At 40.1% G+C, this 142,322-nt stretch overlaps 8 protein-coding genes across 10 annotated transcripts in view; 4 read left to right on the forward strand and 4 right to left on the reverse strand.

The window, feature by feature from the left end:
- Positions 1-11,171, reverse strand: part of cnbpb (CCHC-type zinc finger, nucleic acid binding protein b) — a 13,006-nt gene extending 1,835 nt beyond the window's left edge. The window contains exons 1-4 of the mRNA XM_067431324.1: positions 11,017-11,171; positions 8,865-8,988; positions 4,187-4,252; positions 364-562 (exon numbers count right to left, since the gene is read on the reverse strand). Of these exons, the coding sequence (XP_067287425.1) occupies positions 364-562; positions 4,187-4,252; positions 8,865-8,967 (368 nt within the window). The 5' untranslated portion in view covers positions 8,968-8,988; positions 11,017-11,171. The remainder of the gene's footprint in view (positions 1-363; positions 563-4,186; positions 4,253-8,864; positions 8,989-11,016) is intronic.
- LOC137058549 (mucin-3B-like) lies at positions 4,273-5,827 on the forward strand. The gene is made up of 3 exons (XM_067431840.1): positions 4,273-5,235; positions 5,291-5,356; positions 5,412-5,827. Exons 1-3 carry the CDS (start codon positions 4,273-4,275, stop codon positions 5,622-5,624), a joined length of 1,242 nt encoding a protein of 413 aa, XP_067287941.1. The 3' UTR covers positions 5,625-5,827.
- Positions 11,172-29,260: 18,089 nt separating the features above from the next.
- raf1b (Raf-1 proto-oncogene, serine/threonine kinase b) lies at positions 29,261-66,452 on the forward strand. 3 transcript variants are annotated; one of them, XM_067430882.1, is made up of 17 exons: positions 29,261-29,408; positions 32,502-32,718; positions 36,691-36,803; positions 39,128-39,230; positions 40,807-40,964; positions 42,744-42,842; positions 49,532-49,679; positions 50,423-50,447; positions 50,531-50,628; positions 52,007-52,124; positions 52,889-52,973; positions 53,487-53,663; positions 59,545-59,591; positions 59,707-59,825; positions 60,286-60,417; positions 63,285-63,419; positions 65,951-66,452. In XM_067430882.1, the coding sequence occupies exons 2-17, from the start codon at positions 32,518-32,520 to the stop codon at positions 66,086-66,088; spliced, it is 1,896 nt and encodes a 631-aa protein (XP_067286983.1). In that variant the 5' UTR covers positions 29,261-29,408; positions 32,502-32,517; the 3' UTR covers positions 66,089-66,452. The 3 variants fall into 3 exon arrangements, with proteins under 3 accessions (XP_067286983.1, XP_067286985.1, XP_067286984.1); XM_067430883.1 differs by having other exon boundaries at positions 29,262-29,408; positions 42,756-42,842; XM_067430884.1 differs by lacking the exon at positions 42,744-42,842.
- A 2,665-nt stretch (positions 66,453-69,117) lies between these two features.
- Positions 69,118-88,468, reverse strand: mkrn2 (makorin, ring finger protein, 2). The gene is made up of 8 exons (XM_067431731.1): positions 88,310-88,468; positions 87,993-88,121; positions 83,470-83,612; positions 79,266-79,552; positions 76,822-77,036; positions 73,563-73,673; positions 71,918-72,062; positions 69,118-69,384 (listed from the first exon to the last, which is right to left on the reverse strand). Exons 1-8 carry the CDS (start codon positions 88,333-88,335, stop codon positions 69,235-69,237), a joined length of 1,206 nt encoding a protein of 401 aa, XP_067287832.1. The 5' UTR covers positions 88,336-88,468; the 3' UTR covers positions 69,118-69,234.
- A 109-nt stretch (positions 88,469-88,577) lies between these two features.
- mkrn2os.1 (MKRN2 opposite strand, tandem duplicate 1) lies at positions 88,578-93,143 on the forward strand. Its single transcript, XM_067431732.1, has 4 exons — positions 88,578-89,132; positions 91,073-91,119; positions 91,772-91,934; positions 92,435-93,143. The coding sequence occupies exons 1-4, from the start codon at positions 88,918-88,920 to the stop codon at positions 92,652-92,654; spliced, it is 645 nt and encodes a 214-aa protein (XP_067287833.1). The 5' UTR covers positions 88,578-88,917; the 3' UTR covers positions 92,655-93,143.
- An 873-nt stretch (positions 93,144-94,016) lies between these two features.
- Positions 94,017-98,804, forward strand: mkrn2os.2 (MKRN2 opposite strand, tandem duplicate 2). Its single transcript, XM_067431942.1, has 4 exons — positions 94,017-94,444; positions 94,564-94,613; positions 96,562-96,730; positions 98,518-98,804. Exons 1-4 carry the CDS (start codon positions 94,242-94,244, stop codon positions 98,765-98,767), a joined length of 672 nt encoding a protein of 223 aa, XP_067288043.1. The 5' UTR covers positions 94,017-94,241; the 3' UTR covers positions 98,768-98,804.
- Positions 98,805-101,578: 2,774 nt separating this feature from the next.
- On the reverse strand, positions 101,579-120,100 carry tsen2 (TSEN2 tRNA splicing endonuclease subunit). Its single transcript, XM_067431059.1, has 11 exons — positions 119,856-120,100; positions 119,719-119,785; positions 116,579-116,618; positions 115,137-115,611; positions 112,913-112,987; positions 111,188-111,238; positions 110,966-111,104; positions 107,459-107,495; positions 102,696-102,807; positions 102,093-102,182; positions 101,579-102,000 (listed from the first exon to the last, which is right to left on the reverse strand). The coding sequence occupies exons 1-11, from the start codon at positions 120,033-120,035 to the stop codon at positions 101,941-101,943; spliced, it is 1,326 nt and encodes a 441-aa protein (XP_067287160.1). The 5' UTR covers positions 120,036-120,100; the 3' UTR covers positions 101,579-101,940.
- A 10,128-nt stretch (positions 120,101-130,228) lies between these two features.
- Positions 130,229-142,322, reverse strand: part of pparg (peroxisome proliferator-activated receptor gamma) — a 65,244-nt gene continuing 53,150 nt past the window's right edge. Inside the window, exons 5-7 of the mRNA XM_067432157.1 lie at positions 138,290-138,489; positions 133,186-133,654; positions 130,229-131,698 (exon numbers count right to left, since the gene is read on the reverse strand). Of these exons, the coding sequence (XP_067288258.1) occupies positions 131,451-131,698; positions 133,186-133,654; positions 138,290-138,489 (917 nt within the window). The 3' untranslated portion in view covers positions 130,229-131,450. The remainder of the gene's footprint in view (positions 131,699-133,185; positions 133,655-138,289; positions 138,490-142,322) is intronic.

Consider the following 142,322-nt stretch of genomic DNA (forward strand, 5'->3'; position numbering starts at 1 on the left):
AAATGTATTTCTGATGCTTCAAGAGACTCTAATTAACCCACTGATGTCTCATATGGACTACTGTGATGATGTTTTTATTCCCTTTCTGGACATGGACAGTATAGTGTGCATACACTTGCATACGCTCTCGGACTAAATATAAAATATCTTAAACTGTGTGTGAAGATGAACGGAGGTCTTACGGGTGTGGAGCGACATTAGGGAGAGGAGTTCTATGACAGACATTTCATTTTCGGGTGAACTAACCCTTAATTTTTATCTAAAGCACTTTGAATTGCCATTTCATACGCAATGTGCTATATAAATAAACTTGCCTTGCCATTAGCCCTAGATCAGGCCCTCGAGCGCCCAGTCATTGCTCACCTGTAGCACTTGACCTTCTCGCAGCCCTTCTGGATGTGTCCGAAGCCGCCGCAGGAATAGCATTTCTGCTCGTTAGCATGGTCGCAGTCGCGGGCCATGTGACCAGCTTTCCCACAGTTATAGCAGACCTGCTCCCTCTCCTTCTTGGGCTCCTTGCAGTCCCTGGAGATATGGCCGCCTCTGCCACAGTTGTAGCACGCTGAAAAAAACATCTCCGATTAGGTCTACTATTCCTCATATTCTCCAGTGTTGCGGCTCCTCTCTTCACAGTCTGTCAGTAACTCTGTTTAGTTTCTGAAGCCCCTCCTCCTGAAAGCAAACTGCACTCTGATTGGTTGGCTGGTGCGGTGTGTTGTGATTGGTGTTTGGGAAATGCCCCGCCCCTTACCATAACCGGCAGTCTAAACTAACTCAGCCTAGGCTCCGCCCCTTTATTCTGCGCATTGATTATTATAATGAGGAATATTATGAGGTGTTGGTTCCTAAGAGCACAATATGTGCTGTTTAAAGCGATGCATTCATGAAAATGAATTAATTAGTGTCTACCTCCATTTGTTTCTTTGTTTGCTGTGATACACACTGATTGGCTCATCTTAAAGCGTTAGTTCAGCCAGTAATGTGAATAGTGTGATTACCGTATTTTCCGGACTATAAGTCGCTCCGGAGTATAAGTCGCATCAGTCAAAAAATGCGTCATGACGCGGAAACAAACATATATAAGTCGCACTGGACTATAAGTCGCAGAGCCGCGCGCATGCGAGCACGCGAGCACCCGCGCGCGCATGCGAGCACCTGCTCGCGTGCACTCGCTCCTGCCCGCTTCACTGCATAACCCGAGCAGAAGAAAGAAAGTTTGAAGTGAGTGAGAAACTTGTAAGGGACTGGCGAAAAGCAGAGGTTACTTTAACTGTGATGAAGAAGAAAAAGAAATCTACTTGCGGACTGTAAGCAAGATGGCCAGAGCTGAAGGAAACGAGTCCACAGACGGTTGAACTCTCTGCCGGGAGAGGCTCAGCCGCGCGAGACGAACGCTGTGAGACTCGTTCTCCGCTGCATATTTTACAACATGCTGTTTGTGTTTTGCAGAATAAGATTTTCTTGATGGGGGCATTTTGTTTGTGTTCAGTCTTTCTAAGTTGTTGTCTATAAGTAAATATTAGGCTACAGGAGCAGCATAGAGCGCATTCTCGCGGCTATATGTTTATTCTTTTCAGTCAGTATGAATTAAATTTGATATATAAGTCGCACCTGACTATAAGTCGCAGGACCAGCCAAACTATGAAAAAAAGTGCGACTTATAGTCCGGAAAATACGGTAATTCGTCCTGTGGTTGGCCAGCCGTCAGACCTCCGCTCATCTTCACACACAGATGAAGATATTAGTGTTGAAATCCGATGGCTCAGAAAGGCCTTCATTGACACCAATGTCATTTCCTCTCTCAAGACCCATAAAGGCACTAAAGACGTCGTTACAAAGCCCATCTCACTACAGCGGCTCTACAATCATTGATGAAGAGGCCAGAATAGAGTTAGTGCGCAAAAACACTAAATAACGACTTATATAGTGATGGCCGATTTCAGAACAAAGCTTCGAACCGTTATGAGTCAGTGAATCGATTCATGATTCGAACCGTTATGAGTCAGTGAATCGATTCATGATTCGGATCGCCAAAGTCCATTTAGTTCATTATATACACATTTTTTGAGATAGGAATTTTGGGTTTTCATGAGCTGTATGCCAAAATCATCAGTATTAAAACAATAAAAGACCTGAAATATTTCAGTTGGAGTGCAATGAATCTGAAATATATGAAAGTTTAATTTTTATCATTACATTATGGAAACTTTATCACAATATGCTATTTTTTTGAGAAGGACCTATACCTTCATCTGTGTGAGAAGATGAGCGGAGGTCTGACGGCTGTCCAACCACAGGAGGAATTAATGACAGGATTTACATTTTTGGCTGAACTAACCCTTTAAATGCTTCAGCGGTGTAATAAATGTGTCCTGGGGCCTATTGCGCAAAACTAGGATAAGGGATTAAGCCGGGATATGTTGGTGATCTTGTCATCTAGACTTATCCGCTGTCATCTCAGCAGATAAATTGAGCCAAGATCACAAAGATATCCCGGCTTAATCCCTTATCCTAGTTTTGTGGCCACAGGACTCTTCATTCTTAAAGATGCACGCATAACAATGACTAAAATAATGCGTCACAAAGACTCCATGCTGAGCCCATATGAAATATGGCTGTCCATGTTACAGTGTGATTATTATACATTTAAGTGCTGAGAAGTATTAATTTACACATACTAGTTGCATACAATTATGCATCATTTACTGTTATTACTACGGTGAGTTCATGTAACGGACACTAAAAGTCCTACACTACCAAATACTCACAAACTACTAGTCAATTAATAGTTTGTATAAATAATACATTTCGTTTTTTCATATTTTCATTTGAATTGGAGTTAATTTGAGTAATTTTGTTGTATGTTTTTCATTGTTTTTAATGTATATATAGTTTTTATTTGAGTTTAGATTCAGTAATTTTAGTAATACATTATGTGAAATTAAATAAAAATTAGATTAAATCATTTTTATGTGCATTTTATTTCAAGTAACAAAAATGTTTTTGTTTGTTTTCAAAATAAAATTGGTTTGTTTTATAAGTTGTTTTTCTATTTTAGTAGTGCATCATGTAAAACTACAGAAAAATGAGATTAAATCATTTCATTTGCATTTTATTTAACTTTTTATTTTAAGTCGCAAAAAATGTCTAGATAGATGTCTTATTTTTTCTTCATGTTTTAGTTTTTATTCTAGTAGTACATCAAGTAAAAACAAATATGAACCACAAATGTTTGTTTTCAAAATATTTGTTTTTATATTTTTAGTTTATATTTTTTGCACAGTTTTGTGTTTAATCATTGTTGTTTTATGTTAGAAATATTAGAAATAGCTGAAATATAACCAGTTTATTGTTTTTTAATTTCAGTTATTAAACGGCTCTGTGAAATACTTGATTCTGATTGGTCAATCGCCCATTCCAGCGGTATGTTATTCCCAGATAACACACACCGCTCATCCGGGTACTGCGAGTTATCTCGACCGGTTCTACTTCTGTGCTTAACGCTGGCGCCATCTTGTGGCTTAAACAGCCGTGGGTTACAATGGAAGACTTCAAGGCAGGTTTCCTTTATAAAGTTTTAAATATGGATATTTTTCTGACACAAACGCATCGATTGGAATCAGAAGGCTCTATTAACCCATCGGAGTCGTGTGGAGCACGTTATTTGACGGACAGCTGCATTTAATGGACTTCAGAAACAGCTCCAACTACTGCTGGGATTAACGTTAGCCTGGACTTTTTAAATATAACTCTGATTGTATTTGTCTGACAGAAGAATGTCATAAACACCTATAATGACCTGAGGGTGAGTAAATCAGAGGCTTGGTTTCATTTTTGGCTGAACTAACACTTTATCATTCCTTTTCAACATTTAGCAGCAATAGATAAAGGCTTAAAGCAGTCTGGAACTGTTTCTCTTCGCGGAAGCTTTGCAGAAGAGCTAAAAAAAATATTTAATCTCAAGACAATATTTTGTGTCTAATTTATTTGAGAATAGTAGCCGTGTAATAAGCGGGATATTACCTCCGCTCCACGTCGGGGTTTATTCTGCGATACCAACCGGCTGGGAGTACATTATCCCTTACTTAATGTTCATTTTAGTTAACGTCAATATTCCTGACCGTAAGACAATAAAGAGCTAACTGAATGTCAGAACATATAGGAACCAATGGGAGTGAGTCCTCACCATCCTCCGTCCGCTCACAGTCCCGCGCGACGTGGCCCGGCTCTCCGCAGCGATAGCAGAACAGATCTAGCGGCGACAGGAGAAATATGTTACTCACACGCTACTCACACACTACCCACACGCTACCCACACGCTACCCTCAGGTTATCCACACGCTACTCACATGTTACCCTCAGGTTATCCACACGCTACTCACACGTTACCCACAGGTTATCCACACGCTACTCACTCGTTACCCACAGGTTATCCACACGCTACTGACAGACTACCCACAGGTTATCCACACGCTACTGACAGACTACCCACAGGTTATCCACACGCTAGCCTCAGGTTATCCACACGCTACTCACACGTTACACACACGCTACTCACACGTTACCCACACGCTACTCACACGTTACCCACGTTTTCCACACGCTACTCACGTTATCCACAAGCTACTCACGTTACCCACGTTATCCACACACTACTCACACACTACTCACACGCTACCCACAGGTTATCCACACGCTATCCACACGCTACTCACACGCTACCCACAGGTTATCCACACGCTACTGACGGACTACCCACAGGTTATCCACACGCTACTCACAGGTTACCCACAGGATATCCACACGCTGCTCACACGTTACCCACAGGTTACCCACACGCTACTCACACATTACCCACAGGATATCCACACGCTACTCACACGTTACCCACAGGCTACTCAGACATTACACACACGCTACTCACACGTTACCCACACGCTACCCACCTTTTCCACATGCTACTCACGTTATCCACACACTACTCACGTTACCCACGTTATCCACACACTACTCACACGCTACCCACAGGTTATCCACACGCTACCCACAGATTACCCACGCGCTACTCACACATTACCCACAGGTTATCCACACGCTACTCACGTCACGTTGTGGTTATCCACACGCTACCCACAGGTTATCCACACGCTACCCACAGGTTATCCACACGTTACCCACAGGTTATCCACACGCTACTCACACGTTACCCACAGGTTATCCACACGCTACTCACACGTTACCCACAGGTTATCCACACGCTACCCACAGGTTATCCACACGCTACCCACAGGTTACCCACACACTACTCGCACGTTACCCACACATTATTCACACGCTTCTCACACATTACCACCAGGTTATCCACACGTTACCCACACATTATTCACACGCTTCTCACACATTACCACCAGGTTATCCACACGTTACCCACACACTACTCACACGTTACCCACACTCTTCTTACACGTTACCCACAGGTTATTCATACGCTACTCATGTTACACACGTTATCCACACGCTACTCATGTTACACACGTTATCCGCACGTTACTCACGTTAACCACAGGTTATCCACACGTTACTCATGTTACCCACAGGTTATCCACACGCTACTCACACGTTAACCACAGGTTATCCACACGCTACTAACACGTTACCCACAGGTTATCCACACACTACTCACACGTTACACACACGCTACTCACACGTTACCCACAGGTTATCCACACGCTACTAACACGTTACCCACAGGTTATCCACACACTACTCACACGTTACCCACACACTACTCACACGTTACCCACACGCTACTCACACGTTACCCACAGGTTATCCACACACTACTAACACGTTATCCACACACTACTCACACGTTACACACACGCTACTCACACGTTACCCACAGGTTATCCACACGCTACTAACACGTTACCCACAGGTTATCCACACACTACTCACACGTTATCCACACACTACTCACACGTTACACACACGCTACTCACACGTTACCCACAGGTTATCCACACGCTACTAACACGTTACCCACAGGTTATCCACACACTACTCACACGTTACCCACACTCTTCTTACACGTTACCCACAGGTTATTCATACGCTACTCATGTTACACACGTTATCCACACGCTACTCATGTTACACACGTTATCCGCACGTTACTCACATTAACCACAGGTTATCCACACGTTACTCATGTTACCCACAGGTTATCCACACGCTACTCACACGTTAACCACAGGTTATCCACACGCTACTAACACGTTACCCACAGGTTATCCACACACTACTCACACGTTACACACACGCTACTCACACGTTACCCACAGGTTATCCACACGCTACTAACACGTTACCCACAGGTTATCCACACACTACTCACACGTTACCCACACACTACTCACACGTTACCCACACGCTAGTGTTGGGCGATATGCCTAATTTTCCAATCGTCATATCGTCAGCCTGTGAGATCGCCGATACGCGATCTTATCGCGTTGGGGCGGAGCATTCAGTGGCATAACTTTGTTTTAAAAAGTGGGTGGGACAGTCTCACGAAAATGCGTATAGTACGAGTGTGCAATCTCGTGAATGTATACGTCAAAATGAGCTTTGGCTTACAAATGGTAGGCTACGCAGTTTTTTGTGTGCATATGATACACACTTTATGGCGTATTATAAGGGGATGCATCTAAACACAATATAGCGTTAGTGTCCAGATTTTTCACGTGAATAAAGGCATAGATTTGCACACTTTAAATCCTCGTATTTTTTCTCATTAAAACCGAATATCATCAGTGATTGTACATGAAGAGCAGGGACAGTTTTTGTGCATTTTGTTTCGTGATTTTACCGGAACGAATACAAAAGTTAGATTAAAGTGCTCTGCACATGCACGAGCCACGAGAGAAATCTGCAGCACTGAAAACAGCGGCAACGAGCGCCAGATCGCCTCTTATTTAACAATCGAAATGATGCTCTTCTAGTTAACCAGATGTGTTGTGTTTGTATTATTTAGGTTCATCCGTGAAGCAATCCGTGTGCAACTGGTCTGCTGTTGCATACCACAAACACAGCATTTATTCATTATTTTTTATTTAAAATCCAAAAGTTTTTACTGAACATGGCTCGTCACTAGCCTACATAAACAGCATTTTATTCAATTAATTTATTCATATTTAGATTTAGCTCACACAAGTGGCAAAACATTTAAACATAGGTTATAGCCTAAATCACAAACATTTTAAATTAGAAACTTACAATAGGCTATTCAAAAACAGCCGACTCTCGTCTTTTCTTTCGTTTTTAAACCTTTTAAAGGAAATCCTGCAGTCTCGTTTCCTTGCTTAACTTGAGAAAAAAAGCCATGTGTTGACTTTGAAACAAGAGTAGGCCTATATTTTAAATTATACGCATCTGTGGTTAAATTACTAGATTTTCGCGTCAATAGCCTACCTGTTTATTTTAATGCGAACAATGTTCTGTCGTTTTAATGCAGCAACGCAGCGCAGCAAAAAATAGCCTCGGTACGAAAACGATCCGTGCACTGCTGCAGACGCACCGCTCCTGGAACGGACTGACGGACAGCATCCGCGTGCAGTATGAAAGCTGTCATCCGTTAACATGGGTACGGAAAAAAATACGCACCGCACACGCACTGCAGACGGAGTATGTGTGAAACGGGTTCCATTGGAACGCGTGTTCAGTGCAGCGGGCAACATAACTCCCCACCGCAACCTTCTCAAACCAGCTGGTTTTCTTTATACAAAACATTTTTGGGAATAGATACCTGAATTGCATAACAATAATTGTTGTCTTAATTGTTTCTGGCCTTGTGTTTGTTTTAGCAATAAGTTCATTCGAGTAGCCTATACATTTGAGGTGATTTAATTGTTTTGCCGTTTTATTTGAGTTCTTTCATTGTGTTTTTTATTTATTAAAGCCTATTTCGTTATTTATTATTTTTAGGCTACCGTCAACCTGGTGTCACAGCCTGTCTATTTTAATAAACTATTTATTTCTGTAGCCCATACAGCGGGCAAGGGCTAAAACACATTAATAGAAAATACATTGTCTGCTGACATTTAAGTATTTCACTGCACTTTAACAAGAAATCTTAGCTTAACAGCCAGTGCAATATTTTTTGTTCATTGTTCCGTCGTTAAGTCGTTTGAAATAAAGCTGCTTTTACTTTTTGACTGATTGCTCTGTTCAAATGTAGGCTATAGCCTATAATTATAATATAGCAATTTGTTATTGTATTATTATAAGTATAAAATAAATGTACATTTATGAAAAAAAAAATGCTTTAGCCTGATGATGATGATGCCGTTTTTGCCGTGGCTTATGTGAATTTGTGAATATAGGGCTAGGTTGATCACCTTGCAATTAAATTCTGAAACTATGTAGTTTTTTCGTCTTTAAAAAAACATTTTTTTCACTGAAGAGTAACTCATTTTTACATTTTAAAAGCGTGTGGTGTTGCACTCACAGTATATGCGGCACGTAGCCTGTGAGTGCAACACCACGCGCTTTGATGTTGATGTGAATAGTAAGGCTAAGCAGAATAAGTACAATTAATGTAATGATGATGATAATAATAATAATAATAACTATGATCATAATATTTTCATTTAATAATATTTTTTATTTATTTATTATATTCATGGGGAACGAGCCAAATATCGCCTTGAAATCGCCAACAGCTTCAGCTTTCGGCGATCTCTCTGCCTATCGTCGATACACGATACTATCGTCTATCGGCACAACCCTACCACACGCTACTCACGTTACCCACAGGTTATCCACACGCTACTCAGGATGGATTCACATGAGATTGAGCGGCTCACCTTTGCCCCTGCCACGGCCCTTGCCTCGTCCACGTCCAGCATTCGGACAGTTCTTGATCCAGTGGCCGGTGCGGCCGCAACCAAAACACTCGTTGCTGCTCATAGCCTCTACTGCACCCTACAACTGAGAGACGAGGACAAGGTCAACTTTACAGAAACACACGGCCATATGTCGGCCTGTCACCATAATAACACACGGCCATATGTAGGCCTGTCACCATAATAACACACGGCCATATGTAGGCCTGTCACAATAATAACACACGGCCATATGTAGGCCTGTCACCATAATAACACACGGCCATATGTAGGCCTGTCACCATAATAACACACGGCCATATGTAGGCCTGTCACCATAACTACTTTTTGTTTCGCGATATATCGTCCCAGAAATAATTGCGATAGACGATATTATTGTCATTTTAAGACTATTTTATGCCACTGAATATATAATCCTAATTAGGGATGGGTATCGTTAAGGTTTTAACGGTATTACTACTCTTAACGATACTGCTTATCGGTCCGGTACTTTAACAGTATTCTTATCGGTACTTTTTGAGATTTACTACACACACACATCTCTCTCTATAATCTCTAAAAGCTCTGTGTATAAAAGAACTGCCCGAGGATCGCCTCCGTCACGGAAAACATACCAGATGACGGCACAATCGAGTAAAATGTTGGTGACATTCATTATCATGTAAATATAATGGGCGATATATTGCATCACAAAAATTATTGAAGTCATGTACATATTGTGCGATATATTGATTATTGCGACAAGCCTAGCTATATGCGTGTATGAAGAGTTCTGACACCAGAGTTATGATGGATATTTAAATGTGCAGTGTGTAGTATTTATTAGGATCTATTGACAGAAATGCAATATAATACACATAACTATGTTTTCAGTGGTGTATAAGGACCTTACATAATGAGTGTTTATTACCTTAGAATGAGCCGTTCCAATCTACACACACCGCGGGTCCCTTAAAGCGAAGCCGCCATTTAGCGCCGCCGTGTTTCTATTGGCCCTAAAAGGACAAACTTCACTACAGAGTGCTAGCTACTCTCTGCTGTCTCAGACGACCACATCTTTGTCCTGTGTCAGCCACCGTAGCTTCTCCATGTGCTTCAAAAAGGAAGGGTGATTGGTTGCAATTTGCAACCTCGTCGCTAAAATGTACACACTGCACCTTTAATGAAAGGGGATGCTAGAAATAAAAAGTTAAAAATTATATTAATTAGAAACAAAACTAGCTGTTCAAAGATGCCCAACAAAAGTAAAATTTGACTGATTATTATAGGTAAATATAATTGGCATGTAATTTAAACAACCATGAAAATAATTTCAATTTGTTGACTTAAATTTTTTTTGTGCAGTTTTTAATAAAATTCTTAACCAGAAACAACTCGTTTGATTAACATTAATGTGTAAAACCTTTAATTTAACCGTTACTTTTGAAAAAGACCGAGAACCGCTCGGACAGATACAATCGGTTCCTTGAAAAGATTCGACTCATCTAGATTCGAATCGGCTTCACTACAACTGTCAGCTTTATAAATCACGGTAAAAAAACTAACTATTTGAACATGCCAGACCCTGCCAACTGGACCGCGTTTTTAAATGTCGTTGGTGTAAAAGATTCGAACCGGAGCGACTCGGATCGCGCAAACGATTCCAATAATACCGCGAATTTACGCGTTTGAATCTCACAGCACTGACAAGATGATCTTGTGAGAGGAAAACCTGAGGAAGATCAGCAGTCGTCTTCCTCAGGTCTGATATTTGGCCTCACTCACCCGGTCCATCTCGCTGGCTCTCACAGACCCTCTCTCACCCATCCAGTCCCACGACGACATTTTATCTATCCTTCAGCTATTTCGCGAATTTGAAAGATCACCCTGGCTCTAGCGCGACGGCTCGGTGTAATGGCGGCGGTTCCCGCGCAGCCTGTCGCAGTAGGCCGAAGTGCGCCGTCAGAAAATATCACTTCTGTGCCTTTCTGGACACGTTCAACCTTAACGATTCGCCTTAAAAACACACCCCTGGCATGTAGAGACAGCGGAGACACTCTCCGATACCGTGACGATGTCACCTCACCATAAGCATCGAGTTAAATGTCGTGTTTTCGTCCTTTAAGGAACTCACCTCGGCGACGTGACTCGTTGCTGTTTATTTTCGGTTCCTCCTCTCTGCGCTGCGCCACACGCGGTTTGCACACGGCCCGACTCCTGCGGCCCCGCCCACATCTGAGTCTGCACACGGCCCGCTCGTTCTGCACACACACACACACACACACACACTACTGTGATAGATGAGATCCCGATTCACGGCTGAGACGTAAAGAGCCAGCTGCGTGACGCTTCTGACACACACACACACACGTTTGTTTTTTTGACGTATGGGGACATTCCATAGGCGTAATGATTTTATACTGTATAAAGCGTGTTTTCTATCCCTTACACTGCGCTTACCCCTAAACCTACCCATCTCACACACACACACACACTGCTCCTACCCATCACACACACACACACTGCTCCTACCCATCACACACACACACACTGCTCCTACCCATCACACACACACACACTGCTCCTACCCATCACAGGAAACATTCTGCATTTTTATTTTCTAAAAAAACTCCTCCTGTGTGATTTATAAGCCTTTTGTAAAGTGGGGCCATGGGTAATGTCCTCATATTTCACCCTCTCCTGTAATACCTGTGTCATACCCATGGCATTATACACATTTGTGTCCTCATATGTCACAAAAACATGCCCCCCCCTCTCACAAACTACTAACACACACTCTCTCACACATTCACTTACACGCAAACACACACACACTCACTCACTCTTACACACATTCTCTCTTACACACACAAACACACACTCTCTCACATGAATTTACACACACTCACTCTCAACACACACACACATACAGAAACACACACTCACACACTCACACACTCACACATTTACTCACAAACACAGGAACACACTTTCACACACACTCGTACCTAATTTCAAAAACGTTTACATTGTTTATGGCTAGCCACTCATGAATTATTAATTATGCTGCATCTAGTAGTTTATGAGATAAATAATACATACAGATTTTCCTGCATGACTGGAGTCCTGTAACTGGCAAATATACAGCGCAGCCGGAAAGTGTTCCCAGCGCTTCACTTTTCCCATATTTTATGTTACAGCCCTATTCCAAAATGGATTCAATTCATTATTATTTTCCTCAATTCTACAAACAATACCCCACAATGACAACATGAAAGACGTTTGTTTGAAATCTTTGCAAATTTATTAAAAACAAAAAACAAAAAAATCGCATGTACAAAAGTATTCACACTCAACATTGAGCTCAGGTGCTCCAGTGTCCTCTGATCCTCCTTCAGATGTTTCTACAGCTATAGAGTCCCCCTGTGCTCAGTTCAGCTGATTGGACATGTTTGGAAAGGCACACACCTGTCTATATAAGGTCAGTTAACAGTGCATGTCAGAGCACAAACCAAGACATGGAGGAAGTTTGGACCACCAGGCCTCTTCCTAGAGCTGCCGAACTGAGCATTGGTGGGAGAAGGGCCTTAGTTCTGGCCTGACGTGGTCATACTCAACTCAAGTCGTTATGCGGAGCGGCGCATGACGTTAGTGGTCAAATGGCAACAGAACTCAACTGCACTGTGTTGCCAAGTCTGCGGTTTTCCCAGCGGTTGTTTTCCATGTCCGCGGTTTGAAGCGACCTCAATTATGGGATATATAGACCCAGGAATGCCAATTTTAGCAGCAACCTTGCCAAAATAACACATTTTAACACATCTAAAGCCCGCCCTGATGATCTCATTGGTCAGTTTCTGTTGATCATCTGTCCGTCATCGGCTAAAGCCCGCCCTGATGATCTCATTGGTCAGTTTCTGTTGATCATCTGTCCGTCATCGGCTAAAGCCCGCCCTGATGATCTCATTGGTCAGTTTCTGTTGATCATCTGTCCGTCATCGGCTAAAGCCCGCCCTGATGATCTCATTGGTCAGTTTCTGTTGATCATCTGTCCGTCATTGGTTAAAGCCCGCCCTGATGATCTCATTGGTCAGTTTCTGTTGATCATCTGTCCATCATCAGCTAAAGCCCCCCCTGATGATCTCATTGGTCAGCTTCTGTTGATCATCTGTCCGTCATCGTTTAAAGCCCGCCCTGATGATCTCATTGGTCAGTTTCTGTTGATCATCTGTCCGTCATCGGCTAAAGCCCGCCCTGATGATCTCATTGGTCAGTTTCTGTTGATCATCTGTCCATCATCAGCTAAAGCCCCCCCTGATGATCTCATTGGTCAGCTTCTGTTGATCATCTGTCCGTCATCGTTTAAAGCCCGCCCTGATGATCTCATTGGTCAGTTTCTGTTGATCATCTGTCCATCATCAGCTAAAGCCCCCCCTGATGATCTCATTGGTCAGTTTCTGTTGATCATCTGTCCATCATCAGCTAAAGCCCCCCCTGATGATCTCATTGGTCAGCTTCTGTTGATCATCTGTCCGTCATCGTTTAAAGCCCGCCCTGATGATCTCATTGGTCAGCTTCTGTTGATCATCTGTCCGTCATCGTCTAAAGCCCGCCCTGATGATCTCATTGGTCAGCTTCTGTTGATCAACTGTCCGTCATCGGCTAAAGCCCGCCCTGATGATCTCATTGGTCAGCTTCTGTTGATCATCTGTCCGTCATCGGCTAAAGCCCGCCCTGATGATCTCATTGGTCAGTTACTGTTGATCATCTGTCCGTCATCGGCTAAAGCCCGCCCTGATGATCTCATTGGTCAGTTTCTGTTGATCATCTGTCCGTCATCGGCTAAAGCCCGCCCTGATGATCTCATTGGTCAGTTACTGTCGATCATCTGTCCGTCATCGGCTAAAGCCCGCCCTGATGATCTCATTGGTCAGTTTCTGTTGATCATCTGTCCGTCATCGGCTAAAGCCCGCCCTGATGATCTCATTGGTCAGTTTCTGTTGATCATCTGTCCGTCATCGGCTAAAGCCCGCCCTGATGATCTCATTGGTCAGTTTCTGTTGATCATCTGTCCGTCATCGGCTAAAGCCCGCCCTGATGATCTCATTGGTCAGTTTCTGTTGATCATCTGTCCGTCATCGGCTAAAGCCCGCCCTGATGATCTCATTGGTCAGTTTCTGTTGATCATCTGTCCGTCATCGGCTAAAGCCCGCCCTGATGATCTCATTGGTCAGTTTCTGTTGATCATCTGTCCGTCATCGGTTAAAGCCCGCCCTGATGATCTCATTGGTCAGTTTCTGTTGATCATCTGTCCATCATCAGCTAAAGCCCCCCCTGATGATCTCATTGGTCAGCTTCTGTTGATCATCTGTCCGTCATCGTTTAAAGCCCGCCCTGATGATCTCATTGGTCAGTTTCTGTTGATCATCTGTCCGTCATCGGCTAAAGCCCGCCCTGATGATCTCATTGGTCAGTTTCTGTTGATCATCTGTCCATCATCAGCTAAAGCCCCCCCTGATGATCTCATTGGTCAGCTTCTGTTGATCATCTGTCCGTCATCGTTTAAAGCCCGCCCTGATGATCTCATTGGTCAGTTTCTGTTGATCATCTGTCCATCATCAGCTAAAGCCCCCCCTGATGATCTCATTGGTCAGTTTCTGTTGATCATCTGTCCATCATCAGCTAAAGCCCCCCCTGATGATCTCATTGGTCAGCTTCTGTTGATCATCTGTCCGTCATCGTTTAAAGCCCGCCCTGATGATCTCATTGGTCAGCTTCTGTTGATCATCTGTCCGTCATCGTCTAAAGCCCGCCCTGATGATCTCATTGGTCAGCTTCTGTTGATCAACTGTCCGTCATCGGCTAAAGCCCGCCCTGATGATCTCATTGGTCAGCTTCTGTTGATCATCTGTCCGTCATCGGCTAAAGCCCGCCCTGATGATCTCATTGGTCAGTTACTGTTGATCATCTGTCCGTCATCGGCTAAAGCCCGCCCTGATGATCTCATTGGTCAGTTTCTGTTGATCATCTGTCCGTCATCGGCTAAAGCCCGCCCTGATGATCTCATTGGTCAGTTACTGTCGATCATCTGTCCGTCATCGGCTAAAGCCCGCCCTGATGATCTCATTGGTCAGTTTCTGTTGATCATCTGTCCCTCATCGGCTAAAGCCCGCCCTGATGATCTCATTGGTCAGTTACTGTTGATCATCTGTCCGTCATCGGCTAAAGCCCGCCCTGATGATCTCATTGGCCAGTTTCTGTCGATCATCTGTCCGTCATCGGCTGAAGCCCACCCTGATGATCTCATTGGCCAGTTTCTGTTGATCATCTGTCCGTCATCGGCTGAAGCCCACCCTGATGATCTCATTGGTCAGTTTCTGTTGATCATCTGTCCGTCATCGGCTAAAGCCCGCCCTGATGATCTCATTGGTCAGTTTCTGTTGATCATCTGTCCATCATCAGCTAAAGCCCCCCCTGATGATCTCATTGGTCAGTTTCTGTTGATCATCTGTCCGTCATCGGCTAAAGCCCGCCCTGATGATCTCATTGGTCAGTTTCTGTTGATCATCTGTCCGCCATCGGCTAAAGCCCGCCCTGATGATCTCATTGGTCAGTTTCTGTTGATCATCTGTCCGTCATCGGCTAAAGCCCGCCCTGATGATCTCATTGGTCAGTTTCTGTTGATCATCTGTCCGTCATCGGCTAAAGCCCGCCCTGATGATCTCATTGGTCAGCTTCTGTTGATCATCTGTCCATCATCAGCTAAAGCCCCCCCTGATGATCTCATTGGTCAGCTTCTGTTGATCATCTGTCCGTCATCGTTTAAAGCCCGCCCTGATGATCTCATTGGTCAGTTTCTGTTGATCATCTGTCCGTCATCGGCTAAAGCCCGCCCTGATGATCTCATTGGTCAGTTTCTGTTCTGGCATAATTACTCATCTATGGATCAAGTCCAGACCGAACCCGAGCTCAGATGTTGTGGGCGGGGCTGAGTTTGGCTTTGGGAGGGGCTGAGTTTGGCTTTGGGAGGGGCTGAGTTTGGCTTTGGGAGGGGCTGAGTTTGGCTGCCATCCAGGCTACCTTAGTCAGTCCAACTGAGCTCCAGCTTTTCAATGAGGAGAAGTTTCCAGAAGAACGGCCATCTCTGCAGCTCTCCACCAATCAGGCCTGTGTAGGAGAGACGGTAGCCACGCCTCAGGAAAAGACTGCCTGGAGTGTGCCCAAAGGCTCCTGAAAGGGTTATTTCACCCACAAATGAGCCTGTGATGTTGATCTGCTGACCCCAGGGCATCAACATGTAGGTGTGTGTGTTTCTTCAGGAGAACACAAATGAAGATTTTTAACTCAACCGTTGCTGTGTCGGTCATATAATGATGTGAATGGGGAACAATTCTATGAGAGCAAAAAAACACATGCTTAGGCAACATACACACACACACACACACCCTGCTGCTCGTGACGACACACTGATGTCTTAAGACACGAACCGATCGGTTTCTGAGAGAAACACAACAGTATTTATGTTATTTTTACCTCATATCAGACGAATCTCATTTAGTATTCCCATTCGTCATCACTTCTGTCTGGTAAGGTCAAACTGGTGCGATCATAGATATATATTATGTAGATCCTCATTCAGACGATCCTCACAGGCATTAATGAGGAATCTCTCTCTCTCTCTCTCTCTCTCTCTCTCTCTCTCTCTCTCTCTCTCTCTCTCTCTCTCTCTCTCTATATATATATATATATATATATATATATATATATATATATATATATATATATATATATATATATATGAATGATTGCGCCAGTTTGAAATTAAAAATCTTCATTTGTGTTCTACTGAAGAAACACACACACCGACATGTTGATGCCCTGGGGTCAGCAGATCAACATCACAGGCTCATTTGTGGGTGAACTATCGCTTTAAGGACTCTCAGACCCTGAGAAACACAATCCTCTGTTCTGATGACACACAGATTGAACTCTTTGGCCTGAATGGAGGAAACCAGGCACTGCTCATCACCTGGTCACTCCCATCTCTACAGTGAAGGATGGTGGTGGCAGCATCATGCTGTGGGGGTGTTTTTCAGCGGCAGGAACTAGGAGACTGGTCAGAATCAAGGGAAAGATGAATCCTTGATGAAAACTGCCTCCAGAGCGCTCTGGACCTCAGACTGGGGTGAAGATTCATCTTCCAACTGGACAATGACCGACACAGGAGCGGCTATGGAGAACTCTGGGAATGTCCTTGAGTGTCCCAGTCAGAGCCCAGACTTGAACCCGATTGAACATCCCTGGAGAGATCTGAAAATGGCTGTGCACCGACGCTCCCCATTCAGCCTGATGGAGCTTGGTGTGCCTCTGGCTTGTCAGGCTACCAAACTTGAGCATCAAACTCCAAAAGACCTGAGGCTGTGATCGGTGCCAAAGGAGATTCAACAGAGTATCGAGCAAAGGCTGTGAATACTTACGGACATGTTTCTTTTTTTTTTTTTTTTTTGTGGTAGTTTTTTTATTTTTAATAAATTTGCAAAGATTCCAAACAAACTTATTTCATGTTGTCGTTATGGGGTATTGTTTGTATAATTGAGGGAAATTATAATGAATTTGATCCATTTTGGAATAAGGCAACATAACAAAATGTGGAAAAAGTGAAGCGCTGTGAATACTTCCTGGATGCAGTGTGTGTGTGTGTGTGTGTGTGTGTGTGTGTGTGTGTGTGTGTGTGTGTGTGTGTGTGTGTGTGTGTGTGTGTGTGTGTGTGTGAGAGAGATACTGCTGTCCTGGAGGCTTTTATAGCAGACTCGTCTTACTGATGGAGCAGAATATTCCAGCAGGATCAATACGTCCGGAGCTGCGGTCATCTCTGACTGTTAAGGTGGACCTTTTTCAGCTGTGTGTGTGTGTGTGTGTGTGTGTGCACTCTCATCAACATTCACTCTCACAAGAAAATAACTGATATTTAGATACAAAACTCAAAGTAGATTGCAGCTAATGAACATGGATGGAAACATTCAGCTTGTGGCTCAAATACGAATGATCATGAAGTGTGTGTGATGTGTGTGTGTGCACCTGGCCTGCCGCAGGTCTCCGAGCCGCTGTGTGTTTGCTCTGCTTGTCAGATGATGAGAGCTAGAGGAATACCTTAAATCTGTGGCAGATTTCCTGCTTTCCCCGCCTCTGAGTGCATCTGGTGGGATTCACTCAGACAGAGAAAGCTTCCATTTGACACCCATTCGTCAGCAGAAGGGCCATTTTGTTGGATTTGCACTATTGGAGAAAAGTCCCAAATTATTGGCTTCGGCCGGCTTTAATTAGCTGAGAATGAGGGTGAGGAGACCAGATCAGACTGAGCTTTTGATGGGCCTGTGGTTGGACACGAGGAGATAATCTCATGGATGGATTTCAGCAACCCTTCCTGATTCAGGTGAGTCCAGTCAAAATACAGCATTTAATATGATCTGTCCTCAATAAGCTACACTGTAAAAACTAATGTCTCCAATTGAACATTTTCTAGTGACTGATCACAGCTCCATTTTTCAGTTGGCCGAATTGAAATTCTGTGAATTGATGCAACTTAATTCACAGATGTTCGATTCGGCCTACTGAAAAATGTAGCTGTGATCAGTCACTAGAAAATGTTCAATTGGAGACCTGTACTTTTTTACAGTGTAAAGATGATGCAATGGAAGTAACTGAGCTCAAAAAACAAAACTCTTGCATTGAATTTGTATAGATCATTATGCATTCAATAACAGTCTATAAACGGAACAGTTATGGCGGACATTTGACTGCCGGCGTGCAATATAGTGCTGGAGATGATGTGTAATTATGGCATTTAATGATTGTTATAATATGTAGAAGAGATCATACAATCACAGTAGGAAGTAATGTGCTGCTGTGGCCAAGCGGTGGCACTGTTATGTCAGGAATTTTTTTTAATGTCATTCCTAGTATGGATCAGTTTGAAAAAAATACCTTAAAAGCTCAATAATGGTTCATATCATCATATTTAAATAAAACACATACCCTTTATGAATGCAGAATGCTATAATCTTGCAACTCAATTTGGTGCTGAATGTTTTGGATCCTGTGTCAGCCAGAAATAGGCCCATATAAATACAGCCCTGGAAAAATAGATATAAAATATATATATTTCTCAATGTTAAGTGGTCTCTACATTTTTTTTCCAGAGCTGTATGAGCGAAATAAGGTGTTGAATATTCTTAGAAATCTAATGTGTGCCCCAGTCAGTGTTGAGTTACTCATCGGATTACTTTACTGAGTTTGATTTTGGTATTAAAGGCACAATATGTAAGATTTCTTTATTTAAATATCCAAAAGGCACGTAGAACAGTGTTATATTTAGTTGACTTGTGTACATCATCCCAAATGTGAGTGTTTAAATCCAGAGAAATCAGTGATTTTACCCAGGACACGGCCTGTGTGTGTGTGTGTGTGTGTGTGTGTGTGTGTGTGTGTGTTGCCTATCAGTGACATCATCATCCCCTCCGGTGTTATTGTGCAGTAACCATGGCAACACTATCGCCGCTTTAATATCTGATGTGTTTTATTAGACACTGTTCGGATCATTGATGGACAGAAACTAATGATTGTTCTCCAGCTCAACACAGTTAGTCTTAATGTTTAAATCTGCTGTTGTTGATTTACCGCTCAGAGTGCCGTGTTTTACCGCCTAATATGATCTCGTGAACAAGCGGCTCATAGTAGCGTTATAACATCACTTTAACACACTCACATGTGCGTGATATGATAAAACAGCGCTGCGTTTCACACAGACACACACACACACACACAAATGAGCGGAAGAAGCGGAACCGTTGCGGCAGAATAAAAGCTCCGCCCACTCACAGTTGAGATAAAAATATACATATTGTCCCTTTTTAAGGCCCAGTAACATAGCGGTAACTAAGTAAAAAAAGGAACTTAATATTGTAATGGATTACTTTTAAAAGTAACTTTCCACAACACTGGCCTCAATTATTGGTACTCATGGAAGAAAGTGCAAAACGCAATAAGGTGGAATAAGCCCCGCCTTCTAAATAAAAAAGGGCCAATCAGCAATCGGTAAAACGCGTGCTTAGGACTACACACATTCATTGGCTGGACCAACCTGAAAATACACCTTTTTAATGCTATTTGAGCATAAAAAACATTCATTTTAAATGAGTGTGGCAAGCCATCTTAGAGATTTTAGGATGAGCCCATTGATGCCTGAAACAGCTGCCCGGAGACGTTGCAAATATGGCCGCCAAGTGAACAGACTTTCCTTGAAAGGGACTTTGGTCCACCTCAGGTGTTTGTATCTAAAACTCTGATCTGGTCTCATCTGACCATTTAACAATTGGCAAAGAGATCAAACATTTGAGTTTGTTGTTTGAGTGTAAAGTACGTAGCGCAGAACCTTTTAAGGTTTTTTAGAACCTTTTCTTCTAAGAGTGATAGGCTGTCCCATTTGTCATTTTAGGTTTCTGAAGGTCCCTTTGCGCCCTCCTATGTGCCCTCGATGTGCCTGGACTCAAGATTAGTACCCAATAACCTGCTCATAAGGGTTCACGTGACTGACAAGATCAGACTGAGCTCATTGGTGGATCAAATTGTTACTAGACAAGCTACACTACCTTGAACTAATGTTACTGATGCTTCAATGCAAATAAAGCGTAAATTGTGAGTAGTCAAAATTGCATTTTAGACATCTTCAGCTACTAGTCAAAACCATGCACTGTGAAAAAAGAAAAGTTGACATAACTTAAAATTGTAAGGCAATTGCTGCACAGCGTTTTTGAGTTTACTCCACTTTTACACACAGTAGTTGACTCAACTCAATTAACTGAGTAAGCTCACGTCTCCCCATTTAAGATCTTTTGTTCAACTGATTTGAGTTTTATCGTTTATTTTTAATTAGTGGTGAATTTTTTTGTTGGGCAGTTTGACGACTTTAATGTCAGTGTTTCTCTGGCCGCTGAATAAGAATTGAATCATTGTGGTTTATTTCACTGATTTTATGACTGAGTTTAATTTGAGCAATATACTATTAACTTTATTTTGTTCAAAATAATCAAAAATCAAAAAAGCTGAATAAGGTTTAAAACCGATTGTAGATTAAGCACTTTGATTTCCTGTGAGGTTTACTCACACACACATCAATAATCAGCCCATGAATCTCAACAATGGTGACATGCTTCATGCCGCAATGCATGCTGGGAGCCCTGGATGAGTTTGCATGATGAATGCATTGTTAACTTGTTTGCAACTTGTATGCTTGTTAAATTGAAATTAAAACTCGAATTTATAATTAATACTAAGTTCATCCAACAATTGTTGAACCAACTTCTTTTCACTGGTTAAGCTAACTTTTTTGCATTTAATTGTCCAGTTAAATGTCTAAAACAATCATTAGCCTAAATTTTGGTGAGTTGGATTTTTAAATCAGCATGAAAGGGATTTCTGGAGCAAATGTGGGCGGGGCTTGATTTCGTCTGTAGAGAATTGATTGGATGATTGACTCCGGGTTCACTCGCTGAGTGGCAGCATTGGTTTTCAGGGTGAATGCTGCGAAAACGCAAAACACAAAACGCATCTAAAATGGGAAAGAGCTTTGAGATTGACAAGACATCAGAGGTATATTTTTACAGTCTGCTAAAAGCTGCAGAAAAGAGAAGCAAATGGATCGCTGTAATTCACAGAAACAACTGGACTCCAGGCAGAAAAGCACAGATTTGCAGTTATCATTTTGTCAATATGTCGAATTTTCTGGTAAAACCATACCCTATATATTTTATTTATATATATATATTGTATTAACAACTTGTATATTCTGCATAATTGGATGTTTTTAAGTAAATGTCAAAAACTATACAAGTTTTAGGGCTGGACGAAATGACGATAATTTGATATAAGTGATCACCCAGATTCAGACCTACCTACCTTATATAACGCGTTCACAGGCAAATGTGCTCTATGTATTTTCCCGGCATTGAAATCAGGCTCACATTAAAGGGTTAGTTCACCCAAAGATGAAATGTGTCATTAACTCCTCCCCCTAATGTCGCTCCACACCCGTCAGACCTCCGTTCATCTTCACACACAGTTTAAGATATTTTATATTTAGTCCGAGAGCGTATGCAAGTGTATGCACACTATACTGTCCATGTCCAGAAAGGGAAAAAAACGTGTCAAACTGCTGAAATCACGTGACATTGGCGATCCGAATCATGAATCAATTCGCTGATTCATAACCGTTTGAATTTTGAGGATTGAAAATGTGTGTGTTTGAGTGTGTGTGCGTGTGTGAGCATGATCATTTTGCATTGTGGATGTTTATGCATTGTGTGCCACTTCACTTTTGTATGCGTGTTCTGTGTTGTTTCTGTTTTTAAAGATGAATATTGTAAATGTACTGAATAATAATAATAATAATAATACGTTTAATTTATATAGCGCCTTTCCCAAGCTCAAGGACGCTTCACAATAACAGCAAATAACAGCAGTTTAACCATAAATGGACTAGTGGACATTTGCCCAGTCCAAGTAATTGAATGATTGCAGTTGCAAATCGCACTACATTTATAATACAACATGAAAGACAGAAGTAACAAATTAATTACAGACGGCATGGTGGGCAATTAGAGTAGAGACGAAACAGATTTAACATATTGATTGTGTTATGTCAGGGTAACAATTTCATGACTGATAATACTGCCTAAACAAGTGTGTTTTGAGTTTACTTTTAAACTCATGTAACGTGGTTGTTGTCCTGAGAGGCAGGGGTAGAGAGTTAGGGGCTGTAACAAAGAAAGACCTGCCACCCATAGACGATAAACGAAATCTCCGCTCACAGAGGAGGTCACAGCCAGAAGATCGGAGATCTCGAGGGGGAGTATAAGGAGAAAGTAAGTCAGAGAGATAGGCAGGAGAAAGACCATTGAGTGACTTAAAAGTAAGCAGGAGAATTTTGTAAGTGATAGGCCTACGTGATGACACGGGCAGCCAGTGCAGTTTAAACAGAGTTGGAGTGATATGGTCAGTTTTTTTTTGAATAAGTTAATAATCTTGCGGCAGAGTTTTGGATATATTGCAAACGTGAAATAGAGTGAGCTGGTAGTCCGGAAAAAGAACATTAAAGTAGTCGAGGCGAGATGTAATGAACGCGTGGACTAGTGCTTCAGCGTCTTTTGGGCTGAGTTTGGCAATACGGCGCAGATGAAAAAAGGACGCTTTACAAAGTTGACTAATGTAAGTGTCGAATGTCAGTGCAGGATCAAGAATGATACCCACATTTTTGACAGTGGCAGATGGAATTATTGCAGTAGCTTCAACGTCAAGTCTTGGAATATTACTTAGCCATCTTTGTTAGTGATGGCCCAGCAAGCAATTTTCCGTCTAAAAGACGTCTACTAGCCGTCTAAACACACCCCAGACGTCTAGGCTAAATCAAGGCTAAACTTGGGCTGTCAGTGAAAATCTAATAGACGTCTAGCCATAGCCCAAGGATAGACTAATCATCAAATAGACGGCTAACGAATGACTAATATATACATTTAATAGACAACAAAATGGCTAAAGGATTCTTTTCACTCAAATATAACAGGATCTAAAAAATAAAAATCCATCCAAACACATTAAATATAAAGGTTTTATTTAGAAAAAGAACATTAACAACATAGACAACTTAAGATAATACAAAAAGATCAAAACATAAAAATGACCAAATAAAATTTTACAAATACAATTAAACATAAAATTAGGATAAGAAATATGGAATATTAACAACGTGATATAATTAAAATTATATATATATATATATATATATATATATATATATATATATATATATATATATATATATATATATATATATATATATAAAAAGTTAACCCTTTTGTTGGTTTATAAAACGCATCATCATGGCATCTGCCAAATAAGAAACAAAACATTGCACAAGAAAAGCCTTTTTGACATCATAATGTTTTACTTTATTTAAAGTAATTGTGATGAAGTCATTCTCTTTTGCTTGGATGCGCACTAAAGCTGGGCAATAAAAGGTTAAGATACATGTATGTGACATGTTTAAAGAGTCATCATTTACTCACCCTCAAGTTGTTCCAAACCTGTATGGGTTTCTTTCTTCTGTTGAACACACACAAAATATATATTTGAAGAATGTTGGTAACCAAACATTTGATGGTAGCCACTGACTTTCATTGTAGGAAAATGAATACAATGGAAGTCAATGGGGCCCATAAAGCTTTTGATTACCCAGGTTCTTCTTTTGTGTTCAACAGATGAAAAGAAACAACAAGAAGCAACGACATCTTGATTTTTGGGTTTAAAAGATGTTTTAGCCGTTATGTTGCATTAGAACAATGAGGTAGATGATTGGGGAAGCACTGAATGGTTTAAGGCCAAAGTAAATGTCTGATCTTCTGCTGCATTATGATCCATCCTCTCAGGGTGTCTGGGACAGGTCTCCTTTCTGTCCCCCGAGTCAAAACTAAACACGGAGAAGCAGAAATCAGTTTTTATACATAATATATCTGGAACAATCTCCAAGAAAACCTGCAGTCCTCCGGCAACTCTTAATTCTTTTAAATCAAGGTTTACTGTTTGCCACTGCCTTTTATTAACTGGAAATAAATAATGATACATTTCTTACACTGCACTGTAAATTTTACTCTGCTGTTATCATGTTTTTTATTTTTGTTTGTTTTTTATAGAACAATGTCTTCTTATATTGTCTTTTTAGATTCCCCAATGTTGCTTTTATGTTTTATGTAAAGCACTTTTGGCTTGGTGAAATATGCAATACACATTTGTCTTGCCAAGTCAAAGACTCATATTTTCATATAATGATCCAAAGAGTAAAAGGATATATGTGGCTTTCATAACAAATTATAATAGTTTGCATGTTTCATGTTTATCCCTTTTTAAGGTGCCTATAGGTACTAGCTAACCACATGGCTTTGACAATATTACTTAGCTAAAATCTCACCGTTCATACACAATAACAAATAATGTATATAATGAACACATGTTAAAACGAAAACACAGATACTTACAAGGCCAAATAATGTCCTTTAACGTTTGCTGTTGCCCGTTGCTGTTCTCCGTTCTCCTCCTGTTGTGTAAAAAAAATTCACTCCAACCGACAGAAATGTTTTTCGCGATATATATCTGCCGTTGCCAGTAGTACAGGCTACAGTTGCCACCTAGCGGTTGAGAGTTGTAATTGATTTTTTTAATTTTATTTTAAAAAGAGACAATAGTTTACGATTTTCTTTGACTGTCTTACATTTTAAGTGAATGTTATGCCAGACAGCAAAGCTAAAACTAATTCAAATGTTTACAAAAGGTTGGGCTAAAAGCAGACTACACATAGCCCGTCCAATTCAGAGCTAAACCGTGGCTACAGATAGACCGTGACATGAAATGACACATCTTGCAGATATTATTGACATTGCGAACATGATGTAATATCAACCATATAATTTGCTACATTGCCAAAAACTAAAATTAATCAGTTTAGTCTTTTGACTAAAAATGGGCTACGAATAGCCGGTCTGTATAGGAGCTAAACCGTGGCTAGGCATAGCCATGAATATATCACGTTAAAGAAATGAAACCAAACACATTGTAATCACTGTTGACTTTGCTTACATGATGGAATATTATACATCTCACAAGTTATTTGGACAAAAAATACATGTAACCAAATTCAAGGTTATTTTGGCTAAAAGTGGTCTACTCATAGCCGGACTATATCAGGTCTATAGTTAATCTAGACGGTGAAATGACGGCTATTGCTTGCTGGGGGATGACCAACGATTAATATTTCTGTTTTAGTCAAATTCAGACTTAGAAAATTTGAGTTGAGCCAGGTCTTTAAATCATTAACACATGATGATAGTGAGTCGGTCTGGTTAATAGAATCCGGTCGGCAAGCAGTGTATATCTGGATATCGTCGGCGTAGCAGTGGTATTGAAAACCATGGCGGCGAATAATTTGTCCGAGAGGCAGCATGTAAATGATGAATAGCAACGGGCCAAGAACTGATCCCTGTGGTACACCTTGTTTGAGAGTGACAGTGGGAGATTTGTAATTGTGCGTAGTGATCAGTGTTGTGCAAGTTCCAAACTGTAATATAATATAGATTACGTATTACTGCTATTTAAAAGTAATTCTTTACATTACAATATTACTCAGAATTGTAATGCGTTACATTACTCCTGTATTACTTTTGAGTTACACTGTTAACAATTTTCTTGTATTTTTACACTACATTACTGGCAGCACGGTTGCCAGCAAGTTACTGTATTTTGATTTACAGAAACTACTGTAATTCAATTTACAATATGCAGAAATATTACTGTAAATTTACAAAACAGTATTTTACTGTATTTTTGCCATTTTGGCTTGCTTATGCTGTAATTATATGGTATTGTACTGTAATATCTATATTGATACATTACTGCTAAATATTACTTTATTTTTCAAAATAAAGACTACTACTAATATTATATTAGAATTATATAATAAATGTAGTTATTACAGTATATACATCTATGAAGCAATATAACAATATGCTACTTCAGAATACCTGCTAATCAAAAGACAATCCAAACAATGTTCTTGTCAAAAAAATATTGTTTTTATTCAGTCAAACTGTTAAAACCATTTTATTTAAAACCATTGCATGTTAAGTTCATCAGCAATTGACAGGTATGGCTGTTAAAGGGATAGTTAACCTAAAAAAAAATTAAATTCTGTCATCATTTACTTTTTCTTCAAGTTGTTTCAAACCTGTGTAAGTTTCTTTGATCCGTTGATCACAAAATAAGATATTTTGTAGACTGTTGGTAACCAGACAGTTGAAGTTGCAATTGATTTCCATAGTAGGAAAAAAAAAACTATGGAAGTCAATGGGTGCCGCACACTGTCTGGTTACCAACAGTCTACAAAATATCTTATTTTGTGTTCAACAGATCAAAGAAACTTACACAGGTTTGAAACAACTTGAAGAAAAAGTAAATGATGACAGAATTTTAATTTTTGGGTCAGCTATCCCTTTAAGTGTGCACAAATGTAAATTAAACAAAAACATACAAGAAAAGAGAACTTGAGGATTGGGTTGGGTAAAAGAATGACAGGTGAGCAACAACAACTAAAAACCCAACAAAAACAACAAACGTCCCACTAACAGTGGTTGGTGGGTGTAGGCTTCAATTTGAAGTTTTCCATTCAAACTATTGACATGTGGGTTGATGGCCGTCACCTTCCTCTGCACCATCCTCTTGGTCCTCTTGCTGACTCCGTGGCAGTAGAATTCATCTGTCTGGCATTTCCATCTTCAGGGTTGATTCAGGAACCTGTTAGCAACATCATACCAGTCAATAAATATGATTTACAAAATTACTCCCATCCTCCAACTTTAAATTCTTACTAAACTGTTGCACACCTGATTTAATTACAATACAGAAGTGAAATGCAGAAAGAAATTAACTTGCCTCTGAACAAGCTCTTGTCAAGAGAGCATTTCCCTCAATGGATGCTGTCATGATTGAATGTCCTGAAAATGAAAGAATGCAATGTTAATTAACTACAATCTTTTATTGTGAAAATAACCTTATCTTAACAAAGTCCATAAATGTCATCACTCCATTCTTAAATGGTACAATTTACATATTACTATTTGTACACATTCATTGAGTGTATGTATGTGCAGTGAATAAAATGTTGTCTGTGAATGAAAATACGTATGTTAATACAGCTGTGTGTGTGTGTGTGTGTGTGTATGTGTGTGTGTGTGGCTGTAAAACCATCTTTGAGTGTGTATGAGTATGTTTGTCTGAGGATGTACATTACATTACATTTATGTGTAATGATGTACGAGTGTGTGTGTATGTTTGAATGAGACTGTTTGCGTGTGAGTGTGTAGCAGTACAAACATCTGTAAGTGAGTATGTACAGTATATGTGTATGTGTGAGTGAGTGGGAGTATGAGTGTGTATGTGTGAGTGTATATGAGTGTGTAGCTGTACACATATCTGTGTCTTTCCACCGTTTTAACAATCACCGGGTCTGGTTTGGGCGAAATAAACCAGGCAATCCACCGAGTTATATTTGATAACACTGGGACAACAACCACTGGAGAAATACACATCTAAGTTAACTCTGTAACGGTGTTTTTGCAACGTTCACTAAAACATACACACTAAAAGCTATGTACACTAAAGCGTAAAATCCTGAAACCTAATTATAAAATTAAAAATTAACTTACCAAACGTTCTGATATCCACCCGACTGAGACATCCGTGAGTGAGCTGCTGCCAGAAGTTGTGTTCTGACGTCAGTCAAGGGGCGCACTTTCGCTGTTTACAGCAGTCCTGTATTATTGCCTGGCATATTACAGCCAAGTTACAGCTAAGTTACAGCAACACTAAAATATTCTGTAAAATGTTCCCTCTCAAACAAAATTACCCAGAATGCAATACAAATTACAGTATTTGACTGTATTATAAAAATGCAGTATTGTACTGTATGTTTTTACAGTAATGTGCTGCTAAATCTACAGCGACATTTAACAGTGTACTTTCACCAAAATAACTACAGAAGTAGCTCTTAATATAAGATGATGGCTACCAGAGAGCATTTTACATCCAGTAGAAGGCGATATGATGAAGCATAATGACTGTGGGCTATCCAGGCTAACAATAGAGAATTGGCAAAAAAGTGAATGCTCAAGACAATGCAAGAAATCATGACAGACAGAATCACAAACGATCCAATTTTGTTATAAGTATTGTAGAGGTAAAGTGAATATCTGGCAATATCTGGGAATATAGCTTCTGTTCATCTTATTGTTGCAACATTGATAGAATTTCGGTTTTAGACAAAGGTTGCATTTGACTATTAGCCTACGTTCTTGTCCTTATCGGTGATAAATTCTCAGCAATGCGTATCCATGTCGCGAATTTACAGTAGAGATGTGACGGTGGGGACATTTTCCCACCGGTTAATCAAAGTGTGATGTGACAACACCGGTAATAACAGGAACATGCGCACTGTCTGCCGCTCAGGCATTAATAACGGGAGCGGATGGAAAGCGAGTGCTTTTAATGAATTCCTATGAAAGTTATTAACCCACTGATGTCTCATATGGACTACTGTGATGATGTTTTTATTCCCTTTCTGGACATGGACAGTATAGTGTGCATACACTTGCATACGCTCTCAGACTAAATATAAAATATCTTAAACTGTGTGTGAAGATGAACGGGGTGTGGAACAACATTAGGGCGAGTAATTAATGACATACATTTCCTTTTTGGGTGAACTAACCCTTTAAGTGTGAGTTGGGCTTGCCATATCACGCGAGCGTTTGAAGCAGCCGTCCACTAAAATAGCGTTCGCGAGCAGTGACGAAAACGATGACCTCACTCTAGCGTCACGCGTTTCCCTGTAGCGATAATCATGGCGGATCAACAATTCAACAACTTTCTCTGGTGAGTAAAGACTTCTAGTTCGCATGCACATCGTCTCATGCAGATTATACTCGCGTCCTGGTCGCTATAATAGTGCAGATGTGTGCGTGCATCGTGTGTGTGTTCTGGGTGTGTAAACACGGTTAAATGTATTAAAGCACGCGCTGTTAATCTCTCTGGCCGTATAGATCTGGATAAAGTATCTAAACGCACGATCGGAGGTTATTTGCTCAAGCGTCTGATGGCTTTAGTGAAAATAACCTGAGTTTTGATGCGATGGTGGATTGCGCCAGCAGGGGTTTATTGTTAAATCATGTATTAATAGTCAGTCGAACAAATGAAATGTATCTGGGTGACACACAATGTCCTCTGAATTATTGCAACACAACACTCTTCATAATCTAAAACAAACACTAATAGAGCTGTTTGCGATTAAGTTATCGGTCAGTTCTGCTTTAGAACAAAGGCGAGATATTAAATGTAAACTGTGTTTTTATTAAATTATTTGTTTTGATATGTCTTGTATTTTCTCCAATTAATAACGTCCTACAGTACAGTATTATAAACATAAATATGGATAGGTGCATTGCAGAAATGTATTAATTTATTAATAAAAAGCATTGAGGAACAAACTTTGGCATGGCCTTTTTGAGCTTAAGGCACGCTTAATATCCAATGCAAGTTGTTATATTTTATTATATGTGAAAACAAAACCAGTCATAGTTTTTGAGATTTAGATCTGAAAGCTAAATGATGATCACTGATGTGTGGTTTAAGACAGTATTCAGAATCTGAGGGTGCAACAAAACATTGAGAAAATCTGCTTTAAAGTTGTCCAAATGAAGTCCTTAGCAATGCATGTTACTACTAATAATACCTATTTACAGTTGGAGATTAACTAATATATGATATCTTAATATCCTAATGATATTTGGCATAAAAGAAAAATGGCTAGTTTTGACCCGTACAGTGTATTGTTGGCTATCGCCACAGATATACCCGTGAGACGCACGACTGCCGAAGTGCTCCAAGGTCAGATATTATCTATGCAAAATATTAGATATTGTGACATTGACATTGAATAGCTTGTTCTCATTTTGCAAACCTAACATTGCATGTGTGAGGCCGAGAGAAAGGAGGAAGAATGATTGCATGTGTTTCTGACACGTCGGACCTGCTCCACAGGTTTCTGATGTCGGAACAATGAACCAGAATACAGCCGTTCAACCCAACATAGTTGCTGAGTTAGTCTCCGAGCGAGAACAGGTGGATATCGCCGGCTCATGCTGAGAAATGCGTCAGTCTTGGTTGCCAGGATTGTGTAACTTGCATTACTGGTATGGTGTGGGCAAACCATCTGACCGCCACACACTGCCAGAGCTAAAGCGTCACGTTCCTCAGAACACACACACAATAAAGTCTGGGCTCTTCTGCTCTCTCCTCTAACAGTTCCTGACTGAAATCTGTCACTTCTGCTCTTCTTAGCGGCGGACACTTGAGGATTTATGTTTCTCACACAACAAAAACAGGGCTTGAAACTCATTTTTCTCCCATGGTGCACCTGTGCTCTTAAAGGAACACTCCAGCGTTTTTAGAAATAGGGCTTATTCAACTTCTCTCTTTCATTTAGATGTGTGGGCAAATGCATTTTTGTCTCAGTGCATTGTTTTAGTTTGGCAGGGTCGCCGCTAGCTTAGCATAATGAATGGAATCCTATGTTGCCAGCTAGCATGTCCCGAGTAAAAGTGATAAAAAAACAACAAACCCACCTAATTACTTCTTGTGTCCTGCGTTTTCACAACGAGTACAAATAGCGATGCAGATTAAGACTAGGCGATTTAGGCAGATATTGACTATATTATGGCGAAGCAGAGATATCACGCCACACACTGCGATCGCTCAACAGCCGGAGGACGTGAGGAGGAGAGCCGTGATATTATAATAACTCATAAGCAGAATAAAGGGGCGGGGCCTGGTCGAGTTAGTTAGTCGTGTGTTGAAAGAACATATTATGCCACTTCTCACAAGATCCAGAATCTCCAGAATGTGTGTGTGAAGTTTCAGGTCAAAACACCCCCAGATTATTTATTATAGTGTCAAATTTGCCTCTGTTTGTGTGTGTCCCTTTAAATGCAAATGAGCCGCTGCTCCCCGCCCCCTTTCCAGAAGAGGGCGGAGCCTTTGCAGGAGCTTCAGATACTCCGTCAACAATAAAACAGGCCGATCTCACTCAGACGAAATGTCACCTGACGATAAATGTGTGTGAATAAATGAGTGTTTTCAGGATCAAACTAACACCACAGCTCTAGTCTCTGTGAATACAGTCAGAGACGATGCTAACGTTAGCCATATTAGCGTATTCAGAAGGACATTAGCAAACATTCCCCGAATATGAAGTCCATCCTCACTCGTTCTGATATGAAGTTAGAGCCGGAGTGTTGGGATTGACCCGTCCTTCAGAAACTCCTTCTCTAATCCAGCATTGGTCAAGCAATCGTGCTTAACAGTACGTCCTCTTTAAGTTTTAATCCTGTTGTTGTTGTTATAAAGCTGTTATTATACTCCTTCTTAGACAGTTAATCATTATTTTATAAAGGGCTGACCTTCTGTCTTTGATAAAGCAGAAAGCAGAAGTGTGTGCTGCTTCTAACGTGATTATTTATATATTAGTTATCATCATCTAAAAAAAACACATTTGGCCGTTCTTTTGAACGATTACTTGTGAGCCGTTAAGGACTAATATCTGACATGTTACGGATGAAGTCTTGAGCTTGTGTGTAAGGCGTGCTTTTGCTGCTAGTCACGTAGTCTCATTACAAATACAATACCCACTTCAGTCGGCTGTAAACCAGAGCAGTGCAGTAGGAAATGGAGCTCTTTATGAGCCGTATATCATATTTCATGCACTGCAAAAAATGCTCTTAGTAATTTACTTAGTAAACGACATAAGATATTTTTTCTTATTTTTTCTAACAAGACAAAAATACTGAGTAAGGAGAGCATTTTTTGCAGTGTGGGCCTTGGATGAGTGTGTGTGTCTTCTGTTCTCCTGTTAGATTATCACTGAGGTCAGTGTGTGTGTGTGTGTGTGTGTGTGTGTGTGTCTCCTGTTAGATTATCGCCGGCCGGTATGGAGCACGTTCAAGGCGCCTGGAAGAGCTCCAGTCATGGGTTCGGATGCAGAGACTCAGTGTTTGAGGATCCGTGTATTTCTCCAAACATCCTCAAGAGCTTCCCGTACCGGAGGCTGTCGGACGACGGGAGAATCCCATCTGACTCTAAAGCCAGCGGCACAATCCGCGTCTACCTGCCCAACAAACAGCGCACTGTGGTAACAACACACTCATCCAGGGGTCTGACCATATATCGCGATGTGGAAATGTGACGATATGATTGACGATATAGAGTTGTTTTAGCCAAGGCTCAGTTTGCTGTAGTCCGCCTGTTTATAAGGAATTTACAAATGTACCACAAATGCAAACTCTGCAGTGTTCCCACAGTTACTTTGAAAAAGTAATCTGATTACTGATTACTCCATTAAAAACTAACTTAGTTACTTTACAGATTACTTGATTTTAAAAGTAACTAAGTAAGATTACAAGTTACTTTATTAGATACTTTCAGACGTTTCCGACAACACCCCAGCGCTTCAACACAGAAATGACGATCGGTTCTGCCGACACTCACCTTATTGAAGTGCATTTTTAACAGTAACGTCAACAATATATCTCCTGACATTTCAAATTGAAATGAAAAAATATTTCCTGAATTCCTGAAAAAATACTCACCCTGAGACGCAAGAAGAAAGCAAAAATAGATTTTTTTAATTTTTTACTAAGAAAAATGACTAAAATAGTAACTCACAGTGACTTGGATAAATTACTTTAATCTGATTACTGGTTTGGAAATAGTAAAAAAGTGAGGCGGGGGGGGGCTGAAAAATTTATAAAAATGTTTTACAATAAAGTAAATAAGACTAGTTTTATCCTTAACTCAACAAAAACAAGTGTGTAATCTCTCACACACACACACACACACACACACACACACACACACACACACACACACACACATTTGGGTTACATTAATTGCCCGTGTCACTGTTAGACGGAAGGACAGGATACCATAAAATCCATCCTCGTACACTTTTCAAAATAATATATTAATTTCAAGATGTATCATTAAAGAGATAGTTGACCCATAAATAAGCCTGTGGTGTTTATCTTACTCGACGGAAGTAATGGTGGAAGTAATAAACTTATCACTTTAAACTAATCTTTTAGATCAGATAGATTTGTTTTAATATAAAAACGTTAAATGTTTTATTAGTGTTATCAGAAGGACAGGTGATATTGTGCACCAGTGATAGAAAATATCAGCATTAAGAGATGCTCACTGCCCTTTTGCACATGTTTTCAGGCTCGTCTTTTTGACACAATATTATGTCACATAACACACCAAAATACATTATGTCTGTTATCCAGGAATGGCATTAGAGATTATCTGGAGGCGAGAGTCTTTTCTGTCATAAAAATGTAAATAAGTTTAGCACACTGCAAAAAAATGCTCTTCTTACTCAGTATTTTTGTCTTGTTTCTAGTCCAAACATCTAAACATTCTTAAAACAAGAAGTATTTACTAGACAAGCAAAAGTAATTGTCTTGTTTTGGGGAAAAATAACTCAAAATGAAGAGAGTTTTTGCTTAAAATAAGATAAATAATCTGCCAATGGGGTGAGATAAATAATCTTATTATATGCCTGATGAAGGTCATGAGACCGAAACGTTGCTAATAATTTTTTTTTGGATTTTTGCAAGTATTGATAGTGTGCAGGATTTCCTTTAGATATTTTGACTACAAACAAGACAATAATGCTAAGTAAGAAATGCATTTTTTGCAGTGTAAATTCAGCTGTTGTGGACTATAGACGGTTTCATCGAACGCACGCGCGTTGCTACGGTTACGCGCCTGGCCCGAAGTTAACTTCCGGTCTGTGTCTGTTTGTATGGCGCACTACTCAGTAGAAATACATTTTAAAGTACTATTCTTGGTTAACATGATATAAATATTAAAAATCAAGCAGTGAGCACATGGCACAAGTTTCCCAACATTATTCTTATATTATGAAACAAAGAAACATGTTATGCCGACGCATTGCATAATTGAAAGGCAGTGCGCATGCATTTATAGGCTACTGTGAACCCACCGGTAAAATGATGTTCGTTCAAATCCAGCTCAGACATGACATAAATCTGTAGCTTACTATACTTGTTGTAGCCATTAAACAATGTTTTTTTTTCTTCATATTTATGTTTAAATATTATAATATTATTTTTAGATTTCATCTGATTATGATAGGCTATAAGTGCAAAGATGCGAGTGGGTCAGAAATGATTTTGGTGGTTATATTTAGTTTAATATTAAGTTTTGTTTTGTAAAAAGCCTTTCTTTCGTTTTGTACAAATTGTCTCTTAATTTTAATAAAGGGTTCTTCGGTTAATTGCATGTATTTAATTAATAAGAAATAAATAAGTAGACTAGGTCGCGGAAGCCATCGCTTTCATCATGAACTGAAGCGCGTCTCAAACTGAAACTCGGCAGGCTTGCCTCACAGACATGAGGAATATGTAGCCTAATATGTGTAGAAACGAAAAGATTTAAATAAGCACATGGTGCAGTGTTCAGAACTCACGGTAAACAACCAGCGTTATACAGATGATCACGGCGATGGGCATGAGCGGGATGGGAAAGTTTAAGGGATTTTTTTTTTTTTTTTTTTACCTTCTACTGAATATGATCGGGTGCAAGCACATTTTAAACAGCACTTATTCACACACGTAATTTTGTGAATAAGTAATTTTGTCGTTTTCTCTAATGATTTCAAAAACATCTTGTAGTGCTAACCTGCTTGTAGTTATAGGCTACTGTTATATTCTATTATATGATTTTGTCATTTCACACGGTGGCCAATTTAAATGTTACCAACTAAATGAGACATACTGAGTTTATAATTAAATTTATTAATTGCGTTTAATTATTGCATCTAAAGATTTTTCACGTGAATAAAGGCAAATAGATTTGCACACTTTGCTTAATCACTGGTCTAGTCTGTTAAACTTGTCAGAAATTCTCGTTTCTAATCTGCCCTCGTGGTCTATTTTTTCTCTCATCAAAACCGAATACCATCAGTGATTGTACCTCAAGAGCAGGAACAGTTTTTGTGCGTTTTGTTTCGCGATCTGACCGGAACAAACAGAAAGTCTCTGCAACGGCGTTAAGCGTTAGATTACAGCGCTCGTCTGTGTGAAGACTGCTGGAGCCGCGTTTGCTGCATTGAACTGCATTGTTTGTATTAGTTAGGTTAATCCGTGAAGCAAGATGTTTTAAAAAAGTGGTAGGGACATGTCCCACCTGTCCCACCCGCAAATTACGCCTATAAGTTAAACAAAATTGGTTGATTGACGCCAATCGGACGTTCATGTTTTTTTTCCGTCTATTTGAAAGTTCGGCTAATAAACATGGTCATTTTTTTATAAGTTACATAAACTGCTTTCAGGAGTTTAATTTTGACCGGCATATCATCCAAATGTCCGGAAAACGAAACCTCTGCCGGTCACTTTGACCGGCACCATTTTTTTCTAGCGGAAACTCTGGGATCAACGTGACGGTGAGTAATGAATGACGGGATTTTCAGTTTTGGGTGACCTACCCTTTAAGTGGGGCGTTTTCCCACTCTATATTAAAGACATAAATGGGAGACTATTTATAATAAACATGCTGAAACAAAAAAAAAAATCTATACATTAAGATAATGGTGCACAATCAAAATTAAAGATGCTAACGCATAAGAAAGATAACGCATCCTCTGGTGTTATTGATGTCTACCGGAAGTTAAGTTTGGGCCTCAAAAGCGCGCATGCGCAGTAGCGTTTGTTTATGTTGTTACCGTTGAAACCGTCTATATGTAAAAAAACAACAAAAAAAGATTTTCTCAATATTTAGATTTTTTTTGCAATATGTATAAATGCAAATGTAAACAAATTGACCCTTATGCCTGGTCTGGTGGTCCAGGATCACATTATTAATATGCTTTGGACACCAGAATTGACCCGTCATTGACCCGAATGGTTCTGATGATCGGTTCACACCAGGAACGATTACTATAACAGTGCACACTCACTCAAAAGTGAGTCCCTTCATGTGATGTTCTCTTCACGGAAGTCATTTTATGAAGTCGTTTATAATGCTAATCATGTAACCTTTGCATGCATGATACCTGAAGTGATGAGAATTGTGTTGACAGGTGAATGTGCGACCAGGTATGACGCTGCGCAACTGCCTCATCAAAGCCCTGAAGGTCCGCGGCCTTCAGCCCGAATGCTGCGCTGTTTTCAAGCTTCATCGAGAACACGCATCGTAAGTTGTGGCTTATGCTGAAAAGTAATAACAATAATGCAATACAAAGAGAAAGACTGAGCACTGTCATTATAATTCACGGCAGTGTTTACATGCAACTGTTAACAAGACTTTCATTGTGAAACAGTGACGTAAAGTAATTACAATCATTGGGTGCTGATACATACATCCGTTTCACATGCACAGAGTTCATTCAGATTAATTTAGGAAGACTTGAGATTTAATGTTGAAAACAGCGATATCCTGGAGGAAAAGCTCATTTAAAATAATGACGAGCTCGATGAGCTTAATGTAGGATGATAGCTGATCAATGCATGCGACACTAGTTAATGCATCGGCTAAGTTTAACTAACAATATACACTCACCTAAAAGATTATTAGGATCACCTGTTCAATTTCTCATTATTGCAATTATCTAATCAGCCAATCACATGGCAGTTCTTCAGTGCATTTAGGGGTGTGGTCCTGGTCAAGACAGTCTCCTGAACTCCAGACTGAATGTCAGAATGGGAAAGAAAGGTGATTTAAGCCGTTTTGAGCGTGGCATGGTTGTTGGTGCCAGACGGGCCGGTCTGAGTATTTCACAATCTGCTCAGTTACTGGGATTTACACACACAACCATTTCTAGGGTTTACAAAGAATGGTGTGAAAAGGGAAGAGCAGCCAGTATGCAGCAGTCCTGTGGGAGAAAATGCCTTGTTGATGCTCGAGGTCAGAGGAGAATGGGCCGACTGATTCAAGCTGATAGAAGAGCAACTTTGACTGAAATAACCACTCGTTACAACCGAGGTATGCAGCAAAGCATTTGTGAAGCCACAACACACACAACCTTGAGGCGGATGGGCTACACCAGCAGAAGACCCCACCGGGTACCACTCATCTCCACTACAAATAGGAAAAAGAGGCGACAATCTGCACAAGCTCACCAAAATTGGCCAGTTGAAGACTGGAGAAATGTTGCCTGGTCTGATGAGTCTCGATTTCTGTTGAGACATTCAGATGGTAGAGTCAGAATTTGGCGTAAACAGAATGAGAGCATGGATCCATCATGCCTTGTTCCCACTGTGCAGGCTGGTGGTGGTGGTGTAATGGTGTGGGGGATGTTTTCTTGGCACACTTTAGGCCCCTTAGTGCCAATTGGGCATCGTTTAAATGCCACGGCCGACCTGAGCATTGTTTCTGACCATGTCCATCCCTTTATGACCACCATGTGCCCATCCTCTGATGGCTACTTCCAGCAGGATAATGCACCATGTCACAAAGCTTAAATCATTTCAAACTGGTTTCTTGAACATGACAATGAGTTGACTGAACTGAAATGGCCGCCACAGTCGCCAGATCTCAACCCAATAGAGCATCTTTGGGATGTGGTGGAACGGGAGCTTCGTGCCCTGGATGTGCATCCCACAAATCTCCATCAACTGCAGGATGCTCTCCTATCAATATGGGCCGACATTTCTAAAGAATGCTTTCAGCAGCTTGTTGATCAATGCCACGGAGAATTAAGGCAGTTCTGAAGGAGAAAGGGTCAAACACAGTATTAGTGTGTGCTCCTAATAATCCTTTAGGTGAGTTTATTTTTTATAGTATTTAATGTTCATTGTTAGTTCATGTTAGCTCAGGTTCATTAAATAATATTAAAGGAGTACTTCAGCGCTGGGAAGATGAATCTGTATTTAATCTGGGTCATTAATGTAGTAGAAATGTGAAATTATTTTTGAATTCGGTGCTTTCTAGACTAAGAAAAGACAGAGAATATATTTTTGTCTCATAGAAATGAAAAACTACAATTCCCAGAATGCTTTGCATATTATGGCGAAGCGGAGATATCACGGCTCATCCTCACGTCCTCCGGCTGTTGAGCGAGCGCAGTGTGTGCCGTGATATCTCTGCTTCCCCATAATACAGTCCCAAGTCAATATCTGCCTAAATCGCCTAGTCTTAATCTGCTTCGCTATTTGTACTCGTCGTGAATACGCAGGACACAAGAAGTAATTAGGTGTTTTTTTCTTCATCTTTCAATCACTTTTACTCAGGACATGCTAGCTGGTTTGTGAGCATTGAAAAATATTCATTGATATTTAGGTTTTGAGAGGTAAATTCGAATGGTTTCCAAAGTAAAATAATTTCAAAGCGGTGAATTCAGTGCAAATAAACTCAGATAAATGTTTTTCAAAATAAAATATTTCAAATTTAAGTATTCAGTGGCTGTTCAGTTTCAAAGAATTATGTCTCTAATTTGCTTCCATAGTTCCTTTAAATGCTTTTTATGATTCATCTCTTAATCACGTGTTATTTTCTGCTAATGACGTTGTTGTGTGCAGTAAGAAGATGCGTATGGATTGGAGCACTGACCCGACCTCAATGGTGGGAGAGGAGCTGTTGGTGGAAGTCTTGGATCATGTCCCGCTGACCACGCACAATTTTGTGAGTTCCTGCAGTGCATGGGTCTTCAATTCACCCGATTAATGTTTGATCACAAATAATTTTTTTATAAAAAAATTATAACGTGGAGAAAACATCCCAAAGTCAAATGCAAGTATAAGCAGAGGTGGACAAAGTACACAACTTCATTACTTGAGTAACAGTAACAGCACTACTGGTCAAATATTACTCCGTTACAAGTGAAAGTTTTAAAAACTGATTTTTACTGGAGTAAAAGTATAGAAGTATTAGTTTTCAAAAGTACTTAAGTATCAAAAGTAACTTTTTTTATGTTGCCGCATTATTGTATTATAGTTGTATAAATGCACATTATGCCATCATGGTTTAAGCCAGTCAGTGACGCTCCATCTGACACACTAGCAGACGACTAACTTAAACTCATTTAAATACTTGTAGAAAAGTTACAAAGCTGCTGTCACTTTAAGGCCGAATGCACGGATCCAATACACTGATACACATCTGATATTCTCACACTGTTCACCTTCACTGAAGACAGAATCAACTTTGTTTATGTCAATACTCCACTAAATGAGCATTTGGACATCCGTCTTCTTCCATTTTGCTCTAAACTATAAATCAGTGTTTAATAAATGCTGTGAAATCATTGAACTTCACGAGACTCTACAAGAGTGATTCCTGAAAGGCTTTCTGCAAAAACCCAAACACCTTTTAAAGAAGAAAAAAATCATCACTGGCTTTCAAAGCTGCGACAGAAACGACTTTCCACTTCGAGGACCTTGATAGAAATGTAGTGGAGTAAAGAGGACGATATTTGTCTTTCAGATGGAGTGAAGTTAAAGTCAGAAGATTACAGAAAGAATAATACTCCAGTAAAGCACAGAGACTCAAACAGTGAACTTCAGTACAGGACTCGAGGAAATGAGTTACTGTCCACCTCTGAATATAAACACCCTGAAAGAAAAGCAGAGCACCCTCCGTTGATTCTGTAATAGTATAATATTATTAGAGAAACAGATTTGGCAAATATTGCATTTGATTTTGCGCTCTGGAGAACGTGAAACCTTCCTTACAGCGAGTTATGCAGCGGTGAGAAATGTAGCCAATCATAGACATGCTTGATGATCTCTGGAAGGCAATGGCCAATCAGAGGAGTTTAAGTTAGAATCCACTCAGTGTTTATTCAGTGCGCTCGCGAATTCAATCATTAACAAAGACACGATTTAATTAAGACGTTCATTATTCAGTGTAGACAGCTTTACTGATTTTGATGAAATGTGTTAAGTAACGCATTACAAGTAACGTGCATTATGTAATCGGATTACTTTTTGATGAACCGTGTAAAGTAACGTAGTTCTCATCTACTGTCTTGTCATAATACATCTTCTTCTTAATTATAATATAGTTAGTTTCTATTAATTTCGAAGGTGATATCCTTAATATGTAGCTCTGTTTGACACATTTTGTATCAGGGGTCCTTGCTCCATGTCTCTTTTGCCTAAGGGATCGTTGCCCTGAAAAACGTTGACGACCCTGCTGTATTGTGTTTGAATTGAGCTGCTGTCGTCTTTACAACGGCTCTAACATCTGACCTTCACAGGTACGGAAGACATTTTTGAAGCTGGCCTTTTGTGACATATGTCAGAAGTTTCTTCTTCATGGCTTCAGATGTCAGACGTGCGGCTACAAGTTTCACGAGCACTGCAGCACCAGAGTTCCCACCATGTGTGTGGACTGGAGCAACATTCGGCAGCTCCTGTGAGTGTATGCAGAACCACACACACCAGCTTTTATCACACCTGAAGGGCTTCCACAGGTGTGCACATATCAACCGTGGCATTAGCTCTTAGACTAGTTTCTAGTGCTTTCTGGGTCTAGAAAAGAATGGAATTTATTGATTAAACGTGTAAAGTAACGCATTATAAGAACGTGCGTCAAGTAATCAGATTACTTTTTCAATGAAACGTGTAAAGTAACGCATTACAAGTAACGTGCGTTATGTAATCGGATTACTTTTTGATGAAACGTGTAAAGTAATGCATTACAAGTAATGTGCTTTTCTGAATCTGATAACTTTTTTGATGTAATGTAAAGTAACGCATTACAAGTAACGTGCATCACATAATCAGATTACTTTTTTGATGAAACGTGTAAAGTAAAGAATTACAAGTAACGTGCATTATGTAATCGGATTACTTTTTGATGAAACGTGTAACGTAAAGTATTACAAGTAATGTGCTTTATGTAATCGGATTACTTTTTGATGAAACGTGTAAAGTAATGCATTACAAGTAATGTGCTTTTCTGAATCTGATAACTTTTTTGATGTAATGTAAAGTAACGCATTACAAGTAACGTGCATCACATAATCAGATTACTTTTTTGATGAAACGTGTAAAGTAAAGAATTACAAGTAACGTGCATTATGTAATCGGATTACTTTTTGATGAAACGTGTAACGTAAAGTATTACAAGTAATGTGCTTTATGTAATCGGATTACTTTTTGATGAAACGTGTAAAGTAAAGAATTACAAGTAACATGCTTTATGTAATCGGATTACTTTTTGATGTAATGTAAAGTAACGCATTACAAGTAACGTGCATCACATAATCAGATTACTTTTTTGATGAAACGTGTAAAGCAAAGAATTACAAGTAACGTGCATTATGTAATCGGATTACTTTTTGATGAAACGTGTAACGTAAAGAATTATAAGTAATGTGCTTTATGTAATCTGATTACTTTTTGATTAAACGTGTAAAGTAACGCATTACAAGTAATGTGCTTTTCTGAATCTGATAACTTTTTTGATTAAACGTGTAAAGTAAAGCATTACAAGTAATGTGCTTTATGTAATCGGATTACTTTTTGATGAAACGTGTAAAGTAAAGAATTACAAGTAACATGCATCACATAATTAGATTACTTTTTTGATAAAACTTGTAAAGTAATACATTACAAGTAACGTGCATTATGTAATCGGTTTCCTTTTTGAGATGTAATGTAAATTAACAGATTACAAATAACGTGCATTATGTAATCTGATTACTTTTTTGATGTAATGTAAAGTAACGCATTACAAATAACGTGCTTTACGGAATCTGATAACTTTTTAGATGATACGTGTAAAGTAACGCATTACTAGTGACGTGCATCAAGTAATCAGATTACTTTTGTTGATGAAAATACTGTCAAAAGACAGAAAATAATACATTTCACCATGTTTTTAGGAGTAAATTGTTCAATAAATCAGGTTCAGTAGCATATTGGCAGGCTGAACAGGCTGCTTTCCTCTATTTAAATGAAGATAGTCGTGCATATGGTTCACGAGAAGTCTCAGAAAGAGTTTTGCATAGAGGTCCTCACACTGTGTGTTGCAGATGTCTATCAATGATAATCATGTAAAGCACGGTACAAAGGTCCATTCTTCTGCTGCAGAGTTTCTCACAAAGATGAAAAAAAAAATTAAACTTTTGCTTTAAGATCACACTAAGGAAAACCTTCATTGGTCCATCTTTTAGAAGTTAGTTATTAGTTATTTTTCCAGGCTTTTCCCGACTCCCGGAGAGAACGGCACTCCGTCACTTCCGCCCCTCTCGGCCCGTCGGATGCAAAACTCTAAATTCTCCTTCAGGTAAAGAGAGTCTGTGTCTATATTTAGCTCAGATGAAGTCCAGCGCTCCACTCATAATCAGAGCATGTCACCACACCGCCTCCTTTTTGTTTTTGTTCCTTGTATTCATGGTACTTGATTATGTATCAGTGAAATTACATTTTTTTGTATAAAATTAATATTATTGGACCCACTTTATATTAGGTGGCCTTAACTACTATGTACTAACATTTTATTTAATAATTTGATACAATGCACATATTGTGTACATACATGTTTTTACATTGTACATTCATTTTAAAAATACGTGCATGTAACTTTACCCTTAAACTGACCCATACCACCACACCTGTCCCTAACTCTAGCCGTATCTCACCTCAATATCCGCAAAGGTGTTTTGCAATACAGTTACAATTGTAGTACAATTATTGTACTTATTTTTTGATGTAAGTACCATAGTAAGTACCATATATAAAGTACCATACTTTATATAAGGCCACCTGATATAAAGTGGGGCCATATTTTTTATTTAACTAAATTATATACTTAGTTATGTGTTTTGTCATTTTATTCGTTTTTTTAATTTATTAAATATTGCTATTTAGGTTTAATTTATTTTTATTTCAGTTTTAGTTTTAATTTTTACTTCCAGTTAACAAATTTAGTGCTTCAATTTGAAACATTTCAAATTTTCATTTAGATTTATTTTCAGCTAATATTTACACAATTTTATTTCAGCTTTGTCAATTAACAGAAATATTTAATAGTTTTAGTTAGAGATAACAACCCTGACATGTGTCAGTACATTTTGATATGAAATATTTTTAAACTACATTTGGTCAGCTTTACCAAATCTGAAAATTGTACTTTGTTAAAATGTTTCACTATATAAATAAATGTACGCTATAGGTTTATAGTTGCCCATTTAGTGCTGAAACGTTTGGCTTCTGTAAGTTCAATATTTTTTGGAGATTTTCACAGAAAATAATTTTGTCTCTCGGTTCTTTAGATATTTGTCATATTAAGTAGCCTGTAATTAACATTTCTATTCTCAAAAACTACATACTATTAAATACACATTATTTTTAAAGTATATCACATTACAATTAAATGTTTGATATAATATGTAAAGTAACACATTACAAGTAACATGCCTTACGTAATCGTATTACTTTTTTAATGTAAAGTGCAAAGTAATGCTCTACAAGTAAGATGCGTTATGTAATCTGATTACGTTTTTATGTAACATGTAAAGTAACACTACAAGTAACATGCTTTACATAATCAGATTACTTTTTTATGTAACATGTAAAGTAACACTACAAGTAACGAGTTACATAATCGGATTACTTTTTTATATAACGTGTAAAGTAACGTACTATAAGTAACATGCGTTGTGTAATCGGATTACTTTTTAATGTAACGTGTAAAGTAATGCACTACAAGTAACATGCGTTGTGTAATCGGATTACTTTTTAATGTAACGTGTAAAGTAATGCACTACAAGTAACATGCGTTGTGTAATCGGATTACTTTTTTATGTAACGCGTAAAGTAACGCACTATAAGTAACATGCGTTGTGTAATCGATTACGTTTTAATGTAACGTGTAAAGTAATGCACTACAAGTAACATGCGTTGTGTAATCGGATTACTTTTTAATGTAACGTGTAAAGTAATGCACTACAAGTAACATGCGTTGTGTAATCGGATTACTTTTTAATGTAACATGTAAAGTAATGCACTACAAGTAACATGCTTTACATAATCAGATTACTTTTTTATGTAACATGTAAAGTAATGCTCTACAAGTAACGAGTTACATAATCGGATTACTTTTTTATATAACGTGTAAAGTAATGCACTACAAGTAACATGTGTTGTGTAATCGGATTACTTTTTAATGTAACTTGTAAAGTAATGCATTACAAGTAACACGTTACGTAATCGGATTAATTTATGTAGCTTGCGAAGTAACACACTACAAGTAACATGCGTTATGTAATCTGATAATTTTTTTATGTAACGTAAAGTAACGCACTACAAGTGACATGTTAAATAATCGGATTACTTTTTTATGTAACGTGTAAAGTAACGCACTACAAGTACCATGCGTTATGTAATCTGATTACTTTTTTATGTAACGTGTAAAGTAACGCACTACAAGTAACATGCGTTGTGTAATCTGATTACTTTTTTATGTAACGTGTAAAGTAACGCACTACAAGTAACATGCGCTGTGTAATCGGATTACTTTTTTATGTAACGTGTAAAGTAACGCACTACAAGTAACATGCGTTGTGTAATCTGATTACTTTTTTATGTAACGTGTAAAGTAACGCACTACAAGTAACATGCGTTGTGTAATCGGATTACTTTTCTATGTAACGTGTAAAGTAACGCACTACAAGTAACATGCGTTGTGCAATCGGATTACTTTTCTATGTAACGTGTAAAGTAACGCAATACAGTCCCTGACAAAAGTCTTGTCGCTTATCTATTTTCTAGAAATACCTGATATTAACCTGACTTTTAATTAATTCATTGGTGTTAGAAATAGCTCATATGAAAAGCTAAAACCTTCCCAAATGATGTTTAATGCACTGAAATAAATAATTTTCACAGAAAAAATATTTTTTATTTAATCAAGACAGAAAGGTCAAATTTTGGCAAGACAAAAGTTTTGTCGCCTATACAGAAATTGAACAAATTTACTGCAAATACAAAAATATGTCAGCAAATTAATCTGTGGTGCTGTGAGATCCACATTTAATATCTTGTATGACTTCCATGAGCTTGAAGGACTGCATCCATGCGGTTTGGCAAGGATTCATACAATTTATTGATGAAGTCATCAGGAATAGCTAAGAAAGCAGTCTTGCATGCCTCCCAGAGTTCATCAATATTCTTTGGTTTCGTCTTCCATGCGTCCTCTTTCATCCTACCCCACATATGCTCAATGATGTTCATGTCTGGTGACTGGGCTGGCCAATCCTGGAGCATCTTGATCTTCTTCGCCTTGAGGAACTTTGATGTGGAGATGGAAGTATGCGATGGAGCACCGTCCTGCTGCAGATTTTGTCCTCTTTTATGGTTGGGAATATAAGAGGTAGCTAAGATTTCTTGGTATTTTAGACTATTGATGTTGCCTTCCACTCTGCAGATCTCTTGCACACCCCCATACTGGATGTAACCCCAGACCATGATTTTTCCGCCACCAAACTTCACTGTTTTCTGGGTGAATCTCGGATCCATTCGGGCTCCAGTAGGTCTCCTGCAATATTTGCGGCGACTGTGGTGTAATTCAACAGAAGATTCATCTGAAAAATCCACCTTCTGCCACTTTTCCAGCGTCCATCCTTTTAGCAGGCTGTGGGCCTTGGCAAATGCCACACGGTTTTTCAATTGTCTTTTGTTTAGTGCTGGCTTCTGGGCACTGATTCGACCATGGAGGCCATTTCGAGACAGAATCCGACAAACTGTTCTGGTTGACACAGGGACTTCAGGTGACCAGGTCTCGTGGAGCTCTGCTGCAGTGGAAAATGGGCTGGCCTTGGATTTTCGAGCCAACAAACGGTCCTCTCCAGCAGTTGTCTTGCGGGGTCTGCCTGACCTGGGCTTGTCAAAAACGTCTCCAGTCTCTTCAAATCTTTTTTTTATCCTCTGTACTTGACGCTGAGACACATTGAAGGTGTCTGCCACATCAGCAGTGGATCTGGACTTCAGCCTCTTGATAATCAAAACTTTAGTCTCAGGGTGAATCTTAGGCATGTTTGCAGAGGTCTAGTTGCAGTTGATGTGAAGGTCTAGCGTACTGGGGTTCTTTTTATACACACTTGAGACCTAATTGATCCATTATTAGTCACAGGTGAAGCTCATATGACAAGGTGACAACACTTACAGTCTTTGCAAAAATTGACTCAATGGGCTTTACCAAGCTGTGAATATTAGAATACTTTTTGAAAGTTTAGTTTTTCACTGAAACATTATCACAAAAGCTGGTGGGATTAAAATGAGCCATTTCTTGTAAAAAAATCTTGATTAGAAATATATTTCAGCGGCACTTTAGGTCAATTTGTACACAAGCGACAAGACTTTTGTCTGGGACTGTACAAGTAACATGCGCTGTGTAATCGGATTACTTTTTTATGTAACGTGTAAAGTAATGCACTACAAGTAACATGCGTTATGTAATCGGATTACTTTTTTATGTAACGTGTAAAGTAAGGCACTACAAGTAACATGCGTTATGTAATCGGATTACTTTTTTATGTAACGTGTAAAGTAAGGCACTACAAGTAACATGCGTTATGTAATCGGATTACTTTTTAGTAAACCATTAATTAACATTTCCATAACCGTTAAAATACATACTGTTTTGAAAGTATATCACATTAGGAGACATGAGACTAATCTGATCTTGTCTTGTGAACTTGCTGTTCGATGTTGTGTTCGTAATATCAAGCCATTTAGTAACTTCCACCTAAAACACGCACTGATACATTGCAGAAAATATCCATCTACAGGAATGCATGATTCTGTTTTTTTCCCCCAATCAAGAATTAAAGGGTTCGTTCAGCCAGAAATGTAAATGGTGTGATTAATTCCTCCTGTGGTTGGCCAGCCGTCAGACCTCCGCTCATCTTCACACACAGATGAAGATATTAGTGTTGAAATCCGATGGCTCAGAAAGGCCTTCATTGACACCAATGTCATTTCCTCTCTCAAGACCCATAAAGGCACTAAAGACGTCGTTACAAAGCCCATCTCACTACAGCGGCTCTACAATCATTGATGAAGAGGCCAGAATAGAGTTAGTGCGGGAAAACACTAAATAGCGACTTATATAGTGATGGCCGATTTCAAAAGAAAGCTTCGAACCGTTATGAGTCAGTGAATCGATTCATGATTCGGATCGCGTGTCTTTTGGGATCCAAATCATGAATCGATTCACTGATTCATTACGGTTCGAAGCTTTCTTTTGAAATCGGCCATCACTATATAAGTCGCTATTTAGTTTAGTGATGGGAAGTTCGGTTCTTTTCCGCGAACCGGTTCTTTCGGACAGTTCGTTTCAATGATCCGGTTAAAAAAACCGGATCACCGGTTCTTTTACGTCTTTACGTAATGACGTCATTTCTATCATCCCGGCGGATGAATATACATTCAAACACATCCATATAAAGTATTTGTAATCAAAACTTAGTATAGTAATAATTATAATTGACATCATCATCATCTTGGAAACATTTTTTCATTTATGTTTAGCAACAGCACTCAATACAGTTCACAAAATCGAACTGAATCGATTTACAACATCTACTTCAAGATATTAGTTTTATTTCTAGAGAGACTGTCACTGTCACTGTCGTGCACACACTGATGTTTTACACGGATTAAATAAACTTACATTGACATAATACTTACACAAATCCTCAGTTCACCCGGGCTCATGTATTATCAGCATCAGCTGTCCCAGTCCGAGAGAAACAGTTCGGTTACGACGCTATCACGCATGCTCAGTATCTCAGCTCACCGGTTCTCAGAATCGAACATGTCCGAAAGATCGAATGTGTCCGATAGAAACGGTTCTCGATTCTGTACCAGTGATCCGTTGCAACCGGTCGATCTGACTCGAGAACCGCTGTATCAGTGTGTGTGTGTGTGTGTTGTGTGTGTGTGTGTGTGCTGAGCACAGGGTGCTGAGCTGCGAACTGCTGCTAGCTGAATAGTCTATATCATAGGCTACTGTTTTGATTACATCTATTTTAAAATCTTTATCGACTTAGAAATTAAATAAGATAAAAGCTGTTCCTGAAAATATCATGCATTATTGATAAAACAAATAAATGTTTAATTTGACCGTTTTACAATCTATTGTTTCCAAAACTTTAAAATAATACAGTGACAGCTTTGTTATAATGTTTCCAAACGTGATTAGTTTTAAATACACTTAACCTGCATTTCGTTCCTCTGAACAAATAACACGCATGCGCAGCTCATCGGCTCATCGGTTCTCAGTATCGAACGTGTCCGATAGAAACGGTTTTGATTCTGTACTGCTGATCCGAGGGTCCGACAACCGAACCGGTACGTTCGGTTACACGCGCATGCTCAGTATCAGCTGCTCGTGAGTTCATCAGATCTCTCAGCAAAACATCTCACTTCAGCTAACGATTGGAGTTACAGCATCTACTTCAAGATATTCGTTTTATTTCTAGTTTGAGAGACTGTCACTGATGGCAGAAAGTTAATATCTACAGTATTTGTGGGATCAGCCCTGATTTGAGACGCGAACCGTTTAGAACGATTCAGTTCGATTTGGTGAACTGGTTCGACCGGTTCACTATAAAGATCCGGTTAAAAAGAACGATTCGTTCGCGAACCGGACATCACTAATTTAGTTGTTTAGGTCTATTCTGGCCTCTTCATCAATGATTGTAGAGCCGCTGTAGTGAGATGGGCTTTGTAACGACGTCTTTAGTGCCTTTATGGGTCTTGAGAGAGGAAATGACATTTTTGTGTGAACTAACCCTTTAATCTAATGTACTGTAAAAGTCTTGTTTAGTCTATTCTACATTTGATTCTAAAACATGATTTAATATTTAGTAAATCCTGTAAAATATATCTCACAAAGTTTAATGTTATAACGAGATGAAAGAAGCAATGCACATGGACTGATCTGAGTCTGATGTAGAAACTCTTCTCCAGTCCCTATCACAGATACTCCACGCCGAATGCTTTAAACTACATCAGTCCCATGCCCTCCGTCTCTCTCAGCCATAAAGTGTTGTCCACATCCACACCAAATGTCCACATGACGAGCACAACACAGCCGGTGGACGAGGCTGCTTATCAGGTGAAACTCGCTTCTCTATCCTCACCTCATCATCGCCTTTCAGAGCCAGGTTTACTCAACAGGGCAAATGAGCCACAATCCCACACTGCAAAATATGCTCTTATTAATCAGTAATAAGTCTCGTTTCCAGTCTAAATATCTAACAATTCTTAAACCAAGATGCATTTACTAGATAAGTTAAATGACATAAGATATTTTTTAGTTTTCTTGGGAAAAATATTGAAATGAGTTTTTGCTTTAAACAGGCAAAATGATCTGCCAATGGGGTGAGAAAAATCATCTTATCTCTGATTGAAATCTTGTTTCTTGTTTCCGTCCCAAACAGAGATAAGATTATTTTTCTCACCCCATTGGCAGATCATTTTGCCTGTTTTAAGCAAAAACTCTCTTCATTTAGATATTTTTGCGCAGAAAACAAGCAAAAATACCTCATGTAATTTTACTGATCTAGTAACTGCATCTTGATTTTAGAATATTTAGATATTTGGACTGGAAACACGACACAATGACTGAGTGAGAAGAGCATTTTTTTGCAGTGCACCTTCCATAAATATTGCGTCTTCAAGGGAAACTCCTACTAATGCATAAGCTACAGGCGCAGAAATAACCGTTTCAGTCGCTCATTTCTCACAGTAGTTTTTTACACTCATCAAGCTGTTAGTAAATCTGGCTCTCAAACTATTACAGTGTCTTCTCTCAAACATTTCCATATGTTAAAACAGTACTTCCCTCTTTATTCACAGGAAGCCTTAGGGCGTAATGAATCAGGTAAGGCCTTCTCCTGGCCTTTTCCTCAGATTTCACAGCAAAGCTATAAGCCTGAAATTGTTCTTTATCCCGTTTGTTCACAGGAAGTCCTCATAATCAAAGCCCGACCGAGTGGCCCAGAACCCCGGCTCCGGCTCACAGGGAGAAAGCTCCTTCAAACAGCGCTCAGGAAAAGAGAATCGTAAGCATCGCTTTACTGTAAACTTTGCCCGTGTATTCTGAAGCCAGATCCTGACATTACCATCAGATTCGTTTCTTGCTACTCTACACTCTTAAGCCCTATTCGGGGGGTAATAGTTTCTCATGTGGACATCCGTAAAAATACATTAGCAGCACCTCTGTGATAAACTCAGATGGAGATTTATTCAGGAGCAGCGAGTTTTATGATCATCCGTTCAGTCTAATGATTGTTTGTCTGCTGTAAAAATGTCATATGCTTGGAATAAAATATTATTTAATTGAATAATAGGAGATTAATCATTTAAATCTCCTGTTTAAAAAAATATGTAATTAAAAAAATGTGTAAATGAGCAGAATACAATGCTGCAAATTTAACCTATATAACATTAATTACTGCTGTAAAAACGGCTCATTTCAAATGTTTTACATGTTTTTCTCTTTCTTTCTTTTTTGAGCGGTGATGAAAGCTTAGTCGTGTAAATACTTTCCAGCGTTTCAGTAATAAAAGTGTAAGCTAGATCTTTAAAATGCATCCAAATTACAATGAAGCGCAACGATACGGTGCTCCGTAGGGGTCAAAAATTATATAAACAGTTAATTCTGAAGCAATCTCTTCTTGAAAACTCAGAGATGTGGATTTGGAGAGAAGTTAAATCACCACACGACCTCTGTGTTTGTCTAAAAACAGTCGGTAATTTGGCCGAGGATTTTTACACGATTGGTGGGAGAAAAACACTGATATTCTCACTGCAAAAAAAGATTTTCTTACTTAGTATTTTTGTCTTGATTCTATCAAAACAATTCGTACATTAAAAAACATTTACTAGACAAGTACAAATGATTATCTTGTTTTAGGAAAAAATAACTCAAAATGAAGAGAGTTTTTGCTTAAAATAAGATAAATAATCTGCCAATGGGGTGAGAAAAATAATCTTGTTTTCTGTTTGAATTAAGATTATTTTTCTCACCCCATTGGCAGATTATTTATCTTATTTTAAGCAAAAACTCTCTTCATTTTGAGTTATTTTTCCCCAAAACAAGACAATTACTTTTGCTTGTCTAGTAAATACTTCTTGTTTTAAGAATTTTTAGATGTTTGGACTAGAAACAAGACAAAAATACTGAGTAAGAAGAGCATTTTTAGCAGTGCTGGATTCGGACGGCAATAAAATCACAGACTAGCCCCTGTCTGTCAATGATGAAAATCCCTTACGACCCCACGAGAAACATTTACCGTCTGAATAGGGCTTTAGAGAGAACGTTCAATGTTGTTCTTAACAGAACGCTAGGGTTCTTAAAGGTTCATAAGGGTCCATAGAGTGCGGTCTAAAGGTGATTGGACTGTTCAAACATGAGCTGGTGTGTTGATTGGTCCGCAGCGTCCGCGAGAGAAGAGAGACTCCAGCTATTACTGGGAGATCGAGGCCAGCGAGGTGCCTCTGCTCTCCAGAATCGGCTCCGGATCCTTCGGCACCGTTTACAAAGGGAAGTGGCACGGTAAGAGTTCTCATCAGCATTTTAGGGGTTTTATACACCGCTCAGACATAACATTATTATTATGACCGGTGAAGTGAATAACACTGATGATCTGTTAGTGGGTGGGGTATATTAGGCAGCAAGTGAACATTTCGTCCTCAGAGTTGATGTGTGTGAAGCAGGAGAAATGGGCAAGCGTAAGGATTTGAGCGAGTTTGGCCAGATTGTGACGGCTAGACGACTGGGTCAGAGCATCTCCAAAACTGCAGCTCTTGTGGGCTGTTCCCGGTCTGCAGTGGTCAGTATCTATCAAAAGTGCTCCAAGGAAGGACCAGTGGAGAACCGGCCACAGGGTCATGGGCGGCCAAGGCTCATTGATGACCGTGGGGAGCGAAGGCTGGCCCGTGGGGTCCGATCAAACAGACGAGCTACTGGAGCTCAAACTGCTCCAGAAGTTAATGCTGGTTCTGATAGAAAGCTGTCAGAATACACAGAGCAGCTCAGTTTGAGGCGTATGGGGCGGCATAGGGTGACCTCTGACCCCGCCGAAAGCACCAACAGTGGCACGTGAGCATCAGAACTGGACCACGGAGCAATGGAAGAAGGTGGCCTGGTCTGAGGAATCACGTGTTCTTCTACATCACGTGGATGTCCGGGTGTGTGTGTGTGTGTGTGTGTGTGGCTTACCTGGGGAACACATGGCCCCAGGATGCACTATGGTAAGAAGGCGAGCCGGCGGAGGCAGTGTGATTTATGTATTGTATTGAGTTGTAATGTCTTTTCAGGTGATGTTGCTGTGAAGATTTTAAAGGTGACGAATCCCACACCAGAGCAGTTACAGGCCTTTCGCAATGAAGTGGCTGTTCTCAGGTAAACCAACAGCACCACCCAGCTCACATGATCCCATTATTCCCAAAAAAATGAGTTTAAAGGACAACTCCGATGAGAAATGACCGTCGCTCGCCTCGTCGAGACTGTTTTCTAAGATGGCTGCCGTCTGCAAATGCGTAATGTGCTGTCTTTATAAAGTATCTTCTTATTAAACTGTTTGTCCTCTTACAAAGTTCTCAATGCTGCGGTCTGCATGTAGGGACCCTCATTATGCTGCCGTGTTAGTGTGAGGATATGTTGAGTCTTGTTAGTGGTATTAACTAGCGGTTTAATTTCACTTACCCTGTGCCCCGTAGACAAGCGCTATAAGCTAATCTGTGTTTAGAGATAAAACTCTTTACATTCGATTTCATGAAAACGCATCCCAGAGAACGATCTACTCGCTGACCATCTGTTAATCACCCCGAGGGGCATTTCTCACCGGAGCTGTGCTTTAAGATGAGCTTGTTCTCTAATCTTCCCACGGACGTTGTTTCTGTGTTGTTGTTTCAGGAAGACGAGGCACGTTAATATCGTTTTGTTTATGGGATACATGACCAAGGCAAACCTGGCCATCGTGACGCAGTGGTGTGAAGGAAGCAGCCTTTATAAACATCTGCACGTGCAAGAGACCAACTTCCAGATGTTTCAGCTGATCGACATCGCCAGACAGACGGCTCAGGGCATGGAGTGAGTGTTCAGATCTCAGTTTCTCTGAATATAGCAGAGTCTAACGCCACTTTTATATTTGAGTTATCAAATGCAATCATTCATTGGTCATTAGGCCCCATTTACACTGCATTAGAGTTTAGATTCTCTGCCCGAGCCCGAACCTGACCCGAACCGACCCGCGGGCCGGGTCGGGCTGAGATTTCCCTGCACTATCCTCGGGTCGGGTAGGGCCGGGCCCGTGATCAAGCGTTTTTTTTTTTTTAATCATTAGCCTTCTTTACTAGTCTAATTGGGTGGGCAGAAAGCTATGCTATAATCAGAAATTATATATATATATTTAGCAAAGTAAGAACTAATACAACAACTAAGAAACAAATGTGTAGGCTACAAAGTTGCACAAGTCAGGATTAGTGTAAATGCGTGTTAAACTCACAGCTGGAGCACTGATGGAGCGCAGCATTATAAACAGAAACGCTCGGGGTCAAGAGCTGCTCGCGTCAACACTGCACTTTGCTTCATTAAATATCTTCGAATCGTTTCGTTTAAAAGTGGACATTTCAAGCTTTCTATACGCATATTTCTCATGTCTGTGAGGCGAGTAGCTGCTGAGTTTGGGTTTATTTATGAGACGCACTCCAGTTCATGAGATGAAATGAAAGCAATCACTCCCACGACTTCACCTCACGATTATAGTCTGCTTTTTGCTTCTTATTTATTAAATCCAGGCAATTGACCCAAGAAACCTTTTTTAAAATTAAGATACAATTTAAACAAAACGAAATAAATGCTTTCTACAAAACAAAACTTAATATTAAACTAAATATAACCACCAAAATCATTTCTGACCCACTCGCATCTTTTCACTCATCATAATCAGATGAAACATGTAAAAATAATATTATAATATTTAAACATAAATATGAAGGAAAAAACACATTGTTTAATGGCAACAACAAAGTGAGCTCCAGATAAATGTCTGAGCTGGATTTGAGCAGACATCCGTTTACCGGTGAGCGGATCATGAGCGCGCGCCTGCGGATTATTGAGCGGAGTCGGTCAGCTTTATTTATAGCCTCTAGCGCTTTTACAATGACGATTGTTTCAAAGCAGCTTCAGTGTTAAACAGGACAATATTGCAACAAAATGTTATTCGGCTGTACAGTCGCTGTGGAGAAAACTGAAAACTAAATGTAGTTTTATCATGAGCCTCACCAGTCCGCTTCGCTGCGCTTTGCTCATTACAGGCTCGTTCTGGTCAAATCGCCCACGGATTGAACAATGGTCGGGTTTAAATCGGGCTCGGGCTCATAATTAAAGTTAATGTGTCAAGCCGGGCCGGGCTCGGACACAACGTGCACGGGCTCGGGTAGGGTCGGGCTTGATTTTTTTGAGCCCGATCTAACCTCTACACTGCACTTCAAGTGACCCAATCCCGATTTTTCCCTCTCATGTGACACAGATCGGATATGACGTGAACGTGTAATCAGGGAAAAAAGGCATGGATTCCGATATCCTCAGATCAGATTCAGGACTCACTCATATGTTGTGATAAATCCGATATGAATGATATACATGCGTTTGCGACGGCCATGTGAGCGGTCAAATCGGGCATTCCTCAGTAAATGGCAAAAAATGCTTTTCTTACTTAGTTTTTTTGTCTTGTTTCTAGTCAAAATATCTAAACATTCTTACATTAAGAAACATTTACTAGACAAGTACAAATTATTGTCTTGTTTTGGGGAAAAATAACTCAAAATGAAGAGAGTTTTTGCTTAAAATAAGATAAATAATCTGCCAATGGGGTGAGAAAAATAATCTTAATTCAAACAGAAAACAAGATTATTTTTCTCACCCCATTGGCAGATTATTTATCTTATTTTAAGCAAACTCTCTTCATTTTACACTCTCTTCGAGTTATTTTTCCCCAAAACAAATCAATTACTTTTGCTTGTCTAGTAAATACTTCCTGATTTAAGAATTATTAGATGTTTGGACTAGAAACAAGACAAAAATAAGAAGAGCATTTTTTGCAGTGTGCATCATTGAGAAGGGGACGGAGGCGTATGAGGACATGAACTGCGATCAAGGGCTCTCCTCTTTTTCTCCGCCTTACGAGAGAAATGTTTTGCTGACCTTTAAAGATGTGTGGAACAGTGCAGACAGAAACACATAGAATCACTTTGTCTGCGTCAGTTGCATATCGCGCCGTTTTCTTCCTTTTCCAGTTAAGAACGTCTTGGGCTGTTTCGCCAGTGTAAGTGCAAATATGGGATACGAGTCGCTTTTAAAAGATAATGTAAGTGGCTCGTCAATAAAATCGGATATAGTAACCAAATCTGAATTGTGCATCAAGACCTGCAGCCTAAAACACACCTGAAGCAGCTCATCCAGGCGTTCAGGATCACATCGCACAGGCGTGTGTTGAAGCAGCAACACTTCTCAACCCTAAATGATGTTATTTGTGAAATGCAAATGATAACACACACCTAACCAAATAATCCTGTATGATAGGAAAATGAACAGGCTTATCAACATTCAAAACTAGGGGAAATGCTTCCGTACATCAGTGTGTTTGTTGTTGGTGTCGAAGGCTGTGCATATGAACAAATTCAACAGAAGCTAGTGAACTTAGACAGATTCATCATCCTCAAAAACAAAACTACACAAAGTAAAAGCAAATGCATTGCAAATTACACTAAATGCAGATTTAATTCAAATTCAAGAAATATTTAGTAGTTGAAATGATCAGTATTTCAATTAAGCCCTTTGCTTCGGTTCATGGTAATTACACACTGCAAAAAATGGTCTTCTTAGTATTTTTGTCTTGTTTTGGGGGAAAATAACTAAGAGAGTTATAATAATATATAAAACAATTCTAATAACTCCAAATGAAGAGAGTTTTTGCTTAAAATAAGATAAATAATCTGCCAATGGGGTGAGAAAAATAATCTTGTTTTCTGTTTGAATTAAGATTATTCTTCTCACCCCATTGGCAGATTATTTATCTTATTTTAAGCAAAAACTCAAAATGTTGAGTTATTTTCCCCAAAACAAGACAATTACTTTTGCTTGTCTAGTAAATACTTCTTTTTTTAAGAATTTGTACATGTTTGGACTAGAAACAAGACAAAAATACTGAGTAAGAAAATAATTTTTTGCACTGTAGAGCTTCATGATTAATCTGTAAAAGCGATCTCTTATTCATAAACGACAGCAAATCGGCTCTGTCTATTAAAGGTTTGACCAGCCCGATCATAACAAAAAGTGTTTTTAATATCACTCCGGTGTTTTACACCGGAGTGATATTACACTGTTTTACACCGGAGTGATATTACACTGTTTTACACTGGAGTGATATTACACTGTTTTACACCGGAGTGATATTACACTGTTTTACACCGGAGTGATATTACACTGTTTTACACTGGAGTGATATTGCACTGCTTTACACCGGAGTGATATTACACTGGAGTGATATTACACTGTTTTACACCGGAGTGATATTACACTGTTTTACACTGGAGTGATATTACACTGCTTTACACCGGAGTGATATTACACTGTTTTACACCGGAGTGATATTACACTGCTTTACACTGGAGTGATATTACACTGCTTTACACCGGAGTGATATTACACTGTTTTACACCGGAGTGATATTACACTGTTTTTACACCGGAGTGATATTACACTGTTTTACACCGGAGTGATATTACACTGTTTTACACCGGAGTGATATTACACTGTTTTACACCGGAGTGATATTACACTGCTTTACACTGGAGTGATATTACACTGCTTTACACCGGAGTGATATTACACTGTTTTACACCGGAGTGATATTACACTGTTTTACACTGGAGTGATATTACACTGCTTTACACCGGAGTGATATTACACTGTTTTACACTGGAGTGATATTACACTGCTTTACACTGGAGTGATATTACACTGTTTTACACTGGAGTGATATTACACTGCTTTACACTGGAGTGATATTACACTGCTTTACACCGGAGTGATATTACACCGCTTTACACTGGAGTGATATTACACTGCTTTACACTGGAGTGATATTACACTGCTTTACACCGGAGTGATATTACACTGCTTTACACCGGAGTGATATTACACTGCTTTACACTGGAGTGATATTACACTGCTTTACACTGGAGTGATATTACACTGTTTTTACACCGGAGTGATATTACACTGTTTTACACCGGAGTGATATTACACTGTTTTACACCGGAGTGATATTACACTGTTTTACACTGGAGTGATATTACACTGTTTTACACTGGAGTGATATTACACTGCTTTACACTGGAGTGATATTACACTGCTTTACACCGGAGTGATATTACACTGCTTTACACCGGAGTGATATTACACTGCTTTACACTGGAGTGATATTACACTGCTTTACACTGGAGTGATATTACACTGCTTTACACCGGAGTGATATTACACTGCTTTACACTGGAGTGATATTACACTGCTTTACACCGGAGTGATATTACACTGCTTTACACCGGAGTGATATTACACTGCTTTACACCGGAGTGATATTACACTGCTTTACACTGGAGTGATATTACACTGCTTTACACTGGAGTGATATTACACTGCTTTACACTGGAGTGATATTACACTGCTTTACACTGGAGTGATATTACACTGCTTTACACTGGAGTGATATTACACTGCTTTACACTGGAGTGATATTACACTGCTTTACACCGGAGTGATATTACACTGCTTTACACTGGAGTGATATTACACTGCTTTACACTGGAGTGATATTACACTGCTTTACACCGGAGTGATATTACACTGCTTTACACTGGAGTGATATTACACTGCTTTACACTGGAGTGATATTACACTGCTTTACACCGGAGTGATATTACACTGCTTTACACTGGAGTGATATTACACTGCTTTACACTGGAGTGATATTACACTGCTTTACACCGGAGTGATATTACACTGCTTTACACTGGAGTGATATTACACTGCTTTACACCGGAGTGATATTACACTGCTTTACACTGGAGTGATATTACACTGCTTTACACCGGAGTGATATTACACTGCTTTACACCGGAGTGATATTACACTGCTTTACACCGGAGTGATATTACACTGCTTTACACCGGAGTGATATTACACTGCTTTACACTGGAGTGATATTACACTGCTTTACACTGGAGTGATATTACACTGCTTTACACTGGAGTGATATCACACTGCTTTACACCGGAGTGATATTACACTGCTTTACACCGGAGTGATATTACACTGCTTTACACCGGAGTGATATTACACTGCTTTACACTGGAGTGATATTACACTGCTTTACACCGGAGTGATATTACACTGCTTTACACCGGAGTGATATTACACTGCTTTACACCGGAGTGATATTACACTGCTTTACACTGGAGTGATATTACACTGCTTTACACCGGAGTGATATTACACTGCTTTACACTGGAGTGATATTACACTGCTTTACACTGGAGTGATATTACACTGCTTTACACTGGAGTGATATTACACTGCTTTACACCGGAGTGATATTACACTTTTGAATCGTAGTGTATATGGTTATTGTTGCATTTGATGTAGTCAGGCAGCGCTTCTTTCGAGTGTTCAGGTGTGTTTGTTGTAGTGTAACAGTGTTGTGTCAGTGTTTCAGAGGATATTTTCAGTAACAGATTCACGTTTTAAGTTCATGACTCCATCTGCTATTTATAGAAATGCAACCAGGTTTAAAAATAGAAGAAAATAGGCTGGTGTTTACATGTAAACTCAGAGGTGGTTCTGTCAGTTAATGCTTGTTATATATAGAATTAAAATGATCTCTAATAACTCTTCATATCTTCTCTTCCAGTTACCTACATGCAAAGAATATCATCCATCGAGACATGAAGTCAAACAGTATCTTTTACCAACATGCTCTTATGTCTTTATTTTTTGGGTTGTTTTGGTTGTTTTGGTTTGTTTTTGTGCAGAAATGAATATAGTGTGATAAACTCCCTTAACGTGCGCTCAGATATATTCCTGCATGAAGGGCTGACGGTGAAGATTGGGGACTTCGGTTTGGCCACAGTCAAAGCGCGCTGGAGCGGCTCACACCGAGTGGAGCAGCCGTCGGGCTCCGTCCTCTGGATGGTGTGTCACCTCAGATATCACACACACACACACACACACACACACACACACACACACACACACACACACACACACACACACACACACACACACACACAGACACACACACACACACACACACACACACAGACACACACACACACACACATATGTAGTTTCCATGTTTTATGGGGACATTCCATAGGCGTAATGGTTTTTATACTGTACAAACCGTATTTTCTATCCCCTTACACTGCCCCTAAACCTACACACACACACACACACACACACACACACACACACACACACACACACACACACTCTGTGTTTACAGTGTCAGTGTGAACACTAGTGGATATGCTGTTGTTTGTCACACTTGACAATAGTTCCATTTGTTAACAATGAACAACACTTTTAGAAAAAAAAAAAAAAAAGAGTTGTTGTCGTCTGTGATGTGAGGTTTAATGTGCTTCGTGTTTAGGCTCCCGAGGTCATCCGGATGCAGGACAATAACCCGTACAGCTTCCAGTCAGATGTGTACTCGTTCGGGGTTGTCCTGTATGAGCTGATGACCGGAGAACTGCCTTACTCTGGGATCGGAAACCGAGATCAGGTGAGATTAATGCAGCGCTCTATCAAACTCACAGGGTCATCAATAAACACACACAGGCCTGACTTTGGTTAGTTTGGTAGATATTTTCCGTTAAGTCCCTGTCATGTTGTTAATTATAGAGCGATTCTGAACTGAAACAAGCCATCAGTAATTCCAGCCGTCTAACTAATTTGCATAATGTATGTCTCTGGTCCTGATTGGCTGAGCAGTGTCTCTTAGCCCCGCCCTCACACACAGGAGGAGTTGGGTTGGTGTTGTTCATGTGGAGAAGTCGATGTTTTCTGCTGAGATCGATACGGTCAAACCCACGCCATCATTACTGTTCCTATCACTGAGAGCTGAGATTCAGATATGATAATGAGCGCTTGCTTTCTGACCAATCACAGCAGAGCAGCTCTTAGAGAGGTGGGGTTTAGATATGATAATGAGCACTTGCTTTCTGATCAATCACAGCAGAGCGGCTATCAGAGTTTTAAAGGCACAATATGTACGATTTTAGGATTAAAATATCCAAAAGCCACTAGAACAGTGTTATATATTGTGTTGACTTGTGTACATCATCCCAGATGTGAATGTTTAAATCCAGAGAAATCAGTGATTTTAACCAGGACCCGTGTGTGTGTCCTATCAGTGACATCATTATCCCCTCCAGTGTTATTGTATAGTAACCATTGCAACACTATCGCTGCTTTAATATCTGATGTGTTATTGTGTAGTAACCATTGCAACACTATCGCTGCTTTAATATCTGATGTGTTATTGTGTAGTAACCATGGCAACACTATCGCCGCTTTAATATCTGATGTGTTATTGTGTAGTAACCATGGCAACACTATCGCCGCTTTAATATCTGATGTGTTATTGTGTAGTAACCATGGCAACACTATCGCCGCTTTAATATCTGATGTGTTATTGTGTAGTAACCATGGCAACACTATCGCCGCTTTAATATCTGATGTGTTATTGTGTAGTAACCATGGCAACACTATCGCCGCTTTAATATCTGATGTGTTATTGTGTAGTAACCATGGCAACACTATCGCTGCTTTAATATCTGATGTGTTATTGTGTAGTAACCATGGCAACACTATCGCCACTTTAATATCTGATGTGTTATTGTGTAGTAACCATTGCAACACTATCGCCGCTTTAATATCTGATGTGTTATTGTGTAGTAACCATGGCAACACTATCGCTGCTTTAATATCTGATGTGTTATTGTGTAGTAACCATGGCAACACTATCGCCGCTTTAATATCTGATGTGTTATTGTGTAGTAACCATGGCAACACTATCGCCGCTTTAATATCTGATGTGTTATTGTGTAGTAACCATGGCAACACTCGCCGCTTTAATATCTGATGTGTTATTGTGAAGTAACCATGGCAACACTATCGCCGCTTTAATATCTGATGTTATTGTGAAGTAACCATGGCAACACTATCGCCGCTTTAATATCTGATGTGTTTATTAGACACTGTTTGGATCATTGATGGACAGAAACTAATGATTGTTCTCCAGCTCTACACAGTCAGTCTTAATGTTTAAATCTGCTGTTGTTGATTTACCGCTCAGAGTGCCGTGTTTTACCGCCTAATATGATCTCGTGAACAAGCGGCTCATAGTAGCGTTATAACATCACTTTAACACACTCACATATGCGTGATATGATAAAACAGCGCTGCGTTACACACACACACACACACACACACACACACACACACACACACGCGAGTGGAAGAAGCAGAAGAGCTCGCGGCAGAATTAAAGCCCCGCCCACTCAAGAGTCAAGCCACGCCTCTGTGTCGAGTAATAGACGGAAAATTACATACTGTGCCTTTAATGATCAACAGAGCGAGCTTTGGTGAGAACAAATATTAGAGTTAGAGCTGGTCAAAAACATACACACACACAAACTGACCAGAGATGAAAAATTACATATTGTGCCTTTAAAATGATCACTGTGACTCTCATGAATACTAGCAAGAGTTGTAAACTTCATTAGTGAAGCCTGTTTTTAAAAACCAAAAGTTTTTAGTCACTTGACATTATTGCTCTTTTGTATTGCACATTTAAAACTTCAAATAGTGATGTAGATCATAACAGAATGAGCTTGAATCTTCAGCATGTCCCTCAGAGAGTTGATCTGCTCATAGACCGCATGAGGACGGCTCTGAGCGGCTGAAGGGTTTGGCAGTGAGCCGGAGCTCTCCCTCGAGCCCTGCGGAGACATTTAGGTGCCCAAAGGCTAAAGGTCCATTTTTAAAACCAGGCACTGGTTGGGAGAGCCTGTGACGCTGCTTTATTGTTTGAAAATGAGAGGCGAAACAAAGAAGGTTTTTATTGCTTTTCCTCAAATTCGGGTCAGCAAAAAGTAGCCCAACACAGTATTAGGAAGGTGGTCATAATCTTATGCCTGATCGGTCTATTCCTCCAGTGTAAATCATCTGTTCTCTATGTGAAAATATAGAACACTTCAAAAATGCTCTTCTTACTCAGTCATTCTGTCTTGTTTCCAGTCTAAATATCTAAAAATTCTTAAAGCAAGATGCATTTACTAGATCAGTAAAACGACATGAGATATTATTTAGAAAAATAATCTTATTTCTGTTTGGGACGGAAACAAGAAACACGATTTCAATCAGAAATAAGATTATTTTCCTCACCCCATTGGCAGATCATTTTGCCTGTTTTAAGCAAAAACCGATCAACGCACATTTCTGATTATTATCGGTGATGAAAACATTTGTGCTGATCTCTAGGAACATCCTAGTATTGTTTGCCACTTAAGCAGCAGAAAATGTCTAATCTAGTTCCCTTTTAAACTTTAAGTATATAATAAGGTTGTTCCCTGTGTTTTTGTGTAGATCATCTTCATGGTGGGTCGAGGTTATCTGACCCCTGACCTCAGTAAACTGTACAAGAGCTGTCCTAAAGCTATGAAGAGACTCGTCGCTGACTGCATCCAGAAGTCCAAAGACGACCGGCCGCTGTTTCCTCAGGTAACATCACCGCAAACACACAATCTGGATCCAAATATGGCCGTAGTGTCCGTGACGTCACCCGTAGGGTTCTGAAGAGCCGTTCTGAAGCGTAAAGTAGAGACGAGCCGTCGCCATCTTAGCAGCGAGTCATCGCGCGTCACTCCCAGATAACAGAAAATGGCCAACGCGGCGGGGTGTGGGCGGAGCTTAGGTGATGCGATGACTATAGACAGCAGATAAATGGCTAATCCACCTGTCACTCAAAGTGGCCACGCCCTTAATTATGCAGAACTTTAAGGCTTTATATAATGTAAACGAATGAGTTATAAACACATTCCCCCCTCACAGTCGTCATGAAGGGCAACATTAGCCGTAGAGACCCAAACCACCGTTAGTCTCAGACTGTAAACGTGTTTTATTCTGCTGTAAAGTTGGCCATTTTAACATGAGCTCAACGAGATTCTGCTGCTTCTGGAGCCGCTCTAGTGGCCAGACGAGGAACTGCAGTTTAAGACACTTCAGTGTCGGCTTCAGGAGAGATCGCAGGAGGAGCCGCTTGATCCAAACACATATTGATTGTTTAGGAAGTGTAAGTGAGACACAAAGGTGTTCAGAATTTCACACTATTCTCCTATTAATATTCCTGCAGTGTGTAGATTGTGTGCAGAATGTACAAGTTTTGTATATATGGTAGAGCTACATTTACATTTACATTTATGCATTTAGCAGACGCTTTTATCCAAAGCGACTTTCAACTCAGGAGAACAGGAAGCGATCTGTCAAGAAGAGGCAACGAAACACAAAAACTGCCCTAAATACCAAGATTTGTACACTGCTCAGAGTAGCAAAGACCAGAAAAGGAAAGGAGAAATAGAGGGGGAAAGAGTTTTTATTTTTATTTTTTATGTAAGATGAAGTGCTCGTGGAAGAGATGAGTTTTTACCTGTCTTTTGAACGAAGCGAGTGATTCTGTTGTGCGTATGGAGGACGGAAGATCGTTCCACCAACCCGGAACAATGAAAGAAAAAGTTCGAGAGAGGGATTTCATGCCTCTCTGTGATGGTACCACAAGCCTCCTCTCATTAGCTGAGCGAAGGCTTCTGGTGGGTGTGTAGACGCGTAGGAGTGAGTCGAAGTATGCGGGTGCTGCGCTTGTGGAAGATCCATAAGCAAGAGTCAGGACTTTGAATTTGATCCGGGCAGCGAGTGGTAGCCAATGCAGAGAGATGAATAGAGGTCCATTTTGGGCTCATTGAATACAAGACGTGCTGCAGCGTTCTGGATCATTTGCAACGGTTTGATTGCACAAGATGGAAGTCCAGCCAGAAGCGCGTTGCAATAGTCAAGTCTAGAAATGACCAGGGCTTGGACAAGAAGCTGTGCTACATGCTCCGTAAGGAACGGTCTGATTTTCCTGATGTTGTGCAATGCAAACCTGCATGACCGAGCCGTCTTTGAGATGTGGTCTTTGAAGGACAGCTGGTCATCAAAGATTACTCCAAGATTTCTGACCGACCCTGAAGGAGTAATCAGAGATGAACCTAGCTGGATGGTAAAATCGTGTTGTACGGTGGGGTTAGCAGGGAAAACAAGCAGCTCAGTCTTTGCTAGATAGAGCTGCCCGATTAATCATTAAAAGATGCCGATCTCGATTCATTAATGACTGCGATTCGGCTCGATGTCTATTAAAGCTTTGACGAGTCCGATCACAGCGAGCATTCAGATCTGTGTTCTGATCTTTTATCTGGTCTTTATTCTACACACACAGGGTCATTATTTCTGTCTTACAATCATTCAGATTTTCACTGAAGTGCTGGATAAAAGTTTATAGTTCAGATATAAACACTAATGTCTACAGTAGTGAAACAAGTGAAGTCTATATGAGTGAGTCATTGAATCATTCACTCAAGATGAGTCATTGAATCATTCACTCAAGATGAGTCATTGAATCATTCACTCAAGATGAGTCATTGAATCATTCACTCAAGAGATTCGTTCAAACAGAAAACAAGATTATTTCTCTCACCCCATTGGCAGATTATTTATCTTATTTTAAGCAAAAACTCTCTTCATTTTGAGTTATTTTTCCTCCAAAACAAGACAATTACTTTTGCTTGTCTAGTAAATACTTCTTGTTTTAAGATTTTTTAGATGTTTGGACTAGAAACAAGACAAAAATACTGAGTCAGAAGATCTGAGTAAGAGTAAGATGTTTTGCAGTGCATGCTTTCAGAGCGGACGCTTCTGCGCATGTTTCTGTGTGTGTGTCAGACAGCGTGAGACTGCATGTTGTTGTTTATCACAAGTTATTGCGTATAATAACTCATCAATAACATCAAGCAGGTCCCTTCAGTAACAGCAGTCGTGAGCCCAGTCGATTCTCTGCTATATCCCGACCTAAAGCGTACACTTTTTATGTTGAAGTAGCCTATTAAATTTGTTCAGATATTGCGTGCCATTGCGATATGTACATTTGCAATATTTCGATATATTGTGCAGCCCTAAATGTTAAGAATGATTCACACTGAAGTGTGTGTGTGTGTCCGCAGATCCTGTCCTCCGTCGAGCTGCTCCAACATTCGCTCCCCAAGATCAACCGCAGTGCGTCCGAGCCGTCGCTCCACCGAGCCTCACACACTGAGGACATCAACATCTGCACTCTCGCGCTCACGACCGGCTTCAAGTGACTCGCTTTCTGCTCACGGATCACCTGTCTCCTGAACGATCTCCTGAACGATCTCCTGAACGATCACCTGAGCTCCTCCATCAGGCGATCCATCGCTTTCTCCAATCCCCGGCAGGATGTAAATATTCCCGAAGTGCCAGAGCCGCGGACGGCCGTGTGTTTTATCAGCTTCACGATCACGTGCCTCGCTGTCTCTTTGACTTTGTGTTACAGAAATCAAAGAAGAGTGGGTATTAACTCTCTGATGAAACTTATTAGGGATTCGTGTTGTTTTTCCAGCTTGTTACTGCTTGTCACGGAGAATTAACTTGTAAACTTGACAGATTGTTTATCCATTGTATTTTAATAAAATTAAGTTAAATACACCACACAAGCTCTGGTTGTTTTTGCTGATGTGAAGAAATGATGCTTGAACATAAATTTCATCTGATATTGACTCGCTGAAGGAACCACGGGTCTTAATGTCTTCGATTGGAGCAGAACGTGTTAAAGTCAATATCAGGGCCGTGTGGTTTCTGTGATGCATTAAATGTGGGCGGAGTCACAGAATCCACTCATAAAAACAGAATTGACTGTTTAATGCAGAAAGACACGGGATTGGCCAACACTTGTCTGAATACATCAACAGCAGGTCCGCCTCTTAAAGGGCCAGTTCTCCATTAATGAGAATCCTGGGATCATTTCCTCCCTAATGTCGCTTAAACCCGTCAGACTTTCCTTCCTCATATAAAGCCATGGAGTCTCTTCAGAACATCTGGAATAATCCGCTCGATCCGTACGGATCCGTTTCTCTTTATGAGCTTCTGAAGCCTCAGTGGAAGTTGCTTAGCCTGTCAATGGAGGACAGAAATCTGTCCATTTCATTACAAATATCTTCATCTGTGTTCAGAAGATGAGCGCGAGTCCGGCACATTTAATCTGACCGTTAAAGCAGAGGCCAGAAACATGAACACAATAAACTATACATCAGATTTCATAAGGCTGTGCATTAAATCACATGCGCTGCAGAAATGAGGATCTTCCTCAGGATTTCTGTTCTCCAGCTCAAACTCAGAACATCCTTAAATCAAGATTCATTAACGACAGCAAAGGGAAGAAATCAAGTCTTGTGTTCTGAGGAACTGAACAAATGAAGAGAGTTTGAGCTTAAAACAAGAGCAAATATCAGCATTGGGTCTGAACGTCACATCTGAGTTAAGATGAGGATTATTGCTCTCGGTTTAGGCAGAAAATCACAAGATTTCTCATCTCAACATTTAGTTTGGTCTGTATTCTCAGACTCTGAAGTGGCACTAATACTCATTGTGTGCTTAGAAATTTACATTAGAGAACATATCGACGTTTTGTTCCCTTCAATTTATTCTTTAAATCTTAAAAAGATCTTAAATTTACCTTCATAACTCCTGCAGTCAGGTTTCAGAACATCTCCATAAAGCATAACTTATGGTGTAATTGTGACGTTTCCTGACAGAACCTGCAGGTTTTGATATATCGTCATATTTTGCTCTTATTAAACATTCTAAAAATCAATGTGTGACACTTTTCTGAATATGGCACACAATACCCCGATCGGACATAACATTATGACCAATCTTTCTATCAGAACCAGCATTAACTTCTGGAGCAGTTTGAGCTCCAGTAGCTGGTCTGTTTGATCGGACCCCACGGGCCAGCCTTCGCTCCCCACGGTCATCAATGAGCCTTGGCCGCCCATGACCCTGTGGCCGGTTCTCCACTGGTCCTTCCTTGGAGCACTTTTGATAGATACTGACCACTGCAGACCGGGAACAGCCCACAAGAGCTGCGGTTTTGGAGATGCTCTGACCCAGTCGTCTAGCCGTCACAATCTGGCCAAACTCGCTCAAATCCTTACGCTTGCCCATTTCTCCTGCTTCACACACATCAACTCTGAGGACTAAATGTTCACTTGCTGCCTAATATACCCCACCCACTAACAGGAGCCGTGATGAAGAGATCATCAGTGTTATTCACTGGTCATAATATTATGCCTGATCAGTGTATGTTGACAATATGCTCCCCTTTGAGAGTTCATCATTAGTGTATGAATTGTAATAAGATTCAGTGTATTTGAGCAGTTCAGTTCTGATCCTGTAAACGTTAAACGTTCAGAAACACACACACCACTCGCTCACAAAATGCTTTATTACACTCGCTCCTGTTTCACTCAACAATACACTTCAGAAAATTAATATATATAATAATAACCCATATCAGACTCGAGACGAGGGAACTCCAGTACTATGACATCGGCTGATTTCAAAATGAAGTAAATATATCCTAAAAATACCGATAGGTCCATTCACCGGTGACCACACTTGATTATTTTTTTTTTTACTACAGTAATATTGCATGACGCCCAAATGTATTAAAGGTATGAATACATGTCATCTGAACTAAGTGCAACAATTACTATTTATTAATGTATTTTTTGACACTTAACAGTACTTCTGAATGATACTTCACACACTACTTGAGTGCAGTTGAAAATGTGATTTTTACTTCCCATTTTTTTACATTCATCTTTGGGTTTAAAAAATCTGGCAAGATCCCAATGCAGGAGAATATAGCAGCCTACAGATACGATACGGTGCCGTTAGAGTTTATACTGGTACAGATGTAGCGTATTCTGAAACGCACCACTCGGGAAACACACTCAATACACACTCCGCAAAAATATGCTCTTCTTACTCAGTATTTTTGTCTTGTTTCTAGTCCAAACATCTAAACATTCTTACATTAAGAAACATTTACTAGACAGGCAAACATGTATTGTCTGGTTTTGTGGGAAAAATAACTCAAAATGAAGAGAGTTTTTGCTTAAAATAAGATAAATAATCTGCCAATGGGGTGAGAAAAATAATCTTGTTTTCTGTTTGAATTAAGATTATTTTTCTCACCCCATTGGCAGATTATTTATCTTATTTTAAGCAAAAACTCTCTTCATTTTGAGTTATTTTTCCCCAAAACAAGACAATTACTTTTACTTGTCTAGTAAATACTTCTTGTTTTAAGAATATTTAGATGTTTGGACTAGAAACAAGACAAAAATACTGAGTAAGAAGAGCATTTTTTGCAGTGTGTTATTGGCCAGACGTTCTTAAGATAAGATGGAGGCGGGTCATGTGATCAATGGGACGCTGAGGGGGCGCTCTCGTCTCCGCCTCCTGAGAGCTGCATGAAGAGTTCGCCCAGATCATTGACCTCGTCCTCGAACTGAGGAAGCCCACGGTGCTCTCGCTCCTCGATGAAGTCCCACAGACGCACGGAGTTCAGGAACTGAGAGAGAGAGAGAGAGAGAGATAATAATAATAACACATGTAATTTGTACCTGTGCTCTTCCTACCTGTATAACAACTTAACAAGTAGGAAATTCATTTTTATTAGTTTGCACTGCATAAGTTATATATAGATTAATTCTTATTAAAGGTACTGAAGTTATTTACTCAAGAGCAGAGCATACAGTCTTGTTCAAAATAATAGCAGTACAATGTGACTAACCAGAATAATCAAGGTTTTTAGTATATTTTTTATTGCTACGTGGCAAACAAGTTACCAGTAGGTTCAGTAGATTCTCAGAAAACAAATGAGACCCAGCATTCATGATATGCACGCTCTTAAGGCTGTGCAATTGGGCAATTAGTTGAAAGGGGTGTGTTCAAAAAAATAGCAGTGTGGCATTCAATCACTGAGGTCATCAATTTTGTGAAGAAACAGGTGTGAATCAGGTGGCCCCTATTTAAGGATGAAGCCAACACTTGTTGAACATGCATTTGAAAGCTGAGGAAAATGGGTCGTTCAAGACATTGTTCAGAAGAACAGCGTACTTTGATTAAAAAGTTGATTAGAGAGGGGAAAACCTATAAAGAGGTGCAAAAAATGATAGGCTGTTCAGCTAAAATGATCTCCAATGCCTTAAAATGGAGAGCAAAACCAGAGAGACGTGGAAGAAAACGGAAGACAACCATCAAAATGGATAGAAGAATAACCAGAATGGCAAAGGCTCAGCCAATGATCACCTCCAGGATGATCAAAGACAGTCTGGAGTTACCTGTAAGTACTGTGACAGTTAGAAGACGTCTGTGTGAAGCTAATCTATTTTCAAGAATCCCCCGCAAAGTCCCTCTGTTAAAAAAAAGGCATGTGCAGAAGAGGTTACAATTTGCCAAAGAACACATCAACTGGCCTAAAGAGAAATGGAGGAACATTTTGTGGACTGATGAGAGTAAAATTGTTCTTTTTGGGTCCAAGGGCCACAGGCAGTTTGTGAGACGACCCCCAAACTCTGAATTCAAGCCACAGTACACAGTGAAGACAGTGAAGCATGGAGGTGCAAGCATCATGATATGGGCATGTTTCTCCTACTATGGTGTTGGGCCTATTTATCGCATACCAGGGATCATGGATCAGTTTGCATATGTTAAAATACTTGAAGAGGTCATGTTGCCCTATGCTGAAGAGGACATGCCCTTGAAACGGTTGTTTCAACAAGACAATGACCCAAAACACACTAGTAAACGGGCAAAGTCTTGGTTCCAAACCAACAAAATTAATGTTATGGAGTGGCCAGCCCAATCTCCAGACCTTAATCCAATTGAGAACTTGTGGGGTGATATCAAAAATGCTGTTTCTGAAGCAAAACCAAGAAATGTGAATGAATTGTGGAATGTTGTTAAAGAATCATGGAGTGGAATAACAGCTGAGAGGTGCCACAAGTTGGTTGACTCCATGCCACACAGATGTCAAGCAGTTTTAAAAAACTGTGGTCATACAACTAAATATTAGTTTAGTGATTCACAGGATTGCTAAATCCCAGAAAAAAAAAAAATGTTTGTACAAAATAGTTTTGAGTTTGTACAGTCAAAGGTAGACACTGCTATTTTTTTGAACACACCCCTTTCAACTAATTGCCCAATTGCACAGCCTTAAGAGCGTGCATATCATGAATGCTGGGTCTTGTTTGTTTTCTGAGAATCTACTGAACCTACTGGTAACTTGTTTGCCACGTAGCAATAAAAAATATACTAAAAACCTTGATTATTCTGGTTAGTCACATCGTACTGCTATTATTTTGAACAAGACTGTATTTAGTGAGCAATGACTTTATTCTTTACATTGTCATTATAAGTGATTTCTTATAAAAGTCACTTTAAAAGATCTTCCGCTGTCGCACATGATGCGTATCTCACACACGTCTCGTTTTCTCACACCTCTTTAAGTTCATTTAAGACGTTATTTAACTTTTTTAGGGCTGCTCTTAAGAAGAAACTTAACAAAAATGGCATCTTGGTTTAATCGTGTGTGTTATTGTTCGTTAAAGCGCGAAAGAGAATCAAGCGTGTTGTGTGATTTTTTCATTCAGCACGTTCTCTGTCTTGTCGCTCTTAAATGGTTTAAAAGCATTTGCATAAATAAAATCGTGATCATATAATGCAACACTAGCCAGGAGATTACAGAAAATAAATATTTACCAGCGGAGTCTTCTCCCGTTTCTAATGATGCCTGATTCAACTTCTCACGCCCTGCGCAGATATAACAGCGCAACCCGGTCGCCCGGTTGAGTTCACAAATGATGTGTTGATTCTATGAGTCGGCATTTCATACAAGATCTGGACGAACTAGCAAGATTTACTTTACGCTTCAGAACGGCTCTTCAGAACCCTACGGGCGACGTCACGGACACTACGGCCATTTTTTTTTTTACAGTCTATGGTCTCAACACATGACTAACTCAACCAGGCCCCGCCCCTTTATTCAGCGCATTAATTATTTAATAATTTGTAGTGTGTGTGTGTGTGTGTGCGGTGTTTACCCGGACGTTCCCCTCCGCGCTCAGCTGTTTGCGGGGTTTGTCGGGTTCTGCTCGCGTCCCGTCAGCATATGCGTGCATGTAGAAACACTTTCCTCCAAACGGACACGTTCCTCTTCCCTGGTCAAAGTATTTACAGGCTTTCTTACTGCAGGACACAAACACACATACAGAAACAGAGTCAAGCAGAGGCTAACATACGTGTCAAACCATAACGTCAGAGAAATCCGTCTGCATTCTGCCAATACAGGTAAATAAATGGACGGATGGATGAAAACCGCTGCCAACTCTTGGTTTGAGGTCAGATCAAAGGCCGCTATAGATGACACTCCCAACATTTAACCTCATATTCTATTGATTTCTGCTTGGACTGAGCAGCTGCTCTTTAAAGTGATGATCTGTTTGATCACTGCCTTTATTCTAGGAGTGAAAGAATGGGTCGCTCTCAAGATCTGCAAAGGGTGAGCCGACTCCATATGGATTAAAAATGGGATGGCATGTTCATGTGCAGACAGGCGTCACAAAACGACTAAGGATTTACACTTTCAAATCAGAATTGTCGAATCTTTCTATGGTCGACTGATAGTCGAATCATCTGTGTGTGTGTGTGTGTGTGTGTGTGTGTATGGGTTGGGAGGGGCACGTCACTAGTCAGCCGGAGGGTAAAACTATTTTTCCTTTACACACTGCACACAGCAACACCTTTTAATAAAGCGACCGAAACTGCCGGCCCACTGACAGACGAACTGACAATGGCTTTCTTATTTAGGTTTGATTAAAAGGTAATGTGGTGGATAAACATTCGTAAAGCGTTACCTAAAAAAAAACCTAAAAAAAAAAAACTACACACTTTGAATGTGTTTACTTTTCTTAAGCCGATTGTGCCTACAGGAGGTCTCACACCGGACTGAAGCTCAGCGCCGTCTCAGGACCTCACACCGGGGACACACATCATATACACACAAGCTCACACACACACACACACACTCACATTATATACACACAAGCTCGCACACACACACATTATATACACACAAGCTCGCACACACACACATTATATACACACAAGCTCACACACACACACACACACACACTCACATTATATACACACAAGCTCAGTTTTGAATGGACTTCTGACAGAAGAGCTGCACGATGAGTGTATCTTACAGCACAGGGTGAAATCAGTACATTCATGATTTGAGGGAAATAATTTAAAATCTAATACAAAACCTTTAAAAAGTGCTCTTTGGATTTTAGGGATTTTAAAAACAACTTCCTGACCGTGGAGATCCAGAAGTGTTGCACAGACAAGTGGATGTGCACCTCGAGTCGCCGCGGACAGGCACCGAATGTGTACATTGAATGTGCTCAAATTTTAAAGGTGCGGCTCGAAGATCAGCGAAGCTCAGAGCCGCGTCTTTAAAATACTGAGCACCCCTATATTTCCAAATCCTCGTTTCATAACACCCGCGAAAATTTGAATGTGATATCGGTGGTCGAATCCGGCTCTTCATATCGATGCATCGAATCCTCGACTATTCGGGGTCACCCCTAGAATGCAGTTTTGTTTACAACTGCAAAAACTGAATCCTGGTCCTGAATCCTGTAGGTGTTACCTGGTCAGAAAGTAAAGCCGTTTGAGTCGTACCTGACTCCAGATTTGAACTCCTCAATGAGCCGATTCTTCTCATCCTGGTCCTCCACCCAGTACATGCTGGGAATGACGAACTCCGACACCACACGGCATTCAGGACAAGACCTGCACACAATCACGGGCATTACTCAGAGCTGGCCAGTCCCTCAGCTCATTTCCTCGAGTCCTGTACTGAAGTTCACTGTTTGAGTCTCTGTGCTTTACTGGAGTATTATTTTTTCTGTAATCTTCTGACTTTAACTTCACTCCATCTGAAAGACAAATATCGTCCTCTTTACTCCACTACATTTCTATCAAGGTCCTCGAAGTGGAAAGTCGTTTCTGTCGCAGCTTTGAAAGTCAGTGATGATTTTTTTCTTCTTTAAAAGGTGTTTGGGTTTTTGCAGAAAGCCTTTCAGGAATCACTCTTGTAGAGTCTCGTGAAGTTCAATGATTTCACAGCATTTATTAAACACTGATTTATAGTTTAGAGCAAAATGGAAGAAGACGGATGTCCAAATGCTCATTTAGTGGAGTATTCACATAAACAAAGTTGATTCTGTCTTCAGTGAAGGTGAACAGTGTGAGAATATCAGATGTGTATCAGTGTATTGGATCCGTGCATTCGGCCTTAAAGTGACAGCAGCTTTGTAACTTTTCTACAAGTATTTAAATGAGTTTAAGTTAGTCGTCTGCTAGTGTGTCAGATGGAGCGTCACTGACTGGCTTAAACCATGATGGCATAATGTGCATTTATACAACTATAATACAATAATGCGGCGACATAAAAAAAGTTACTTTTGATACTTAAGTACTTTTGAAAACTAATACTTCTGTACTTTTACTCCAGTAAAAATCAGTTTTTACAACTTTCACTTGTAACAGAGTAATATTAGATCAGTACTTTTACTCACGTAATGAAGTTGTGTACTTTATCCACTTCTGGCATTACTTCACATTGTATGAGCGTTTGAGAAAGCACGACTGGGATCAGAGAAATCACGACTGGGATCAGAGAAAGCACGACTGGGATCAGAGAAAGCACGACTGGGATCTGAGAAAGCACGACTGGGATCTGAGAAATCACGACTGGGATCAGAGAAAGCACGACTGGGATCAGAGAAAGCACGACTGGGATCTGAGAAAGCACGACTGGGATCTGAGAAAGCACGACTGGGATCTGAGAAAGCACGACTGGGATCTGAGAAAGCACGACTGGGATCTGAGAAAGCACGACTGGGATCTGAGAAAGCACGACTGGGATCTGAGAAAGCACGACTGGGATCTGAGAAAGCACGACTGGGATCTGAGAAAGCACGACTGGGATCAGAGAAAGCACGACTGGGATCAGAGAAAGCACGACTGGGATCTGAGAAAGCACGACTGGGATCTGAGAAAGCACGACTGGGATCAGAGAAAGCACGACTGGGATCTGAGAAAGCACGACTGGGATCTGAGAAAGCACGACTGGGATCTGAGAAAGCACGACTGGGATCTGAGAAAGCACGACTGGGATCAGAGAAAGCACGACTGGGATCTGAGAAAGCACGACTGGGATCAGAGAAAGCACGACTGCGATCAGAGAAAGCACGACTGGGATCTGAGAAAGCCTGACTGGGATCTGAGAAAGCACGACTGGGATCTGAGAAAGCCTGACTGGGATCTGAGAAAGCACGACTGGGATCAGAGAAATCACGACTGGGATCAGAGAAAGCACGACTGGGATCAGAGAAAGCACGACTGCGATCAGAGAAAGCACGACTGCGATCAGAGAAAGCCTGACTGGGATCAGAGAAAGCACGACTGGGATCTGAGAAAGCACGACTGGGATCAGAGAAAGCACGACTGCGATCAGAGAAAGCACGACTGCGATCAGAGAAAGCACGACTGGGATCTGAGAAAGCCTGACTGGGATCTGAGAAAGCACGACTGCGATCAGAGAAAGCACGACTGCGATCAGAGAAAGCACGACTGGGATCAGAGAAAGCACGACTGGGATCAGAGAAAGCACGACTGGGATCTGAGAAAGCACGACTGGGATCAGAGAAAGCACGACTGGGATCTGAGAAAGCACGACTGGGATCAGAGAAAGCACGACTGGGATCAGAGAAAGCACGACTGGGATCTGAGAAAGCACGACTGGGATCTGAGAAAGCACGACTGGGATCAGAGAAAGCACGACTGGGATCTGAGAAAGCACGACTGGGATCTGAGAAAGCACGACTGGGATCAGAGAAAGCACGACTGGGATCTGAGAAAGCACGACTGGGATCAGAGAAAGCACGACTGCGATCAGAGAAAGCACGACTGGGATCTGAGAAAGCACGACTGGGATCTGAGAAAGCACGACTGGGATCTGAGAAAGCACGACTGGGATCTGAGAAAGCACGACTGGGATCAGAGAAATCACGACTGGGATCAGAGAAAGCACGACTGGGATCAGAGAAAGCACGACTGCGATCAGAGAAAGCACGACTGCGATCAGAGAAAGCCTGACTGGGATCAGAGAAAGCACGACTGGGATCTGAGAAAGCACGACTGGGATCAGAGAAAGCACGACTGGGATCTGAGAAAGCACGACTGGGATCAGAGAAAGCACGACTGCGATCAGAGAAAGCACGACTGCGATCAGAGAAAGCACGACTGGGATCTGAGAAAGCACGACTGGGATCTGAGAAAGCACGACTGCGATCAGAGAAAGCACGACTGCGATCAGAGAAAGCACGACTGCGATCAGAGAAAGCACGACTGGGATCAGAGAAAGCACGACTGCGATCAGAGAAAGCACGACTGCGATCAGAGAAAGCACGACTGGGATCAGAGAAAGCACGACTGGGATCTGAGAAAGCACGACTGGGATCAGAGAAAGCACGACTGGGATCAGCGAAAGCACGACTGCGATCAGAGAAAGCACGACTGCGATCAGAGAAAGCACGACTGGGATCAGAGAAAGCACGACTGCGATCAGAGAAAGCACGACTGGGATCTGAGAAAGCACGACTGGGATCAGAGAAAGCACGACTGGGATCTGAGAAAGCACGACTGGGATCAGAGAAAGCACGACTGGGATCAGAGAAAGCACGACTGCGATCAGAGAAAGCACGACTGGGATCAGAGAAAGCACGACTGCGATCAGAGAAAGCACGACTGGGATCTGAGAAAGCACGACTGGGATCTGAGAAAGCACGACTGCGATCAGAGACAGCACGACTGGGATCAGAGAAAGCACGACTGGGATCAGATAAAGCCTGACTGGGATCAGGGAGTCACTCACTTTCGGATCTGGTTCTGGAACTGCTCGGCGCAGCGCCACTGGCGGATGCAGCTCAGACAGTAGGTGTGGCAGCAGCTGGAGAGGATGCCGAAGCGCCGCTCCGATGGAGAAGCCTTCTCATAAACCACATCCAGGCAGATCTTGCACTGCTTGTCCTGACTCTGCTGCGCCGCAAACGCCCGCTCCATGTCCACCTCGAAGGCCGCCATGCACATCTGGAGCATCATCACCATCATGAGACACAGTCAATCAATAAATCAATCAATCTATCAATCAATCATCTTTATTTCTATCGCTCTTCTCCAGCGCCGATTGTGTCAGAGCAGCTTCAGTGTTAAACAGGACAATACTGCAGCAGAATTAGATTTGGCTGTACAGTCGTTCTGGAGTAAACAGTGATGTTATCAGCTTATTTTAATTTATCATAGAGAGACAATGTTGGCAGATCAGTATTATAGTTTATAGAATTAAATAAGACCTCCTAATTAATCCATTTTATTTGTATATTTAGTTGAATAACTCTGATCATAATGTTAGTGTCCCCAACTGAGCGAGCCAAGCCGAAGGCGACCAAAGGAACCGAAACTCCATCAGGGCATGATGGAGAAAAATAAACCTTAGAGAAACCAGACTCAGTTCTCCTCTGGCCTATTAATACACCGTGGAGGATTATTATTCTGGACACCGCACAGCTCAGAAATCATATTAGATCTGGATATTCAAAATTTTGACAGTAAACAGTCAAACCAGGACACTTTTCATTCATTTTATGCAATGTTTTTAATTCATGTGTTGGACCAAATGCAAACAGTTCTGGAATAAATCACACCTCTGCAAAGTTTTAAAATCACGCTAGCATTTATGGGAATTAACTACTTATCCCTTAAAGGGTTAGTTCACCCAAAAATGTAAATTGTGTCATTAATTCCTCATGTGGTTGGACATAGGTCTGTATACATCTCGTCCAGGTCATTGAGATTGGACAATAAAAATCTACTTGTGACTGTAAGAACACATTTTAAACGTAAAGGTGACAGAGCTATGTTTAAGTCATTGTTCAAATCCTACTTATAAGATGTAGTCTGGGGGTCAGTGAAGTGGCCTGGCCCGTCGGGTGAAAGTGATATAGTCTGCAGCTGACTCCTGTTGTAAGTGTTGTTTATTTTTTGTTTTTATATTATAGTGTTTGTTTGTATGTAATTTTTAAAGATAAGTGTTTTATTAAACTGTTTGTGAAGCACCTTGGGCAATGCCTGGTGTATTATACTGCAAAAAATGCTTTTCTTACTTAGTATTTTTGTCTTGTTTCTATCAAAACAATTCATACATTAAGAAACATTTACTAGACAAGTACAAATTATTGTCTTGTTTTGGGAAAAAATAACTAAAAATGAAGAGAGTTTTTGCTTAAAATAAGATAAATAATCTGCCAATGGGGTGAGAAAAATAATCTTGTTTTCTGTTTGAATTAAGATTATTTTTCTCACCCCATTGGCAGATTATTTATCTTATTATAAGCAAAAACTCTCTTCATTTTCATTTATTTCCCCCCCAAAAAAAGACAATTACTTTTGCTTGTCTAGTAAATGTTTCTTAAAGGTGTGTTTGCATGTGATTTGACTTGTGTAACTTTAGTTAGTGTGTAATGTCGCTGCTTGAGCATTAACAGTCTCTGCAAAGTTACAGCGCTGAAAGTTCACTGCAAACGGAGATATTGTCTGTTAAAGTTACGGCAGTTTATTGCCTACAAAAATGGCCGCTTTGGACTACAACGAGCTTCTTCCTGGGTTGGTGACATCATAAACCCTCGCTAGTCTCCGCAGATGTGACTTCTGCCCGTAATGGGAAGGGGCGTGGCCTTAACCTGTGCTTGGCACTACAGCCAATCAAAATACAGGAAACTACATTTGGCCATCTGACCAATCTAAGACCATTGTGTTTTTCAGAGGGAGGGGCTTCATAGAAGCAGGAAGCAAACGACAAAGGTCAGACAGCGGTGTGGAATAAAGGGAGGATAGAAGAAAAATACAGCGTTAAAAAAAGAAGTGTTAAGACATGTTATACTGCGCCCCATAAACACAACCAAGCCTAGTAAAAAAACACGGAACCGCCGCTTTAAGTTAAATTTTTTAGACATTTTGACTAGAAACAAGACAAAAATAATAAGTAAGAAAATCAGGGTGCACATCGTGGTCATAATGTTATGGGGTGGCCTTAGAAGTCAGTTTTCTAAACATACATATACATGCACTAACATATTTTGTTTACATTTTAAGTGTTTTTATGATAATAATGCAATACCCCACCCATTGGTATCACTATGGTATTTGGCCCAGCAAGATGGTTTGTACCCAGGGCCCATAATTTAGTGCTACGCCGCTGTGCCGCCTTAAAGAAACGAACAATGAATGAAAATCAGGAAAGCAGTAAAAGCGTGCGATCACCTTCTCATGCGCCGATCTCTGCTCAGGGTCGTGCGGGTCCAAAACATGCAGCCGGCATATTTCACACATGTCGCCGTGGAGATACGGGCAGCTGTCGCCGTAGTGACACTGGCCTGCCGCCATATATGGGCAGAGCTGCGGCTGCGGTCCGGCGTCTGTAAACGGGCCGGCGCCGGCAGAGGCCTCCAGCCCTGAGCGGATGGCCTCCAGATACGAGTGAGGTTTGCCCTGAGCGCTGTGGTCCCAGCAATCCTCCACAGCACTCTCACCGCTGTACGGACCCAGAGCTGCACACACACGACACAACACCACAACCGCTAAAATACGTCTGGAAAAAGGGTGGGGTCGTCTTATATTCAGGTATATACGGTACTACTATTACTATCACATCAATGCACTGCAAAAAATGCTTTTGTTACTTAGTATTTTGGTCTTGTTTCTCATCCAAAGACACCAAACATCTAAAAATTCTTACATTAAGAAAATTTTACTAGACAAGTCACATTGTGAACTAGATTCAATTTGTTTAGTAGCTTTTGACACCTCAACCAACAAGGCATTACAATAATCAATACGGCTAAAAACACAAGTGTTAATCAACCTCTCAGCAACAGAAAGAGAGAGCATAGGATATAATTTGGCAATATTTCTAAGATGGAAGAAAGTTTTTTTACATGAGATATTTTACAAATGTCTTCATCCGTCAACCCTTTAATTTATGTTTCAATTGAACATTCTTCCACAATCAAAAGAAAGAAAAGAAACTGAAAAATTATGTCTTGTTTTGGGAAAAAATAACTCAAAATGAAGAGAGTTTTTCCTTAAAATAAGATAAATAATCTGCCAATGGGGTGAGAAAAATAATCTTGTTTTCTGTTTGAATTAAGATTATTTTTCTCACCCCATTGGCAGATTATTTATCTTATTTTAAGGAAAAACTCTTCATTTTGAGTTATTTTTCCCCAAAACAAGACAATTACTTTTACTTGTCTAGTAAATGTTTCTTAATGTAAGAATTTTGAGATATTTAGACTAGAAACAAGACAAAAATACTGAGTAAGAAGAGCATTTTTTGCAGTGTGGCCGTTTTGTTGAGCGCCACTGAGTCGTGTTTTACTGTAACTTCAGCAGCTCCAGGCACGTGAACAAAAGCCCCGATCTCATTGGTCGCACCATGTCCAAAAAAAAAAACCCGAACCCAAGGCGTTTTAAAAATAATTATGCTTTTACGGCTGCCATTTTTCGTGTTGGTGGTGCCCTTTGGTTAGTCACGAGGCGTTAAAGCGTTAGTTCAGCCAAAAGTGTAAATAGTGTGATTAATTCCTCCTGTGGTTGGCCAGCCGTCAGACCTCCGCTCATCTTCACACACAGATGAAGATATTAGTGTTGAAATCCGATGGCTCAGAAAGGCCTTCATTGACACCAATGTCATTTCCTCTCTCAAGACCCATAAAGGCACTAAAGACGTCGTTACAAAGCCCATCTCACTACAGCGGCTCTACAATCATTGATGAAGAGACTAAAGGCAGGCGTACACTGTGCGAATTCGGACACTCGGGAGGTCGTGAAATATTGCAGACGCTACGAGTCATTTCATTTGATCATCGCATCAAATCAGCTGGTACACGGCACGAGTGTTTGCACCGTGAGCTGGCCAAGATCACACGATTGTAACACAGACACCGGAGCTTTCAATGTTGCTGCTATAGCTTCAGATACAAAAAATAAAGAAAACATGTGTGCAAATGATTTGTGAACGCGGTATGTTTGCAGCCACTGAGCTAATACTACTCATAGATTGAGCGTATGTGACGAGCTTGTGCATGAGTTGGAAATAGGGGACAGTCATATGCTGGTAAAAATCGGGCCGACTCCCCGGACTTTTTAAACATGTTTAAAAATGATCGTAAGGTCGGTAGGTGCTCTTAACGTGCTCGGCTCGTCTCGTGTTTCCTCTCACACGGTACGAGCCGCGACCGTACGAGCATCCACAATGTCCACGCGATTTCTTCCGAGAGAAAAAAATCGTCTGCGAGTTCGTACGACAGCAAAAATCGCACCGTGTACGCCCGCCCTAAAAAACACTAAATAGCAACTTATATACTAATGGGCCGATTTCAAAACAAAGCTTCGAACCGTTATGAGTCAGTGAATCAATTCATGATTCGAACCGTTATGAGTCAGTGAATCAATTCATGATTCGAACCGTTATGAGTCAGTGAATCGATTCATGATTCGAACCGTTATGAGTCAGTGAATCAATTCATGATTCGAACCGTTATGAGTCAGTGAATCGATTCATGATTCGAACCGTTATGAGTCAGTGAATCGATTCATGATTCGGATCGCCAAAGTCACGTGATTTCAGCAGTTTGACTCGCGATCCGAATCATGAATCGATTAATAACGGTTCGAAGCTTTGTTTTGAAATCGGCTAATTAGTATAGTCGCTATTTCGTTTTTTTTCATCTCTTCATGAATGATTGTAGAGCCGCTGTAGTGAGATGGGCTTTGTAACGACGTCTTTAGTGCCTTTATGGGTCTTGAGAGAGGAAATGACATTGGTGTCAATGAAGGCCTTTCTGAGCCATCGGATTTCAACACTAATATCTTCATCTGTGTGTGAAGATGAGCGGAGGTCTGACGGCTGGCCAACCACAGGAGGAATTAATCACACAGTTTACATTTCTGGCTGAACTAACGCTTTAAAATATGTTTCAATTGAACATTCTTGCACAATCAAAAGAAAGAAAAGAAACTGTGTTGCTCCTTTCTTTCATTCTCAAAGGAAACAGCAATTCTTAAAGATGCTAAAATAAAGCAAAAAGGGACGAATGTACATATATAACATTAGCATAGACACCCTGTCTACCGTCCATAAACAACTTCAAATCATATCTACTCAAGCATTTATGCTTTTAGTGTTGCATTACAAATGATGCTATTAACACAATTATTAATGTATTACTTCCAATTAGGGATACCACAAATACCACTGGCTCCAATAATATCAGATATTGTCAAGTCATATTTATTTCTATAGCACTTGATAGGGATTGTTTCCAACCAGCTTCACAATAATAAACAAGAAAATACCAGTTTTAATATTGGCTCATTACGTGTCAACCCAACCTGGCTTTGATCATTTTTATCTGGTGAAAGAAATACATAAATGAAGAACAAAATCCTAAATATGAAATATCATGGATGAATATTTATTGAGTAATCTATTTTGTAGAGGAGGGACAAAACGTCAGATCTGGAGCCGAATTACAGGCGTGTAAAGATGACTTTATAAAGATCTCAGCATCATTATATTATTCTCACACAGAGATTGGCAGATCTATTAGTGAAATCTGTGGACTTTATCAATCTGTGTCTCCTTATATGCCAACGGTGAGCGCTCAAACATGGGAAATAAGCACTTCTTGTGCTATTTTCCCTTAAGTTTGCACGCCAGTAACTCAAGATGTATTATATATGTCTTAATATCCTTTTAGACTTTGGTTTTTAATAAACAGTTCTTTTGATATCTTCAATTTTACGGTTCTAGACGGTTCAGGCCCAGAGATATGGAGATCTCAATGTGGCTCCGTGAGTAAACTGGTCAATTGTAGAAATTTTCAGTGGTCAAAAACCAACACTTTTGCAACTTTTGCTTGCCTGTCACTCCAAAAGTAATAAAGATATCTCAATATGATTTTACATTCTGATTCTTAATAAAGTTTTCTTTATGCATCTTCAATTTTAAGGCCCTTGATGGTTCAATCCCAGAGATATGGAGATCTCAATGCGGCTCCGTGTTCAGTTTGTTGAATTTAACCGACCTATTTTCAATGGTCAAAAACCAAATGTGCTTCACTTTGCACACAGCGGATTCTTATAGCATTTAAAGAGGAATGTCTGAAGAATAAATAATGTTGAACGTTAGTAATAGACAGACTAATAGTGACCAAGATTTGGTTGATTTACCCTGGAATGACCCTATTGCAAAAGGCAACAGTTATGAAACAAATTGAATTTGAGCCATGAAGCGGCTCTACAGAAGGACAATAACGCCATTATTCAGATCAATTCAGTTCAATACCAGTGTGTGAGAATGTTGCAATGAACTACAAAGCAGAAGACAATCGTGCCCAACAATATTTCTTTCATTTATCATGTTATTTGCAGGCAAGAGGGCTGGGAACATGACTGCATGTACCTTTGTCTCTCAGCACGAGCGGTTTTTTGCCAGCTTTGGCAGTGTGTGCCGGTGGAGCGGGTCCTGGTGTTGACGCAGCTCTGTTCGTGTGCTCGACTGCTGCTCCGCCTCCGCCGCGGCCACACGGTTTCACATGATCATATCTATCACAGAACACAGCAAACAAATGAAGTTTAGCTCAAAACACCCCACAGATCGTGTTCTAAACGGCCATTTTTGAGTGGACTTTGTTGTGCATGTATCTTTAAATGCAAATGAGCTGCTGCTCCGCCCCCTATCCAGAAGAGGGCGGAGCCTGTCTTGGATACTCTGCCAAAAACTAAAACACCTGTTTGGTTTTAATGATCATCTCGATCATGCTGATGCGACATTACAGTTCTTCATCATCATGAGAGTTTATGATCTGCAAGCGTTTTAAAGCCATATCAGTCTAAACTTCTGATATATCCATGAGCGTCATTGTGTGTGTGTGTGTGTGTGTGTGTCGAGACACGCCCACTTTTTACGACCAATGATATTGGACCCACTCACTTTTACAGTCTCTAGTTCAGCACGTCTGTTTACCTAACTCTAATTGATAAACACTTTATTATTAAACACACGTCAGACGCTTTATTTCCACTTTTCTAATATATATATATATTTTTTTTTTTTATTCACTCAATTCTGAGTAAGAGGACCCACCCACTTTTTATTTGCTTTCGACACCCATGGATATATGGTTTATTGCACGCACACATCCACACACACACACACACACACACACACACACACACACGCACAGAAAGCTGTGTGTAAGACGGAGCGTCCCGTGAGTATCAAACAAAGTTTTCTTTCACGTCTTAATGCGCCTTAAATGACAAACACACATAAGGTTATGTCAAAAACAATAACACAGTCGGCTATGTCTGTGAACATGAAGACATCACGTGTATGTTACATCTGTGTATTAAAGTGAGAGTGTAATATACAGTACTGCTATATCTGCTGTTAATATGAATCCAACAACAAGAGAAGAACAGAAAACCACTCACTGCTCTCGAATGAAGAACTTTAGTAGCTTTAACACGAATGCATTTCTTAAATGTTCTGGTGAGGAGATACACATGATGGACTGTGTACAGCTCAGGGGTGGGGCTATGCTAATAGGGCGGAGTTATGCTGGAGTTATGCTAATAGGGCGGAGACTGTGCCAGTTTGGGCGGGACCTAAGCATATGTAGCTTGCTCTGAGATGCTGCTTATGATTTATGGGGATTAAAAGAGGAGTGTGTGAATTTTTACCATACTATAGTATAGAAGTTGGATCAGGCTCAAAAAATCAAGCCCGACCCTACCCGAGCCCGTGCACGTTGTGTCCGAGCCCGGCCCGACACATTAACTGTAATTATGAGCCCGAGCCCGATTTAAACCCGACCATTGTTCAATCCGTGGGCGTTTTGACGAGAACGAGCCTGTAATGAGCAAAGCGCAGCGAAGCGGACTGGTGAGGCTCATGATAAAACTACATTTAGTTTTCAGTTTTCTCCACAGCGACTGTACAGCCGAATAACATTTTGTTGCAATATTTTCATGTTTAACACTTTGAAGCTGCTTTGAAACAAACATCATTGTAAAAGCGCTGTAGGCTATAAATAAAGCTGACTGGACTCCGCTCAATAATCCGCAGGCGCGCGCTCATGATCCGCTCACCGGTAAACTGATGATTGCTCAAATCCAGCTCAGACATTTATCTGGAGCTTTCTTTGTTGTTGCCATTAAACAATGTGTTTTTTCCTTCATATTTATGTTTAAATATTATAATATTATTTTTACATATTTCATCTGATTATGATGAGTGAAAAGATGCGAGTGGGTCAGAAATGATTTTGGTGGTTATATTTAGTCTAATATTAAGTTTTGTTTTGTAGAAAGCATTTATTTCGTTTTGTTTAAATTGTATCTTAATTTTAAAAAAGGTTTATTGGGCCAATTGCCTGGATTTAATAAATTACAAGCAAATAGCAGACTATAATCGTGAGGTGAAGTCGTGGGAGTGATATCGCTTTCATTCCTCATGAACTGGAGAGCGCGTCTCATAAATAAACCGAAACTCAGCAGCTACTCGCCTCACAGACATGAGAAATATGCGTATAGAAAGCTTGAAATGTCCACTTTTAAACGAAACGATTCGAAGATATTTAATTAAGCAGTGCAGTGTTGACGCGAGCAGCTCTTGACCCCGAGCGTTTCTGTTTATAATGCTGCGCTCCATCACTGCTCCAGCTGTGAGTTTAACACACATTTATACTAATCCTGACTTGTGCAATTTTGTAGCCTACACATTTGTTTCTTAGTAGTTGTATTAGTTCTTACTTTGCTAAATATATATATATAATTTCTGATTATAGCATAGCTTTCTGCCCACCCAATTAGACTAGTAAAGTAGGCTAATGATTAAAAAAAACAAACGCTTGATCACGGGCCCGGCCCAACCCGACCCGAGGATAGTGCAGGGAAATCTCAGCCCGAACCGGCCCGCGGGTCGGTTCGGGTCGGGTTCGGGCTCGGGTAGAGAATCTAAACTCTATTATAGCATAGCTTTCTGCCCACCCAATTAGACTAGTAAAGAAGGCTAATGATTAAAAAAAACAAACGCTTGATCACGTGCCGGGAAATCTCAGCCCGACCAGGTTCGGGCTCGGGCTCGGGAAGAGAATCTAAACTCTACTATAGTATTACAAATACTATTATGCAAAATTCAGTTTTACATGGTGTTTAAACATAAATGTGACCCGTCACGGAAACCAGGGACACAAGTCGGCAGCTCTACTTGAGCAAAATGAGAAAGAAGCGTTTTTTTTCTTCTTCAAATTGTGATTTTCGCTTTTTTGCAGAATCTGTGAGTTGAAATCATGAAGAAGCCTCTCCGTGTTGGAGATGGCATTGATGGTATATTAAAAAGCGTATATTTTGAGGTTGAAATCGCCTTGTTTTGTCTGTGTGTATTTCCATACTGGCCTTTGTTATTGCCCCGCCCTCCAAGGGACGCGCGGCTAATCATTAATGCAGCGCTCTGGCCGGCTGTAGAGATGATCTGAGCAACGATGAAAGCGGCAGAATAAGACTGGATAATACCCTAATCTACAACTGAGAGAAGATGAAGAAGAGGAAGAATGTGTCAGACAGGCGTCAGACGAGTGTGACCGTAAGAAATCAGAGGCGATATCGATAGTGACATTTGACGAGGATAAAGGCAGAGAAATGGGTCAACTCTGTATCTGTGGCTGTAGTGTAGGGGTAAGGCGCATGGCATCAAGTTGATGCAACTCGATCAGAGGATCGAATCCGCCACACTCTCTCTACTCCCCTTTCCCTTCACATATCAGATCGGAAAGGCATTAATTTAAAAAAGAATTGAAAAAAAATTAGTGGAAATAAAGCATCTAACATGTGTTTATTAATAAGTGTTTCTCGGTTAGAGTGTGTGGCAAAAGGCGGATTCGAACCTCTGATCGAGTTGCTTCAAAACTTAATGCCATGTGCCTTACCCCTACACTATAGCCCCGGTGACGGCCTTCACCCATTCCTCTGCCTTTATCCTCTTCGAACAGACACACAGCACATCCACTGAGAAGACCCCGGCAGACAGAACGTGTGCCCGAACGGCTTATTTCATTGGAGGCAACGAGATCTGCAAGAATACTTTTCTGTTTCTTATGGAGTGTGTTTCCAGAAACACCAAAGTTTGTCGTTTTGTGTTCATTCTAAGAACACACACACACGTTATCTCATGTTTAGACCTTCCCATACCTACCTATTGTTCTTAACTGGCGTTTTAATTGTAATTACTATAATGGGCTTTTAGATGGTAATGTTAGCATCTTTATTATTAGTAGTATGCGGTCTGATTTTTCCCGTTGCGTCTGTTACTAGCAACCATGCAGCTTTACAGGGGGTGTGGCTTATCTAAATGAGATGTAAATGAGCCCTATTGCCGCTCCCAGCAGGTGAGAACAGGTGAGAACTGCAAAACTTCAGAGGCTGTTTTCTCTCGTTTACACTTTTCTAAAGGCCTACATTCAGATGGACACAACTTCTCCAAAGATTATCAGATTTCCATGTGTTACACATCGTTGGAAAGCTTGGAGACTACACTGTCAGAATCTGTGAATAACTCAAAATGCCCCAGAACCGACTTGTGTCCCTACTTTCCATGACTGGTCACAAGTGTTTCGGCAGTGGTTGTGCACACACTGTCAACAGAGTTATGTTCAAACACCATGTAAAAATGTATTTTGCATAGCAGTTCCCCTTTAAACCATGAAACAAACCTCGGGAATCTAACCTTCCCGAGTGAAAGAGCTTCTCAAACAAGAACAAACGTAGGCTTGTGGTTTGCTATTGGTGGATCTCATGAGAGTGACAGGTTGCCCCGCCCTCGCGCCAGTAAACACGTCATCAGAGGAGATACATTTTAGAATCACTCATAAAAGATGCCAAGTTATCCAGCAAAATGCATGCAAAGAGGCCTATTTGAGTCACCTGCATCTGTCTCCATAGGCACAGACTCCTCTCTGGTAGTATTTACAGATGGTAGAAGGTTTGCTCGTGGTCAGATCATGAGAGAACAAACACCTGCTGCCCTCCCGACACACACCATGCAGGAAATATCTGCAGAGAGAGAGAAAACATCAGCAGAACACGGAGAACTGAGAGGAGAATAAAGGCGCAGATGGCAGAGCTCTGATGCGTCAGTACAGATACACCATTTTCTCTCATGTCAAAGTCATGATGATATTATCAATGGCCTTATTGGACACAGCGATGCTTTAATGGCTGTGTAGTGCGTTTCTCTTTACCTGCAGGTCACTTGTTTCGTTGACATGTTTTTGTCCGACTACGAATGGGATATTTTACTGTGAAAATGTTACAGTGCAACCTGAAAATATCACCGGCTACATCACAGCGACGCTGATTAGTGCTTCCGATTCACTTCCGCGAGTCGGTTCCTTCAAACAGATTGTTTCGTGAGACGGTTCTTTCGAACAGATCGTTTTACAGCCAGGTTTTCACTTAAAAGAAAGTTCTTATGTGCCTCATAAAATTAAAACGTTAGGGAGACGTTATGTGTTTGCTGGGATTTCACAACCGATTGCTTTATAAAATGTAAGTAAACATGGAATCGTTTGAACTGACTCTATTGAACCATTCATATACGAATCATCGCTTTCACTATAAATACTAATGATATATGTGGGGAATGTTGCACATAAATAGCGACAGAACCGGATAAACTGACCTAGAAAGAGAGAAGGTGTGTTTTATTAATTTTATTTTCAGATTTACCGGAGGATTCGGTTTTTTTGCGCCCCCTGCTGGACCGGTTTCGAACACAATGACGTCACCCGAGGAGTGAGAGAAAACGAAACCGATCTGAGATCAGGCTCAGAGCACGACAGGGACACTAATGGAGAAAGCGATGATTAAATACAGGCACTGTGGAAGAGACGTGGTCAGTTTCTCTTCTGATGACGTCAGTGTCCGGCAGTGTCCGGTGTGTCGTCAGACTCTGACGTTCGGACTTTTAGACGCACCTGTCGCGATTACCTGCCCGTTTACTAACGGACACAAAGTGTCCTGCGCGTTTCTCATAGGATCTGTTCACGGACCATCACATCTCGGGTGAGTTATACCATAACCATTCACACCGGGTACCCCTCCGCGTCACTTTTTAACACACCGGGTACCCCTGTAGCATGTAATATTAAGTTCCAGTGGGCGGGGTATACAAGAATATTCATGAGTTGTGGGCATGGCTTTGCAGGCTCCTCAAATCAACTTGTTTAGTGGGTTATTCTAAAAATATAATGATGTTAAGCCTTGGTAATGGAGGCTGAGAATCACTGGTTATATACAAAATAATTAAGAAATTAGGACGACACTGAATACTCAGCTTATAGGCCTATACATTTTATTTTGCCACAGATGCATTTAAAGGAGACATATTATGCCCCTTTTCACAAGATCTCTGGTGTCCCCAGAATGTGTGTGTAAAGTTTCAGCTCAAAATACCCCCAGATTATTTATTATAGTGTCAAATTTGCCTCTATTTGTGTGTGAGTAAAAACACACCGTATGTGTGTGTGTCCCTTTAAATGCAAATTAACTGCTGCTCCCCGCCCCCTTCCAGAACACTTACGCAGGAGTAGAGGCAGGGGCGTGTCTATGCTAAAGGGCCAATCAGGAGCAGGTGTGGGCAGGGCTTCCCTACTCTTACGCAGGAGTAGAGGCAGGGGCGTGTCTATGCTAAAGGGACAATCAGGAGCAGGTGTGGGCGGGGCTTCCCTACTCTTACACAGGTGTAGAGGCAGGGGCGTGTCTATGCTAAAGAGCCAATCAGGAGCAGGTGTGGGCGGGGCTTTCCTACTCATATGCAGGAGTAGAGGCAGGGGCGTGTCTATGCTAAAGAGAAAATCAGGAGCTGGTGTGGGCGGGGCTTTCCTACTCATATGCAGGAGTAGAGGCAGGGGCGTGTCTATGCTAAAGGGCCAATCAGGAGCAGGTGTGGGCGGGGCTTTCCTACTCATATGCAGGAGTAGAGGCAGGGGCGTGTCTATGCTAAAGAGAAAATCAGGAGCTGGTGTGGGCGGGGCTTTCCTACTCATATGCAGGAGTAGAGGCAGGGGCGTGTCTATGCTAAAGGGCCAATCAGGAGCAGGTGTGGGCGGGGCTTTCCTCCTCATATGCAGGAGTAGAGGCAGGGGCGTCTATGCTAAAGGGCCAATCAGGAGCAGGTGTGGGCGGGGCTTCCCTACTCTTACACAGGAGTAGAGGCAGGGGCTTGTCTATGCTAAAGGTAAAATCAGGAGCAGGTGTGGGCGGGGCTTTCCTACTCATATGCAGGAGTAGAGGCAGGGGCGTGTCTATGCTAAAGGGCCAATCAGGAGCAGGTGTGGGCGGGGCTTTCCTACTCATATGCAGGAGTAGAGGCAGGGGCGTGTCTATGCTAAAGGGAAAATCAGGAGCAGGTGTGGGCGGGGCTTTCCTACTCATATGCAGGAGTAGAGGCAGGGGCGTGTCTATGCTAAAGGGCCAATCAGGAGCAGGTGTGGGCGGGGCTTCCCTACTCATATGCAGGAGTGGAGGCAGGGGCGTGTCTATGCTAAAGGGAAAATCAGGAGCAGGTGTGGGCGGGGCTTTCCTACTCATATGCAGGAGTAGAGGCAGGGGCGTGTCTATGCTAAAGAGCCAATCAGGAGCAGGTGTGGGCGGGGCTTTCCTACTCATATGCAGGAGTGGAGGGAAATATGAGGCGTTATGAGAGACTGATAATGATTGAAGAGGATTATAATAAAGCATTGGGTGGGTTTTATCATTATAGGCTGGTTGTTTACACACATCTGTGGACACACACCTTATAAAAAGGTCCCCTTTAAGACTGGAGTAATGATGATAAAGTCAGCTTTGATCACAGTAATAAATGACATTTTACTAGATATTCCCACTGTAGTAATATTGCTGTATTTGGATTAAATAAATGCAGTCTTGGTGAGCAGAAAAGACTGATAAGTACGATAAGCTACAGTGACTCTCTTCCTATCATTTGTAATCTTTTTCTCCAGAGAATGGAGTGACACGGAGATACACGTGGGGCTTTCAAACTCAGAAGGTACAGTAGTGCCCACACTGCCAAAAAGGCTCTTCTTATTTAGTATGTTGTTTCCAGTCCAAATATCTAAAAATTATTACATCAAGATGCATTTACTAGATCAGTAAAATGATTATTTTCCTTGTTTTGTTAAAAATTAAATCTAAATGAAGAGAGTTTTTGCTTAAAACAGGCAAAATGATCTGCCAATGGGGTGACACAGTAAAGTAAAAATAACTTCCGGTTGTGGTTGAAAGGGCACGCTGGCGCATTTGGTTGCCGCTCCTCTCTCTCGTTTTTTAGTAGTTTTTTTTTTTTTTTTTTAATGCCTGTAATGTTATGTGTATTTCTATGTAAAGTGCTTTGAGATGTAACATTTAAAGGCGCTATATAAAATAAAGTTTATTATTATTATTATTATTATTATTATTATTATTATAATGTGTGTGTGTGTGTGTGTGTGTGTCCTTCAAGTGTCTCTCAAAGGACGCGCAAAGTGTCTAGATAGAGATGATCATCAAAACCAAACCGATGTTTTAGTTTTTGTCAGAGTATCAGAGACACGAGCTGTACAGGCTCCGCCCTCTTCTGATAGGGGGCGGAGCAGCAGCTAATTTGCATTTAAAGATACATGCACAAATAAAACATCCCCTAATAAATGCAGTCTCTGCAGGTCTGGTCTATAACTACACCCTGTCCGGGATCCGGAGAGACGCTCAGGGCTGGGAAAACTGCGTCTGCATCCCACTCGCTCCTCCGGAGAGACGGGAGCTCAGGGAATTATGGGATACCGAGCTGGAGCGGTTCTCCGTCCTTCCAGAATGGACGTCAGAGCGGTACAGCGTTACGCCTACTCTCCAATACACACACTGCAAAAAACACTTTTCTTACTCAGTATTTTTGTCTTGTTTCTAGTCCAAACATCTGAAAATTCTTAAAACAAGAAGTATTTACTAGACAAGCAAAAGAAATAGTCTTTCTTGGGAAAAACAAACTTAAAATTATAATTTTTGCTTAAAATAAGCAAGATAATCTTAATTCAAACAGAAAACAAGATTATTTTTCTCACGCCATTGGCAGATTATTTCACTAATTTTAAGCAAAAACTCTCTTCATTTTGAGGTATTTTCCTCCACAAACAGACAATTACTTTTGCTTGTCTAGTAAATACTTCTTAATTTAAGAATTTTTAGATATTTGGACTGGAAACTAAAATAAAAAAATACTAAGTAAGAAGAGCATCTTTTGCAGTGTCTGTGGACACACACCTTATAAAAGTGAAAAAGGTCCCGAAATCTGTCAGGATTAGACCCATTGCGATGTTTGTTCCCGGCAGGTTTTCTGAGGAGCGAGCGTTTGGCTCGTGCTGTTACGGCTTCGCTCTGAGCTTCATAAACCGCATGCGTCGGCTGGATGGAAGAGCGGCTCTGAGCAGAGAACACTTCACTGGATGCCACATTTTACCCAGAATGAAGACGGTGTCCCAATACATCAACATCTATCATGCAATATTACAACATGGATTTTACATAATGAATACACCGGATGACACGTGATACACATTTCTGCATAAAACACTATACAAGATAATATGGTTCGTTAGTTACTGTATGTATTGGGACGCTCTGTTAGTGCAGCACTGTATTAAAACCACACTCTTCAAAAGATCTTGACACTAGAGGGCCCAAAAGAGTAATCAGTAATCAGTTCTTGACACAACCATTGTTTTCTACGTGTGAAGATCATTTGAATAATCTGAAGAACCTTTTGTGCAATGGAGAGATTCCCCACGGATGTTTAATGGAACCATCACTAAAGAAGCGAAGAGTGAAGGAGAAGTGTCTTAAATACTAATACAGATAAAGATGCACTATGTAACTTTTTTGTTGTTGCTTAAAACTAACACATTTTAAATAATGAGACCTTCAATCCTTATTGCGACATGTGTTTTTGTCCTCAATAAACCGGTTTCTTAAAAGAAAAACAAATTTTATATATATATATATATTGTAAAAGCACTTTAGAAATAAAGTTGTCTTGACTTGACATGGAGCCGCTTAATCTTCAACTTCTGGGAATCACCTGTTCTTAAACCATCGTGAACAGAGGAGAGTCTGCTGGAGAAAAGAGAACGCGACAGAGTTCGTAATAAAACACGAATCAACATGAGCTTGGCTTTAGCAGATGAAGAGAACCGAGGGGTTTGAAATGTTGTAGAAGTGACCCAGAGATGATGGTGTTTATTACTCAACAGGTGAGTAAGGTGTTTTATTGGACAGATAAACTGCCATGTGTATCTCTCTAACAGATTGGACTGTAAAGCATTATCTGCTGTGAAGATCGTCATTATGATTATTGAAGCTGTGCTGGAGTTTATTCTCCAGGAACTACACTGTAAAAAAATATTGTTGGTTTAACTTAAAAAGGTAAGTAAACTGGTTGTCTTAAAATTTTGAATGAAAGAAATTGGTTTAATAAATAGAAACTCAAAATATTATTATATCAGAACCACCAAAAATTTGATGAATCATGAAAATAGCACAATCTGGCGTGTTTCTCTGCATCTTCACAAATAAAACACATTATTATTACCCAATATGCTTTCAAAATCTTTTAATAATATTTGAATAAAGGTTGTCGATTCTCAAAAATGTTTGTTATATTAACTCAAATTTTCAATGTACTTAAAATTAAGGCAACCAGGTAACTTATTTGTTAAATAATTTTTCACAGTGTAGCGAGTCTATTAATGGGTAAAGCTAACGTCTTCAGCTGGTCAGCGCGAGATCCTTTCCATCTGAACGGGTTATATCTCTGAAGCCTGTAGTGAATGTTTCATGAGCAGCAGGTGTGTGTGTGTGTGTGTGTGTGTGTTGTGTGTTGTGTGTTGTGTGTGTGTAAAGAGGGATCTGTTTATCGCCAGTCTGTGACAAAAGGCACACGGCGACACTGAAGCCTGTCCTCACGTGAGCGCTGATGAACATTAATGAAGTAGCCATGAAACTGACACCATTGTTCCACAGGTTAAATGGCGTCAGCTGCAACCAGATCCTGAACCAGAACCTGAACCACAGCAGCCGGACTCGGGACTCTGGCATTAGAGCACAGTCTGGTCCCATTCAGCGTCTGGCAGATCTCTCCAAATGGACAAGAGCGTGATCAAATTCAACCACTGTGACAAGGACATCTTTTGTTTTTTCGTCCCGGATCAGTGTCCTGAATGCGGCGTTAGCTTCAGCGGGAAGCGGCTGGAAGAAGCTCCGGTCAGCATTCCCAACCCCTTCTCCAACGGACACAAAGCCCCATGTGCTTTTCTGGTGGCATCAACAGAAGACAATGAGCTCAGGTATGACCATTACAATGCTCTAGAACTTATGGAAGTTCCTGTGGCTCTGATAAGAGAACGTCACTCTCCTCATATCCACATTGATCTGAACCGTTGGACTGATGCTGTGCTTTTTGCAGGGATTTTGATGGCCTCTCTGATCTACACACAGGAATTACCAACACCAACGGTATGTCATTTTAACACAGAACAGCCCTATAGCACTGCAAAAAATGCTCTTCTTATTCAGTATTTTTGTCTTGTTTCTAGTCCAAACATCTAAAAATTCTTAAAATAATTAGTGTTTACTAGACAAGCAAAAGTAATTGTCTTGTTTTGGGGAAAAATAACTCAAAATGAAGAGAGTTTTTGCTAAAAAAATAAGATAAATAATCTGCCAATGGGGTGAGAAAAATAATCTTAATTCAAACAGAAAACAAGATTATTTTTTCTTTTTCTTTTTTATATTTAGAATATCACCTTCCAACATTTTTGCAGTTTTTGCCATTTCCAGACGTTGTACTTTAACAAACTCCTAGAGATTTATTCATATTTGGTCAGTCTAATCTAAAGGCCTTGCTGATGTGAAAGTGTGAAGATCTTGAGTTTTCGCTGGAGGGTGTGTCTGTGTTTCGCCATGACACAGGAAGCCGTTGTAACTCAGGCATACAAAGGCCCTGTCCCGAATGGCACCCTAAACCCTCACGGTCTTCCTCTGAGTCCGCACTTTAACGGCGTAATGCCGCTTTGACTGCCGGGAAGAAGTCCTCTGTGCAGCTCGCACCAGTGTGGGCTCGGCAAGTGCGTATCGAGGACGCAAAATGGCCGCTAAGGGGGCGCTCACGCCTTCTGAGACCTAAAATGACAAATGGGACACCCTGCGGTCTCATGGACTTAACGGACACGTGCACGCAGCGGCCATTGTAAGTCCAAAAGACCGAAAGTGCACATGAAGTGTGCCATTTGGGACAGGGCCAATGTCCGATCTGCCCCAAACTTCACATTTGATATTCAGTTACTCATAGCACCACCTGCTGGTAACAGGAAGTGTGCCAAATACAACTGAGGGATGTTCTCCTATTTTTATATACTTAAAATGTTAGTTCACCCAAAACTGAGCCTGTGGTGTTTATCTGCTGACCCCAGGGCATCCAACATGTAGGTGTGTTTGTTTCTTCAGTAGAACACAAATGAAGATTTTAACTCAACCGTTGCTGTGTGTCGGTCATATAATGATGTGAATGGGGAACAATTCTATGAGAGCAAAACAAACACATGCTTAGGCAACACACACACACACACCCTGCTGCTCGTGACGACACACTGATGTCTTAAGACACGAACCGATCGGTTTCTGCCAGAAACACAACAGTATGTGTTATTTTTACCTCATATCAGACGAATCTCATCTAGTGTTCCCATCCGCTATTACTGCCGTCTGGTGAGGTCAAACCGGCGCGATCATAGATATATATATATATAGATTCCTCATTAGTGCCTGCGCAGATCGGTTGAATGAGGATCTACATGGTATATTTCTATGATCGCGTCCATTTGACCTCATCAGGAAGTTACAGCCGATGGGAAAACTTGATGAGACTCGTCAGTATATAAGGTAAAAAAATTATATAAATACTGTTGTGTTTCTCACAGAAACCGATCGGTTCGTGTCTTCAGACATCAGTATGTCGTCACGAGCAGCAGGGTGTGTGTGTGTGTGTTGCCTAAGCATGTTTTTTTTTTGCTCTCCTAGAGTTGTTCCCCATTCACATCATTATATGACCGACACACAGCAACGGTTGAGTTAAAAATCTTCATTAGTGTTCTCTTGAAGAAACACACACACCTACATGTTGATGCCCTGGGGTCAGCAGATAAACATCACAGGCTCATTAATGGCTGAACTAACCCTTTAAAGGCATTTTGCCCAACGTGCTCTGTTTTTCTAAAGCCTCCGGGTGGCGATTGCGCTGGGGCTTGGGCCCTTACATCTCTGCTTGCAGCTACATTTTTAAACTGCATTTTATTTAGTTATAAAAAATAATGAGATTGTACAGATTCAAAGGAAGCAATTCCCCAAAACTTGTGGTGGAATTATATGTGAATAAATGTTGCCCACTGCCCTGTTTGTAATGCAGGAGTAGTCTACAACTACACCAAGGCCGGAGTGCAGCGAGAGCACGAGGGATGGGAGCGATGCATCTGTGTCCCGCTGGTCCAGCCCGACATGTTCAGCCTGATGAGCCAATGGGATCCGTATCTGGAGAAGTTCTCCTCCAATCAGATGTGGGACCCTCTGTGGCAAAGGTGACACTCGCACTCGCAAACTCTCACACACACACACACACATTGACCGATGTCTTGCTGCTGACCTTTAAGTTAAACCATATGCAAAAAAAGACTTTAGATTTTGTGTTTTTATCGGTGAAGTGAGTGTTACCTGATTATGATCTACTTTAGGTGTGAAAGGGTCTTTACATTTGCTCAAAAACAGAACTTTTGTGTTAAATAAAAAAACAAGCCCAGCCCAGGTGAAAAAAGTAAACCAAAGGTACAGACTAGTGTAACGTTATACAGAGAACAGCAATGGAGTCCGTTAGCGCATTTGACTGACGAAGCGCGCGATCGTGTCGTTTACTGATGTTTACTCACGCGACGATAGCCGACAGCACAGACATCTGAAGCAGTTTAACTCACCGGCTGCTTCCAAAGCAGGACCGAACCTTTATCGCTGGGACCGCTCCGTCAGAAACACACTTCTTTGGTATGATTTGGTGAAGTCCTGACAGCAGTGACCGTGGAGATCCACTTTGAGACGCGACTGAAGCGATGTTGTGAAGCTTCCCGTCATTTCTGCGTTCAAATCGGTTCAAATGCAGCGCTGCCTTCCCGGAATGCTGTGCTGAAGCGTTGAAGTCGCTCGACGTCACCCAGAGGAATAAAGTGGAGCGCGGCGCGGACTATAACGACAGAAGTGTTCACGGACCACTGGATCTGCAGCTGAGAGTGTGTATGGGCGTGCGTTTCCTCTCTCGCTCTAGTCACGCACACACACCCTACCGGGAGAAGAGCCCGTACGGCCCATACAAGGACCTTCCGCTCTATTAACGTCAAGCCGAGCCATACTCGAAAAAAACTCTCCGAAACTTGTGAGAAATACAAAAATAATATTCCAATCAATTGCGGGTGGATGAGAGATAAATAATTGTGTTTGTTTGATAAAAACGTTTAGCGAGCCCTGTGAGAGAATCATTCTGGTGCCGCTTTTCCCTCACTCTCTCCCTCATATGAACTGACATCGGAGCTGAAGCTCATTAAATATGCTAATCTTATCCAATCCTAGCCGTGGGCGTTTACTTCAAAGTCTCCAGTGACACGCCCATCAGAACCCAGCGTTCAGGAGAGACTCAAAACCAGTGCAGAAAATAGCCTATTACTGATCAGTTATGATTTTTTGAATGTAAAAACCACACCGTCATTAGCTGACCTCAGACAACAGTATAAAAAAGCCAGTTCATGACACCTTTAAAAAGTAACTAAGTAACACAATTAATTACTTTTTAAAGCTACACTGTGTAACTTTTTTAGTTTATTCTTAGCTAAAAACACTTAGTCCTTTCAAAAATATATGTGCTCATTAATGTATATTTACTTCTTTTGAGTAATAAAGTATTCTCGTAAGTTTATAATATGCCACTGAAAACACATACGGGTGAGGGGTTCCACTGCCGGTCGCCATGTTGCTCCTCCATCTTGAAAGTACAGTAGCCAAAGAGGGACACACCCGTAAATTCAAGCTTCGCCTTTCACGTTTTAACACTCGATGGCACCGTGCCGAATGTGAAGAGGGGGATTGCCATGTTAATCTTGGACTAAATCGGCCACCGTAGGAGTTAAAATGAAATTGGAATTGAGAGGAACAGAAGCTAATATTCACTGGATGGTCATATAGCTTTACACCGCTAGATGGGGGGAAATATCACACAGAGGAGCTTTAAGGGAGTAACACAATATTGTAATGCATTACTTTTCAAAGTAACTTTCTGCTCTTAGTGTGGTGTGTGTCTGTAATCAGCCTGTTCTTTATCTTCCAGCTTTAATGAGGAAACGCACAACTGCTACAGCTACACACTGACCTTCATCAACTGTGTTCTGGCCGCGCAGTCCAAGCCCGCGCTGAGCAAAGTCCAGTTTACTCAGAGCTTCGTGCTTCCGCGCATCCGGAGAGCATCCAAATATATGATGCTGTGCCGCGAGATCTCCCAAAATCACTTCTACATCGTCAACAGCCCACGCAGAAACTCACAGGACAGTCCGAGTCAGGAGGACAGCAAGAACATCTGAGCCCTCACTGCAAAAAATACTCTTCTTACTCAGTATTTTTGTCTTGTTTCTAGTCCATCTAAAGATTCTTAAAACAGGAAGTATTTACTAGACAAGCAAAAGTAATAATAGTAAAATAAGATAAATTATTAAGCAAAAACTCTCTTCATTTTGAGTTATTTTTCCCCAAAACAAGACAATTACTTTTGCTTGTCTAGTAAATACTTCTTGTTTTAAGAATTCATAGAAAAGCATTTTGTTTGCAGGGAAGCACCATATCCTGCGGCTTAATCCTATCTTGTATCAAGGTGGAATTTGAGTGAATGCCTAAAGGTGCCTATTAATCTGAGCTTCAGTGAGGAGCTGACACGGTTTGGACACTTCAGTTGAAACCATGTGGACCGTCGCTCAGTTCATTTCCTCGAGTCCTGTACTGAAGTTCACTGTTTGAGTCTCTGTGCTTTACTGGAGTATTATTCTTTCTGTAATCTTCTGACTTTAACTTCACTCCATCTGAAAGACAAATATCGTCCTTTTTACTCCACTACATTTCTATCAAGGTCCTCGAAGTGGAAAGTCGTTTCTGTCGCAGCTTTGAAAGTCAGTGATGATTTTTTTCTTCTTTAAAAGGTGTTTGGGTTTTTGCAGAAAGCCTTTCAGGAATCACTCTTGTAGAGTCTCGTGAAGTTCAATGATTTCACAGCATTTATTAAACACTGATTTATAGTTTAGAGCAAAATGGAAGAAGACGGATGTCCAAATGCTCATTTAGTGGAGGATTCACATAAACAAAGTTGATTCTGTCTTCAGTGAAGGTGAACAGTGTGAGAATATCAGATGTGTATCAGTGTATTGGATCCGTGCATTCGGCCTTAAAGTGACAGCAGCTTTGTAACTTTTCTACAAGTATTTAAATGAGTTTAAGTTAGTCGTCTGCTAGTGTGTCAGATGGAGCGTCACTGACTGGCTTAAACCATGATGGCATAATGTGCATTTATACAACTATAATAAGTAAATACTACTTTTACTTTTACTCAAGTAAGTAAGTTGTGTATTTTGTCCACCTCAAAAATTTTTTGTATTGCATCGTGCGTCACTCCCAGATAACAGAAAATGGCCAAAGCGGCGGGATGTGGGCGGAGCTTAGGTGACGCGATGACTATAGACGGCGGATAAATGGCTAATCCACCTGTCACTCAAAGTGGCCACGCCCTTAATTATGCAGAACTTTAAGGCTTTATATAATGTAAACGAATGAGTTTTAAACACATTCCCCCCTCACAGTCGTCATGAAGGGCAACATTAGCCGTAGAGACCAAAACCACCGTTAGTCTCAGACTGTAAACGTGTTTTTCTGCTGTAAAGTTGGCCATTTTAACATGAGCTCAACGAGATTCTGCTGCTTCTGGAGCCGCTCTAGTGGCCGGACGAGGAACTGCAGTTTAAGTCACTTCAGTATCGGCTTCAGGAGAGACTGGGGGAATGACGCTTGGTTGACCAGAGCACAATATTGTTCTGTTTATGTGATGTCTGCTCTGCAAATGATTCTGATATGGCTGTATTGTAATATTTTTTCCCGTTCATCAGCTGAATGCGATTGTCTTTATGGTTATGATGTGGTGTGGAATCCGCTATCGTCATTAGTGTGAACGGGCCTTTCGGTCAGAATTTGAATGTTCTGATCACATTTATGAAAACACGTAAGCCGCTTCTCTACCGTCGGGCCAAACCGGTCCCATATGCTCGAATCTGATTGGCTGACGAACGCTCTAAGGCAGTGGTACCTTGGAAACTCATTCACATTAATTCTGATAGCATGTGATAGCATAACTGCACACCTTAGAGCAGTGGTTCTCAAACCTGTCCTGGAGGACCACCAGCCCTGCACATTTTGTATGTCACATATGTGAGTAATCATATGAAGCGTATTGTAAAGTGTATTTTATACACAGTGAATATAGTCTGCATTTGACTGAATCAGCAGAGAGCGAACCATCTGAATAGCATCATAAATGTTCATAAGGTTGTCAGTGGATGCGACACTACATACACGGTTTTTCCAATAAATAGGCAAGAATAAACCTGCTGTCCTCCATGATTCATGTTCATTCCAACAAAGCACTCGTAATCACGACTTCTGAAGTGGGAATTATGAATTGTCAGAGAGCACATGAACACAGCATTATTTTCAGGGAAACGCTCGGCTAAAGTAGTTCCAGCAGGTTCTGACCGCATTACAGTTCCATATCCCTCCGCCAAATGATTTCTGTGAATAACAGCATTAATAACTGCATTAATAACAGCATTAATAACTGCATTAATAATGGTATTAATAACAGCATTAATAACTATTAATAACAGCATTAATAATGGTATTAATAACAGCATTAATAATGGTATTAATAACAGGATTAATAACGGTATTAATAACAGCATTAATAATGGTATTAATATCAGCATTAATAACGGTATTAATAACAGCATTAATAACTATTAATAACAGCATTAATAATGGTATTAATAACAGCATTAATAACGGTATTAATAACAGCATTAATAACTATTAATAACAGCATTAATAATGGTATTAATAACAGCATTAATAACTGTATTAATAACAGCATTAATAACTATTAATAACAGCATTAATAACTGCATTAATAACGGCATTAATAACGGCATTAATAACTACATTAATAACTGCATTAATAACTGCATTAATAAATGCATTAATAACAGCATTAATAACTGCATTAATAACTGCATTAATAACAGCATTAATAACAGCATTAATAACTGCATTAATAACTGCATTAATAACTGCATTAATAACTGCATTATTCTGCTATGAGTGGCTCAAGCAACGGCGGCGTGGGTTCTCATGTGTCAGAAATACATCATCAGATCAATGATTTGAGGTGTGGTAACCGTAGAATAACTCCAGCTGGTGAATTATGATGAGTTATTATGACGAATAATAAACAGCAGCGCTGTTACGGCAGTCCGAGCAGTAGAAGAGCTTTGAGTGATCAAACACACTGACCTCCACTGGCCTTCTCTCCACAGATTTATTGTTAAACACTCTTTGACTGCATCTGGATGATGTTTAAACAATCTCGGCACATTATTAGAAAAATAATAATAATATTTTGAAGAAAAATAAAGTAGTAAGGAATGGAAAAAGGCCTCCTGGCTCAAGCGTCCTCCTGCTCTGTGCGCTCTCTGGAGGAGACCCATCTGCTGACCAACACCTCCTGCAACACATGAGGAGCATCAGATCCAGCTCTGGAGAGAGACAGACACTCACTCACTCACACACACACACACACTCTTTGCCCTCCTGTACCTGTACGGTGAAGCGCTTCACACACTCGGGCGAGGACAGCTCGTCTTCGGTCAGATCTGATGGAGTGATGACGTAGCAGAGCATCAATTCCTGCACAGAACACACACACACACACACACACACACACACACACACACACACACACACACACACACACACACACACACACACACACACACACACACACAATAAATGAGTGTCATCTCAAAGCATCAAGCTAAACACACACACACACACACACCCATCATAAATGAGTGTCATCTCAAAGCGTCAAGCTAAACACACACACAGACACACACACAGCTTCTGGAGGAATTAAACCAAATCTTTCTGATCTCAGACTTTGACTCTGCCATTTAAGAGCCACCAAACCAACACTTGAGATGCCATTGGTCGGCGGGTTAGGCCAGTTATCCAATCAGAGTCTGCTGAGGTAAAGTCACCTGAGGTTTTTGAACCAAATCAAACGCTTCAGGAAATAGAACAAATGTGGGCGGGGCTTGATCGTGCCTGTGGGGAATTGATTGGATGGCTGTGGTCTGCTATTGGCTGATCTCATTTGAGTGACAGCTGGCCCCGCCCTCATCATCTCTGATGTCATACCTTAGAGACGTTGCCGGTGGTTCTGCTGAGAGCGGCGAGAGTCCTCCAGCTGAAGGGCCGCAGCGCAGCTCCTCTGAAGCTCTCATCCACTCGCTCCACCACCACGGAGTAGCTGAAGCACAACCAAACCTCATCACTGAAGTTACCTCAACACAGAAAAGCAGTATCTAAGGCTGACGTGAAAGTTATTCTGGGGGGTTGCTAGGGCATTGCTAGGTTGTTAAGGGGTTCTGGGTGGTTGCTAGGGAATTGCTAGGTTGTTAAGGGGTTCTGGGTGGTTGCTAGGGTGTTCTGGGTGGTTGCTATGGTGTTGCTAGGCAGTTAGTAGTTGTCAGATGGTTACTATGGTGTTTTTATCGAGTTCTTAACGGGAAACTTTTATCGCTTTTTCATATTAAACTATGTTATTCATTTAACTAAGACGAGTTGACACTAGGGATGAAACGGTATGGAAATTTCACATCGTGGTTATAGTGACCCAAATTATCACGGTTATCAATATTATCACGGTTATCAATATTATCACAGTTATAGTGGCTCAAATTATCACAGTTATCAATATTATCACAGTTATCAATATTATCACGGTTATCAATATTACCACGGTTATAGTGGCTCAAATTATCACAGTTATCAATATTATCACGGTTATAGTGACCCAAATTATCACGGTTATCAATATTATCACAGTTATCAATATTATCACGGTTATCAATATTATCACGGTTATAGTGACCCAAATTATCACGGTTATCAATATTATCACAGTTATCAATATTATCACGGTTATAGTGACTCAAATTATCACGGTTATCAATATTATCACAGTTATCAATATTATCACGGTTATCAATATTATCACGGTTATCAATATTATCACGGTTATAGTGACTCAAATTATCACGGTTATCAATATTATCACAGTTATCAATATTATCACAGTTATAGTGGCTCAAATTATCACGGTTATCAATATTATCACGGTTATAGTGACCCAAATTATCACGGTTATCAATATTATCACGGTTATCAATATTATCACGGTTATAGTGACCCAAATTATCACGGTTATCAATATTATCACAGTTATCAATATTATCACGGTTATAGTGACTCAAATTATCACGGTTATCAATATTATCACGGTTATCAATATTATCACAGTTATAGTGACCCAAATTATCACGGTTATCAATAATATCACAGTTATAGTGACTCAAATTATCACGGTTATCAATATTATCACGGTTATCAATATTATCACGGTTATAGTGACTCAAATTATCACGGTTATCAATATTATCACAGTTATCAATATTATCACGGTTATCAATATTATCACAGTTATAGTGACCCAAATTATCACGGTTATCAATATTATCACGGTTATAGTGACCCAAATTATCACGGTTATCAATATTATCACGGTTATAGTGACTCAAATTATCACAGTTATCAATATTATCACGGTTATCAATATTATCACGGATATAGTGACTCAAATTATCACGGTTATCAATATTATCACAGTTATCAATATTATCACGGTTATAGTGACCCAAATTATCACGGTTATCAATATTATCACGGTTATAGTGGCTCAAATTATCACGGTTATCAATATTATCACGGTTATAGTGACTCAAATTATCACGGTTATCAATATTATCACGGTTATCAATATTATCACAGTTATAGTGACCCAAATTATCACGGTTATCAATATTATCACGGTTATAGTGACCCAAATTATCACGGTTATCAATATTATCACGGTTATCAATATTATCACGGTTATAGTGACTCAAATTATCACGGTTATCAATATTATCACGGTTATCAATATTATCACGGTTATCAATATTATCACGGTTATAGTGACTCAAATTATCACAGTTATCAATATTATCACGGTTATCAATATTATCACGGATATAGTGACTCAAATTATCACGGTTATCAATATTATCACAGTTATCAATATTATCACGGTTATAGTGACCCAAATTATCACGGTTATCAATATTATCACGGTTATAGTGACTCAAATTATCACGGTTATCAATATTATCACGGTTATCAATATTATCACGGTTATCAATATTATCACGGTTATAGTGGCTCAAATTATCACAGTTATCAATATTATCACGGTTATCAATATTATCACGGTTATCAATATTATCACGGTTATAGTGGCTCAAATTATCACAGTTATCAATATTATCACGGTTATAGTGACTCAAATTATCACGGTTATCAATATTATCACGGTTATCAATATTATCACGGTTATAGTGGCTCAAATTATCACAGTTATCAATATTATCACGGTTATCAATATTATCACGGTTATCAATATTATCACGGTTATCAATATTATCACGGTTATAGTGGCTCAAATTATCACAGTTATCAATATTATCACAGTTATCAATATTATCACAGTTATCAATATTATCACGGTTATAGTGACCCAAATTATCACGGTTATCAATATTATCACAGTTATCAATATTATCACGGTTATAGTGACCCAAATTATCACGGTTATCAATATTATCACGGTTATAGTGACTCAAATTATCACGGTTATCAATATTATCACGGTTATAGTGACTCAAATTATCACGGTTATCAATATTATCACGGTTATCAATATTATCACAGTTATAGTGACCCAAATTATCACGGTTATCAATATTATCACGGTTATAGTGACCCAAATTATCACGGTTATCAATATTATCACGGTTATCAATATTATCACGGTTATAGTGACTCAAATTATCACGGTTATCAATATTATCACGGTTATCAATATTATCACGGTTATCAATATTATCACGGTTATAGTGGCTCAAATTATCACAGTTATCAATATTATCACGGTTATAGTGGCTCAAATTATCACGGTTATCAATATTATCACGGTTATAGTGACTCAAATTATCACAGTTATCAATATTATCACGGTTATCAATATTATCACGGATATAGTGACTCAAATTATCACGGTTATCAATATTATCACGGTTATAGTGCCTCAAATTATCACGGTTATCAATATTATCACGGTTATCAATATTATCACGGTTATAGTGGCTCAAATTATCACAGTTATCAATATTATCACGGTTATCAATATTATCACGGTTATCAATATTATCACGGTTATCAATATTATCACGGATATAGTGACTCAAATTATCACGGTTATCAATATTATCACGGTTATCAATATTATCACGGATATAGTGACTCAAATTATCACGGTTATCAATATTATCACGGTTATCAATATTATCACGGATATAGTGACTCAAATTATCACGGTTATCAATATTATCACGGTTATTGGACTTTAGAAAAAGCCAAAATAAGGCCACACCTCTGAGTTTAGAAGGCTGGAAAATCTCCCAGATCTGTCACTGCCTTCTGTCCTTTAGAAATCATTCAGAAAACAGCGTTATGTGCTGCGCGCCGGCACCAGACTGGACAGGATTTACCGCGAGTTTTCAAAATCGTGATAATCACTGAAGGTATTAATGATAATTAATTTTTAAACGATATTACTAACTGTCAGTACATTATATCGTGGTTTATCATGAAACCCACCTCCCTCGACTCCCAGAGTGTGTGCTCTTAATCTCTCTGACGCGCGGTGACGATCTGATAGCATTAAGCTTAGCCCACTAAGCCCAGTTCATTCACTATGGGTTAGGGAAGCCCAGTTCATTCACTATGGGTTAGGGAAGACCAGTTCATTCACTATGGGTTAGGGAAGACCAGTTCATTCACTATGGGTTAGGGAAGACCAGTTCATTCACTATGGGTTAGGGAAGCCCAGTTCATTCACTATGGGTTAGGGAAGACCAGTTCATTCACTATGGGTTAGGGAAGACCAGTTCATTCACTATGGGTTAGGGAAGACCAGTTCATTCACTATGGGTTAGGGAAGACCAGTTCATTCACTATGGGTTAGGGAAGACCAGTTCATTCACTATGGGTTAGGGAAGACCAGTTCATTCACTATGGGTTAGGGAAGACCAGTTCATTCACTATGGGTTAGGGAAGACCAGTTCATTCACTATGGGTTAGGGAAGACCAGTTCATTCACTATGGGTTAGGGAAGACCAGTTCATTCACTATGGGTTAGGGAAGACCAGTTCATTCACTATGGGTTAGGGAAGACCAGTTCATTCACTATGGGTTAGGGAAGACCAGTTCATTCACTATGGGTTAGGGAAGACCAGTTCATTCACTATGGTACCAAACAGAGTTCAAGTTAGAAGCCACCAAACTCCTCCACGTGTTCCCTATTTAAATACAGTTACACCAATAGCTGAACAATCAAGTATGATGACATAAAATAAAACGTGGCGCTTTTTTATGCGGCTTAAAAAGGAGAACTATAGTGTAAGGCAGAATAGCACTTCGTAGTGCTGAGAGTACTGAGAGTACTTCGACTCGGCGCAGTAAAAAGTCCCGGTGAGGAAGGATTTTTCAGCCGGGACTTTTTACTGCGCCGAGTCGAAGTACTCTCAGAAGTGCTTAGTACTTAAGTTCTCGGCTTAGTTAAGGGAATAACAGTTTAATATGAGAAAGCAGTGAAGTATGCCTTTAACATGTTCAGAGCGTGAAACAGCATAAATTGTGTTCTGAATGCAGTTTAATGATGATTTATTGATTTGCAAGTGGACTGGACTTTATCTTGACGCAGCATCAATGCAGTGATTACGTAGCAAACTATTCCAACAAACCTGGCGTGATAAAACGGTGGTCCTTTACGGTAGAGCACTAGAAAAGAGAGAAATAAAGCATCAGCATTAGAAGAACAAATGAGAATCTGAGAGCTGAGAAAGCAAACAAGAGTCGTGTGTCAGCGCTGAAGTTCACAGCCAAGAGTCAGCTTCCAGCGGCGCCACGGGCTCGAGTGTGAGAAGGCTATGCTCAATACACCTGAATAATTCACCTGTCCGCCTCCAGTGTCACACACACTACTCGGAAAATCTCTCTCACCTGCTGGACTGGTTAATTCAGGGTCAGGCCTGAATGTTTTAGAGGACACGCCAGAAAGGACCGATGAGAGGCAGTAAAATGGGTTCTAGCATGAACATTAGAGCTTATATTTTCTGCTGGTTGCGATGTTGCTAGGGTGGCGCTTTACGGTTGCTAGGATGTGCTGTCATTACACTTACAGCCTTCAGTCGGTGCACTGCTTCATGACATGCAAAGTTTGATATTCTTTGGCTTCTTATGAAATTATTCTCATTGATGTAGAATAATAATACAGCTTTAATAACTGCATTAATAACTGCATTAATAACTGCATTAATAACTGCATTAATAACTGCATTGATAACTGCATTAATAACTGCATTGATAACTGCATTGATAACTGCATTGATAACAGCATTAATAACTGCATTGATAACAGCATTAATAACTGCATTAATAACTGCATTGATAACAGCATTAATAACTGCATTGATAACTCCATCAATAACTCCATCAATAACTGCATCAATAACTGAATTAATAACTGAATTAATAACTGCATTGATAACTGCATTGATAACGGCATTGATAACGGCATTGATAACTGCATTAATAACTGCATCAATAACTGCATCGATAACTGCATTGATAACGGCATTAATAACTGCATTAATAACTGCATTAATAACTCCATCGATAACTGCATCGATAACTGCATCGATAACGGCATTGATAACGGCATTGATAACGGCATTAATAACTGCATTAATAACTGCATTAATAACTGCATTAATAACAGTATTAATAACAGCATTAATAACTCCATCAATAACTCCATCAATAACTCCATCAATAATAGTATTAATAACAGCATTAATAACAGCATTAATTACAGCATTAATAACGGCATTAATAACGGCATTAATAACAGCATTAATAACTGCATTAATAACAGCATTAATAACGGCTTTAATAACAGCATTAATAACAGCATTAATAACAGCATTAATAACAGCATTAATAACATTAATAACTGCATTAATAACTGCATTAATAACAGTATTAATAACAGCATTAATAACAGCATTAATAACTGCATTAATAACTGCATTAATAACTGCTTTAATAACAGCATTAATAACTGCATTAATAACTGCATTAATAACTGCATTAATAACTGCATTAATAACTGCATTAATAACAGCATTAATTACTGTATTAATAACAGCATTAATAACAGTATTAATAACAACATAAATAACTGCTTTAATAACAGCATTAATAACAGCATTAATTACTGTATTAATAACAGCATTAATAACTGCATTAATAACAGCATTAATAACAGCATTAATAACTGCATAAATAACAGCATTAATAACTGCATTAATAACTGCATTAATAACTGCATTAATAACTGCATTAATAACTGCATTAATAACAGCATTAATAACAGCATCAATAACAACATTAATAACTGCTTTAATAACTGCATTAATAACAGCATTAATAACAGCATTAATAACTGCTTTAATAATTGCTTTAATAACTGCATTAATAACAGCATTATTATCAGCATTAATAACTGCATTAATAACTGCATCAATAACAGCATTAATAACTGCATTAATAACAGCATTAATAACAGCATTAATAACGGCATTAATAACAGCATTAATAACGGCATTAATAACGGCATTAATAACGGCATTAATAACAGCATTAATAACAGCATTAATAACAGCATTAATAACAGCATTAATAACTGCTTTAATAACTGCATTAATAACAGCATTAATATCAGCATTAATAACAGCATTAATAACAGCATTAATAACTGCTTTAATAACTGCATTAATAACTGCATTAATAACTGCATTAATAACAGCATTAATAACAGCATTAATAACTGCTTTAATAACTGCATTAATAACAGCATTAATATCAGCTTTAATAACAGCATTAATAACAGCATTAATAACATTATTAGGCAGTTGCTAAAGTATTCTGTATTCTGGTTGCTAGGGCGTTGCTAAGGTGTTCTTTGTAGTTGCTAGGGTGTTCTGGGTGATTGCTAGGGTGTTCTGGGTGATTGCTAAGGTATTTTGTATGGTTGCTAGGGCGTTGCTAAGGTGTTCTTTGTAGTTGCTAGGGTGTTCTGGGTGATTACTAGGGTGTTCTGGGTGATTGCTAAGGTATTTTGTATGGTTGCTAGGGCGTTGCGAAGGTGTTCTTTGTAGTTGTTAGGGTGTTTTGGGTGATTGCTAAGGTATTCTGGGTGGTTGCTAGGGTATTGCTAGGCAGTTGCTAAGGTGTTCTGGGTGGTTGCTATGGTGTTGCTAGGCAGTTGCTAAGGTGTTCTGGGTGTTTGCTAGGGTATTGCTAGTCAGTTGCTATGGTGTTGCTAGGCAGTTGGTAGATGGTTACTATGGTAAAAAAAATCTCAACTGGAGCGCTGTCCCCCTTGTAACCCCCAAATTCCACCCCTGATTATACTTAAGCATAAGAGTACAGTTATTTAATTCTTAGAATTTTTCCATACTTAAGACTAAAATTGTACTCCGAGCGGCTTTACAGCAAGCCTGCAGTCTCCCTCTCATTTACTGAAGCTTTCGCGCCTCCATCGCCCCCCGGTGGCCGGTCCCAGTATAGCCGCCCCTCTGTGTTTTCTAATGGACGCAAGGCAAACTAAATAATAAAATTACACTTCAAAAATGTTCCCCCAAAGTTAGTTTATGTCACTGAAAGCAGTTGTCATCACGATTTCATTTCAAGTGTTCGTTTTTAAAATAAGTTTAGTTTTAGTTAGTTATCTGATGCTTTAAAAACGGGTGTGTGACGTCATGATTGACAGCTGAGACTGACGGCTTCTCTGAGTGAAGTCACTGAGGCACTAACAGACTTTTTTTTGAATTTTTGGGAGCAGATTAGAGCTTTAGCTTTAATTTCTACATTTCCATAACTGTTTATTTCACACCAACATAATTAATTGTTCTGCATCTGCGAGAGTGTGGGCGGGCTTTTGATATCGCAGCTGTACTTCCTGCTCTACTTCCTGCGCTCTACTGCGCAACTCCGGTCCCGAAATCGCTACTGCGCAGACTCGGTCCCAAGATGTCCGCGCCGTGCAGGACGCCTAAAAGCTTCAAATATGGCAAGCGGAAACGGATGATGTCGAGTCATCCATATTTTTTACGGTCTATCTATGCTTTACAGGCCTACATACGGCCCCAGGTTTGTAGTTGAGAGTTTGTGAGGAATATTCTTACTCAAATCCGTTCCGTATTTAATCCCGGACTTCGGCACCCAGCCTTTACTGCGGAAGTAGTGATAGGCGGCGTAGGAGGAGGAGAAGTTGGGCTGCAGGGAGCAAAACATCGCCCAAACCTGAGCCACGGACAGGGCTTCCTGTAGTAAACACAACCAGACAGGAGTCAGAAACTACACACACACACACACACACACACACACCGTAAAGCTCAAGAACTCACCCCGCTGCAATAAACGGACAAGCATCCAAGAGCATAGACCAGAAAGAAAGCCTGAAACACAAAGACGAGCATCTCGTTAGGAGACGATATGTAGAACTACTTCACTACTTCAAGGGTTAGTTCAGCCAATAATGAAATGTCTGTCATTAACTCCTCCCCCTAATGTCGCTCCACACCCGTAAGACCTCCGCTCATCTTCACACACAGTTTAAGATATTTTATATTTAGTCCGAGAGCGTATGCAAGTGTATGCACACTATACTGTCCATGTCCAGAAAGGGAATAAAAACATCATCACAGTAGTCCATATGAGACATCAGTGGGTTAATTAGAGTCTCTTGAAGCATCCAAAATACATTTGGGTCCAAAAATAACAAAAACTACGACTTTATTCAGCATTGGCTTCTCTTCCGCGTTTGTGTTTAATCCTCAAATAAAGATTCAAACGGTTATGAATCAGTGAATCGATTCATGATTCGGATCGCCAATGACTCGTGATTTCAGCAGTTTGACACGTGATCCGAATCATGAATCGATTCACTGAATCATTAGCCTACTTCTATTTAGCTTTCCTCGCGCTGTGAATAATAATTTTGAATCGACCGTCCCTGGGTTCAGCGGTTTCTTCTCGCCTCTATGACCTGCGGAGCTGAATGTGCGGCTGCACTTATAGATTTTGGTCCAAAAATAACAAAAACTACTTCCGCGTTTGTGTTCAATCCTCAGATAAAGATTCAAACAGTTATGAATCATTGAGTCGATTCACTGATTCATAACCGTTTGAATCTTTATTTGAGGATTGAACACAAACGCGGAAGAGAAGCCAATGCTGAATAAAGTCGTAGTTTTTGTTATTTTTGGACCCAAATGTATTTTGGATGCTTCAAGAGACTCTAATTAACCCACTGATGTCTCATATGGACTACTGTGATGATGTTTTTATTCCCTTTCTGGACATGGACAGTATAGTGTGCATACACTTACATACGCTCTCGGACTAAATATAAAATATCTTAAACTGTGTGTGAAGATGAACGGAGGTCTTACGGGTGTGGAGCGACATTAGGGAGAGGAGTTAATGACAGACATTTCATTTTTGGCTGAACTAACCCTTTAATGTGGCGCTTAAAGAGGACTTCAGCTTCTACTCAAGTCACTTTTTTTGATAGAGCACTTGTAGTTTTACTCAAGCCTGGGTCTGTAGTACTTTATACATCTCTGGTTAGGAGATGAATTATTCTGCAACTGATTTGCTTGGTTGATAAACAAGGTTATGTTAGGAAGTCTCCTAAATCACACCGGCTTCGGTTCAAGCCGACGATATTATCCTTTATTGCTCAGGGGAGCGTCAGGCAAAGGTAAAGCATACAGCCGGCATATGATGGATCATCAATTATACAACATCACACACTCCTCCGCTCGACTGTTTGCTTGGACTCTAGGGTGTAGTTAAGCGCAGAATGATGGGATGTGATCGCATTAACGAGAGGGAGCGGTAGTTTCGGTAAGCTGTTGTTGAGGGAGGTTGGATTAACACGTAAGATTCGGAGGAAGGGAGAATGGAGTAGATAGGACATTCAGGGCTTCAGTTTGCTGTTTGGATTGGCTCGACTACATCCAGCTGTAGCAATAACACACTCCATAACTCACACCGAGATCACAGTGATGGGGAAACTGCAGAAATATCCCTTATGTTGACGGACAGGGCTTCTTGAAGGCACCTACCTCTTCATAACTCAGCTGCAGGTACTCCATCATGGGGAACGGGTTTATTCTGCACACCATCCTGCCCAGCTGATCCTGAATCAGGACAGAGTCCTTTATTAATGCAGAAACACATCAACAAAGCCACTTTCCCTCACTGGTTGGCCTGCACATTTCCATACAGGGGCTCAACATTTGCCCGGATTTTATAGATGAAGTTTAAATAGATTTTTGTTTGACGTTGAATATTAATATTTGACATTATTTTAATAAAAGAAAAAATACTTTAGATGTGCTCTTAAAGGAACACTCCAGCGTTTTTAGAAATAGGGCTTCTTCAACTTCTCTCCTACATTTAGATATGTGGGCAAATGCATTTGTTGTCTCAGTGCATGCATTGTTTTAGTTTGGGGGGGTCGCCGCTAGCTTAGCTTAGCATAATGAATGGAATCCTATGTTGCCAGCTAGCATGTCCCGAGTAAAAGTGATCCCAAAAAAATCCCAAATCAATATCTGCCTAAATCGCCTAGTCTTAATCTGCTTCGCTATGTGTACTCGTTGTGAATACGCAGGACACAAGAAGTAATTAGGTGTTTTTTTGGGATCACTTTTACTCGGGACATGCTAGCTGGCAACATAGGATTCCATTCATTATGCTAAGCTAAGCTAGCAGCGACCCCCCCAAACTAAAACAATGCATGCACTGAGACAAAAATGCATTTGCCCACACATCTAAATGAAGGAAAGAAGTTGAAGAAGCCCTATTTCTAAAAACGCTGGAGTGTTCCTTTAAAACCACCAGTAGGTGGCAGTAAGTCACTTTTAATGAGTGAGTCATTGAGATTCAACCGATTCATTCAAACAGCTGATTGATTCAGGAATGAAGCATTTGAGCGTCTTAATGAGCGAGTCATTGAATCATTAATTTAACTAATTCACTCAAACAGCTGAATTATTCAGAAACTAAGCATCTGACCGTCTTAATGAGTGAATCATTGATTTAACCGATTCATTCAGGAACGAAGCATTTGGCTGTCTTAATGAGTGAATCATTGAATCATTTATTTAACCGATTCATTCAAACGGCTGATTCATTCAGGAATTAAGCATTTGACTGCCTTAAAGAGTGAGTCATTGAATCCTTTATTCAAATGGCTGATTCATTCAGGAACGAAGCATCTGACTGATTAAATGAGTGAGCCATTTAATCATTCATTCGACTGATTCATTCAGTAATGTAACGCCACTGTGTGTGCCTCAGAGACACAACTAGCTTTGGCTAGTTTTAAACTATTTACGTAGGCAAACTGGATCAAAAACAGCCAATATTGTGTCTAAAATGAAAGTCACTTAATATTAACTTCTTGTTTATTGAACAGTTGTATAAAATCAATACCAGATTTGTAATCGTGCTGATATTTAAAGAAAAAATAACTGTATATTAACTATTAAATGATATACATATAAGACATACAGACGTATATTGCCACTTATCTTGAATATTGAGGACATTATAAATGTATTTTGATAGTGTAAATCACACAGTGATCATGCTCACACACTAACCAACTAGATAAGTGTGTGTGTGTGTGTGTGTGTGTGCTCTAGTGTGTTTTTGTAAAGAGAGGGACACACTCAACATCAGATCACACATTAGCGTTAAAGGGTTAGTTCACCTAAAAATGAACATTATGTCATTAATTACTCCCCCTCCTGTCGTTGGACACCCGTAAGACCTCCGTTCATCTTCGGATGCGACGAGAATAGTTTTTGTGCGTACAAAAATCGAAATAACGACTTTATCCACCAAGCTATTGACGTGAACTCGACGCATGCGTGAGAATATGACGCAGATCCGCCGGATAAAGTCATTATTTTGATTTTTGTGCACAGTAACTATTCTCGCCGCATTGTAAAGTGATTGTCCAGCCGCTGTAGTGAGATGGGCTGTGTGTCGATGTGTTTAGGGCCTTTATGGGTCTTGTGAGTGGGAATGGACTGAATGCCAATGGAGGCCTATCTGAAGCCTTTCTCAGCTTTACACTAAAATATCTTCATCTGTGTTCTGAAGATGAACGAAGGTCTGACGGGTGTGGAGTGACATGAGGGAGAGTCATTCATGACAGAATCTTCATTTTTGGGTGAACTAACGGTTTAAACATTAGCATTATGACCTGAAATTGGTCTTCGTTCTTGCATGTATGGATTGTGAGTTATTTTTTAACAAATCTCGTTTAATAGTTACCTCTGTAGATCCACCATCTTCATCATCTTCAGAAAGCTCCACCAGAACATACTCATACGGTTCTGATGGGTCTGGGCTGGGCATAATCCGCTCTGGACTCAGCCGCTGGTTTTCATCAGGTCTACAGCCACAGTGAGCGATCCAGTCATCGTGTCTTCTGCACTTCACATTGGGTTTTGAGAACCGCTCAGGTTCTCCAGGATAGAGTTCAGCCAGAGGGTCATAAACTGGGTCTCCTTGACGACGGGATTTATCCAGATTTAAATCTGCCTCACATGCCACATCATCCACTGATTGGTCCACCAATGAGCCGCCAGCGCTTTTGGCCAGAGATTTCCTTCGTTCTTGGCTATGTTCCTCCTTGATATCAAACTCCACTGGTTTTGTGAGTATCTGCAATGCCTGATTGACAGACTCATCCTCCAATCCTTGCATCCTGAGAGCCGCCCGCGCCCAGCCCAGCCGTTTCTGGTATCTGGTAGAATCAAACACCATTGAAGGGTTAGTTCACCCAAAAATAAAAATTCTGTCAATAATGACTTACCCTAATGTCGTTTGACACTCTTAAGACCTCTGTTCATCTTCAGACACAGTTTTAGATATTTTATATTTAGTCCGAGAACCTACTGCTCCTCAATTGAATGTAGTTCAAGCGCACACATAAAGCTCGCCACGCACTGACAAACGCACTGAATAGGAATGTGTCACGAAAACATTTTTGGTTTATTTTTGTGACATTCTCAAGTACATCGAGACCAAAGAAAGCACATCCTGATTGTTTTCTTTATTTTACAAAATCAAAATCAATTTGTTGTTATTGTGAATTTACAGAAATAAACGCAGGCCCTTTACAGTTTGCATGACTCTTATCTGTATGACCAAAACGATAGAGTATTTTAAGTTAAATGCAGTGATCGCGCCGGCGCCTGTATGACAGTAAGAGCGTTCTCCACACAAACACAGATACTGTATGTGTCTAATAATAGCGCACATTTATGTAGAGTTGCTACTAATTGAGACTGAATTAAACAAGTAAAGGGCTCCTTTTAGGTTTTTGCACATTACTGTTGTTGTTAATAAAAGTTCATTTTATCTGCATCTCAATTCAAGCTCAGAGCTTCACTGCTAAATTTCCAATAAACCAACATGTAATATAAACTTAAAGTTTAAAGATGTAGGAAAACTAACACTTCGTGGTAAAAAAAACCCCCTGAACTACCACTATAATCAGTAGGTGGCAGCAGAGGAGCACTTATTAGCTGGGTTTCCATTAAGACGTGAAGCGAATCTTTCCAAATGTCGCAAAAAATGAAAAAATACAAATGTGAATTAGGTGCATTTCCATTAAGTTGTTCGAGCGGATGGTGGTGATATCACAAATGATTACGATAAAAAATCTCTGGCACATCAGGTGCTCTCGAAAGATGTGCGAGATCACTTACTCTGACGAGGAGATGACGGGTAGACATCGCTCTCCAATGTCTGAAAAAACAACAATCAAGTCAAATGAACAAGTCATGGTCAAATAAAAAGTGTAGATGCACATGGTTGATTAACGGGTTATCTCGCCCACTGTCATTTACTCACCATCATGACGTTCTAAACTATTGTTAATAGGGCTGACAATCGATTAAAATATTTAATCGTGATTAATCACGATTGTGTGAGTTAACTCGCGATTAATCGCATGATTGCCGCGAGTTAACCCGCGATTAATCGCATGATAGCCGTGAGTTAACCCGCGATTAATCGCGTGGTTGCCGTGAGTTAACTCGCGATTGATTGCATGATTGCCGTCAGTTAGCTCACGATTGATCGCATGTTTGGCGCGAGTTAGCTCGCGATTAATCGCATGATTGGCGCGAGTTAGCTCGCGATTAATCGCATGATTGCCGCGAGTTAACCCGCGATTAATCGCATGATAGCCGCGAGTTAACCCGCGATTAATCACATGATTGCCGCGAGTTAACCCGCGATTAATCGCATGATTGCCGCGAGTTAACCCGCGATTAATCGCATGATTGGCGCGAGTTAGCTCGCGATTAATCGCATGATTGCCGCGAGTTAACCCGCGATTAATCGCATGATTGCCGCGAGTTACCCCACGATTAATCGCATGATTGGCGCGAGTTAACCCGCGATTAATCGCATGATAGCCGCGAGTTAACCCGTGATTAATCGCATGATTGCCGCGAGTTAACCCACGATTAATCGCATGATCGCCGTGAGTTAACCCGCGATTAATCACATGATTGCCTTGAGTTAACTCGCGATTAATCGCATGACTGCCATGAGTTAACTCGCGATTAATCGCATGATTGCCTTGAGTAAACTCGCAATTAATCGCATGATTGCCATGAGTTAACTCGCGATTAATCACATGATTGCCATGTGTTAACTCGCGATTAATCGCAATTTAATCACACATTTTTTATCTTAAACTAAGTTTAAATTAAGTTTTTAATACTCTAATCAACATGGGTTTGGTCAAATATGCATGCTTTATGCAAATGTACATTTATTATTAGTGAAACCATACTTACACAATAAAAATCAATACAGCATGAAGACTAGACGTATCAAAGGTCAGAGATGTTTTTCAAGGAAATTGTTCATGTCTCATAAACCTAAACTTAAAAATTAAGAATAAGCAGTGATTTCTCTCATTTTAAAAATATAAAGGGAGCTTTTACACTGGCAGTTTAATTCAGAGCAGGTCACAGTTCGTATGAAAAAATGGTAATGCAGACCAGTGAGCGCACCAAAACCACACCATGCCTGGAGGAGGTCCATGTTCCACGAGTAGGAACATAGTGCGGCCCCTTTAAGAGATCCGCATTCCCTGTTGAACTGCCGGTATTTTGTATGTGCCGCAATTCACTTGGACATTGTAAAGAAGACGGACTCGGGAGCGCTCTTGTTCAGAAAACTAACCTACGTATTCGTTTGTAGCGGAATGTAATGTATTTAGTTCAATATAACACATGTAGCCTACTGTGTAAGCGGTGATGGTGTTAATGATTTACCTCAGATATGAGCGAGAGTGAGCTAGCAGTGCATCGCGCTCGGACTGCAGAGAATGTGCTCAGTGAAAAAACGCACTCTTCTTTCTTATAGACCTGGAGTCTAATAAAAGTTAAACAGAAAATATGGTAGCTTGTTGGCAAAAACTTCACTTTTGGTTTAGAATAGTAATGTTAATGTCAACCCTTTCCATATTAATGTTTGCTGCTGCATCCTTTGCGTCTTTGACTGCTCTCATTTTTTCCAACTATGTAGCCCATGGATCAAACAGAAAATGCATGCTGCGTTAACGCGCGTTAATAAATGTAGTGCCGTTAAAATGATTTTGCGTTAACGCGTTACTAACGTGATAACTTTGACAGCTCTAATTGTTAACTAAAATAATATATACATATATTAGTTAAAAAACTTAAAGGCACACTGTAGTTTTTCTCCACAAGAGGTTGCCTATTCAAAATGAAGGCGTGTCTTGACTCTTGAGTGGGCGGAGCTTTTATTCTGCCGCAAACGCTTTCGCTTCTTCCACTCATGTGTGTGTGTGTGTGTGTGTGTGTGTGTGTAACAGTGCCGTTTAATCATATTACGCACATGTGAGTGTGTTAAAGTGATGTTATAACGCTACTATGAGCCGCTTGTTCACACTGCAGTGAGCGAGATCATATTAGGCGGTAAAACACGGCACTCTGAGCGGTAAATCAACAACAGCAGATTTAAACAAGAAGACTAACTGTGTAGAGCTGGAGAACAATCATTAGTTTCTGTCCATCAATGATCCAAACAGTGTCTAATAAACACATCAGATATTAAAGCGGCGATAGTGTTGCCATGGTTACTACACAATAACACATCAGATATTAAAGCGGCGATAGTGTTGCCATGGTTACTACACAATAACACATCAGATATTAAAGCGGCGATAGTGTTGCCATGGTTACTACACAATAACACATCAGATATTAAAGCGGCGATAGTGTTGCCATGGTTACTACACAATAACACATCAGATATTAAAGCGGCGATAGTGTTTCCATGGTTACTACACAATAACACCGGAGGGGACCGCAAGTGATGATGTCACTGATAGGACACTCACACTCACACACTCTCTCACACACACACACACACACCGTGTCGTGGTTAAAATCACTGATTTCTCTGGATTTAAACATTTACATTTGGGATAATCGGGTCAACAAAATATTGAACACTGTTTTAATGGCTTCTGGATATTTTAAATCCTAAAATCTTACATACTGTGCCTACAATCTACAATGTTGTCTTGGCAGTAAACGTATTAACTGGAAACAAATAAAAAGTTTGCTTATCAATATTTATATGTGAATAAAAGCCTAAATTAAATCTGTTCATCATCTAAAGTGACTTAATTCATTAATAAATATCCTCATTGGGATTTCGAAGATGAATGAATGAAAGTCTTTTGGCTTTGTAACATCATGAGGGTGAGAAAATGACTCATTAATCATTTTAAAAGTTAAAAAAGAGACGTGATTGAATGCTTCAGGCACAGTGATGATAAATGCTGTCAGTCAATACCTACACTTCCACTGCTGAGAGATCAGGTGCTCAGGTCTGGACCTCGAGAACACTCCTTTCCCAAAGTAACCCTTCAGGAACAACAACAGAGGTTTACAGCGGCCACGTGTGTTTGTGTGTGTGTGTGTGTGCGTGACTCACCCTCTCATACAGTGAGTGTGTGTGTGCAGGATCTGGCACTATGACTTGATGGCTGATGAGTTGTGCGGTGTGTACGGTGAGCTCCTCATCCTGTGGGCTCAGAGACACGGGCAGTGGAGCTCCGGGCGGCTCGTAAACCCTCGCTCGCCGCTTCGGTGCGATAAACACGGCGTCCGTCATGAAGAACCGGCCGAGAGTCCGCTCAGCGCGGTGTGTGTCACAGTAAACACCGTCCGACCGTGCTCTTCCGGGAACATCCTCCCCAGATTCTTGCTTTCAGAATCATCTTTTTCTTACTAGTCGAACATCCCCTAATCATATTATTAAATGAGTGATATTTATCATAAATCTACAGTAAGGAAGGAAGTATTTTTGATTTATTAAGCACATTTAAATTCAGCTTACACTGAATCATAACAATACATTAAAATAAGAAAAAAATAATAAGAAAATTAGAATTAGAAAACAGTTACTAATCCAAAAAGTAATAAGCAGGAAATGCTCAAACGTGAAGATGTGTCGAGTCTATTTTAAAGACAGAAACAGAGCACACGTAATGTCAGATGGCAACTGAGTCCATAATCGTGGACCTTTCATTTTTAGTCGAGACCGTGGGACATATAAGAGAGCTTTATTGGCAGATCTGAGGGACTTAGGAGCTGAATTCAAATGAACAAGATTGGAGATGTAAGATGGGGCTTGACCTTTATGAGCTAGAAACAGTCAGCAACATTTTGAATTAAATTCTAAAATAAACAGGAAGCCAGTGAAGAGAAGCCAATACTGGAGTGATATGATCAGTTTAAACCCACAGGGGAATCCTGCTTATGTTACACTTTTATTGTTTTAAAGGCATTGTAATTTGTGTCGAGAGCCAGTAGAGAGCAGTGTTCCCCAAATAAACAAGTGGCATAAGAGAATTATACTGTACATATTGACAATGAAGGCATTGATTTAATAGACACTCTTAAAGGCACAATATGTAAGATTTTCGATTAAAGTATCCCAAAGCCATTAGAACAGTGTAATATATTTTGTTGACCTGATTATCCCAAATGTGAACGTTTAAATCCAGAGAAATCATAACTCTCAAGAGTCTCAGCCATTCCACAGGATGATAAAGACTCGGCGATCAGAGTGTGTTCAAGAGCGTTTCCACTCCGTTATCAAAACACTAATTCTGAGTGTTTGGTTAAAAGAAACATTCGATTTGGCAAAATTTACTTTTAGAAACAAGTTACATTTAAAAATGCCTCATGAACAATGTTTAATAACATTTCTGTGCTAATATTTTGAGAATATTATTAAAGACCATAATACAGTAATCCTCCCAGAAGGGACTGCTTTACACTGATCAGAAAACACAACTAAGGCATCATCTGACAACATTAACAGCTCTCTCTCAACATTTACAGTTTATAGCACGATTTAATCCAGAATTATTCATCTTTGGTCCCAAATATTCAACAAAATCTAAATCCAAAGTGGTTATTATTACATTTATGGTACAGCAAAGTTAACAATTTGGTGTACAAGAAGGAATAAATTAGAAAGGAGGGAAAGTTTGAATGCTGTTTTGATGATGAGAGGTTTGATAAAGAAGAGACTAACGATGGAATATGCTTATTTTAGTCTCATTAATGATGGAATATGCTTATTTTAGTCTCATTAATGATGGAATAGGCTTATTTTAGTCTCATTAATGATGGAATAGGCTTATTTTAGTCTCATTAATGATGGAATAGGCTTATTTTAGTCTCATTAATGATGGAATAGGCTTATTTTAGTCTCATTAATGAAGGAATAGGCTTATTTTAGTCTCATTAATGATGGAATAGGCTTATTTTAGTCTCATTAATGATGGCATATGCTTATTTTAGTCTCATTAATGATGGAATAGGCTTATTTTAGTCTCATTAATGATGGAATAGGCTTATTTTAGTCTCATTAATGATGGAATATGCTTATTTTAGTCTCATTAATGATGGAATATGCTTATTTTAGTCTCATTAATGATGGAATAGGCTTATTTTAGTCTCATTAATGATGGAATATGCTTATTTTAGTCTCATTAATGATGGAATATGCTTATTTTAGTCTCATTAATGATGGAATATGCTTATTTTAGTCTCATTAATGATGGAATATGCTTATTTTAGTCTCATTAATGATGGAATATGCTTATTTTAGTCTCATTAATGATGGAATATGCTTATTTTAGTCTCATTAATGATGGAATATGCTTATTTTAGTCTCATTAATGATGGAATATGCTTATTTTAGTCTCATTAATGATGGAATATGCTTATTTTAGTCTCATTAATGAAGGAATAGGCTTATTTTAGTCTCATTAATGATGGAATAGGCTTATTTTAGTCTCATTAATGAAGGAATATGCTTATTTTAGTCTCATTAATGAAGGAATAGGCTTATTTTAGTCTCATTAATGATGGAATATGCTTATTTTAGTCTCATTAATGATGGAATATGCTTATTTTAGTCTCATTAATGAAGGAATATGCTTATTTTAGTCTCATTAATGATGGAATATGCTTATTTTAGTCTCATTAATGAAGGAATATGCTTATTTTAGTCTCATTAATGAAGGAATAGGCTTATTTTAGTCTCATTAATGATGGAATAGGCTTATTTTAGTCTCATTAATGAAGGAATAGGCTTATTTTAGTCTCATTAATGATGGAATATGCTTATTTTAGTCTCATTAATGAAGGAATATGCTTATTTTAGTCTCATTAATGATGGAATATGCTTATTTTAGTCTCATTAATGATGGAATAGGCTTATTTTAGTCTCATTAATGATGGAATATGCTTATTTTAGTCTCATTAATGATGGAATATGCTTATTTTAGTCTCATTAATGATGGAATAGGCTTATTTTAGTCTCATTAGTGATGGAATAGGCTTATTTTAGTCTCATTAATGATGGAATAGGCTTATTTTAGTCTCATTAGTGATGGAATATGCTTATTTTAGTCTCATTAATGAAGGAATAGGCCAGAGGTGGGTAGTAACGAATTACATTTACTTCGTTACATTTACTTGAGTACATTTTTTGGGTAACTTGTACTTTTAGAGTATATTTAAAAATGGGTACTTTTACTTTTACTCAAGTACATTTCTTGTGAAAAAACTGTACTTTTACTTAGTTACATTCGGTGGCGTTCCTCCGCTACTGTCAATGGTGATAATTAATTATATATTTTAAAATAAGTTATGACTTGTTCGGAAGTCTCGCGAAACGTTGGAGAGGCTGCTTCGCGAGAGGTGGATACGCATCACCCGCATAAAATTAGCGCGCGTTTAGTCAGAAGATGATGGCCGAAGCAGAGGGAGATGTGTGTGAGCTACGGGAGATCATCCGTACGTGGCCTCATGTTCAGCCTGTTTTCAGTCCAAGATGTCAAAAAGAACAGTTTCATAATTTAATGCATGCTGTGTGCACCAGTATGAACTGACATCTCAGCATACAACAATTCCAGCTCCAACCTGAGAGAGCAGTGGTAAGTGTAACAATGATGCCTATATTTGAACACTGTTAATGGTAATTTGGTAACTATGGGCACTTTTCCTTTATTGTAATACTATTTCACACACTGTCCGAGTGTTTTCCTCATATGCGCTCTTGTGCAAGCATTGACAAATCGTTTGAATCCTCCGAACACACGTCCACAAACAAACGTTCACATCTGCACATTTACATATCTTTTTTTTTCTCATAAAACGAGCAACCTCATTGGCAAAATGTACCTGTGACAATGTTTTTGCAAACCACAAAATACGTACCAATACACACTGCAGGAATTCCAACAGAAATGAACACTATAGGTAGAAAAACTGCATTTTTTGTTAGTCTATGGTTTGTAAAACATTTTGAATTTTGCGTCACAGCTCCATGTTCTGCTTTTCTGATTCACCAGACTTGCTCGATAGCTCAGCTGATACAGATTTGTATTTGCAATGCGAAAAGCTTGAGAACGAACCCCATGTAGAACGAGTCATGATAAGAGCTCAAAGACGAGTTCTAAACACAAGCTAAAAATACATGGACACAATTTTATTGTTGTCACATTTGCTTTTGTTAACACTTTCGGGTAGGTTTAGTGTGGGTGTAGGCTAGGTTAAAAACACAACGTAACAAAACATGTCAGATTCACGCAAATCTGTTCTGGAAAAAAATAAGCTTTTAGCGCCACCCAGTGGACATTTCACTTTGAAACTGTCGCAATATGTACGTATTGGTACATATTTTGTGGTTTGCAAAAACGTTGCCACAGGTACTGATGAGATCAGGCTAAAAACGAAACAAATTGAATAGCCTAATGTGACATCTTGCATTTATACACATATCCGGACAGACAACAGTCTGCAGTGTATACATACGTTTAAAAATGGGACTGTATTTTTAAGAATGCATATACTTATAAAAATATAAGAACAAAGTATGTTTTAAAAAGAGCTGTGGTTAGCCCAGCACACCATTAATTTACACTGTTTAACCATTAAACACACACACACACACACACACACACACACACACACACACACACACACACACACACACATATATATATATATATATATATATATATATATATATATATATATATATATATATATATATATATATATTTGGAGGTGTGTGAAAGCTCTCTAAGTAGTCTGAAATTCAGGGTTTTTGGATCTTATCAATCAGATCGAAAGTAACTAGTAACTAAGTACTTGAGTAGTTTTTTCATCTAATACTTTTTTACTCTTACTCAAGTAACTATTACGATTGTTACTTTTACTTTTACTTGAGTAAATATTTCCGTAAGTACTTGTACTTTTACTTGAGTAAAGATTTTGGCTACTCTACCCACCTCTGGAATAGGCTTATTTTAGTCTCATTAATGATGGAATAGGCTTATTTTAGTCTCATTAATGAAGGAATAGGCTTATTTTAGTCTCATTAATGATGGAATATGCTTATTTTAGTCTCATTAATGAAGGAATATGCTTATTTTAGTCTCATTAATGATGGAATATGCTTATTTTAGTCTCATTAATGATGGAATAGGCTTATTTTAGTCTCATTAATGATGGAATATGCTTATTTTAGTCTCATTAATGATGGAATATGCTTATTTTAGTCTCATTAATGATGGAATAGGCTTATTTTAGTCTCATTAGTGATGGAATAGGCTTATTTTAGTCTCATTAATGAAGGAATAGGCTTATTTTAGTCTCATTAATGAAGGAATAGGCTTATTTTAGTCTCATTAATGAAGGAATATGCTTATTTTAGTCTCATTAATGAAGGAATATGCTTATTTTAGTCTCATTAATGAAGGAATAGGCTTATTTTAGTCTCATTAATGAAGGAATATGCTTATTTTAGTCTCATTAATGATGGAATATGCTTATTTTAGTCTCATTAATGATGGAATAGGCTTATTTTAGTCTCATTAATGAAGGAATAGGCTTATTTTAGTCTCATTAATGATGGAATAGGCTTATTTTAGTCTCATTAATGATGGAATAGGCTTATTTTAGTCTCATTAATGAAGGAATATGCTTATTTTAGTCTCATTAATGAAGGAATATGCTTATTTTAGTCTCATTAATGATGGAATAGGCTTATTTTAGTCTCATTAATGAAGGAATATGCTTATTTTAGTCTCATTAATGATGGAATATGCTTATTTTAGTCTCATTAATGAAGGAATAGGCTTATTTTAGTCTCATTAATGAAGGAATAGGCTTATTTTAGTCTCATTAATGATGGAATATGCTTATTTTAGTCTCATTAATGAAGGAATAGGCTTATTTTAGTCTCATTAATGAAGGAATAGGCTTATTTTAGTCTCATTAATGAAGGAATAGGCTTATTTTAGTCTCATTAATGATGGAATATGCTTATTTTAGTCTCATTAATGATGGAATAGGCTTATTTTAGTCTCATTAATGAAGGAATATGCTTATTTTAGTCTCATTAATGAAGGAATAATAAGAGTATTTGTCTGCATCACGTTTTGATCTGAATATCGGTGACATATTACAGTGTCGTTTGGCCATGCTTGCTCACAAAGCATGTGAAAATAGTCTCATTTTGAAGCAAACAACCTAAGGAACAAGCTGATATAGCGTTTGAGGCTAGTAGCTTTACAACGAGTTTATAATCCGAACAGGAATATGACTCATGTGTTTGCTTGTTCAAAGGAGTCATTTCCATCTTTGTGACTCCATTGATAATAAAGTTACTGTAAATTATTGGATCGGGGAAATAAACTGCTCAGCGATATTCCTAAGGCCGATAGCTTTCGTTTGATATATGACTTGTCTATTTTGGGTGTGTTTGTCAAAAGTCTCTCTCTCTCTCTCCATCTCTCTCTCTCTCTCTCTCTCTCTCTCTCTCTCTCTCTCTCTCTCTCTCTCTCTCTCTCGCAGGTGTATTCCTTCACACATCAACCTTTACACGTCTGGGATTCCTCCGTTCCGATATTTAAACACACGGAACAGATTCAAGCTGCTGTGTGTGATGCTCCACAAACACACTCCTAAAGCTCTGCTATCTTTGGCTGCATTCCGTCAGCCATTTTTAAAGCAGCAGAATGTATTTTCTGAAATGGCTTGGCATTGTCCGTGAAGCGTCTTGGCAGGATGAAGTCTCCGTGGGATCGAGAGTAACAAAGCGAAGGATATGCTGACACAGCACAAAAACACATTCAATCATCATCATCAGAACACACAGCAGGCACTCCAAACGGTCCATTCCCATCCGGATCTCCAGAGAACACCAGCTCATAAACACCACTGAGGACTGAGTGTGGAAAAGCTTTCCCATAACGCTACAAAGACCGGCTGGAAAAAACACATTCAGCACCAATTACATTATATGTGGTGTTTATGTACTACATATGAATCAGTGATTTTGATATTATTTCAACATATGCTGAGGGGTGGCAGGGGTTAGTCAGTGTCAGGGGTTAGTTAGTGGCAGGGGTTAGTTAGTGGCAGGGGTTAGTTAATGGCAGAGTTTTGTTAGTGGCAGAGGTTAGTTAGTGGCAAAGGTTAGTTAGTGACTGAGGTTAGTTAGTGGCAGAGGTTAGTTAGTGGCAGAGGTTAGTTAGTGGCAGAGGTTAGTTAGTGGCAGAGTTTTGTTAGTGGCAGAGGTTAGTGGCTGTGGTTAGTTAGTGGCTGAGGTTAGTTAGTGGCAGAGTTTTGTTAGTGGCAGAGGTTAGTTAGTGGCAGAGGTTAGTTAGTGGCAGAGGTTAGTTAGTGGCAGAGTTTTGTTAGTGGCAGAGGTTAGTTAGTGGCAGAGGTTAGTTAGTGGCAGAGGTTAGTTAGTGGCAGGGGTTAGTTAATGGCAGCGGTTAGTTAGTCGCAGAGTTTTGTTAGTGGCAGAGGTTAGTTAATGGCAGCGGTTAGTTAGTCGCAGAGTTTTGTTAGTGGCAGAGGTTAGTTAGTGGCAGAGGTTAGTTAGTGGCAGCGGTTAGTTAGTGGCAGAGGTTAGTTAGTGGCAGAGTTTTGTTAGTGGCAGAGGTTAGTTAGTGGCAGAGGTTAGTTAGTGGCAGGGGTTAGTTAATGGCAGCGGTTAGTTAGTGGCAGAGGTTAGATAGTGGCAGAGGTTAGTTAGTGGCAGAGGTTAGTTAGTGACTGAGGTTAGTTAGTGACTGAGGTTAGTTAGTGGCAGAGGTTAGATAGTGGCAGAGGTTAGTTAGTGGCAGAGGTTAGTTAGTGACTGAGGTTAGTTAGTGACTGAGGTTAGTTAGTGGCAGAGGTTAGTGGCAGAGGTTAGTTAATGACAGCGGTTAGTTAGTCGCAGAGTTTTGTTAGTGGCAGAGGTTAGTTAGTGGCAGAGGTTTGTTAGTGCCAGAGTTTAGTTAGTGGCAGAGGTTAGTCAGTGGCAGGGGTTAGTTAATGGCAGCGGTTAGTTAGTGGCAGGGGTTAGTTAGTGACAGAGGTTAGTCAGTGGCAGGGGTTAGTTAATGGCTGAGGTTAGTTAGTGTCAGAGGTTTGTTAGTGGCAGAGGTTAGTTAGTGGCAGAGGTTAGTCAGTGGCAGGGGTTAGTTAATGGCAGCGGTTAGTTAGTGGCAGGGGTTAGTCAGTGGCAGGGGTTAGTAAATGGCAGGGGTTAGTTAGTGGCAGGGGTTAGTCAGTGGCAGGGGTTAGTAAATGGCAGGGGTTAGTTAGTGGCAGAGTTTTGTTAGTGGCAGAGGTTAGTTAGTGGCAGAGGTTTGTTAGTGGCAGAGGTTAGTTAGTGGCAGAGGTTAGTTAGTGGCAGGGGTTAGTTAGTGGCAGAGGTTAGTTAGTGGCAGGGGTTAGTTAATGGCAGCGGTGAGTTAGTGGCAGAGGTTAGTTAGTGGCAGAGTTTAGTTAGTGGCAGAGGTTAGTTAATGGCAGCGGTTAGTTAGTGGCAGAGTTTTGTTAGTGGCAGAGGTTAGTTAGTGGCAGAGGTTAGTTAGTTTCAGAGGTTAGTTAGTGGCAGAGGTTTGTTAGTGGCAGAGGTTAGTTAGTGGCAGAGGTTAGTTAGTGGCAGGGGTTAGTTAATGGCAGAGTTTTGTTAGTGGCAGAGGTTAGTTAGTGGCTGGGGTTAGTTAGTGACAGAGGTTAGTTAGTGGCAGAGGTTAGTTAGTGACAGAGATTAGTCAGTGGCAGGGGTTAGTTAGTAGCAGGGGTTAGTTAATGGCAGCGGTTAGTTAGTGGCAGGATTTTGGTAGTGGCAGAGGTTAGTTAGTGGCAGGGGTTAGTTAGTGGCAGAGGTTAGTTCGTGTCAGAGGTTTGTTAGTGGCAGAGGTTAGTCAGTGGCAGGGGTTAGTTAATGGCAGCGGTTAGTTAGTGGCAGGGGTTAGTAAATGGCTGAGGTTAGTAAGTGTCAGAGGTTTGTTAGAGGCAGAGGTTAGTTAGTGGCAGAGGTTAGTCAGTGGCAGAGGTTATTCAGTGGCAGGGGTTAGTTAATGGCAGCGGTTAGTTAGTGGCAGGGGTTAGTCAGTGGCAGGGGTTAGTAAATGGCAGCGGTTAGTTAATGGCAGCGGTTAGTTAGTGGCAGAGTTTTGTTAGTGGCAGAGGTTAGTTAGTGGCTGAGGTTAGTTAGTGGCTGAGGTTTGTTAGTGGCAGAGGTTAGTTAGTGGCAGAGGTTAGTTAGTGGCAGAGGTTAGTCAATGGCTGAGGTTAGTCAGTGGCAGGGGTTAGTCAGTAGCAGAGGTTAGTTAATGGCTGAGGTTAGTTAGTGGCAGGGGTTAGTTAGTGGCTGAGGTTAGTTAGTGGCAGAGGTTAGTTAGTGGCAGAGCTTAGTTAGTGACAGAGGTTAGTTAGTGGCAGAGGTTAGTTAGTGGTAGAGGTTAGTTAGTGACAGAGGTTAGTTAGTGGTAGAGGTTAGTTAGTGACAGAGGTTAGTTAGTGGCAAACATTAGTTAATGGCAGAGGTTAGTTAGTGGCAGAGGTTAGTTAGTGGCAGAGGTTAGTTAATGGCATAGGTTAGTTAGTGGTAGAGGTTAGTTAGTGGCAGTGGTTAGTTAGTGGCAGGGGTTAGTTAGTGGCAGACGTTAATCAGTGGCAGCGGTTAGTTAGTGGCAGGGGTTAGTTAGTGGCAGTGGTTAATTATTGGCAGACATTAATTAGTGGCAGTGGTTAGTCAGTGGCTGTGGTTAGTTAGTGGCAGAAATTAGTTAGTGGCATAAATTAGTTTGTGGCAGGGGTTAGTTAGTGGCAGAGGTTAGTTAGTGACAGGGCTTAGTTAGTGGCAGGGGTTAGTTAGTGGCAGAGGTCAGATTCATTAAGAAAACTCTAAATGTGCATTCTATTAGCTGGCTCACACTTTATTTATAGTTTTACCCATTAGATTTTCACCAGTCATATTAAGCTGATTTTGTTCTAAAGTATTATTAAACTATAGAAGATTGTGAAAGACATCACAGCAGTGGAAACTAATGACGGATCACATTCACCGGCCTTCACTTCCCCCTGGAAAATGCCATCAAATGAAACATATTTTATTATTCAAGCTTCTTCCTTTTTCACTGACGTACAATGAAAACCTCCTGATATCAAAAGGCAGAAGTACTCCTGTCCTGTCCAGCTGGAAATGATATTTTGTCGAGGAGATATGCATCTAGTGCGGCGGGGTGAGTGAAGTTCACGTTTTGCAATCACGAAAGGGTGTGTTTAGAGACACACGCAATAAAAGCATGATGTAATGACTGAAAGTAGCTTTGCGTGTTCTGGATCTGCACGCACACACACACTCCTGCTGCGCACTTCAGTGGGAAGACATTCATCTAAAGCCGCGTAGGCAGACACGAAAAGGCGTGTGGCGACTTGAGCAAACAGCATGTCAATCAAAATTATGCAAGTGTAAAACGACACAGTTAATATAGTTTGAAAATATTTATTTACATATTCAAATACAATTGACATTTAATGGTTTACACGCCATTTAAAATATATGAAAGATGCTCCCTTTTAAAATCTTTGATTCATATTTACATACATTTTGTGAATTAATGTAAAAAATAATTAAGGCTTTAAAATGATTTAAACAAAACAATCCTGACGTAGAACAATAAAGCAAAAAAGTCCCTCGCAGTTTAAACAAATCGTTCATAAATGCAAAACACAACATATTTAAGATCAGAATTTGATGCAAAAAAGAGCCGATCTTTGGATAATAGTCAAAGAAAGAGTATTTTTTTCTCGATGAAGAATAAACGACAGTGGTTAAAATGAAACTGTACATGTTCAGATCGATCTTGTCACAGTGTGTGTGAGTGTGTGTGTTTGTGTGTGTGTGTGTGTGTGTGAGTGAGTGAGTGTGTGTGTGTGTGAGTGTGTGTGTGTGTGAGTGAGTGAGTGTGTGTGTGTGAGTGAGTGAGTGTGTGTGTTTGTGTGTGTGTGTGTGTGTGTGTGTGTGAGAGAGTGTGTGTGTGTGTGAGAGAGTGAGTGTGTGTGTGAGTGTGAGAGAGAGTGTGAGTGTGTAAGTGTGTATGTGAGTGACGGAGTGAGTGTGTGTGTGTGCGTGTGCGTCCATGTGAGTGTGTGTGTGTGTGTTTTCAGCGCTTTGTCAGTTTCATTGCAGTCCTATATGAACAGAAGTTGGAGACACACATGTGGCACTCTGGAAGGTTATTGTGAATTTTGTTATTGCTATTTCAAAATTATTGATAATGTCCAAAAGTCTGAGACCAATAGTTCAGATTTTTGTAATCTTTACATATTCAAAAATGTCCAGGTTCTAATTAATGAAACAATTCCTGATTTGCAGTGTCCCCTCAGACTTTTGGATACCATGAGTTTTATGAAATATGGAGTGTCTCTCCTCTGTGTGTGTGTGTGTGTGTGTGTGTGTGTGTGTGTGTGTGTGTGTGTGTGTGTGTGTGTGTGTGTGTGTGTGTGTGTGAGCGTGTGTGTGTGTGTGAATCCCTGCTGAAGAACGTGTTCCCAGAGGAACTGCGATGGACACGGAACGCACGGCTGTCAAACCAGTCCTGTTCGTGACAGTGCCAGAACTTCAGAGCAAAGCCCAAGATCAAGATCAGGATCAGGATCAGGATCAGGATCAGGATCAGATCAGGATATGGATCAGGACCAGATCAGGCTAGTACAGGTCCCTCATGATCTCCTGCAGCAGTGGGTGGAGGCACCAGTCCACCTCCGTCTCCTTCATGAGCTGGATGAGCTGCACGTGGTCCGTGACGAGCTGCCGCAGGTCCGTCATCTTCTGCAGGACTTTGGCGAAGAGTTGCAGGGATTCGGGATGGTTGGTCTTCAACTGCAGCTCCAGCGAGTGGAGCACCGTCTCCTGCAGGTCCTCGATGGGCTTGACGTTCAGCAGGCCGGGCCGATCTAGCACAGGAACACAAGCCTCATTAACCACAATACACTTTATTCATCACAAAGATTCACTTCAGTCAGCACTGCGACAGAATAACAGATGAGGATAATCACGCACATCACAGAAACAATCATATTTTTCATTATGTTTATATTTTTTTCCATTTTAATTTCAGTTTGTAATTTTTTAACTTTTATGTTTTTTGTTTTTTTTTAAAAATACATCTGTATAGTTTTTTTATTAATTTTTATTTCAGTTTTAATTTTATTTTTGTACTAAATGCAACTACCTGAAATAAAAAAATGATATATATACATTCTAGGACAGTCAACTCATGTTCAAGAAACCAGTTTGAAATGATTGGAGCTTTGTGACATGGTGCATTATCCTGCTGGAAGTAGCCATCAGAGGATGGGCACATGGTGGTCATAAAGGGATGGACATGGTCAGAAACAATGCTCAGGTAGGCCGTGGCATTTAAACGATGCCCAATTGGCACTAAGGGGCCTAAAGTGTGCCAAGAAAACATCCCCCACACCATTACACCACCACCACCAGCCTGCACAGTGGGAACAAGGCATGATGGATCCATGTTCTCATTCTGTTTACGCCAAATTCTGCCTCTACCATCTGAATGTCTCAACAGAAATCGAGACTCATCAGACCAGGCAACATTTCTCCAGTCTTCAACTGGCCAATTTTGGTGAGCTTGTGCAAACTGTCGCCTCTTTTTCCTATTTGTAGTGGAGATGAGTGGTACCGGTGGGGTCTTCTGCTGTTGTAGCCCATCCGCCTCAAGGTTGTGTGCGTGTTGTGGCACCACAGGACTGCCGCATACTGGATGCTCTTCCCTTTTCACACCATTCTTTGTAAACCCTAGAAATGGTTGTGTGTGTAAATCCCAGTAACTGAGCAGATTGTGAAATACTCAGACCGGCCCGTCTGGCACCAACAACCATGCCACGCTCAAAACGGCTTAAATCACCTTTCTTTCCCATTCTGACATTCAGTTTGGAGTTCAGGAGATTGTCTTGACCAGGACCACACCCCTAAATGCACTGAAGAACTGCCATGTGATTGGCTGATTAGATAATTGCAATAATGAGAAATTGAACAGGTGTTCCTAATAATCCTTTAGGTGAGTGTATACACACACACACACACACACACACACACACACACACACATTTTTTTCTTCTTTTTCAGTTGACATTTATTGTATTTCAAGCTATTTAAGTTGTTTAGTTTTACTTTCAGTTATTTGTATTAATTTGTAATGGTAGGTTCACCTGTTCATTCTGAGGAAGTTAATTTTGTCATGAGTTTGAATCAAGCTCAAGTGTTCAGTGTTGTTGTGGTTTCGCCCTAGAGATGATATTGTCAGATATGAGTCTGCTTTGAGCTCATCGAGTCACTGAGCTTGTGGTCACACCTGAGGGTTAATGCTATCTTTGAGCTGTCTTTTTGGTTAATCAGGGACAGTGAAACTCAGACTCACCTCCACTCAGGATGATGACGGCCAGGAACAGAGCCATGTCGCTGTCGTCCAACTCCAGCATGTTGAACTTGACGGAGAACTCAAACTTGGGCTCCATCATTTCGCAGAAGGGTTTGCGCAAGCTCTTGAGGAACTCGCGGGTCATGAAGATCTGCCCGTAGGAGATGAGCGTGCCATCTTTGTTCATGAGCGGAGCCATCATGATGATGAGCACCTCGATGACGCCGTACTTCAGGAGCGTCACCTGGTCATTCAGGTCCAGGTTGACGAATCCTGGGATGCTTTTAGCGAATTCAGTGACTTCGCTGACCGCTTCGGCCGAGCGAGATTGGCAGCTGTGGAAGAAGCGGAGCTCCACTTCGTGCATGACGCCGATGTCGGATCTCCGGTGCTCCTGCATGGGCATCTGCCGAGAGTTGATCATATGCTCTCCTTCCATCAGAGACTTCATGTCGTGAATAACGAAAGGCTGCAAACAAGAAGAGAAGCGGAATGAAACGAGTGAAGTCTTTATGAGTGAGTCATTGAATCATTCACATTCACTAAATATAGTCATAGCTAGACCAGAAACAAGACAAAATTACTAAATAAGAAGAGCATTTTTTTGCAGTGTACTAGAGCAGGTGATGTGGATTATTCCTCATATTCTCCAGTGTTGCGGCTCCTCTCTTCCCAGTCTGTCAGTAACTCTGTTTAGTTCCTGAAGCCCCTCCTTCTGAAAGCACACTGTGCTCTGATTGGTCGGCTGGAGCGGTGTGCTCCAGCGCTGTGATTGGTGTTTGGGAAATGCCCCGCCCCTTACCATAACCGGCAGTCTAAACACACGACTAACTAACTCAGCCAGGCTCCGCCCCTTTACTCTGCGCATTAATTACTATAATGAGGAATATTGTGAGGTGTTGGTTAACTCCAGATGGCGGCGTTTGAGGAGTTCAGGAACACTGACACTGATAGAGAAGAGCTGGAGCGCCACTGAATTTGAGCCATAGTGTGTAAAAAAGAGTCAGACTCCGATTCATAACACAAGCGGCGCAAGTGTGAGTAAAGTCAAATCTAAAGGTTTTCTCTTTCAGGTCAAGGTCAGAAGTATCTTGTTGAAAATGTTTTATCCACAAAAGGTGCACTGAACAAAAAACTGGTGAAGGTTTTCCTTTGAAACATTTTTCACTGAAAATGTGTTTTTTTCTTACAACATCCAGTGTGACGGTACAAACATCACTGAGTCTGAAATAACATACTTCCCTACTATAAAGTGTGTGGACAACAGTAGTAGGTCATAGATATATCTAAGTAGAAGCCTCATTAGTGCCTGCACGGATCTGTTGAATGAGGAATCTATGTAAATATCTCTGATCGTGCCGGTATTTTGACCTGACTCAGCGGAAGTAATGACGGATGGGAACACTAGATGAGATTCGCCTGATATGAGGTAAAAATAACACAAATACTGTTGTGTTTCTGGCAGAAAGCGATCGGTTCGTGTCTTAAGACATCAGTGTGTCGTCACGAGCAGCAGGGTTTAATATGGATTCATATGTCTGTGTTATATTATCATAGAAATACACCCCATTAACAATTAGAAATTTGATTAATTGTGCAGCCCTATTGCAAAATAATGACTTGTTCAAAATAAGGACTTACTCACGAGAGTATCCCTGCGTCCCGATTCGCATACTATCCATACTAAATATATTAAAAAATAGAATTAGTTTGTCCCAAATCGTCGTATGCTGAAGAGTCTTCCAGATGGTTTACTATTTCCAGTCAGAATCTGAAGTGCGGATTGACACTAACGGCTGATATTACCCACAACCCATTGCGAGTTGGACGAGGATTCGATTAGAACTACAAATGCGGATAAAAAGTGTTAAAAAACTACAAACATGTCAGATGTGCGAGTCCGACGGTTAAGTAGAGAGGTTTAGATAAAGAGGTTTAAGTGACCAACTATCAGTATTAACCTGACTAAAGATATTTATTCAGTGTTGTCCACATTATATCTCACCTGCAGCAGCATTGTGAACTTTTGTAATGACACGTTTGGCCGTTAACTTTTAAAGCATCATTATATTTAAACTGCAAACACATGAGGAGAGTCTCTGCATTAAAGACACACACACGGCAGATCAACGAGCGGCTACACTTCTCTCCGATACAGCAGGAGATTAATCTGAATGTGGACGATTTGAACTGTGTGATGATTGAAAGGGTGGTTTAAACGGTGATAGTTCGTTAAAGATGATATAGCATGTCTTAAAGCTTGCTCTTCTGCTACACACTCAAAAGTATGTCCTTTATCGTCACAAAAAGAGTACACACTTTTAGGGTGTAGTATAAGTAGGCAAATTGGGACGCAACAAATGTGATCTCAGACATGAATGAGTCTCTACCGCCTCCTAGAGTACCGGAGGTCATTACAGCGGAACTATTCTATAGTAAAAGGAACAATAAGGCTTCATAGATGATGATTTTGAAGCCTGTCGCTCCACCTCAGACAGTAATATGACTTCTGCACATGAGACATCACCATCATTTCTCTCAATGTTTTCTGAAATCCCATGATCTTTGGGTCCGTGTCGAGTTTGCAGGAGCGCATAACGGCTCTGATATATAGATTATATCTATACTTTCATATGTTCTTTCTGCAGTCTGTGCCTTTATAAATATTTCCCTGCGGAGAGAGCAGATGTTTGGTATCGCTCGCTGTGTTAGTCAAAACATGCGTCGAGCGGCCTTGGTCATATCTCCTGTTGAAGACACGTGACGAATTTAACATTTCTACCGGCCACCGAACAGAAATGATCTGAGACTTATTTTCTGGCTTTCTATATTGCTGTTCAATTTAATGTAAAATGTAGTGTTTAAAATAATTAGTGAGTGCTATTCATGGGCCAGTGCATACACTGCAAAAAATGCTCTTCTTATTTAGTATTTTTGTCTTGTTTTCCAGTCTAAATATCTAAAAATTCTTAAATCAAGATGCATTTACTAGATCAGTAAAACGACATGAGATATTTCTCCTTGTTTTCTTAAAAATAAAATCTAAATGAAGAGAGTTTTTGCTTAAAACAGGCCAAATGATCTGCCAATGGGGTGAGAAAAATAATCTTATTTCTGTTTGGGACGGAAACAAGAAACAAGATTTCAATCAGAAATAAGATTATTTTTCTCACCCCATTGGCAGATCATTTGGCCTGTTTTAAGCAAAAACGCTCTTCATTTAGATTTTATTTTTAAGAAAACAAGGAGAAATATCTCATGTCGTTTTACTGATCTAATAAATGCATCTTGATTTAAGAATTGTTAGATATTTGGACTGGAAACGCGACAGAATGTCAACAAGTCATTTTTTGCATTGTTTAATGTGATATTAAATCATTTAGATGTGTTGATATAATCTAAGAGTGAAACATGCATGTTGTGATTCGTCATGCACATACAGCATATGAGGAAAGCATGGCGTGACATGATCTGTGTGTGACCGGTTAACGTTTGAAACCTGAATTTCTGCCTATTCTACGCTTCAAGTGCACTTCATGTTGCGTCTAGACAGCTACAGCACTACCTACACTATAGAAAATGCTGGGTTGTTGTAACCCAATGTTGGGTCAAATATGGACTAACCCAGCGATTGGGTTGTTTTAACCCTGCGGTTGGGTTAAATATTTGCTTAAGACAACCCAATCGCTGGGTTAGTCCATATTTGACCCAACATTAGGTTGTTTTTTACACATATTTTGAGTGTATGATGGTTTCAAATGTCTGCGCCTGTGAAAGGATCTCCGTCGAGTGATAAACATTTAACGACGTCCAGGCTGATCTGACTTGAGTGTGTAATGGCTGAAACCAACGGCATTGAAGTCGCATCCAATTATTAGAAACGGCCAAATTCTCCGGGAACCGACACGTCACAATATTCCTCATTATAATAATTAATGCGCAGAATAAAGGGGCGGGGCCTGGCTGAGTTAGTTAGTCATGTGTTGAGACTGCCAGTTATGGTAAGGGGCGGAGCATTTCCCAAACACCAATCACAGCACACCACTCCAGCCGACCAATCAGAGCACAGTGTGCTTTTCAGAAGTGGGTTAGTTAGTCATGTGTTGAGACTGTAAAGAAATATGGACGTAGTGTCTGTGACGTCACCAATAGGATTCTGAAAAGCCATTTTGAAGCGTAAAGTAAAGACGAGCCGTCGCCATCTTTGCAGCGCTTCATCATGCGTCAGGGATAACAGAAAATGGCCAAAGAGACGGGATGTGGGCGGAGCTTAGGTGATGCGATGACTAACAGACAGCAGATAAATGGCTAATCCACCTGTCACTCAAAGTGGCCACGCCCTTAATTATGCAGAACTTTAAGGCTTTATATAATGTAAACGAATGAGTTATAAACACATTCCCCCCTCACAGTCGTCATGAAGGGCGAAATTAGCCGTAGAGACCAAAACCACCGTTAGTCTCAGACTGTAAACTTGTTTTATTCTGCTGTAAAGTTGGCCATTTTAACATGAGCTCAACAAGATTCTGCTGCTTCTGGAGCCGCTCTAGTGGCCAGACGAGGAACTGCAGTTTAAGACACTTCAGTATCGGCTTCAGGAGAGACTGGGGGAGGGTGAGACTGCCGCTTATGGTAAGGGGCGGGGCATTTCCCAAACACCAATCACAACACACCGCTCCAGCCGACCAATCAGAGCACAGTGTGCTTTCAGAAGGCGGGGCTTCAGGAACTAAACAGAGTTACTGACAGACTGGGAAGAGAGGAGCCGCAACACTGGAGAATATGAGGAATACCATCAACATCACCTGCTCTAGGAGAGCACAAACACACGAACACACGATCAGAAGTGTGTCTTTGATAGCACAAACACACGAACACACGATCAGAAGTGTGTCTTTGATAGCACAAACACACGAACACACGATCAGAAGTGTGTCTTTGATAGCACAAACACACGAACACACGATCAGAAGTGTGTCTTTGATAGCACAAACACACGAACACACGATCAGAAGTGTGTCTTTGATAGCACAAACACACGAACACACGATCAGAAGTGTGTCTTTGATAGCACAAACACACGAACACATGGCCCCAGACTCACGGCGTTGTCGCTGGTCTTCCCGGAGAGTATGGCTCTGGCCTTGGCTTTGGTCAGGGGGAAGTATTTGAGATAGGACTCGTACAGATGTCTGGCCAGGGCTCTGAGATCAGCCGACTCTGGGTGCATGTGGTCCACGTCCGCGGAGAACTCGGCCAAAAGCTTCTCCTTCTCGGCTTGGGGCATTCGACCAAAACGAATGGCTGGGAAAAAAGCAAACAAACAAGACAGTTGAAACCCCCTAAATCCCCAGATCCATCACTCTGGTCTTTGCTTATCGTCTCGGGTCTGTGGGGATGTGTGTGGGAGTTTGTTTTCAGTCCTTCAGTACGTTAGCGCGGGTCATTATGACCGCTTCCAACATTCTTCTGTGTTTTCATTCTGACATTAATATAGAAAACCGGGCGTTTATGCCACACACCAAACACATCTCAAACTATTTTCACAATAAACCACTAGTACGCTTCACAAATACTTAGAAAGAAATTGTGACACATTGAATTAAGCAGGTCATCTTTTTCCTGTAATACGGCACAGGCCGAAGGTTTGGACACGTCACTATCTGTAAAGTTTTTGAAAGAAGTTTCTTCTGCTCATCAAGCCTGCATTTATTTGATCAAAAATACAGATTTTAATATTGTGATATATTATTACAATTAAATAATTGTTTTTTAATTTATTCTCCTTTAAATGCTGATTTATTTGTGTGATCAGAGCTGAATGTTCAGGATGGTTCCTCCAGTCTTCAGTGATCATGATCTTCAGAAATCATTCTCAGATGAGGATTCATTACGAGTGTTTGTAGTTTAAATATAATGATGTGTTTAAGGGTTAGTGGCCAGACTTATCATTAGAACAGTTCTTAATGCCGTTGCAGATTAAATATAATGTGGATAATATTAAATGATATATTTTCGTCAGGCTTATATGGATAATAATTCACTCGAACCCCTTTATCTAAACCTCTCTACTTAACGCATTCGTTCTCTTCAAAATGAACATTCCCTGATAGTTTTACCGTCGGACTCGCACTTTTGTCGTTTTTAACACTTTTTATCCGCATTTGTAGTTCAATTCTGGAACGATCTTTTTCCACATAGAAAAGGGTGGTTGACCTTTGACCCTTACTCACAATATGACTGTCCTCTTCAAATCTCTTTTATTTTTAATTTTTTATGATAACACAAATTCTAAATGTTTGAAACAAAAAAGGACTGGGAATGAATATGATAAACTAAAGACTCTTGGGAGATATGAAGGATCGACACTACTCTACTCAAGATTAACATGAGACTGTGTGTGTGTGTGTGTGTGTGTGTTTTATTAGCCTCTAAACATGATATAAGTGTTATTTACACTAAAAATATGGTTATTTAAAGGCTCTTTCCTCTTAGTAACAGATCTATTAAGAGCTATTTCTGCTAAAATGATTCTCTGTGTCAGTTTAGGATTCTTCATTGTGATTTGTAAATGTGTAAATGTCAGATATTGTTTAAAGCCCCTCATTACTGGAACACACTCCTTTTAAAATGCACTTAATTTTCACTTTCAAATTGTAGCTGTTTCTTACCAATCATGTTTTTTTTCCTCTTTTGAGGTTTTGTAAGTGTGAGGTCTCGTTTCTCTTCTTCTCCACTAGACAAGTCATTGAATTTATCAAGAGTTTTCAGTCGGGTGGATGCATAAAACACACACACACACACACACACACACACACACACACACACACACACACACACACACACACACACACACACACACACACACACACACACACACACACACACACACACGCACACACGCACACACTGTGGCAGTACCCTTAAGAAGACATCTTTGTGGCTTTTTTTCCCTTTAAAAGGGGAATATTAGTTTCTTAATATAAACCTTAATGTACTATTATGAATCTTTTTGTGGTAAAAAAGGTACAAACTTTTAAGGGTACTGCCCCAGCCACAAGCTGTTCTACCCCTAAAGGTATGGTTCTGACACCCTCTGTGTGTGTGTGTGTGTGTGTGTGTGTGTGTGTGTGTGTGTGTGTGTGTGTGTGTGTGTGTGTGTGTGTGTGTGTGTGTGTGTGTGTGTGTGTGCGTGTGTGTAATGATGGATGGAGGATTGTATTTATTCATTGCATTAATTTAGTTTCTCTTTTGTGTTGTATTTATGTATTTATTCATGCACTGTCAGTTTATTGCATTATATGCATTTATTATTGCATTCAGCCGATCAATGTAATTTTTACTACAATTTCCCATGTCAATAAACAATTACATTACAGGTTTGCTTAAATGCAAAAGAGAGGCTACAGGGTTTATTAGACCAGGTGTAATATTAAAACCTTTAATATATATATATATATATATATATATATATATATATATATATATATATATATATATATATATATATATTTATTTATTTATTTATTTATATATATATATATATAAATAAGGTCCTATGACATCATTATGGTTCTTTCGACGCTTCTAAGAGTTTCTCATAAGAGTGTTTTCAGCCGTAGACCATGATTTATAAATAAATGACAGTGCCGTTTCACTTTTACAGTGTATAATCCAACGCCAGCATTCTTCAAAAACTTCTCCTTTTGTGTTCCAGGAAAACATAAAAATAAAAGCATATGGTTTCAGAACGACTCGAGAGTTTCAGAATGTTTATTTACGGCTGTACTATCGCTTTAAGATCGAACATATAAGAGGTTTCTGTGTACGCTGCGTTAGGATGATTACATGACTCTAATCTAACAATGCCATCTAATGCCAAATTAATCTGTGCACTGCAACCTCAACTGTGTGAAAGCTGTAAGTGTTTCCGCCGAATCTAGGACGTCCGGCCTGATCAAAGGCGACAGAAACAAGGACATGCCAAAGTGTAAACCTCACCATAAAGCTGGAAATAATGTCAGGCTAACGCAGGCTCTCGGAGACTTTAACAAATGCTGAAATGGAGATTTTAAAGTGTCTTCCGATAAACATTTCAGGGCATTTAGACAGGAAACGTGAAAAAGTGCCCATACAACCTGTCCTCCAAAAAAATACGACTCTATAGGTCTTTTTTTAAGCACCTTATTACGACCTATATTTACGCTTTAAAGTCATGCGCCCTCTAGCTGGCGTAAAAATAATGACAGTGTCGCGTTACGTGACGTATGACTGTCGTTACCAATCAAAATGCGTGTTCATTTTAATGCAGTGTGTGGACTTTTTACCATCATTTGTCATATTTCCATTCAGCAAAAATATTGTTTTTAATTTACAACTACAGCCACCCCATCCCTAAACCTACTCAGAGATTTATAGATCACACACACTTTATGAGCGCATGTGTTCCCTGAGATCGAACTCACGATCACATGATGACATGCTTTACCAACTGAGCTCTGCAAAACCTGAAATATTACGCAGATAAAGGGGAAAAATGCTTTAAAATGAAAGTGTCGTGCTGTCAGTAGGAGCACAGCTTTAGTAATCGCTCCTGTGGGTCGTATTATAAGGAAGTGACAAACGACCAATATAGGCGGATTGGTTGGAGGACATGTTGATACGGAAATATAATAAATGTACACATATGAAATATTAGTAATGCTTTAGATTACGGCCCGGAAAGTACTGCATGATTTAAGGGAATTTACAACACAACTTCTGATAGTTACCCCTTTATTCCCCCAATATTACATATTGTTCCCTTATACCTACATGTACTTACTTTATAGTTACACTATAATTACTGAAAGTTGTGCTGTAAATTCCCTTTAATTATGCAGTACTTTCCAGGCCGTAATCTAAAGCATTACCGAAATATCAATATATTAAATATATCCACATAGAAAGTGAAAACATATGTACATATATATCCGTCCATGTATAAAACCTATTAGAAAATAGAACCATTTCATATTGACATATACATCTAGCTCATATAAATGTATGTTTATGTATGTATAATACAGTATATTATATATACAGTATGTCACATATATAATTATGTGACCTAAAGAGGCAAACGAGGAGATAAACGA

The sequence above is a fragment of the Pseudorasbora parva genome, chromosome 22, assembly GCF_024679245.1.
Source record: "Pseudorasbora parva isolate DD20220531a chromosome 22, ASM2467924v1, whole genome shotgun sequence".
Taxonomy (NCBI): Eukaryota; Metazoa; Chordata; class Actinopteri; order Cypriniformes; family Gobionidae; genus Pseudorasbora; species Pseudorasbora parva.

Coding starts and splice junctions, on each gene's coding strand:
- mkrn2os.1 (XM_067431732.1), top strand. CDS start 88,918: ATGGAGAAAGCGATGATTAAATACAGGCACTGTGGAAGAGACGTGGTC. Junction 89,133..91,072: donor CACGGACCATCACATCTCGG/GTGAGTTATACC, acceptor CTTTTTCTCCAG/AGAATGGAGTGACACGGAGA. Junction 91,935..92,434: donor CCAGAATGGACGTCAGAGCG/GTACAGCGTTAC, acceptor TGTTCCCGGCAG/GTTTTCTGAGGAGCGAGCGT.
- mkrn2 (XM_067431731.1), bottom strand. CDS start 88,335: ATGTCAACGAAACAAGTGACCTGCAG. Junction 88,122..88,309: donor ACGAAACAAGTGACCTGCAG/GTAAAGAGAAAC, acceptor CTCTCTCTGCAG/ATATTTCCTGCATGGTGTGT. Junction 79,553..83,469: donor GCTCGTGCTGAGAGACAAAG/GTACATGCAGTC, acceptor GTGTGTGTGCAG/CTCTGGGTCCGTACAGCGGT.
- LOC137058549 (XM_067431840.1), top strand. CDS start 4,273: ATGTTACTCACACGCTACTCACACACTACCCACACGCTACCCACACGC. Junction 5,236..5,290: donor TATCCACACGCTACTCACAC/GTTACCCACAGG, acceptor CGCTACCCACAG/GTTACCCACACACTACTCGC. Junction 5,357..5,411: donor TTCTCACACATTACCACCAG/GTTATCCACACG, acceptor CATTACCACCAG/GTTATCCACACGTTACCCAC.
- raf1b (XM_067430882.1), top strand. CDS start 32,518: ATGGAGCACGTTCAAGGCGCCTGGAAGAGCTCCAGTCATGGGTTCGGA. Junction 39,231..40,806: donor CGCTGACCACGCACAATTTT/GTGAGTTCCTGC, acceptor TGACCTTCACAG/GTACGGAAGACATTTTTGAA. Junction 53,664..59,544: donor CAGACGGCTCAGGGCATGGA/GTGAGTGTTCAG, acceptor CTTCTCTTCCAG/TTACCTACATGCAAAGAATA.
- mkrn2os.2 (XM_067431942.1), top strand. CDS start 94,242: ATGGACAAGAGCGTGATCAAATTCAACCACTGTGACAAGGACATCTTT. Junction 94,445..94,563: donor ACAGAAGACAATGAGCTCAG/GTATGACCATTA, acceptor TGCTTTTTGCAG/GGATTTTGATGGCCTCTCTG. Junction 96,731..98,517: donor TGGGACCCTCTGTGGCAAAG/GTGACACTCGCA, acceptor TTTATCTTCCAG/CTTTAATGAGGAAACGCACA.
- tsen2 (XM_067431059.1), bottom strand. CDS start 120,035: ATGACGGACGCCGTGTTTATCGCACCGAAGCGGCGAGCGAGGGTTTAC. Junction 115,612..116,578: donor CCCGTCATCTCCTCGTCAGA/GTAAGTGATCTC, acceptor TGATTCTACCAG/ATACCAGAAACGGCTGGGCT. Junction 102,808..107,458: donor CCACCGTTTTATCACGCCAG/GTTTGTTGGAAT, acceptor GTTGTGCTTCAG/CTACTCCGTGGTGGTGGAGC.